Source organism: Pseudophryne corroboree, unplaced genomic scaffold (genome assembly GCF_028390025.1).
Source record: "Pseudophryne corroboree isolate aPseCor3 unplaced genomic scaffold, aPseCor3.hap2 scaffold_467, whole genome shotgun sequence".
Lineage (NCBI taxonomy): Eukaryota > Metazoa > Chordata > Amphibia > Anura > Myobatrachidae > Pseudophryne > Pseudophryne corroboree.
Window position 1 is genome coordinate 208,105 of NW_026970079.1, and position 144,179 is coordinate 352,283.

General features: G+C 43.8%; 16 non-coding genes and 4 pseudogenes across 16 annotated transcripts; all 20 read right to left on the minus strand.

Annotated features, from left to right (window-relative positions):
- Positions 1–21,843: 21,843 nt before the first annotated feature.
- Positions 21,844–21,917, minus strand: TRNAN-AUU (transfer RNA asparagine (anticodon AUU)). Its single transcript has one exon. It is a non-coding gene; the product is annotated as a tRNA-Asn (tRNA).
- Positions 21,918–27,941: 6,024 nt separating this feature from the next.
- LOC135027640 (U1 spliceosomal RNA) lies at positions 27,942–28,105 on the minus strand. Its single transcript, XR_010224055.1, has one exon. It is a non-coding gene; the product is annotated as a U1 spliceosomal RNA (small nuclear RNA).
- A 643-nt stretch (positions 28,106–28,748) lies between these two features.
- On the minus strand, positions 28,749–28,911 carry LOC135027657 (U1 spliceosomal RNA). The gene has a single exon (XR_010224070.1). It is a non-coding gene; the product is annotated as a U1 spliceosomal RNA (small nuclear RNA).
- Positions 28,912–29,063: 152 nt separating this feature from the next.
- On the minus strand, positions 29,064–29,227 carry LOC135027647 (U1 spliceosomal RNA). Its single transcript, XR_010224062.1, has one exon. It is a non-coding gene; the product is annotated as a U1 spliceosomal RNA (small nuclear RNA).
- A 671-nt stretch (positions 29,228–29,898) lies between these two features.
- LOC135027655 (U1 spliceosomal RNA) lies at positions 29,899–30,055 on the minus strand. Its single transcript, XR_010224068.1, has one exon. It is a non-coding gene; the product is annotated as a U1 spliceosomal RNA (small nuclear RNA).
- A 12,589-nt stretch (positions 30,056–42,644) lies between these two features.
- LOC135027645 (U1 spliceosomal RNA) lies at positions 42,645–42,808 on the minus strand. Its single transcript, XR_010224060.1, has one exon. It is a non-coding gene; the product is annotated as a U1 spliceosomal RNA (small nuclear RNA).
- Positions 42,809–43,479: 671 nt separating this feature from the next.
- Positions 43,480–43,642, minus strand: LOC135027658 (U1 spliceosomal RNA). The gene has a single exon (XR_010224071.1). It is a non-coding gene; the product is annotated as a U1 spliceosomal RNA (small nuclear RNA).
- A 152-nt stretch (positions 43,643–43,794) lies between these two features.
- Positions 43,795–43,958, minus strand: LOC135027637 (U1 spliceosomal RNA). Its single transcript, XR_010224052.1, has one exon. It is a non-coding gene; the product is annotated as a U1 spliceosomal RNA (small nuclear RNA).
- A 692-nt stretch (positions 43,959–44,650) lies between these two features.
- On the minus strand, positions 44,651–44,792 carry LOC135027663 (U1 spliceosomal RNA; annotated as a pseudogene).
- A 152-nt stretch (positions 44,793–44,944) lies between these two features.
- Positions 44,945–45,108, minus strand: LOC135027648 (U1 spliceosomal RNA). Its single transcript, XR_010224063.1, has one exon. It is a non-coding gene; the product is annotated as a U1 spliceosomal RNA (small nuclear RNA).
- Positions 45,109–45,779: 671 nt separating this feature from the next.
- Positions 45,780–45,936, minus strand: LOC135027656 (U1 spliceosomal RNA). The gene has a single exon (XR_010224069.1). It is a non-coding gene; the product is annotated as a U1 spliceosomal RNA (small nuclear RNA).
- A 12,587-nt stretch (positions 45,937–58,523) lies between these two features.
- LOC135027646 (U1 spliceosomal RNA) lies at positions 58,524–58,687 on the minus strand. The gene has a single exon (XR_010224061.1). It is a non-coding gene; the product is annotated as a U1 spliceosomal RNA (small nuclear RNA).
- Positions 58,688–59,358: 671 nt separating this feature from the next.
- On the minus strand, positions 59,359–59,521 carry LOC135027651 (U1 spliceosomal RNA). Its single transcript, XR_010224066.1, has one exon. It is a non-coding gene; the product is annotated as a U1 spliceosomal RNA (small nuclear RNA).
- A 152-nt stretch (positions 59,522–59,673) lies between these two features.
- Positions 59,674–59,837, minus strand: LOC135027643 (U1 spliceosomal RNA). The gene has a single exon (XR_010224058.1). It is a non-coding gene; the product is annotated as a U1 spliceosomal RNA (small nuclear RNA).
- A 655-nt stretch (positions 59,838–60,492) lies between these two features.
- On the minus strand, positions 60,493–60,646 carry LOC135027659 (U1 spliceosomal RNA; annotated as a pseudogene).
- Positions 60,647–60,798: 152 nt separating this feature from the next.
- On the minus strand, positions 60,799–60,962 carry LOC135027638 (U1 spliceosomal RNA). The gene has a single exon (XR_010224053.1). It is a non-coding gene; the product is annotated as a U1 spliceosomal RNA (small nuclear RNA).
- Positions 60,963–61,660: 698 nt separating this feature from the next.
- LOC135027653 (U1 spliceosomal RNA) lies at positions 61,661–61,796 on the minus strand (annotated as a pseudogene).
- A 152-nt stretch (positions 61,797–61,948) lies between these two features.
- On the minus strand, positions 61,949–62,112 carry LOC135027641 (U1 spliceosomal RNA). Its single transcript, XR_010224056.1, has one exon. It is a non-coding gene; the product is annotated as a U1 spliceosomal RNA (small nuclear RNA).
- Positions 62,113–62,804: 692 nt separating this feature from the next.
- Positions 62,805–62,946, minus strand: LOC135027661 (U1 spliceosomal RNA; annotated as a pseudogene).
- A 152-nt stretch (positions 62,947–63,098) lies between these two features.
- On the minus strand, positions 63,099–63,261 carry LOC135027649 (U1 spliceosomal RNA). Its single transcript, XR_010224064.1, has one exon. It is a non-coding gene; the product is annotated as a U1 spliceosomal RNA (small nuclear RNA).
- Between the last annotated feature and the right edge of the window lie 80,918 nt (positions 63,262–144,179).

Sequence of the window (144,179 nt, forward strand, 5' to 3'; positions counted from 1 at the left end):
TGACATCACATGGGCCGGACTCTGCCAGTGGAGCCCCAGCGTCATGAGGTAGATTTTGTAGAGGCCGGGGAGGACTTCTGTTCCTGGGAACTAGCTGTGTTGTGCAGCTTTATTCCTCTGCTCCTACCTCTGGCAAGAAAGTACGCACCTCGCACTTTCTTGTTTCTTTGTGACCGAAAGGACTGCATTTGATAATGCGGAGCTTTCTTATGCTGTGAGGGAACATAAGGTAAAAAATTTGATTTTCCAACTGTAGCTGTGCGTGTTAATGCTTTGTCCATCCTACGGGAGGATTTCCATCGTAACCTATCCGTTGATGGAAAAGGATACGCCATAAGAATCCTTTTGGAAATCTGCAGTCTTTTATCTGGAGATTCCCAAGCTTTTTCACATAACTCGTTCAGCTCGTGTGACCCCCTCAAAGGTTACCTCAGGCTTCTTTCCCTTGTACATATGTACCCTCTTGTCAGGGACAGGGGGTTCCTGTGTGATGTGCAAAACATCTTTTATTGCCATAATCATATATCGAATGGATTTTGCCAATTTTGGCTGTAACTTTGCATCATCGTAATCGACACTGGAGTCAGAATCCGTGTCGGTATCTGTGTCAACAATCTGGGATAGTGGGCGCTTATGAGACCCTGACAGTCCCTGCAACATAGGATCAGGCATGGGTTGAGTCCCTGACTGTCCCAAAGCTTCAGCCTTGTCTAATCTTTTGTACAATGAGTTTACACTAGCATTTAAAACATTCCACATATCCATCCAATCAGGTGTCAGCGGAGACACCACATTCATTTGCTCCCGCTCCTCTCTAATATAGCCTTCTTCCTCAGACATGTCGACACACGTGTACCGACACACCACACACACAGGGAATACTTTTTCTGAAGACAGTTTCCCCACAAGGCCCTTTGGAGAGACAGAGAGAGAGTATGCCAGCACACTCCCCAGCGCTATATAACCCAGGAATAACACAGTAACTTAATGTTTGTCCAGTAGCGCTGCTGTATGTAATTTGCGCCGAATTATGTGTCCCCCCTCTCTTTTCAACCCTCTTCTCTACCGTGGTATAAGCAGGGGAGAGTCCGGGGAGCTTCCTCTCAGCGGTGCTGTGGAGAAAAAATGGCGCTGGTGAGTGCTGAGGGAGAAGCCCCGCCCCCTCGGCGGCGGGCTTCTGTCCCGCTTAAACTGTAAAATTGGTGGGGGCTCATACATATATACAGTGCCCAGCTGTATATATGTTATATTTTTGCCAAAAAGAGGTTTATATTGCTGCCCAGGGCGCCTCCCCTGCGCCCTGCACCCTTACAGTGACCGGAGTATGTGAGGTGTATGGGAGCAATGGCGCAGAGCTGCAGTGCTGTACGCTACCTCAGTGAAGATCATGAACTCTGTGGAGCCCGTCTATCCCCATGGTCCTTACGGAGTCCCCAGCATCCTCTAGGACGTTAGAGAAACTAGGATTTTAATACCTACCGGTAAATCCTTTTCTCTTAGTCTGTTGAGGATGCTGGGCACCCGTCCCAGTGTGTACTGTGTCTGCAGTTATTAAATGGCCCTTAACTCCAGAACATTTATGTGGAGACAACTTTCCTGACTTGACCATCTTCCTTGGACGTTTTTTTACCCCTGTGTGACTGCTCCTCAGCCTCGGAGGGTTGCATCTGTGGTCCCTAGGATCCAGTCCTGGATCCCGAACCATCGCCCCTCTAGGAGGTGAGAACTGTGCAGCCACCAATGGAGTGAGATTCTGGTCTTGGAAGACAGGATTATCCTCCGGTGCATGTGTAGGTGGGATCCGGACCAATTGTCCAACAGGTCCCACTGGAACACTCTGGCATGGAACCTGCCAAACTGAATGGCCTCGTAGGCCACAACCATCTTCCCCAGCAACTGAATGCATTGATGGATTAACACTCTTGCTGGTTTCAGAATTTGTTTGACCAGACTCTGGATCTCCATAGCCTTTCCACTGGAAGAAAACCTCTTCTGTGTCCAGTATGTGTTATGATTCCAGCACTCTGGTCAGAGAAGATCTTATGGCAAGGACCGGAGCACTGGAACGGAATGCTGGGGAAGGGAGCAGGACAGGAAAATAGCCCCTGGCGCCCTAACTCTGTTGTCTCACCCGTGTTGTCAGAAATCCCCTGCGAGACTATGGTTTCTTGAGCCCTTGGCAGCCGCGTCTGAAGGGCGGATTATGTCTGCCCAACTTCGATGCCCCCCGGTCTTAATGAGAGACAAAGGGAAAAACCGAGACAGGGTGATAACAAGAGGCCCTCTAACTAAACAACCAGGCCAGGGGATAAGCAAACTCAAAACTATAATATGTGCGGAGAAACCGCCAGGAAAAAGGACAACCAAAATATCCACTTGTCCAATTCTCCTACCCGGCACCGCCGAGTACCAGAGAGGACTTGTGGAAGCGGAACCCTCCGCAAATGCTCCAAACACAAAATATAAAAGGTAAAGCGGCTGAGCCGCAACACACGGCAGAGCCGCAACTCACGAACACCACTGGATATAAAACGGTGATCAGTCAGGACTCCAGGGAACCAAACGACCTCTTGGGATGAGATGACAACTCCCGAATACCGGACTTCTGCGGACTGGAATGACCGGATACAGCAGGACTGGAAACAGACTCTCAGCAAACAAAGGCAGCATGCAGGAAGCTATTACCGGCATCTGTGAGAAGCCCTGGGAGTGTATTTAACAAGGAGTCCTCCAATCAGCTGCTAATGGCTGATTAGAATAAATGCCGTGCAGCTGCCTTGCTGCACGGCCAGAGAGCAGGTGAATATCTTAATTTCCTAAAGCCTAGCAACGGGGAACGCGGTCCGCCAGTGGCGTCCCCGTTGCTAGGGTCCGTGCGGCTCAGCGCGCCCGGCGTCTAGCGTTGCTAGGGAGCCGGCGGCTGTACGTGCACGGCATCTCTAGTTGCTAGGCGCCGGGCCGCGCAGACCATCAAGCGGACCCCGGCGCCTAACAGTACCCCCCCCTTGAGGAGGGGTCAAGGAACCCCTAAAGCCAGGTTTCTGAGGAAATTCCCGAAAAAATGCCCTCTTGAGCCTCGGGGCATGAAGATCCTTATCCAGGACCCAAGACCTTTCCTCCGGACCATAGCCTTTCCAGTGAACCAGAAAATACAGCCGATCCCAGGACAATTTGGAATCGAGAACCTTCTCTACCAAGAACTCCTGTTGTCCCTGTACATCCACTGGAGATCTACCCTGAGAGATCTTCCGAGGAAATCTACTGGAAGAAACGTATTGTTTCAACAGGGAACAATGAAACGTATTTCCAATCCTGAGAGATCTTGGTAAACGTAACCGAAAGGCAACTGGGTTGACTCTTTTAATAATAAGAAATGGCCCAATAAATTTGGGTCCCAGTCTAGCTGAGGATTGTAGAAGTCTGATGTTGCGAGTCGACAACCACACCCTATCTCCCACCTTAAAAGTGCAAGGACGTCGGAGCCTGTCAGAAAATTTCTTCTCTCGAAAGGCCGCTTTTCTGAGAGCAAGGTGCACCTTTTTCCAAATGGCTCTGAGATGGGAGGTTAAGGTAAGCGAGGAGACTGAGGAATGATGAAAAAAAGAATTAGCTCTGGGGTGAAAACCAAAAACTGAAAAGAATGGAGACTCTTTAGTGGAGGAATGACAAGAATTATTGTAAGCAAATTCAGCCAACGGAAGAAACTCGGACCAATCATTCTGGAGTTTGGCTGAATACAAGCGCAAATATTGTTTCAATGATTGATTAACTCGTTCGGTTTGCCCGTTGGATTGTGGGTGGTAACCGGATGTTAACGACAATTTCATCTTCAATGAGGCACAAAAACATTTCCAGAATTGTGCGATGAATTGTGGACCCCGATCAGAAACAATATCAGTAGGCAACCCATGAAGCCTGAATACATGGCGGAGAAACAAAACTGCCAACCCTTGGGCAGAAGGCAATCGGGGAAGAGCAATAAAATGAGCCATTTTACTAAAACGGTCCACTACCACCCATATGACTCGGAATCCGGCTGAAAGGGGAAGGTCAACCACAAAATCCATGGAAATATGAGACCACGGCCTGAGAGGAACATTTAAGGGCATAAGTTGCCCGATGAACCTTATGCTGTGCACAAACCTGACATTAATAAACAAATTCCTTGACGTCTTTAGAAAGACCAGGCCACCATACTGAGCGAGAGACTAACTCCAATGTCTTAGAGACTCCTGGATGCCCTGAAACTTTGTTATCATGGAATTCCGTTAAAACAGTAACTCTCAAAAACTCAGGGACGTAAAGACGACCAGCAGGAGTAATTCTAGGAGCTTGGTGTTGAAGCTGTTTTAACTGGGTAAATAAATCTTGTGTGAGGCCCGCCCAGATGACCGAAGATGGAAGTATGGGGGTAACAGGATTGTTATTGTGAACCGGAAGAAAGCTATGTGACAGGGCATCAGCCTTAGTATTCTTGGAACCAGGCCTGAAAGTGATTATAAATTTGAAACGCGTAAAAAATAATGCCCAACGTGCCTGCCGGGCATTAAGCCGCTTAGCCGATTCAATGTATTGCAGGTTCTTATGGTCAGTCAATACCGAAATAGTATGTTTTGCTCCCTCCAGCCAATGCCTCCACTCCTCGAAAGCCCATTTTACCGCCAGTAACTCCCGATTACCAACGTCATAGTTGGATTCAGCGGAGGAGAATTTTCTGGACATAAAGGCACAAGGATGTAACTCCAGAGACTCCGGATCCTTTTGAGAAAGGATAGCCCCCACTCCAACCTCCGAGGCATCAACCTCCACCACAAAGGGCAATTCCGGATTAGGATGTCTGAGGACTGGAGCCGAGACAAAGGCTTGTTTCAAGGCCCGGAAGGACAACTCAGCTTCACGCGACCAGTTGGTAGGATCCGCTCCTTTCTTTGTCAGAGCTACAATGGGAGCAACCAGGTCAGAAAAAGAATGAATGAACCTCCTATAATAATTTGCAAACCCTAAAAAACGCTTAATTGCTTTTAATTGGTGGGTTGCGCCCAACTAAGGATGGCCTGGAGTTTCTTTGGTTCCATGGAAAATCCCTGAGGGGAAATTATGTACCCTAAAAAAGATACTTCCGTGACATGAAACTCACACTTCTCCAGCTTGGCATATAAATGATTCACACATAACTTTTGAAGAACCAGACGCACCTGGGTAACATGTTGTTCCATTGATTTAGAAAAAATCAGGATGTCGTCTAAGTAAACGACCACGAATTTCCCTAGGAAGTCACGGAGCACATCGTTAATGAGGTCTTGAAAAACTGCCGGAGCATTGGACAGGCCGAACGGCATCACCAGGTATTCGTAGTGACCCGACTGAGTACTGAAGGCCGTTTTCCACTCATCTCCAGATTTAATTCGGATGAGGTTGTACGCTCCTCTAAGGTCAATTTTAGAAAAAATCACAGCAGAACGTAACTGATCAAAGAGTACAGAAATCAACGGCAAAGGATAGGTGTTTTTAACTGAGATCTTATTCAGGGCTCTAAAATCAATGCAAGGTCTAAGCGAGCCATCCTTTTTCTCCACAAAGAAGAAGCCTGCACTTTAAGGAGATTTTGATGGTCTAATAAATCCTTTCTCAAGGCTCTCCTTTACATAATCATTCATAGCCGCAGTTTCTGGCCCGGATAATGCATATAATCTTCCCTTTGGCAATGCGGCACCAGGAATTAACTCAATAGCACAATCATAAGGCCGATGGGGAGGCAGAATGTCCGCATTGCCTTTGGAGAAAACATCAGCAAACTCCTGGTATTCCACCGGAATGAGTTCTGGAATGATAGCTGCTGCTCTGACTGGAAACGTGATACATTCCTTATCACAAAAAGTACCCCAATGTGAAATCTCCCCCGACCGCCAATCAATGGTGGGATTATGAAAGGCCAGCCAAGGGTGACCCAGAACAACTGGAACTGCTGGGCAATGTGTAAGAAAGAACTCGATTTTCTCGGAATGTAGAGCTCCTACTGTAAGTAGTACAGGGGGTGTACGGAGAGAAATAATCCCATTAGACAGCGGACTCCCATCTAAGCCATGCATGGTGACACACCTACCCAAAGGTAACTGAGGAATGCCTAAGGCCTTAGCCCAAGTTAAATCCATAAAGTTTCCTGCAGCTCCACTGTCAACAAAAGCCGACACCGAAGAACTGAAGCCGAGGCGAAACTGACTGCGCAGGGCTGGGTCATTCCAGCCACAGTCGTTCGACCAACGGCGAAACTCCGTACAATAAACCTCTGCAGGATTTCTACCCTGTCTGAGAGCGCGCAACTGACTTTCAGCGGACGCCTCTCTATCAGGGTCATCATACAAGAGCCCTAAAGACTCAAAAAAGCGTCAACTGACAACAATGCCGGATCCTCTGCTCTTAAACCAAATGCCCAGGTCTGAGGATCCCCCTGGAGCAAAGAAATAATAAACCCTACCCGCTGAGATTCAAAACCCGAGGAAGTCGGTCTTAAACGAAAATAAAGTTTACAGGATTCTTTAAAATTAAAAAACTCTTTTCTATCACCAGAAAAACGGTCAGGCAAATGCATCTTTGGTTCAGGGACTACCCTTGGGGAAGCTCGCAAAAGATCTTCCTGCGACTTCACCCGAAGAGAAAGATCCTGAACCATCTGAGTAAGTTCTTGAATCTGGCTGACTAAGAGCTGACCAGGATTTGGCCCTAAACCTGTTGGATTCATGAGGCCGATAAACTCTCACAAAACTGAATGAGAAAAAATTAAACCCCGTTTAATTTTAAGTTTTGGTATGGCCGGTAATAATGTTATGATTCCAGCACTCTGGTCAGAGAAGATCTTATGGCAAGGACTGGAGCACTGGAACTGAATGCTGGGGAAGGGAGCAGGACAGGAAAATAGCCCCTGGCACCCTAACTCTGTTGTCTCACCCGTGTTGTCAGAAATCCCCTGCGAGACTATGGTTTCTTGAGCCCTTGGCAGCCGCTTTTGAAGGGCGGATTATGTCTGCCCAACTTCGATGCCCCCCGGTCTTAATGAGAGACAAAGGGAAACCCGAGACAGGGTGATAACAAGAGGCCCTCTAACTAAACAACCAGGCCAGGGGCTAAGCAAACTCAAAACTATAATATGTGCGGAGAAACCGCCAGGAAAAAGGACAACCAAAATATCCACTTGTCCAATTCTCCTACCCGGCACCGCCAAGTACCAGAGAGGACTTGTGGAAGCGGAACCCTCCGCAAATGCTCCAAACACAAAATATAAAAGGTAAAGCGGCTGAGCCGCAACACACGGCAGAGCCGCAACTCACGAACACCACTGGATATAAAACGGTGATCAGTCAGGACTCCAGGGAACCAAACGACCTCTTGGGATGAGATGACAACTCCCGAATACCGGACTTCTGCGGACTGGAATGACCGGATACAGCAGGACTGGAAACAGACTCTCGGCAAACAAAGGCAGCATGCAGGAAGCTATTACCGGCGTCTGTGAGAAGCCCTGGGAGTGTATTTAACAAGGAGTCCTCCAATCAGCTGCTAATGGCTGATTAGAATAAATGCCGTGCAGCTGCCTTGCTGCACGGCCAGAGAGCAGGTGAATATCTTAATTTCCTAAAGCCTAGCAACGGGGAACGCGGTCCGCCAGTGGCGTCCCCGTTGCTAGGGTCCGTGCGGCTCAGCGCGCCCGGCGTCTAGCGTTGCTAGGGAGCCGGCGGCTGTACGTGCACGGCGTCTCTAGTTGCTAGGCGCCGGGCCGCGCAGACCATCAAGCGGACCCCGGCGCCTAACAGTATGACTCCCAAAAACAACAACCGCGTCATTGGGACCAACTGCGATTTTGGCAAGTTTAGGAGCCAACCATGTTGTTGAAAAACTGTCAGGGAGAGTGCAATGTTTTGCACCAACTGGTCCCTGGATCTCGCCTTTATCAGGAGATCATCCAAGTACGGGATAATTGTGACTCCTTGCTTGCGAAGGAGAACCATAATTTCCGCCATCACCCTGGTGAAAATCCTCGGAGCCGTGGACAGACCAAACGGCAATGTCTGAAATTGGTAATGACAATCCTGAATTGCAAACCTTAGGTAGCTTGAGGCAGTGGCTAAATGGGAACATGTAAGTAGGCATCCTTTATGTCTACCAAAACCTAGAGATGAGCGCCTGAAATTTTTCGGGTTTTGTGTTTTGGTTTTGGGTTCGGTTCCGCGGCCGTGTTTTGGGTTCGAACGCGTTTTGGCAAAACCTCACCGAATTATTTTTGTCGGATTCGGGTGTGTTTTGGATTCGGGTGTTTTTTTCCAAAAACACTAAAAAACAGCTTAAATCATAGAATTTGGGGGTCATTTTGATCCCAAAGTATTATTAACCTCAAAAACCATAATTTACACTCATTTTCAGTCTATTCTGAATACCTCACACCTCACAATATTATTTTTAGTCCTAAAATTTGCACCGAGGTCGCTGTGTGAGTAAGATAAGCGACCCTAGTGGCCGACACAAACACCGGGCCCATCTAGGAGTGGCACTGCAGTGTCACGCAGGATGTCCCTTCCAAAAAACCCTCCCCAAACAGCACATGACGCAAAGAAAAAAAGAGGCGCAATGAGGTAGCTGTGTGAGTAAGATTAGCGACCCTAGTGGCCGACACAAACACCGGGCCCATCTAGGAGTGGCACTGCAGTGTCACGCAGGATGGCCCTTCCAAAAAACCCTCCCCAAACAGCACATGACGCAAAGAAAAAAAGAGGCGCAATGAGGTAGCTGACTGTGTGAGTAAGATTAGCGACCCTAGTGGCCGACACAAACACCGGGCACATCTAGGAGTGGCACTGCAGTGTCACGCAGGATGTCCCTTCCAAAAAACCCTCCCCAAACAGCACATGACGCAAAGAAAAAAAGAGGCGCAATGAGGTAGCTGTGTGAGTAAGATTAGCGACCCTAGTGGCCGACACAAACACCGGGCACATCTAGGAGTGGCACTGCAGTGTCACGCAGGATGTCCCTTCCAAAAAACCCTCCCCAAACAGCACATGACGCAAAGAAAAAAAGAGGCGCAATGAGGTAGCTGTGTGAGTAAGATTAGCGACCCTAGTGGCCGACACAAACACCGGGCCCATCTAGGAGTGGCACTGCAGTGTCACGCAGGATGTCCCTTCCAAAAAAACCTCCCCAATCAGCACATGATGCAAAGAAAAAGAAAAGAAAAAAGAGGTGCAAGATGGAATTATCCTTGGGCCCTCCCACCCACCCTTATGTTGTATAAACAAAACAGGACATGCACACTTTAACCAACCCATCATTTCAGTGACAGGGTCTGCCACACGACTGTGACTGATATGACGGGTTGGTTTGGACCCCCCCAAAAAAAGAAGCAATTAATCTCTCCTTGCACAAACTGGCTCTACAGAGGCAAGATGTCCACCTCATCTTCACCCTCCGATATATCACCGTGTACATCCCCCTCCTCACAGATTATCAATTCGTCCCCACTGGAATCCACCATCTCAGCTCCCTGTGTACTTTGTGGAGGCAATTGCTGCTGGTCAATGTCTCCGCGGAGGAATTGATTATAATTCATTTTAATGAACATCATCTTCTCCACATTTTCTGGATGTAACCTCGTACGCCGATTGCTGACAAGGTGAGCGGCGGCACTAAACACTCTTTCGGAGTACACACTTGTGGGAGGGCAACTTAGGTAGAATAAAGCCAGTTTGTGCAAGGGCCTCCAAATTGCCTCTTTTTCCTGCCAGTATAAGTACGGACTGTGTGACGTGCCTACTTGGATGCGGTCACTCATATAATCCTCCACCATTCTATCAATGTTGAGAGAATCATATGCAGTGACAGTAGACGACATGTCCGTAATCGTTGTCAGGTCCTTCAGTCCGGACCAGATGTCAGCATCAGCAGTCGCTCCAGACTGCCCTGCATCACCGCCAGCGGGTGGGCTCGGAATTCTGAGCCTTTTCCTCGCACCCCCAGTTGCGGGAGAATGTGAAGGAGGAGATGTTGACAGGTCGCGTTCCGCTTGACTTGACAATTTTGTCACCAGCAGGTCTTTCAACCCCAGCAGACCTGTGTCTGCCGGAAAGAGAGATCCAAGGTAGGCTTTAAATCTAGGATCGAGCACGGTGGCCAAAATGTAGTGCTCTGATTTCAACAGATTGACCACCCGTGAATCCTTGTTAAGCGAATTAAGGGCTGCATCCACAAGTCCCACATGCCTAGCGGAATCGCTCCGTGTTAGCTCCTTCGTCAATGCCTCCAGCTTCTTCTGCAAAAGCCTGATGAGGGGAATGACCTGACTCAGGCTGGCAGTGTCTGAACTGACTTCACGTGTGGCAAGTTCAAAGGGCATCAGAACCTTGCACAACGTTGAAATCATTCTCCACTGCACTTGAGACAGGTGCATTCCATCTCCTATATCGTGCTCAATTGTATAGGCTTGAATGGCCTTTTGCTGCTCCTCCAACCTCTGAAGCATATAGAGGGTTGAATTCCACCTCGTTACCACTTCTTGCTTCAGATGATGGCAGGGCAGGTTCAGTAGTTTTTGGTGGTGCTCCAGTCTTCTGTACGTGGTGCCTGTACGCCGAAAGTGTCCCGCAATTTTTCTGGCCACCGACAGCATCTCTTGCACGCCCCTGTCGTTTTTTAAAAAATTCTGCACCACCAAATTCAAGGTATGTGCAAAACATGGGACGTGCTGGAATTTGCCCATATTTAATGCACACACAATATTGCTGGCGTTGTCCGATGCCACAAATCCACAGGAGAGTCCAATTGGGGTAAGCCATTCCGCGATGATCTTCCTCAGTTGCCGTAAGAGGTTTTCAGCTGTGTGCGTATTCTGGAAAGCGGTGATACAAAGCGTAGCCTGCCTAGGAAAGAGTTGGCGTTTGCGAGATGCTGCTACTGGTGCCGCCGCTGCTGTTCTTGCGGCGGGAGTCCATACATCTACCCAGTGGGCTGTCACAGTCATATAGTCCTGACCCTGCCCTGCTCCACTTGTCCACATGTCCGTGGTTAAGTGGACATTGGGTACAACTGCATTTTTTAGGACACTGGTGAGTCTTTTTCTGACGTCCGTGTACATTCTCGGTATCGCCTGCCTAGAGAAGTGGAACCTAGATGGTATTTGGTAACGGGGGCACACTGCCTCAATAAATTGTCTAGTTCCCTGTGAACTAACGGCGGATACCGGACGCACGTCTAACACCAACATAGTTGTCAAGGACTCAGTTATCCGCTTTGCAGTAGGATGACTGCTGTGATATTTCATCTTCCTCGCAAAGGACTGTTGAACAGTCAATTGCTTACTGGAAGTAGTACAAGTGGGCTTACGACTTCCCCTCTGGGATGACCATCGACTCCCAGCGGCAACAACAGCAGCGCCAGCAGCAGTAGGCGTTACACGCAAGGATGCATCGGAGGAATCCCAGGCAGGAGAGGACTCGTCAGACTTGCCAGTGACATGGCCTGCAGGACTATTGGCATTCCTGGGGAAGGAGGAAATTGACACTGAGGGAGTTGGTGGGGTGGTTTGCGTGAGCTTGGTTACAAGAGGAAGGGATTTACTGGTCAGTGGACTGCTTCCGCTGTCACCCAAAGTTTTTGAACTTGTCACTGACTTATTATGAATGCGCTGCAGGTGACGTATAAGGGAGGATGTTCCGAGGTGGTTAACGTCCTTACCCCTACTTATTACAGCTTGACAAAGGGAACACACGGCTTGACACCTGTTGTCCGCATTTCTGGTGAAATACCTCCACACCGAAGAGCTGATTTTTTTGGTATTTTCACCTGGCATGTCAACGGCCATATTCCTCCCACGGACAACAGGTGTCTCCCCGGGTGCCTGACTTAAACAAACCACCTCACCATCAGAATCCTCCTGGTCAATTTCCTCCCCAGCGCCAGCAACACCCATATCCTCCTCATCCTGGTGTACTTCAACACTGACATCTTCAATCTGACTATCAGGAACTGGACTGCGGGTGCTCCTTCCAGCACTTGCAGGGGGCATGCAAATGGTGGAAGGCGCATGCTCTTCACGTCCAGTGTTGGGAAGGTCAGGCATCGCAACCGACACAATTGGACTCTCCTTGTGGATTTGGGATTTCAAAGAACGCACAGTTCTTTGCGGTGCTTTTGCCAGCTTGAGTCTTTTCAGTTTTCTAGCGAGAGGCTGAGTGCTTCCATCCTCATGTGAAGCTGAACCACTAGCCATGAACATAGGCCAGGGCCTCAGCCGTTCCTTGCCACTCCGTGTGGTAAATGGCATATTGGCAAGTTTACGCTTCTCCTCCGACAATTTTATTTTAGGTTTTGGAGTCCTTTTTTTTCTGATATTTGGTGTTTTGGATTTGACATGCTCTGTACTATGACATTGGGCATCGGCCTTGGCAGACGACGTTGCTGGCATTTCATCGTCTCGGCCATGACTAGTGGCAGCAGCTTCAGCACGAGGTGGAAGTGGATCTTGATCTTTCCCTAATTTTGGAACCTCAACTTTTTTGTTCTCCATATTTTATAGGCAGAACTAAAAGGCACCTCAGGTAAACAATGGAGATGGATGGATTGGATACTAGTATACAATTATGGACGGACTGCCACGGTTAGGTGGTATAAAAAAACCACGGTTAGGTGGTATATAATACAATTATGGATGGACGGACTGCCTGCCGAGTGCCGACACAGAGGTAGCCACAGCCGTGAACTACCGCACTGTACACTGGTTGATAAAGAGATAGTAGTATACTCGTAACAACTAGTATGACGACGGTATAAAGAATGAAAAAAAAACCACGGTTAGGTGGTATATATTATAATACAATTATGGTTGGACGGACTGCCTGCCGAGTGCCGACACAGAGGTAGCCACAGCCGTGAACTACCGCACTGTACACTGGTTGATAAAGAGATAGTAGTATACTCGTAACAACTAGTATGACGACGGTATAAAGAATGAAAAAAAAACCACGGTTAGGTGGTATATATTATAATACAATTATGGTTGGACGGACTGCCTGCCGAGTGCCGACACAGAGGTAGCCACAGCCGTGAACTACCGCACTGTACACTGGTTGATAAAGAGATAGTAGTATACTCGTAACAACTAGTATGACGACGGTATAAAGAATGAAAAAAAAACCACGGTTAGGTGGTATATATTATAATACAATTATGGATGGACGGACTGCCTGCCGAGTGCCGACACAGAGGTAGCCACAGCCGTGAACTACCGCACTGTACACTGGTTGATAAAGAGATAGTAGTATACTCGTAACAACTAGTATGACGACGGTATAAAGAATGAAAAAAAAAACACGGTTAGGTGGTATATATTATAATACAATTATGGTTGGACGGACTGCCTGCCGAGTGCCGACACAGAGGTAGCCACAGCCGTGAACTACCGCACTGTACACTGGTTGATAAAGAGATAGTAGTATACTCGTAACAACTAGTATGACGACGGTATAAAGAATGAAAAAAAAACCACGGATAGGTGGTATATAATACAATTATGGTTGGACGGACTGCCTGCCGAGTGCCGACACAGAGGTAGCCACAGCCGTGAACTACCGCACTGTACACTGGTTGATAAAGAGATAGTAGTATACTCGTAACAACTAGTATGACGACGGTATAAAGAATGAAAAAAAAACCCACGGTTAGGTGGTATATATTATAATACAATTATGGTTGGACGGACTGCCTGCCGAGTGCCGACACAGAGGTAGCCACAGCCGTGAACTACCGCACTGTACACTGGTTGATAAAGAGATAGTAGTATACTCGTAACAACTAGTATGACGACGGTATAAAGAATGAAAAAAAAACCACGGTTAGGTGGTATATATTATAATACAATTATGGATGGACGGACTGCCTGCCGAGTGCCGACACAGAGGTAGCCACAGCCGTGAACTACCGCACTGTACACTGGTTGATAAAGAGATAGTAGTATACTCGTAACAACTAGTATGACGACGGTATAAAGAATGAAAAAAAAACCACGGTTAGGTGGTATATATTATAATACAATTATGGATGGACGGACTGCCTGCCGAGTGCCGACACAGAGGTAGCCACAGCCGTGAACTACCGCACTGTACACTGGTTGATAAAGAGATAGTAGTATACTCGTAACAACTAGTATGACGACGGTATAAAGAATGAAAAAAAAACCACGGTTAGGTGGTATATATTATAATACAATTATGGTTGGACGGACTGCCTGCCGAGTGCCGACACAGAGGTAGCCACAGCCGTGAACTACCGCACTGTACACTGGTTGATAAAGAGATAGTAGTATACTCGTAACAACTAGTATGACGACGGTATAAAGAATGAAAAAAAAACCACGGTTAGGTGGTATATATTATAATACAATTATGGATGGACGGACTGCCTGCCGAGTGCCGACACAGCCGTGAACTACCGCACTGTACTGTGTCTGCTGCTAATATAGACTGGTTGATAAAGAGATAGTATACAATACTACTAATATACTGGTGGTCAGGCACTGGTCACCACTAGTCACACTGGCAGTGGCACTCCTGCAGCAAAAGTGTGCACTGTTTAATTTTAATATAATATTATTTATCATGTACTCCTGGCTCCTGCTATAACAACCTGCAGTGCTCCCCAGTCTCCCCCACAATTATAAGCTTTATATACAATACATTGATGTGCAGCACACTGGGCTGAGCAGTGCACACAGACTGAGTCACTGTGTGACTGTGTATCGTTTTTTTCAGGCAGAGAACGGATATATTAAATAAAACAAACAACTGCACTGTCTCTGGTGGTCACTGGTCACTGTGGTCGTCAGTCACTAAACTCTGTCTGCACTCTCTTCTAATCTACAGTATCACAGCAATCTCTCTCTCTCTCTCTCTTCTAAATCTAATCTAAATGGAGAGGACGCCAGCCACGTCCTCTCCCTATCAATCTCAATGCACGTGTGAAAATAGCGGCGACGCGCGGCTCCTTATATAGAATCCGAGTCTCGCGATAGAATCCGAGCCTCGCGAGAATCCGACAGCGTCATGATGACGTTCGGGCGCGCTCGGGTTAACCGAGCAAGGCGGGAAGATCCGAGTCGCTCGGACCCGTGAAAAAAAAAGTGAAGTTCGTGCGGGTTCGGATTCAAAGAAACCGAACCCGCTCATCTCTACCAAAACCATGAAATCTCCGTCCTCCGGACTGGAGATCACTGCCCTGAGAAATTCCATCTTGAAATTGAATTTCTTTAGGAAGAAATTGAGGGATTTCAGATTTAAGATTGGTCTGACTGAGCCGTCCGGCTTCGGGACCACGAAGAGGCTTGAATAAAAACCTTCTGTCACGATCCGGGTATCTGGACACCATTTCTTACCCATCAGATGCCTCCTAAGGCTGGCTCAGCGCTCCAGGACCGGATCCCATCTGTTATCCTAATGTTCACATTCCTGCATCCTCTCCTGTCTCTCTGAGACGCTGTCACAGTAACGCCTTATTACATCTGGCATGGCGTCTCCCGCGGCCTCCGCCGCCGTCCCTGAGCTTCTGCATGCAGAGTGTCAGAGTGGCGATTACGTCAGCCGCGGTCTCCGCTGTGTCCGCGTGGTTGGATGTGCACTTGTCAGCCGGGCGTCTCCTGTCTCCAGTGGCCGGCGCCGCCATTACTGTTTTCATTACCACATGGATTACAAACCAAACTTCCCTCCAAGTGTCTGCATGGGCGCAGCCATCTTGGACTCTGTCAGCTGATCATTTCCTCCAATCTGTTGTCAGTATTGTTAATCTGCATAATTGCCTAGCCAATCCCTTCCTTGCTGCAGGTATAAATACACTGTGCCTGAGCAAGGAAGGCGTCAGTGCTTTGGTTGTCAAACCTAGTTCCTGTTTGTCTCTCTCCTGTGATTGTCTTCCAGGTTCCAGCTCCTGTCTCAAGACTTCCACCATAGAGACCCGCACCAGCATTCCACCTGCGGTGTAGCCTGACTCTCTGATCCATTGTGGATTCATCTGTTTCCAGCTTCAACATTACCTGCTTCCAGCTCAGCTTCCAGCAGAGTACAGCTTCTCTTAAAGGGCCGGTGTCCTTTCTACACTTTACCACTCTCCACCGGTATTATTATTTCTCCGCTCTCAAACTCTACATTTTACTCATATTGCATCGCTCTCAAGCTTCATTTATTATTTAACTGGTTCCAGCCAGTATCCACTCCGTGTTAACAACAGTCTGGTTCCAGCCAGTATCCACAGCAGCTGTTTTATCTTCAGCAACCCAGCTTTTCCTGGAACACCAGCTGGTACTATCCTGGGTTATCTCCATTGCTACAGTCGGGCCTGGTAAGGACTTTCCATCTAGAAGATTATAAGAACTATCTCACACTACCAGTGCCCTGTGGCTCCTGCCACCCTGTAGTACCCAGGAACTGTATTTATTCTTTGCTGACTTTTATGTTTTCTTTTACTGCTGCTGTGTTGCGGAGTTGTCATAATAAACATCATTGACTTTTATCCAAGTTGTCGTGGTCACGCCTTCGGGCAGTTATTATTCATGTTACTTACATGTCCAGGGGTCTGATACAACCTCCCGGGTTCCGGTACATCTCAGCCCCTACAACTGAGGCTGCCTCCCGTCAGCTCAGGCCCTCAGTTGTGACACCTTCTCCCTGCTGACTAAGGCCAATTTGAACAATCGGTGAGGGGGAACGTCTTGAAACCCCAGTTTGTACCCTTGGGACACTATTTGTAAAACCCACGAGTCCAGGTCCGAATGAATCCAGAACTGACTGAAGAGTTTTAGACGTGCCCCCACTGGTGTGGGCTCCTGCAAGAAAGCCCCAGTGTCATGCAGTGGATTTGGCAGAAGCAGAGGACAATCTCTGGTCCTGCGATCTTGAAGAGGCTACAGACCTCTTCCTTTTCCTTCCTCTACCTGCAAAGAAAGGGGAATCTTAACTTCTTGCATATCTATTGGGCCAAAATGACTGCGGTAGATAATGATGCGTCTTCATCCGTTGAGAGGGAACATAGGGCAAGAAGGTTGACTTACCATTGAAATGAGGATGCATCTTGCTGCCTTTCCAATGAAGCAAGTTTAATTTAGTAATAGGTGAAAAACCATCCCTACAAAGGTGTTAATCAGAGACTTGGCTTTGTGGACACTTTTCAGAGAACAAATTTGTTAGCATAAAAATAAAGCCAGAAAATGAAGAGCTGTTTAATCACGCAATTTGATTTTTTTGCCAGCATATTTCTTTTTCTCTGCAACCCACTGCTAAATTGTGCTTCCTAGATGTTTTTATAAAATCACTGAATCAAATCTAACTCTGATTACATCAGAGAAGGCCAGGTACCCTACACCATAACAGGGGGTATGAAATTTGACTTGTCTACTTAAAGATCACCAAAATCTGATAACAAGGTCAATTACATCCCTGGGTGGGATTGAACCACCAACCTTTTGGTTAATAGCCGTACACACTAATTGATTGAGACACTTTGCAAAAGTCCATACTGACAAAGGCTAATAAGCATTCATCTAAAACGTTTCCTAGAAAAACTTAAAAAAGTCAATAATCTGGAGAGTTTTTGTAAGATGTTTCTTCTATCAACCAACGAAGAAACACATTGGTACTTTCCCATGATGATTGAGTGCTTCAGGATCTCTTGCACTTACATGTGCAGCAGAGTACAGCAATGGAAGCATGCTGGGCCCATAACCCAGAGGTAGGCAGATTGAAACTATCCTCTGCTATATGCATTTTTTTGTTTGTTAATTAAAGTAATCCAAAACAGTGGCGCACCCAGGGGGGGTTTTAAATGCATGAGTATTATTAATGACTGTCTAGCGTCCTCTGCAGCCTGCTGTCTTCCTGGTGGCACTTGCAAGTGCAATAAAAGTTTACTTTTTTTTAATTATAGTACATATATATCCATGTGCCTACATATATACACATGTATATACATACGTACGTACGTACGTACGTACGTACGTACGTACATACATACATATAAACACACACACACACACACATATGATATATATATATATACATGTGTATATATATGTGTACTGTATGTGTGTGTATATATATATATATATATATATATGTATGCATGTTTAATATGCTATGTATATGTGTATATGGATTCACTATGATCTCCCGGCCTCCCGGCGACCAGCATACCGGTGCCGGGAGGCCGGCTTACCAACAGTGTGGCGAGCGCAAATGAGACCCTTGCGGGCTCGCTGCGCTCGCCATGCTACGTGCGCCACACTATTCTATTCTCCCTCCAGGGGGGTCGTGGACCCCCACGAGGTAGAATAAGTGTCGGTATGCCGGCGGTCAGGCTCCCGGCGCCGGTATGCTGGTCGCCGGGAGCCCGACCGCCGGCATACTGAAGACCACCCGTGTATATGTATATGTATGTGTGTGTGTATGTGTGTGTATATATATATATATATATATATATGTGTGTGTGTGTAGATATATGTGTATATATATATATATATATATATATATGTGTACATATATATATATATATATATATATATATATACACACACACAGACACACTAGTTTTACGGACCCAGCATATACTGGGTCACCTCAGTCCCCACCCCCGTGATTGGCTCCGCCCAGTTCTGGAAACCCCCCCATGCAAATCCTGCGTTTGCCACTGCAAAACTGGGATTGATATTTTGGCTCTTTTATTTTTACTTAAAGTACAATAACTTTTACCATTTTAATTTGTTTTTATAGTATATTGACAGTATTGTTTTCTTTCAAAAATCCACTTAATTTTCTTTACCCTATTATTAAAATGGTAATTGACAAAAACAAACTACATTGTCACCAGAAGAGCAATACAAAATGTACAAGTGATATATTAAAATCATCTTTCCAGCTTGAATTTCAATGATGCATTGGGGCAACGATTTTGTGAGAAACATCTTCACCCTTAAATAAAGATTTTCTTAATTCCTTACCTGTGTGCTAATTAGATATCACCTTGTTTTCACATTAAACAGACTTCCACATGAGAAAGCAGCAAGGATGCAGTGGCGTTAATGTTTCCTGGTGTCAACCTGTATTATTTCAGTAGACATTGAAATGAGGATGCATCTTGCTGCCTTTCCAATGAAGCAAGTTTAATTTAGTAATAGGTGAAAAACCATCCTTACAAAGGTGTTAATCAGAGACTTGGCTTTGTGGACACTTTTCAGAGAACAAATTTGTTAGCATAAAAATAAAGCCAGAAAATAAAGAGCTGTTTAATCACTCAATTGGATTTTTCTGCCAGCATATTTTTTTTCTCTGCAACCCACTGCTAAATTGTGCTTCCTAGCTGTTTTTATAAAATCACTGAATCAAATCTAACTCTGATTACATCAGAGAAGACCAGGTACCCTACACCATAACAGGGGGTTTGAAATTTTGACTTGTCTACTTAAAGATCACCAAAATCTGATAACAAGGTCAATTACGTACCTGGGTGGGATTGATCCACCAACCTTTTGGTTAATAGCCGTACACACTAACTGATTGCGCCACAGAGACACATTGCAAAAGTATATACTGACAAGGTCTAATAAGCATTCATCTAAAACGTTTCCTAGAAAAACTTTAAAAAGTCAATAATCTGGAGAGTTTTTGTAAGATGTTTCTTCCATCAACCAACGAATAAACACATTGGTACTTTCCCATGATGAGTGAGTGTTTCAGGATCTCTTGCACTTACATGTGCAGCAGAGTACAGCAATGGAAGCATGCTGGGCCCATAACCCAGAGGTAGGCAGATTGAAACTATCCTCTGCTATATGCTTTTTTTTTGTTAATTAAAGTAATCCAAAACTGGGATTGATATTTTGGCTCTTTTATTTTTACTTAAAGTACAATAACTTTTACCATTTTAATTTGTTTTAATAGTATATTGACAGTATTGATTTCTTTCAAAAATCCACTTAATTTTCTTTACCCTATTATTAAAATGGTAATTGACAAAAACAAACTACATTGTCACCAGAAGAGCAATACAAAATGTACAAGTGATATATTAAAATCATCTTTCCAGCTTGAATTTCAATGATGCATTGGGGCAATGATTTTGTGAGAAACATCTTCACCCTTAAATAAAGATTTTCTTAATTCCTTACCTGTGTGATAATTAGATATCACCTTGTTTTCGCATTAAACATACTTCCACATGAGAAAGCAGCAAGGATGCAGTGGCGTTAATGTTTCCTGGTGTCAACTTGTATTATTTCACGAGACATTGAAATGAGGATGCATCTTGCTGCCTTTCCAATGAAGCAAGTTTAATTTAGTAATAGGTGAAAAACCATCCCTACAAAGGTGTTAATCAGAGACTTGGCTTTGTGGACACTTTTCAGAGAACAAATTTGTTAGCATAAAAATAAAGCCAGAAAATGAAGAGCTGTTTAATCACTCAATTGGATTTTTCTGCCAGCATATTTTTTTTCTCTGCAAACCACTGCTAAATTGTGCTTCCTAGCTGTTTTTATAAAATCAATGAATCAAATCTAACTCTGATTACATCAGAGAAGGCCAGGTACCCTACACCATAACAGGGGGTTTGAAATTTTGACTTGTCTACTTAAAGATCACCAAAATCTGATAACAAGGTCAATTACATCCCTGGGTGGGATTGAATCACCAACCTTCTAGTTAATAACCGTACACACTAACTGATTGCGCCACAGAGACACTTTGCGAAAGTGCATACTGACAAACGCTAATAAGCATTCATCTAAAACGTTTCCTAGAAAAACTTTAAAAAGTCAATAATCTGGAGAGTTTTTGTAAGATGTTTCTTCCATCAACCAATGAAGAAACACATTGGTACTTTCCCATGATGAGTGAGTGCTTCAGGATCTCTTGCACTTACATGTGCAGCAGAGTACAGCAATGGAAGCATGCTGGGCTCATAACCCAGAGGTAGGCAGATTGTAACTATCCTCTGCTGTATGCTTTTTTTTTAATTAAAGTAATCCAAAACTGGGATTGATATTTTGGCTCTTTTATTTTTACTTAAAGTACAATAACTTTTACCATTTTAATTTGTTTTAATAGTATATTGACAGTATTGTTTTCTTTCAAAAATCCACTTAATTTTCTTTACCCTATTATTAAAATGGTAATTGACAAAAACAAACTACATTGTCACCAGAAGAGCAATACAAAATGTACAAGTGATATATTAAAATCATCTTTCCAGCTTGAATTTCAATGATGCATTGGGGCAACGATTTTGTGAGAAACATCTTCACCCTTAAATAAAGATTTTCTTAATTCCTTACCTGTGTGCTAATTATATATCACCTTGTTTTCACATTAAACAGACTTCCACATGAGAAAGCAGCAAGGATGCAGTGGCGTTAATGTTTCCTGGTGTCAACCTGTATTATTTCAGTAGACATTGAAATGAGGATGCATCTTGCTGCCTTTCCAATGAAGCAAGTTTAATTTAGTAATAGGTGAAAAACCATCCTTACAAAGGTGTTAATCAGAGACTTGGCTTTGTGGACACTTTTCAGAGAACAAATTTGTTAGCATAAAAATAAAGCCAGAAAATAAAGAGCTGTTTAATCACTCAATTGGATTTTTCTGCCAGCATATTTTTTTTCTCTGCAACCCACTGCTAAATTGTGCTTCCTAGCTGTTTTTATAAAATCACTGAATCAAATCTAACTCTGATTACATCAGAGAAGGCCAGGTACCCTACACAATAAGAGGGGGTTTGAAATTTTGACTTGTCTACTTAAATATCACCAAAATCTGATCACAAGGTCAATTAAGTCCCTGGGTGGGATTGAACCACCAACCTTTTGGTTAATAGCCAAACACACTAACCGATTGCGCCACAGAGACACTTTGCAAAAAGTACATACTGACAAAGGCTAATAAGCATACATCTAGAACGTTTCCTAGAAAAACATTAAAAAATCAATAATCTGGAGAGTTTTTGTAAGATGTTTCTTCCATCAACCAACGAATAAACACATTGGTACTTTCCCATGATGAGTGAGTGCTTCAGGATCTCTTGCACTTACATGTGCAGCAGAGTACAGCAATGGAAGCATGCTGGGCCCATAACCAAGAGGTAGGCAGATTGAAACTATCCTCTGCTATATGCTTTTTTTTTGTTAATTAAAGTAATCCAAAACTGGGATTGATATTTTGGCTCTTTTATTTTTACTTAAAGTACAATAACTTTTACCATTTTAATTTGTTTTAATAGTATATTGACAGTATTGATTTCTTTCAAAAATCCACTTAATTTTCTTTACCCTATTATTAAAATGGTAATTGACAAAAACAAACTACATTGTCACCAGAAGAGCAATACAAAATGTACAAGTGATATATTAAAATCATCTTTCCAGCTTGAATTTCAATGATGCATTGGGGCAATGATTTTGTGAGAAACATCTTCACCCTTAAATAAAGATTTTCTTAATTCCTTACCTGTGTGATAATTAGATATCACCTTGTTTTCGCATTAAACAGACTTCCACATGAGAAAGCAGCAAGGATGCAGTGGCGTTAATGTTTCCTGGTGTCAACTTGTATTATTTCACGAGACATTGAAATGAGGATGCATCTTGCTACCTTTCCAATGAAGCAAGTTTAATTTAGTAATAGGTGAAAAACCATCCTTACAAAGGTGTTAATCAGAGACTTGGCTTTGTGGACACTTTTCAGAGAACAAATTTGTTAGCATAAAAATAAAGCCAGAAAATGAAGAGCTGTTTAATCACTCAATTGGATTTTTCTGCCAGCATATTTTTTTCTCTGCAAACCACTGCTAAATTGTGCTTCCTAGCTGTTTTTATAAAATCAATGAATCAAATCTAACTCTGATTACATCAGAGAAGGCCAGGTACCCTACACCATAAGAGGGGGTTTGAAATTTTGACTTGCCTACTTAAAGATCACCAAAATCTGATAACAAGGTCAATTACATCCCTGGGTGGGATTGAACCATCAACCTTTTAGTTAATAGCCGTACACACTAACTGATTGCGCCACAGAGACACTTTGCGAAAGTGCATACTGACAAAGGCTAATAAGCATTCATCTAAAACGTTTCCTAGAAAAACTTTAAAAAGTCAATAATCTGGAGAGTTTTTGTAAGATGTTTCTTCCATCAACCAACGAAGAAACACATTGGTACTTTCCCATGATGAGTGAGTGCTTCAGGATCTCTTGCACTTACATGTGCAGCAGAGTACAGCAATGGAAGCATGCTGGGCTCATAACCCAGAGGTAGGCAGATTGAAACTATCCTCTGCTGTATGCTTTTTTTTTTTATTAAAGTAATCCAAAACTGGGATTGATATTTTGGCTCTTTTATTTTTACTTAAAGTACAATAACTTTTACCATTTTAATTTGTTTTAATAGTATATTGACAGTATTGTTTTCTTTCAAAAATCAACTTAAATTTCTTTACCCTATTATTAAAATGGTAATTGACAAAAACAAACTACATTGTCACCAGAAGAGCAATACAAAATGTACAAGTGATATATTAAAATCATCTTTCCAGCTTGAATTTCAATGATGCATTGGGGCAACGATTTTGTGAGAAACATCTTCACCCTTAAATAAAGATTTTCTTAATTCCTTACCTGTGTGCTAATTAGATATCACCTTGTTTTCACATTAAACAGACTTCCACATGAGAAAGCAGCAAGGATGCAGTGGCGTTAATGTTTCCTGGTGTCAACTTGTATTATTTCAGTAGACATTGAAATGAGGATGCATCTTGCTGCCTTTCCAATGAAGCAAGTTTAATTTAGTAATAGGTGAAAAACCATCCCTACAAAGGTGTTAATCAGAGACTTGGCTTTGTGGACACTTTTCAGAGAACAAATTTGTTAGCATAAAAATAAAGCCAGAAAATGAAGAGCTGTTTAATCACTCAATTGGATTTTTTTTGCCAGCATATTTTTTTTCTCTGCAACCCACTGCTAAATTGTGCTTCCTAGCTGTTTTTTATAAAATCACTGAATCAAATCTAACTCTGATTACATCAGAGAAGGCCAGGTACCCTACACAATAAGAGGGGGTTTGAAATTTTGACTTGTCTACTTAAATATCACCAAAATCTGATCACAAGGTCAATTACGTTCCTGGGTGGGTTTGAACCACCAACCTTTTGGTTAATAGCCTTACACACTAACCAATTGCACCACAGAGACACTTTGCAAAAAGTACATACTGACAAAGGCTAATAAGCATTCATCAAGAACGTTTCCTAGAAAAACTTTAAAAAGTCAATAATCTGGAGAGTTTTTGTAAAATGTTTCTTCCATCAACCAATGAAGAAACACATTGGTACTTTCCCATGATGAGTGAGTGCTTCAGGATCTCTTGCACTTACATGTGCAGCAGAGTACTGCAATGGAAGCATGCTGGGCCCATAACCCAGAGATAGGCAGATTGAAACTATCCTTTGCTATATGCATTTTTTTTGTTAATTAAAGTAATCCAAAACTGGGATTGATATTTTTGCTCTTTTATTTTTACTTAAAGTACAATAACTTTTACCATTTTAATTTGTTTTAATAGTATATTGACAGTATTGTTTTCTTTCAAAAATCCACTTAATTTTCTTTACCCTATTATTAAAATGGTAATTGACAAAAACAAACTACATTGTCACCAGAAGAGCAATACAAAATGTACAAGTGATATATTAAAATCATCTTTCCAGCTTGAATTTCAATGATGCATTGGGGCAACGATTTTGTGAGAAACATCTTCACCCTTAAATAAAGATTTTCTTAATTCCTTACCTGTGTGCTAATTAGATATCACCTTGTTTTCACATTAAACAGACTTCCACATGAGAAAGCAGCAAGGGTGCAGTGGCGTTAATGTTTCCTGGTGTCAACTTGTATTATTTCAGTAGACATTGAAATGAGGATGCATCTTGCTGCCTTTCCAATGAAGCAAGTTTAATTTAGTAATAGGTGAAAAACCATCCCTACAAAGGTGTTAATCAGAGACTTGGCTTTGTGGACACTTTTCAGAGAACAAATTTGTTAGCATAAAAATAAAGCCAGAAAATGAAGAGCTGTTTAATCACTCAATTGGATTTTTTTGCCAGCATATTTCTTTTTCTCTGCAACCCACTGCTAAATTGTGCTTCCTAGCTGTTTTTTATAAAATCACTGAATCAAATCTAACTCTGATTACATCAGAGAAGGCCAGGTACCCTACACAATAAGAGGGGGTTTGAAATTTTGACTTGTCTACTTAAAGATCACCAAAATCTGATCACAAGGTCAATTACGTCCCTTGGTGTGATTGAACCACCAACCTTTTGGTTAGTAGCTGTACACACTAACTGATTGCGCCACAGAGACACTTTGCAGAAGTAAATACTGACAAAGGCTAATAAGCATTCATCTAAAACGTTTCCTAGAAAAACTTTAAAAAGTCAATAATCTGGAGAGTTTTTGTAAGATGTTTCTTCCATCAACCAACGAATAAACACATTGGTACTTTCCCATGATGAGTGAGTGCTTCAGGATCTCTTGCACTTACATGTGCAGCAGAGTACTGCAATGGAAGCATGCTGGGCCCATAACCCAGAGGTAGGCAGATTGAAACTATCCTTTGCTATATGCATTTTTTTTTGTTAATTAAAGTAATCCAAAACTGGGATTGATATTTTTGCTCTTTTATTTTTACTTAAAGTACAATAACTTTTACCATTTTAATTTGTTTTAATAGTATATTGACAGTATTGTTTTCTTTCAAAAATCCACTTAATTTTCTTTACCCTATTATTAAAATGGTAATTGACAAAAACAAACTACATTGTCACCAGAAGAGCAATACAAAATGTACAAGTGATATATTAAAATCATCTTTCCAGTTTGAATTTCAATGATGCATTGGGGCAACGATTTTGTGAGAAACATCTTCACCCTTAAATAAAGATTTTCTTAATTCCTTACCTGTGTGCTAATTAGATATCACCTTGTTTTCACATTAAACAGACTTCCACATGAGAAAGCAGCAAGGATGCAGTGGCGTTAATGTTTCCTGGTGTCAACCTGTATTATTTCAGTAGACATTGAAATGAGGATGCATCTTGCTACCTTTCCAATGAAGCAAGTTTAATTTAGTAATAGGTGAAAAACCATCCCTACAAAGGTGTTAATCAGAGACTTGGCTTTGTGGACACTTTTCAGAGAACAAATTTGTTAGCATTAAAATAAAGCCAGAAAATGAAGAGCTGTTTAATCACTCAATTGGATTTTTTTGCCAGCATATTTCTTTTTCTCTGCAACCCACTGCTAAATTGTGCTTCCTAGCTGTTTTTATAAAATCACTGAATCAAATCTAACTCTGATTACATCAGAGAAGGCCAGGTACCCTACACCATAACAGGGGGTTTGAAATTTTGACTTGTCTACTTAAAGATCACCAAAATCTGATCACAAAGTCAATTACGTCCCTGGGTGTGATTGAACCACCAACCTTTTGGTTAGTAGCCGTACACACTAACTGATTGCGCCACAGAGACACTTTGCAGAAGTAAATACTGACAAAGGCTAATAAGCATTCATCTAAAACGTTTCCTAGAAAAACTTTAAAAAGTCAATAATCTGGAGAGTTTTTGTAAGATGTTTCTTCCATCAACCAACGAAGAAACACATTGGTACTTTCCCATGATGAGTGAGTGCTTCAGGATCTCTTGCACTTACATGTGCAGCAGAGTACAGCAATGGAAGCATGCTGGGCCCATAACCCAGAGGTAGGCAGATTGAAACTATCCTCTGCTATATGCATTTTTTTTTTTGTTAATTAAAGTAATCCAAAACTGGGATTGATATTTTGCCTCTTTTATTTTTACTTAAAGTACAATTTCTTTTACCATTTTAATTTGTTTTAATAGTATATTGACAGTATTGTTTTCTTTCAAAAATCCACTTAATTTTCTTTACCCTATTATTAAAATGGTAATTGACAAAAACAAACTACATTGTCACCAGAAGAGCAATACAAAATGTACAAGTGATATATTAAAATCATCTTTCCAGCTTGAATTTCAATGATGCATTGGGGCAACGATTTTGTGAGAAACATCTTCACCCTTAAATAAAGATTTTCTTAATTCCTTACTTGTGTGCTAATTAGATATCACCTTGTTTTCACATTACACAGACTTCCACATGAGAAAGCAGCAAGGATGCAGTGGCGTTAATGTTTCCTGGTGTCAACTTGTATTATTTCAGTAGACATTGAAATGAGGATGCATCTTGCTGCCTTTACAATGAAGCAAGTTTAATTTAGTAATATGTGAAAAACCATCCCTACAAAGGTGTTAATCAGAGACTTGGCTTTGTGGACACTTTTCAGAGAACAAATTTGTTAGCATAAAAATAAAGCCAGAAATGAAGAGCTGTTTAATCACTCAATTGGATTTTTTTGCCAGCATATTTCTTTTTCTCTGCAACCCACTGCTAAATTGTGCTTCCTAGCTGTTTTTATAAAATCACTGAATCAAATCTAACTCTGATTACATCAGAGAAGGCTAGGTACCCTACACAATAAGAGGGGGTTTGAAATTTTGACTTGTCTACTTAAATATCACCAAAATCTGATCACAAGGTCAATTACGTCCCTGGGTAGGATTTAACCACCAACCTTTTGGTTAATAGCCGTACACACTAACCAATTGCGCCACAGAGACACTTTGCAAAAAGTACATACTGACAAAGGCTAATAAGCATTCATCTAGAACGTTTCCTAGAAAAACTTTAAAAAGTCAAGTGAAGGAGATCCAACTGAGGCAGCACAAGGGAACTCTCGAAAGAGGAACAAGGCAAGAGGAAGATCTGAGACAAAGAAATCTGACTTTTACCAGAGCTGACCAGAGGAAAGCACAAACACAGTCCCCCTCTACCACAAATAATGCAGTCGAGTTTCCCACATTTGGGGAAATCACAGGGGTCAGCATACCCAGAATGCAATGAATGAACCTCACCCTGGGAGAACAATCTTCATGACCATGGTATCTCCTATGCAAAATAAGTATGATTTGGGATAGGGCTGGGGAGGGCCGCTGCTCAGGCACATCTCTGTCAAGTAAAGGAGATTCAACTGAGGCAGCACAAGGGAACTCTCATCTGGGGACAACAACTGCAGGGAGAACACATATTTTCAGATGAACATGGGAGGGCAGAAGGCTGCCTAATACTGAAGCACCCCCAAACAACAAACCAAATGCAACAACTAGTGCAAGCATTCCTGGGGGAAGGCCTGCAGCAGATGGATTTGCATATGATGTCATCCAAGCAGTGGGTCAAAGTTGGCTTCAACCCTCGTCTGCATATGAAAAGAAAAAAGGGATGTGCAGGGCATGGCGTCCTTTTGTGGCGCTTGGATGAACCCTCCTTCGGTGTGGGGCTCATGTTGGCTATGCCCCAGCCCCTGAAGCATTCAAGATGATTTCTTGCAGCAGCTGGGCACTGTAACAGCTCCAGAGTTGCTCTGTAAAGCATGTAAAAGGGTGTGGGCCCTGCAGCACTACCTGTAGTATGCATTGTGCGTTGGAAGGCACAAAGTAAGCAGACGGGAGAGGTCAGGATAGTGCGCAAGGGCATAGAAGGGAGCGGCTCAAGAAAAGAGAAGTGGAAACAGACAGCAAACTAGGCTGGAGAAAGACCTGAGACAAAGAGATCTGAATTATATGAGAGCCGACCAGAGGAAACACAAATTATGCAGTCAAGTGTCCCACATTTGGGGAAATCGCAGGAGCAGCACACCCAGAGTGCAATGGGTGAGCCTTGCCCTGGGAGAAGCACCTTCCTGATCATAGTATCTCACCTGGCAGGTAAATAGGAGTTGGGCTAGAGCTGGGGAGGGTCGCTGCTCGTGCACCCCCCTGTCAAGTGAAGGAGATCCAACTGAGGCAGCACAAGGGAACTCTCGAAAGAAGAACAAGGCTAGAGGAAGATCTGAGACAAAGAAATCTGACTTTTACCAGAGCTGACCAGAGGAAAGCACAAACACAGTCCCCCACTACCACAAATAATGCAGTCGAGTTTCCCACATTTGGGGAAATCACAGGGGTCATCATACCCAGAATGCAATGAATGAACCTCACCCTGGGAGAACAATCTTCATGACCATGATATCTCCTATGCAAAATAAGTATGATTTGGGATAGGGCTGGGGAGGGCCGCTGCTCAGGCACATCTCTGTCAAGTAAAGGAGATTCAACTGAGGCAGCACAAGGGAACTCTCATCTGGGGACAACAACTGCAGGGAGAACACATATTTTCAGATGAACATGGGAGGGCAGAAGGCTGCCTAATACTGAAGCACCCCCAAACAACAAACCAAATGCAACAACTAGTACAAGCATTCCTGGGGGAAGGCCTGCAGCAGATGGATTTGCATATGGTGATGTCATCCAAGCAGTGGGTCAAAGTTGGCTTCAACCCTCGTCTGCATATGAAAAGAGAAAAGGGGCGTGCAGGGCATGGCGGCCTTTTGCGGCGCTTGGATGACCCCTAGTTCGCATTAAACACCTCCACCCTACTTCGGTGTGGGGCTCATGTTGGCTATGCCCCAGCCCCTGAAGCATTCAAGCTGATTACTTGCAGCAGCTGGGCACTGTAATAGCTCCAGAGCTGCTCTGTAAGGCAAGTAAAAGGGTGTGGGCCCTGCAGCACTACCTGTAGTTCGCATTGTGCGTTGGAAGGCACAAAGTAAGCAGATGGGAGAAGTCAAGATAGTGCGCAAGGGCATAGAAGGGAGCGGCTCAAGAAAAGAGAAGTTGAAACAGACAGCAAACTAGGCTGGAGAGAGACCTGAGACAAAGAGATCTGACGAGAGCTGACCAGGGGAAACACAAATTATGCAGTCAAGTTTCCCACATTTGGGGAAATCACAGGGGCAGCACACCCAGAGTGCAATGGGTGAGCCTTGCCCTGGGAGAAGCACCTACATGATCATAGTATCTCACCTGGCAGGTAAGTAGGAGTTGGGCTAGAGCTGCGAAGGGTCTGTCAAAGTCAGAAAAATATCTCTATGCACACTACCATATTTGCACCTCACCCAGGTCCGTGCTGCGCATGCGTACGCTCTCCCGTACGTGCGCATACTCACAGTCGCGGGCACCCGCAGGCGCATGGTATGCGTATTTACGGTAGAGTTTATGTGGTTTTAGCGTGCGACTCAATCGTAACATATTTTCACTAATAATGTATTTTGTAGATCATGGTCCCTTTGATAGATTCTGAAAGTTTGGTTAATATAGAATGTTTATGAACAGAGGAATCCCTCTTTGTTTGATACGAAGGGTCAGACAGGAGTAATACAGTGGTGTTTAGTATCCATCGGAAGAATATTTAATTAGAAATATTCCTGTGTTGGTTTGAAGCAGATCAATCGCTCGTGCGAATAGTTATGGACATAAGAAGTTTATGAACATTTACTTTATTTGCACTTTATTACCCATGCGGCGGGAAACCCAGTTTCCCTCCCACCTGAGCAGTTGGAAATAGTCACAGCCCACCTGTATGAATCAACCTATGACCTTTTGTTATAATGCGAAGCCGAATTCCTGTGTCCAATGAACAATGAGATTGTAGGGACCATTGAATTGTATTGTGTGTGGGGCATAAATAGGCAGGCCGACCGTATCCAGTTCTCTCTCTCTTCAACGGTTCTCATTGCTGATAATCGGGAGCTGGATATCGAGGCGCATGCGATCGTTCCCCTAGTGCGTAAGTTTTCTCCGTAATCATATTGTCTTACTGTGAGCCATCTCTCTCTCTCTCTATCTCTCTCTCTCTACTCTTTCTCTCGTATTTTCCTTTAATTGTATTGTATTGTATTTCCTGTGTAGTTTATCTGGTTAGTTGGTTTATGTTATATTGTAGTGTATGCTTTGTACTGTGATTCTTTTTGCAAGTATAATAGTCATAATACATATAATAGGTTTCGGACCCTAAGCCCAGGTATCTGTGTATTCTTTATAGTGTTAAGTATTCTCTGAGCGCCGGTGACGCTCAAGCAGCTTTGTAGTTAATCAGGTTACACCAGGTTGCACTTACACTCTGTCTCTACACTAAGGTATACTGTGTATCTCATCGTTAAAGGTATAGAGATAAAGGTTTAAACGTTGTAAGCGTCTGCACCGCTGGTGATCTCCTCGTGGTCCCGAGCGTACGCTACGCTATAGCGAATCATTACGTTAGTCGGCAGCCAATAGCGTGCCTGCCTGTGATCACTGGGCCGTAAGCGAACGTGACGCTTGAGCGTCTCGACTACGGTTGAGCGATCGCTACACAACTTGCGTACCCTTACGGTACTTCTTACGTAGATAGCGTATAGTGTTCTTAGACCTCTTAAAGTGTTTTATATACGATAAATATTCAGCTTTATCAATTGGCGGCTCGCCCGTCCTTCACATATCTGCACTAGGTAGATCAGCAGACATTATCCCTCAGCAAAGGGCGGGAGGTTGTATCCCTCGTAGTGCTGACAGGATAAGCGTCTGCTTCACTTAGGTAAAGAGTGCTGAAGGAATCCGGGAACCGGAGGTAAGAACAAAACGCTAGTGTCTTTTAAAACTGTTTATTTTTCTGTCTTGCGTACACACGCACGCACACATATATATATCTGCATTTCTTTTTCTTTTTCATTTTCGTATATCACTCTCCTGTCTGCCAGTTTTTATAGTTGATAGAAGTGCTAAAAAGAGAGTTGCCGTTATTTCATAGTTTAAGAGTAAAGGTAATATAGTTAAAAGATAGACAAACACACAGTTTCGCCTGGGAGATAAGGCGAAGTAAGTGTGTTTGTGTGGTAGATGATCAAGGATCATCTACATTGATAAAAGTATAAATTGTGTTACGGTGGATCTTTGCTTTGCGTATACGTGTCTCTAACAAAGACTTGCGTACGCAATCCAAAGGCCGACGCACGCAGCGTACGTTACGCAACGGAGCGTCCGGTTACGCCCACGTAGCTCAAGTCACGATAAGTTGATTTTTAACGCAAAGCGATAAATAACGCGAGGCGAGAAATAACGCAAGTCTATTTTTGGGTGTCCGAAATTTAGTTAACAGATCCTGCTCCTAATTGGTAACACACCTGATCTGAAGAAAAATTTCTGCGCAGAAATAGAAATAGAAACAAAAGTGTACATGTGATGAGTGAGTGTTTTTACAATTTTTAAAGGTTGAACCACAAGAAAAGTCGAGTACTCGTGAGGTACATGCGTGTAAGTGACGTGCACGGTGGCTAGGGAGGCATCTCTGGTTAAATATACAATTTTGAGCATTAGAGTATAGCAGACCAGGAGGTCATACTGTAACAAGACCAGGAGGTCATAACAGACCAGGAGGTCCAGGTACAGCTGACAAGGAAGTCTGCTATACAGTTCACAGGCACAACACCGAAAAGGGTTGGTGCAACACCCATATAGGCCATATAAGCTCTGGCTGAAGGAATTCGCAGTCGTAAGTTTCGATTCCATTGGTCTTTCCGTACATAAGCTTAGTTGTTTGTGTACTGAACGACTGGACCGCACGTAAGTGTGTGCAGTAGTTAGTAATCTGACCTAATACCATTAGAGTAAAGGGGTCACAAACGCTATCTGTACACTCTAACGTGATTTGTGTAATTTTTTTATTTTAAGGGAAGTTCGCTGCTCACTCAGGAACTATCCAGCAACCAATAGTTACTGGAAAGAGTAAGTGTTCTTCGGATAACCCTCGCAGGTTCCAGTAAATAGAGGTTCAGGTCGCAGGGGCCCTAGGTCGAGTACGCCAGCACCATATCGGTGTGATCAGGTCGTATTGGTCGGCGTGGGCGAGTGAGTGGGGTACTCGGTAAACCGCCACCGTCAGCCTATTGTTGGCATTTGGTTTTGCGTAAAGGGTTGGCTAAATAAAGCAACACTTTCGAACTATGGGGGCCACTTGTTCAGGTAGGGGGCGATCAACCTCGGTTCGGGTTGATTCAGTGGTCCGGCCAATTGGGTCGGCCAGGTATATAATGTGTGAGAAATATGGAAGTCACACAGAAACTTTATGTGATGAATGGGAGAGAATGACTGTACATGACGGGGAGAAATTCCCAAGAGTAGGGAGCTTCAGCTCAGAAGTGTTACAAAATTTAAGGAGGAGGATATGTCTCATAAAATCAACAAAGAGACGAATCCAGCATTATGATTATTTACAGTTGTGGCAACAGGAAGGTGAGATACAGAGAGGTTTGGCTCAGGCGGCGGGATCTGGCTCTAACAGAAAACTGATTGCCACGGCCCCGCCGCCACCATACATATCAGGAGAGAAGTTGATTGCGGAGAAAGACGCACTAAGGTGTAACACAAAATCACTTAGTAACTGTGTAAATGTTAATGATAATGTTAACCCATTAACCCATGCAAGTATTAACCCGTGCAAGTTGTACCCTGTTTTGAACTTTCCTCAGGAGTGTGATCAAGAGGACGAATCGGCAACGATTTCAGCGCTCTCTCTAGCAGCCACCATAGCAGAGACCACAGTAGGCACAGCTCCACCCACGAGATTAGTAAAGGCCCCTAGCGGAGGGATAGGTGAGGTCGTATCAACTGGTAAGTACGGCACCATGCATTATGCTGAAACTATTTCACCACAGCCTGTAGAATCTACACAGAATGAGGTTGTTAGAATTACACCTGTTAGAGTAATAGCAGTGCCAAATGGGAAAACAGACGCATCAGGAGCCACTCCCATTAGGAACATTGCCATGTACACTCCATTTTCCCGAATGGAATTAAGGACCATAGTGTCTGAATTTCCTGACCCTAGAAAAGACTTAGTTGCCAGTCAAAAATACATCAGAGACTTAGGTAACACTGTAGAGCCCAACAATAAAGACTGGCAGATATTGCTGAGAGCATGTTTACCCTCAAATGTCGACGCAACTCAATTTTTAGCTGATTGCGGACTAGGTCATGATGTACCTCTTACAGATGTGTACAACCAAGATAATGTGAAAAGAATAAACTTGCCGTTAAAAGAGTATTTCCCAGCAGTAGCTAAATGGAATAAGATATTCTCCATTAAACAGAAGGAGTCAGAGACAGCTGCAGAGTATTTTCACAGAGCATTATTAGAAATGCCAAATACACAGGCATAGAGGACATTAAAACAGACACAAACCATCGGGAAGTAGCAGTATCGGTACTGATGGATGGTTTAAAAGAGTCATTGAAGACTAGGGTACAGACCACGCAACCATGTTGGCGAGGTCTGTCTGTGGCTACTTTGAGAGAGGCTGCTATTGATCACGACAGAAACATCACCAGACACAGGGAACAACAAGGTGACAAATTAATGTCAGTAAGTATACAGGCTCTGACCACAAGGCAGCCTTTGTTTGTATCACCAAATCCTGTGGGTAAGTCAAGTATGGTTACTTGTTATTCTTGTCACAAACAGGGACACATGGCACGAGATTGTAGAGTAAAGAATCCACGAAACTCATACCAAACCCCTAGACAACGACACGACACACGACATTGGGAGCAAGGTCCGCAGAAACGGAGTTATGAGCCACATACAGGGGAAACAAAAAGATATCCCCCAAACAGAGACTGGCATGCCTCTGGTAGTTCCCAACTATCTCCCTCACAAGTAGTTGCTGCCAGCGGGATTCAGGGAGGTCACCATACCCAATAGGGGTGTGGCCATACCTGTAATCTGCAGCCAGTAAAATTAATTGCCAATCTTGGAAGTGAACCCGAGATCGCAATTAATGTAGCTGGTAAAACTTTAAACTTTCTTGTAGACACAGGTCAGTGATAAATTCGACAGTGGGCATGAGAACCACTGGTAGGACAATTCCAGCCATGGGAGTAACAGGAGTAGTCCAGCACTACCCTGTTAGCAAACCAGCCGAGATTACAATAGGGCCTTTGCATACCAAGCATTCCTTTTTGCTGGCTGCATCGGCACCAACCAATCTCCTGGGAAGAGACTTACTGTGTAAAATGGGGTGCGTCATTTATTGTACTCCTGAAGGTGTATTCTTGGACATACCTGAGAAACACGCTCAGGAAGTGCGAGACATGTTAGACTCCCCATCAAAATTAATGTCACATACCATTATGACAAATAGGAATCCATCCCAAATAGAAGAGATGACATCTCAGATACCAGAGTCACTTTGGACAAAAGACGGACAAGACACTGGATTAATGGCAAACGTAGCTCCAGTAGTTGTACAAGTAAAAGATGGTAGGATAGCTCCAAAAATCCCACAGTACCCTCTGAAGCCAGAGGTGGAGTTAGGAGTTTACCCAGTAATAGAGCGCTTGCTACAACAGGGCATTCTGGTAAGAACGTCCAGCACTGCTAATAGTCCCATCTTCCCTGTGAAAAAGAGTGGGGGGAGGGGTTACAGACTAGTGCAGGATCTAAGGGGGATTAACAAAATAGTTGAGAGTCAGTTCCCCGTAGTGCCAAATCCAGCTGTCATCCTAATGCAAATCCCTCCCACTGCCAAATTTTTCACTGTTATTGACCTCTGCTCCGCTTTCTTTTCGGTACCTCTGCACCCTGACAGCCAATATTTGTTTGCATTCACATACAGAGGAGTCCAATACACGTGGACTCGATTACCCCAAGGTTTCATAGATAGTCCAAGTATATTTTCTCAGGCTTTGCATGATTGTTTACAGTCTTTGCAACCAGACAGTGGATCAGTATTGATACAGTATGTGGACGATTTATTACTGTGTTCAGATTCACTGGAAGCATCTCTGAAGGATACGAAACAGCTCCTGTTTCATCTTTCAGACACCGGACACAAGGTGTCCAAAGACAAGTTACAATTATGCCAAACTAAGGTAAAATATTTGGGACACTGTCTAACACAAGGACTGAGACACCTGACCGCTGATAGAATCCAAGCAATTAGAGACATGACTCTGCCACAAACCCAGCAACAGATCAGAACGTTTTTAGGAATGTGTGGGTATTGCCGTAATTGGATCCCAGGGTTTTCCATTTTGGCGTTACCTTTGCAGGAAATGGTCTCCTCAAACAAACCTGATAGGATTTCGCATACAGACGAGTCCGAAACAGCATTTGAGAGACTCAAACAGTGCCTAACGCAGGCACCAGCACTAGGTATGCCAGACTATGGGAAACCCTTTGAACTATACGGAACAGAAAGTGCTGGTTGCGCGGCAGGTGTACTAACCCAAAAACACGGTGATGCCAGTAGGCCAGTTGCATACTACAGCGCTCAGCTAGACACGGTAGCGCGATCCCTCCCCACATGCTTGCGAAGCGTTGCTGCAATAGCATTGCTAGTGACAAAAAGCGAAGACGTCGTGCTAGGCCACAACCTCACAATCCATACGCCACATGCAGTATCAGCCTTATTGAATTCTGCCCAAACCAGACACGTCTCATCAGCGAGATTTACAAGATGGGAATTGGCACTAATGGCCCCCGTAAACATCACCATAAGGAGATGCAGTGCATTAAATCCTGCAACGTATCTCCCAGGTGTGCCTGGTCAGGCACAAAGGGTGGAAGGTGAGAGTGATGGGGAAGGAGGATTTAATACAAAGGAAGATACACATGATTGTATGGAATATTTGACCCAAAATTTTACCGCAAGGCCTGACATCAGTGACAACCCACTGGAAGATGCAGAACTCACGTTCTACACGGACGGTAGTTGTCATAGACAGTCAGACTCGGGAGACTTGTGTACTGGATACGCAGTCGTAGATGACCAAGACACCATAGAAGCGGAACCGCTAGGCCCACCTCACTCAGCCCAGGTTGCTGAACTGGTCGCCCTAACCAGAGCATGTGAATTGGCTAAGGGTAAGTCAGCCAATATCTACACCGATTCTAGATACGCATTCGGGGTAGTCCATGATTTCGGAGCCCTATGGCGCCTCAGAAATTTCATGACGGCCGCTGGTACACCGGTAGCGCATGCAGCTCACATAAAAAGGCTTCTAACAGCGATACAGGAACCCGACAGAGTGGCTGTTATCAAATGTAAAGCACACACATATAGCCAAGACCCGGTATCACTTGGTAACAGCCGAGCAGACGAAGCTGCTAAGTTAGCAGCTGCTACCCCCATACAGACAGACACCACACAATTAATGGTATTTAATACCATTAACACACAGAAGTTGTGTGAAATGCAAAATTTGTGTTCCACACAGGAAAGGGCAGTCTGGAAGGCAAAGGGATGTGGCCAGGAGTCCTCAGGACTCTGGACGGATGGACATGGTAAACCAGTGGCCCCCAGAGCATATCTTCCATGTCTGGCTGAAGCAGCTCACGGGCTGACTCATCTAGGCAAGGAAGGAATGTGCAAATTGGTAAGAGCATACTGGTGCGCCCCAGGATTCTCCTCTCATGCGAGTAAAAGAGCAATGTCATGCCTTACCTGTTTGAGAAAGAATATTGGAAAGGCAATACCTACAGAACCATCCCATATCCCACCTGCCGGCGGCCCTTTCCAGGTAATACAAATTGACTTTATACAATTACCCCCTTGTCGGAATTTGAAATATGTACTTGTTTGTATAGATGTTTTCTCAAATTGGGTCGAAGCATTTCCAGCGACAACAAATACCGCTATGTTTACTGCTAAGAAAATTGTGCAGGAATTTGTATGTAGATATGGTATCCCTAGAATAATCGAAAGTGATAGGGGTACCCATTTTACAGGTGATGTCTTTCAAGGAATGTGTAAGTTGATGGGAATTGATAGCAAGCTGCACACTCCGTACCGTCCACAGGCGAGTGCGAAGGTCGAAAGAGTGAACAGCACTATTAAAAATAAATTGAGTAAAGTGATGGCAGAGACAGGATTGACATGGCCAGAAGCTTTACCCATTGTATTGTACAGTATCAGAACCACTCCCAGGTCCCCTCTTAATCTGTCTCCCTTTGAAATCTTGTTTGGTCGACAACCGCATGCCATGATTAACCCTCAGGATGATTTGAAATGTAACAATGAAGTAACTGTAAAGTACTTGATTAACATGAGTAAACAGTTGAGGAATCAAAATGATAATCTGAAGTTAGTGATTCCTGATTTACCAGATAGTAATTGTCATGACATTGAACCTGGGGATTATGTAATGATACGGAATTTTCTACGCTCAGGTTGCCTTATTGACAGATGGGAAGGACCATACCAGGTCTTATTGACTAGCACTACGGCATTGAAGGTTGCTGAGAGAGAGACTTGGGTCCATTCATCCCACTGCAAGAAGGTTGCTGATCCAGAGAAGTCCCGTGATAAGAAACAGACGGTAGAGGTTGTATCACTGGAGTGTCTGTTCCAGGAGGACTGAGGCGGCACCTGAGCCTTGAAGACCGAGAGCTGTTGTCGACTCCCCACTCCCTTTTATTATTTTCCTCCACTTCCCATCCCCTCTCCCTCAAATTTCTTTTTCCTCCTTCTCATTCTTCTCCATTTCCTCCTATAAGATGGACTTGCCCCAAGAGACTGTGATCCGGATTTTCCTGTTGACCATGATGTTGACCAGAGCAGTCTGTTCCGGCGAGAGTACCATGGAGGTCGATAGAGGTTCTGGAATGGGTTCTGATGATAAAGATGGAGGCGTAGTTTTCCAGGATCAACCTAACCAACAAGCAAAGGCGAGTATCAGAAAACGATCCGATAGCATTGACCATAGAAGAAATTGTGACGGATTGTTAGCTGAAGAAAACTGTATCTGTAGGCTCTGTAACAATGTCATTGAAGATGGGTGCATTAAGAAATGCCAATCCAGTTTTAATATCCATATGGACCGGCATCCATTGAGTGACTATCACTCCTTAGTGGGTAATGTGTTAAACAAAACAGATTGTTGGGTATGCTCTCAAGTACCTCAAGGTCATAGCAAATCAGGGCTAGTACCATTTCCTTTAACGATAGGGGAGGTACTTGAGTTAAATGGTGGGAGACCGGTGGACAGGAGGTTTAATATCTCCAGCCCTCCTAGTTTGAAGCTCCACCAATACCATGTGGATAGGTCCCTATTATGTTTCAACATCTCCAATCCCAGAAAGCCGGGAAATTGGGAAGTGTCATGGAGTAACCACACCATGACCTTTTCGCATAGAGCAGATAGAATGCCTACAGATACAGAGCTTGTACGCCACATAGCCAGTAGAGGAAAATCTTTCCGGTATAGGTACACCTTAGGAAATAGGATTACGAGAGTTGGAGAAGTATCACCAGGATACTGTGCACATATCGTACAACCTGATACGTGTATTAAGCAGATGGAAGAATTAGGGTTAGGAGATTTCACCTGGAAGGTGTGTAATATGGTTATGTCCTTCTCCGTCCCATATGTTCTCCCCGATGATGCATATTTCATATGCGGGAGAAAGGCGTACAAGTGGCTTGCCCCAAACTCTGAAGGATTGTGTTATATTGGAAAAGTATTGCCTGAAGTAATGACTGTAACACATGACAAAATGAAGGACATACATCGTGGTGCCCAAGCTCCTTATACTCACACCCACTACGAGCACGTTGTTAAAAGACACCTGATAGAGAAGACAGAGCATCCGGCCTCTGATCTGATAAGTGAATCCACCGGGATTCAATTCTTAATCGCGTTAGATTTCACCCGCACCGCTAGAGGAGTGCTAAATTATAAATACATATTGGCGCTCGCAAATTTGTTAGACAATATCACTGAAATGTATGATGACACATTTAGATATACGGGAAGGGAACTTCAAGCTTATAAAACAGAACTGGTGCAGCATAGAATGGTTCTTAATTACCTCACAGCAGTGACAGGCGGATATTGTGTTACATTGGCAACACAGTACGGCGTGAAGTGTTGCACGTATATCACGAATAGCACCGAGGATCCGGTCGAGGTCATAGACCAAAAGATGGACGATATTCTCCAATTGAAGTGGGAATTTCGCCGAAAACACAATCTCACTCTTGCTGCTGTAGGTAATGAGCTGACTGGTTGGGTGTCATGGTTGAACCCGCGAAATTGGTTCTCCGGTTTGGGAGACTGGGCTCAAGGAGTCATAATGGATGTTGGGAAGTTTCTCCTATGTATCTTAGGTGTTATCATAACCATTGGCTTGATATTTAGATGCGGTCAGGCTTTAATGAGGTGCAATCGTCGTACTAAGGTAATGAGTTTGAGGAGTGAGGAAACTGTAATTAACCTGGATTTGATTTATGACCCAATGATAGAAACAATGATGTGATGAAAATGCGATTTCTACGGTCCGTTTCTTTCACCTGTTTTTCTGGTTTTTCTCCAAGATAAAAAGACCCACTTGGACGAGGAAGTTGACGAGACGCTATACAGACAACGGATAGACCAAAGAAGAAGTTTTGACCACTTGAGATATGGACATTTGATGAACTTTGCCAGGGATCCCCAGTTTCCCTAGAATTCTTAAACTTACGCTAGCCCAACATTTTTTGTAAATCTAATGGCATTGACTAAGCTTTTTGCTCACCCCTAATGGGCAACACAGCGCAAAGAAGACGACTTTCAACTGATACCGAACAAAACTTCAACCGACAGATATACATTAACCTGACATAGAATACCACCGCATTTACCGTAATTATGTCTTTTCTTCATTTCTACAACCCTCAGGTAATGACACACATAGTATAGGGAATACAGGCACAGATATCAGCAATCACATATTCCCCCATTCATGTATCATCAACTAAAATGTGCTCCCCATTTTGTTCAAAATCCGAAAAGAGCTCGGTAAAGTTTGACAGCCCATCCACAGACCCGTACCACGGGATAAGAAGGAATTCAAATGTATACTTCGCAATACCTCGAAGCTTGATTTACAACACGTACGGCACGATGATACATGACCCCCCAAACACGGATTCATACACACATGCTTCTGCTATCTCACTAGGTCATACCCTCTTCACACCTACTCCTCTCTCCTCCCTTACCCAACCATGGAAATGAATTAACCCCTAACATATATTTTTCTCCTTTTGAAATGTTTTCAGGAAGTGGCAGTTATTATTGACTGCCAAAGGGTGGACTGTCAAAGTCAGAAAAATATCTCTATGCACACTACCATATTTGCACCTCACCCAGGTCCGTGCTGCGCATGCGTACGCTCTCCCGTACGTGCGCATACTCACAGTCGCGGGCACCCGCAGGCGCATGGTATGCGTATTTACGGTAGAGTTTATGTGGTTGTAGCGTGCGACTCAATCGTAACATATTTTCACTAATAATGTATTTTGTAGATCATGGTCCCTTTGATAGATTCTGAAAGTTTGGTTAATATAGAATGTTTATGAACAGAGGAATCCCTCTTTGTTTGATACGAAGGGTCAGACAGGAGTAATACAGTGGTGTTTAGTATCCATCGGAAGAATATTTAATTAGAAATATTCCGGTGTTGGTTTGAAGCAGATCAATCGCTCGTGCGAATAGTTATGGACATAAGAAGTTTATGAACATTTACTTTATTTGCACTTTATTACCCATGCGGCGGGATACCCAGTTTCCCTCCCACCTGAGCAGTTGGAAATAGTCACAGCCCACCTGTATGAATCAACCTATGACCTTTTGTTATAATGCGAAGCCGAATTCCTGTGTCCAATGAACAATGAGATTGTAGGGACCATTGAATTGTATTGTGTGTGGGGCATAAATAGGCAGGCCGACCGTATCCAGTTCTCTCTCTCTTCAACGGTTCTCATTGCTGATAATCGGGAGCTGGATATCGAGGCGCATGCGATCGTTCCCCTTGTGCGTAAGTTTTCTCCGTAATCATATTGTCTTACTGTGAGCCATCTCTCTCTCTCTCTCTATCTCTCTCTCTCTTCTCTTTCTCTCGTATTTTCCTTTAATTGTATTGTATTGTATTTCCTGTGTAGTTTATCTGGTTAGTTGGTTTATGTTATATTGTAGTGTATGCTTTGTACTGTGATTCTTTTTGCAAGTATAATAGTCATAATACATATAATAGGTTTCGGACCCTAAGCCCAGGTATCTGTGTATTCTTTATAGTGTTAAGTATTCTCTGAGCGCCGGTGACGCTCAAGCAGCTTTGTAGTTAATCAGGTTACACCAGGTTGCACTTACACTCTGTCTCTACACTAAGGTATACTGTGTATCTCATCGTTAAAGGTATAGAGATAAAGGTTTAAACGTTGTAAGCGTCTGCACCGCTGGTGATCTCCTCGTGGTCCCGAGCGTACGCTACGCTATAGCGAATCATTACGTTAGTCGGCAGCCAATAGCGTGCCTGCCTGTGATCACTGGGCCGTAAGCGAACGTGACGCTTGAGCGTCTCGACTACGGTTGAGCGATCGCTACACAACTTGCGTACCCTTACGGTACTTCTTACGTAGATAGCGTATAGTGTTCTTAGACCTCTTAAAGTGTTTTATATACGATAAATATTTAGCTTTATCAGGTCGCTGCTCGGGTACCCCCCTGTCAAGTGAAGGAGATCCAACTGAGGCAGCACAAGGGAACTCTCGAAAGAGGAACAAGGCTAGAGGAAGATCTGAGACAAAGAAATCTGATTTTTACCAGAGTTGACCAGAAGAAAGCACAAACACAGTTCCCCACTACCACAAATAATGCAGTTGAGTTTCCCACATTTGGGGAAATCACAGGGGTCAGCATACCCAGAATGCAATGAATGAACCTCACCCTGGGAGAACAATCTTCATGACCATGGTATCTCCTATGCAAAATAAGTATGATTTGGGATAGGGCTGGGGAGGGCCGCTGCTCAGGCACATCTCTGTCAAGTAAAGGAGATTCAACTGAGGCAGCACAAGGGAACTCTCATCTGGGGACAACAACTGCGGGGAGAACACATATTTTCAGATGAACATCGGAGGGCAGAAGGCTGCCTAATACTGAAGCACCCCCAAACAACAAACCAAATGCAATAACTAGTGCAAGCATTCCTGGGGGAAGGCCTGCAGCAGATGGATTTGCATATGGTGATGTCATCCAAGCAGTGGGTCAAAGTTGGCTTCAACCCTCGTCTGCATATGAAAAGAAAAAAGGGATGTGCAGGGCATGGCGGCCTTTTGCGGCGCTTGCATGACCCCTAATTCGCATTAAACACCTCCACCCTCCTTAGGTGTGGGGCTCATGTTGGCTATGCCCCAGCACCTGAAGCATTCAAGCTGATTTCTTGCAGCAGCTGGGCACTGTAACAGCTCCAGAGCTGCTCTGTAAGGCAAGTAAAAGGGTGTGGGCCCTGCAGCACTACCTGTAGTTCGCATTGTGCGTTGGAAGGCACAAAGTAAGCAGACGGGAGAGGTCAGGATAGTGCGCAAGGGCATAGAAGGGAGCGGCTCAAGAAAAGAGAAGTGGAAACAGACAGCAAACTAGGCTGGAGAAAGACCTGAGACAAAGAGATCTGAATTATATGAGAGCCGACCAGAGGAAACACAAATTATGCAGTCAAGTGTCCCACATTTGGGGAAATCGCAGGAGCAGCACACCCAGAGTGCAATGGGTGAGCCTTGCCCTGGGAGAAGCACCTTCCTGATCATAGTATCTCACCTGGCAGGTAAATAGGAGTTGGGCTAGAGCTGGGGAGGGTCGCTGCTCGTGCACCCCCCTGTCAAGTGAAGGAGATCCAACTGAGGCAGCACAAGGGAACTCTCGAAAGAAGAACAAGGCTAGAGGAAGATCTGAGACAAAGAAATCTGACTTTTACCAGAGCTGACCAGAGGAAAGCACAAACACAGTCCCCCACTACCACAAATAATGCAGTCGAGTTTCCCACATTTGGGGAAATCACAGGGGTCAGCATACCCAGAATGCAATGAATGAACCTCACCCTGGGAGAACAATCTTCATGACCATGGTATCTCCTATGCAAAATAAGTATGATTTGGGATAGGGCTGGGGAGGGCCGCTGCTCAGGCACATCTCTGTCAAGTAAAGGAGATTCAACTGAGGCAGCACAAGGGAACTCTCATCTGGGGACAACAACTGCAGGGAGAACACATATTTTCAGATGAACATGGGAGGGCAGAAGGCTGCCTAATACTGAAGCACCCCCAAACAACAAACCAAATGCAACAACTAGTGCAAGCATTCCTGGGGGAAGGCCTGCAGCAGATTGATTTGCATATGGTAATGCCATCCAAGCAGTGGGTCAAAGTTGGCTTCAACCCTCGTCTGCATATGAAAAGAGAAAAGGGGCGTGCAGGGCATGGCGGCCTTTTGCGGCGCTTGGATGACCCCTAGTTCGCATTAAACACCTCCACCCTCCTTCGGTGTGGGGCTCATGTTGGCTATGCCCCAGCCCCTGAAGCATTCAAGCTGATTTCTTGCAGCAGCTGGGCACTGTAACAGCTCCAGAGCTGCTCTGTAAGGCAAGTAAAAGGGTGTGGGCCCTGTAGCACTACCTGTAGTTCGCATTGTGCGTTGGAAGGCACAAAGTAAGCAGATGGGAGAAGTCAGGATAGTGCGCAAGGGCATAGAAGGGAGCGGCTCAAGAAAAGAGAAGTGGAAACAGACAGCAAACTAGGCTGAAGAGAGACCTGAGACAAAGAGATCTGAATTATATGAGAGCCGACCAGGGGAAACACAAATTATGCAGTCAAGTTTCCCACATTTGGGGAAATCAAAGGGGCAGCACACCCAGAGTGCAATGGGTGAGGCTTGCCCTGGGAGAAGCACCTACATGATCATCGTATCTCACCTGGCAGGTAAGTAGGAGTTGGGCTAGAGCTGGGGAGGGTCGCTGCTCGGGCACCCCCCTGTCAAGTGAAGGAGATCCAACTGAGGCAGCACAAGGGAACTCTCGAAAGAAGAACAAGGCTAGAGGAAGATCTGAGACAAAGAAATCTGACTTTTACCAGAGCTGACCAGAGGAAAGCACAAACACAGTCCCCCACTACCACAAATAATGCAGTCGAGTTTCCCACATTTGGGGAAATCACAGGGGTCATCATACCCAGAATGCAATGAATGAACCTCACCCTGGGAGAACAATCTTCATGACCATGATATCTCCTATGCAAAATAAGTATGATTTGGGATAGGGCTGGGGAGGGCCGCTGCTCAGGCACATCTCTGTCAAGTAAAGGAGATTCAACTGAGGCAGCACAAGGGAACTCTCATCTGGGGACAACAACTGCAGGGAGAACACATATTTTCAGATGAACATGGGAGGGCAGAAGGCTGCCTAATACTGAAGCACCCCCAAACAACAAACCAAATGCAACAACTAGTACAAGCATTCCTGGGGGAAGGCCTGCAGCAGATGGATTTGCATATGGTGATGTCATCCAAGCAGTGGGTCAAAGTTGGCTTCAACCCTCGTCTGCATATGAAAAGAGAAAAGGGGCGTGCAGGGCATGGCGGCCTTTTGCGGCGCTTGGATGACCCCTAGTTCGCATTAAACACCTCCACCCTACTTCGGTGTGGGGCTCATGTTGGCTATGCCCCAGCCCCTGAAGCATTCAAGCTGATTACTTGCAGCAGCTGGGCACTGTAATAGCTCCAGAGCTGCTCTGTAAGGCAAGTAAAAGGGTGTGGGCCCTGCAGCACTACCTGTAGTTCGCATTGTGCGTTGGAAGGCACAAAGTAAGCAGATGGGAGAAGTCAAGATAGTGCGCAAGGGCATAGAAGGGAGCGGCTCAAGAAAAGAGAAGTTGAAACAGACAGCAAACTAGGCTGGAGAGAGACCTGAGACAAAGAGATCTGACGAGAGCTGACCAGGGGAAACACAAATTATGCAGTCAAGTTTCCCACATTTGGGGAAATCACAGGGGCAGCACACCCAGAGTGCAATGGGTGAGCCTTGCCCTGGGAGAAGCACCTACATGATCATAGTATCTCACCTGGCAGGTAAGTAGGAGTTGGGCTAGAGCTGCGAAGGGTCTGTCAAAGTCAGAAAAATATCTCTATGCACACTACCATATTTGCACCTCACCCAGGTCCGTGCTGCGCATGCGTACGCTCTCCCGTACGTGCGCATACTCACAGTCGCGGGCACCCGCAGGCGCATGGTATGCGTATTTACGGTAGAGTTTATGTGGTTGTAGCGTGCGACTCAATCGTAACATATTTTCACTAATAATGTATTTTGTAGATCATGGTCCCTTTGATAGATTCTGAAAGTTTGGTTAATATAGAATGTTTATGAACAGAGGAATCCTTCTTTGTTTGATACGAAGGGTCAGACAGGAGTAATACAGTGGTGTTTAGTATCCATCGGAAGAATATTTAATTAGAAATATTCCGGTGTTGGTTTGAAGCAGATCAATCGCTCGTGCGAATAGTTATGGACATAAGAAGTTTATGAACATTTACTTTATTTGCACTTTATTACCCATGCGGCGGGAAACCCAGTTTCCCTCCCACCTGAGCAGTTGGAAATAGTCACAGCCCACCTGTATGAATCAACCTATGACCTTTTGTTATAATGCGAAGCCGAATTCCTGTGTCCAATGAACAATGAGATTGTAGGGACCATTGAATTGTATTGTGTGTGGGGCATAAATAGGCAGGCCGACCGTATCCAGTTCTCTCTCTCTTCAACGGTTCTCATTGCTGATAATCGGGAGCTGGATATCGAGGCGCATGCGATCGTTCCCCTAGTGCGTAAGTTTTCTCCGTAATCATATTGTCTTACTGTGAGCCATCTCTCTCTCTCTCTATCTCTCTCTCTCTACTCTTTCTCTCGTATTTTCCTTTAATTGTATTGTATTGTATTTCCTGTGTAGTTTATCTGGTTAGTTGGTTTATGTTATATTGTAGTGTATGCTTTGTACTGTGATTCTTTTTGCAAGTATAATAGTCATAATACATATAATAGGTTTCGGACCCTAAGCCCAGGTATCTGTGTATTCTTTATAGTGTTAAGTATTCTCTGAGCGCCGGTGACGCTCAAGCAGCTTTGTAGTTAATCAGGTTACACCAGGTTGCACTTACACTCTGTCTCTACACTAAGGTATACTGTGTATCTCATCGTTAAAGGTATAGAGATAAAGGTTTAAACGTTGTAAGCGTCTGCACCGCTGGTGATCTCCTCGTGGTCCCGAGCGTACGCTACGCTATAGCGAATCATTACGTTAGTCGGCAGCCAATAGCGTGCCTGCCTGTGATCACTGGGCCGTAAGCGAACGTGACGCTTGAGCGTCTCGACTACGGTTGAGCGATCGCTACACAACTTGCGTACCCTTACGGTACTTCTTACGTAGATAGCGTATAGTGTTCTTAGACCTCTTAAAGTGTTTTATATACGATAAATATTCAGCTTTATCAATTGGCGGCTCGCCCGTCCTTCACATATCTGCACTAGGTAGATCAGCAGACATTATCCCTCAGCAAAGGGCGGGAGGTTGTATCCCTCGTAGTGCTGACAGGATAAGCGTCTGCTTCACTTAGGTAAAGAGTGCTGAAGGAATCCGGGAACCGGAGGTAAGAACAAAACGCTAGTGTCTTTTAAAACTGTTTATTTTTCTGTCTTGCGTACACACGCACGCACACATATATATATCTGCATTTCTTTTTCTTTTTCATTTTCGTATATCACTCTCCTGTCTGCCAGTTTTTATAGTTGATAGAAGTGCTAAAAAGAGAGTTGCCGTTATTTCATAGTTTAAGAGTAAAGGTAATATAGTTAAAAGATAGACAAACACACAGTTTCGCCTGGGAGATAAGGCGAAGTAAGTGTGTTTGTGTGGTAGATGATCAAGGATCATCTACATTGATAAAAGTATAAATTGTGTTACGGTGGATCTTTGCTTTGCGTATACGTGTCTCTAACAAAGACTTGCGTACGCAATCCAAAGGCCGACGCACGCAGCGTACGTTACGCAACGGAGCGTCCGGTTACGCCCACGTAGCTCAAGTCACGATAAGTTGATTTTTAACGCAAAGCGATAAATAACGCGAGGCGAGAAATAACGCAAGTCTATTTTTGGGTGTCCGAAATTTAGTTAACAGATCCTGCTCCTAATTGGTAACACACCTGATCTGAAGAAAAATTTCTGCGCAGAAATAGAAATAGAAACAAAAGTGTACATGTGATGAGTGAGTGTTTTTACAATTTTTAAAGGTTGAACCACAAGAAAAGTCGAGTACTCGTGAGGTACATGCGTGTAAGTGACGTGCACGGTGGCTAGGGAGGCATCTCTGGTTAAATATACAATTTTGAGCATTAGAGTATAGCAGACCAGGAGGTCATACTGTAACAAGACCAGGAGGTCATAACAGACCAGGAGGTCCAGGTACAGCTGACAAGGAAGTCTGCTATACAGTTCACAGGCACAACACCGAAAAGGGTTGGTGCAACACCCATATAGGCCATATAAGCTCTGGCTGAAGGAATTCGCAGTCGTAAGTTTCGATTCCATTGGTCTTTCCGTACATAAGCTTAGTTGTTTGTGTACTGAACGACTGGACCGCACGTAAGTGTGTGCAGTAGTTAGTAATCTGACCTAATACCATTAGAGTAAAGGGGTCACAAACGCTATCTGTACACTCTAACGTGATTTGTGTAATTTTTTTATTTTAAGGGAAGTTCGCTGCTCACTCAGGAACTATCCAGCAACCAATAGTTACTGGAAAGAGTAAGTGTTCTTCGGATAACCCTCGCAGGTTCCAGTAAATAGAGGTTCAGGTCGCAGGGGCCCTAGGTCGAGTACGCCAGCACCATATCGGTGTGATCAGGTCGTATTGGTCGGCGTGGGCGAGTGAGTGGGGTACTCGGTAAACCGCCACCGTCAGCCTATTGTTGGCATTTGGTTTTGCGTAAAGGGTTGGCTAAATAAAGCAACACTTTCGAACTATGGGGGCCACTTGTTCAGGTAGGGGGCGATCAACCTCGGTTCGGGTTGATTCAGTGGTCCGGCCAATTGGGTCGGCCAGGTATATAATGTGTGAGAAATATGGAAGTCACACAGAAACTTTATGTGATGAATGGGAGAGAATGACTGTACATGACGGGGAGAAATTCCCAAGAGTAGGGAGCTTCAGCTCAGAAGTGTTACAAAATTTAAGGAGGAGGATATGTCTCATAAAATCAACAAAGAGACGAATCCAGCATTATGATTATTTACAGTTGTGGCAACAGGAAGGTGAGATACAGAGAGGTTTGGCTCAGGCGGCGGGATCTGGCTCTAACAGAAAACTGATTGCCACGGCCCCGCCGCCACCATACATATCAGGAGAGAAGTTGATTGCGGAGAAAGACGCACTAAGGTGTAACACAAAATCACTTAGTAACTGTGTAAATGTTAATGATAATGTTAACCCATTAACCCATGCAAGTATTAACCCGTGCAAGTTGTACCCTGTTTTGAACTTTCCTCAGGAGTGTGATCAAGAGGACGAATCGGCAACGATTTCAGCGCTCTCTCTAGCAGCCACCATAGCAGAGACCACAGTAGGCACAGCTCCACCCACGAGATTAGTAAAGGCCCCTAGCGGAGGGATAGGTGAGGTCGTATCAACTGGTAAGTACGGCACCATGCATTATGCTGAAACTATTTCACCACAGCCTGTAGAATCTACACAGAATGAGGTTGTTAGAATTACACCTGTTAGAGTAATAGCAGTGCCAAATGGGAAAACAGACGCATCAGGAGCCACTCCCATTAGGAACATTGCCATGTACACTCCATTTTCCCGAATGGAATTAAGGACCATAGTGTCTGAATTTCCTGACCCTAGAAAAGACTTAGTTGCCAGTCAAAAATACATCAGAGACTTAGGTAACACTGTAGAGCCCAACAATAAAGACTGGCAGATATTGCTGAGAGCATGTTTACCCTCAAATGTCGACGCAACTCAATTTTTAGCTGATTGCGGACTAGGTCATGATGTACCTCTTACAGATGTGTACAACCAAGATAATGTGAAAAGAATGAACTTGCAGTTAAAAGAGTATTTCCCAGCAGTAGCTAAATGGAATAAGATATTCTCCATTAAACAGAAGGAGTCAGAGACAGCTGCAGAGTATTTTCACAGAGCATTATTAGAAATGCCAAATACACAGGCATAGAGGACATTAAAACAGACACAAACCATCGGGAAGTAGCAGTATCGGTACTGATGGATGGTTTAAAAGAGTCATTGAAGACTAGGGTACAGACCACGCAACCATGTTGGCGAGGTCTGTCTGTGGCTACTTTGAGAGAGGCTGCTATTGATCACGACAGAAACATCACCAGACACAGGGAACAACAAGGTGACAAATTAATGTCAGTAAGTATACAGGCTCTGACCACAAGGCAGCCTTTGTTTGTATCACCAAATCCTGTGGGTAAGTCAAGTATGGTTACTTGTTATTCTTGTCACAAACAGGGACACATGGCACGAGATTGTAGAGTAAAGAATCCACGAAACTCATACCAAACCCCTAGACAACGACACGACACACGACATTGGGAGCAAGGTCCGCAGAAACGGAGTTATGAGCCACATACAGGGGAAACAAAAAGATATCCCCCAAACAGAGACTGGCATGCCTCTGGTAGTTCCCAACTATCTCCCTCACAAGTAGTTGCTGCCAGCGGGATTCAGGGAGGTCACCATACCCAATAGGGGTGTGGCCATACCTGTAATCTGCAGCCAGTAAAATTAATTGCCAATCTTGGAAGTGAACCCGAGATCGCAATTAATGTAGCTGGTAAAACTTTAAACTTTCTTGTAGACACAGGTCAGTGATAAATTCGACAGTGGGCATGAGAACCACTGGTAGGACAATTCCAGCCATGGGAGTAACAGGAGTAGTCCAGCACTACCCTGTTAGCAAACCAGCCGAGATTACAATAGGGCCTTTGCATACCAAGCATTCCTTTTTGCTGGCTGCATCGGCACCAACCAATCTCCTGGGAAGAGACTTACTGTGTAAAATGGGGTGCGTCATTTATTGTACTCCTGAAGGTGTATTCTTGGACATACCTGAGAAACACGCTCAGGAAGTGCGAGACATGTTAGACTCCCCATCAAAATTAATGTCACATACCATTATGACAAATAGGAATCCATCCCAAATAGAAGAGATGACATCTCAGATACCAGAGTCACTTTGGACAAAAGACGGACAAGACACTGGATTAATGGCAAACGTAGCTCCAGTAGTTGTACAAGTAAAAGATGGTAGGATAGCTCCAAAAATCCCACAGTACCCTCTGAAGCCAGAGGTGGAGTTAGGAGTTTACCCAGTAATAGAGCGCTTGCTACAACAGGGCATTCTGGTAAGAACGTCCAGCACTGCTAATAGTCCCATCTTCCCTGTGAAAAAGAGTGGGGGGAGGGGTTACAGACTAGTGCAGGATCTAAGGGGGATTAACAAAATAGTTGAGAGTCAGTTCCCCGTAGTGCCAAATCCAGCTGTCATCCTAATGCAAATCCCTCCCACTGCCAAATTTTTCACTGTTATTGACCTCTGCTCCGCTTTCTTTTCGGTACCTCTGCACCCTGACAGCCAATATTTGTTTGCATTCACATACAGAGGAGTCCAATACACGTGGACTCGATTACCCCAAGGTTTCATAGATAGTCCAAGTATATTTTCTCAGGCTTTGCATGATTGTTTACAGTCTTTGCAACCAGACAGTGGATCAGTATTGATACAGTATGTGGACGATTTATTACTGTGTTCAGATTCACTGGAAGCATCTCTGAAGGATACGAAACAGCTCCTGTTTCATCTTTCAGACACCGGACACAAGGTGTCCAAAGACAAGTTACAATTATGCCAAACTAAGGTAAAATATTTGGGACACTGTCTAACACAAGGACTGAGACACCTGACCGCTGATAGAATCCAAGCAATTAGAGACATGACTCTGCCACAAACCCAGCAACAGATCAGAACGTTTTTAGGAATGTGTGGGTATTGCCGTAATTGGATCCCAGGGTTTTCCATTTTGGCGTTACCTTTGCAGGAAATGGTCTCCTCAAACAAACCTGATAGGATTTCGCATACAGACGAGTCCGAAACAGCATTTGAGAGACTCAAACAGTGCCTAACGCAGGCACCAGCACTAGGTATGCCAGACTATGGGAAACCCTTTGAACTATACGGAACAGAAAGTGCTGGTTGCGCGGCAGGTGTACTAACCCAAAAACACGGTGATGCCAGTAGGCCAGTTGCATACTACAGCGCTCAGCTAGACACGGTAGCGCGATCCCTCCCCACATGCTTGCGAAGCGTTGCTGCAATAGCATTGCTAGTGACAAAAAGCGAAGACGTCGTGCTAGGCCACAACCTCACAATCCATACGCCACATGCAGTATCAGCCTTATTGAATTCTGCCCAAACCAGACACGTCTCATCAGCGAGATTTACAAGATGGGAATTGGCACTAATGGCCCCCGTAAACATCACCATAAGGAGATGCAGTGCATTAAATCCTGCAACGTATCTCCCAGGTGTGCCTGGTCAGGCACAAAGGGTGGAAGGTGAGAGTGATGGGGAAGGAGGATTTAATACAAAGGAAGATACACATGATTGTATGGAATATTTGACCCAAAATTTTACCGCAAGGCCTGACATCAGTGACAACCCACTGGAAGATGCAGAACTCACGTTCTACACGGACGGTAGTTGTCATAGACAGTCAGACTCGGGAGACTTGTGTACTGGATACGCAGTCGTAGATGACCAAGACACCATAGAAGCGGAACCGCTAGGCCCACCTCACTCAGCCCAGGTTGCTGAACTGGTCGCCCTAACCAGAGCATGTGAATTGGCTAAGGGTAAGTCAGCCAATATCTACACCGATTCTAGATACGCATTCGGGGTAGTCCATGATTTCGGAGCCCTATGGCGCCTCAGAAATTTCATGACGGCCGCTGGTACACCGGTAGCGCATGCAGCTCACATAAAAAGGCTTCTAACAGCGATACAGGAACCCGACAGAGTGGCTGTTATCAAATGTAAAGCACACACATATAGCCAAGACCCGGTATCACTTGGTAACAGCCGAGCAGACGAAGCTGCTAAGTTAGCAGCTGCTACCCCCATACAGACAGACACCACACAATTAATGGTATTTAATACCATTAACACACAGAAGTTGTGTGAAATGCAAAATTTGTGTTCCACACAGGAAAGGGCAGTCTGGAAGGCAAAGGGATGTGGCCAGGAGTCCTCAGGACTCTGGACGGATGGACATGGTAAACCAGTGGCCCCCAGAGCATATCTTCCATGTCTGGCTGAAGCAGCTCACGGGCTGACTCATCTAGGCAAGGAAGGAATGTGCAAATTGGTAAGAGCATACTGGTGCGCCCCAGGATTCTCCTCTCATGCGAGTAAAAGAGCAATGTCATGCCTTACCTGTTTGAGAAAGAATATTGGAAAGGCAATACCTACAGAACCATCCCATATCCCACCTGCCGGCGGCCCTTTCCAGGTAATACAAATTGACTTTATACAATTACCCCCTTGTCGGAATTTGAAATATGTACTTGTTTGTATAGATGTTTTCTCAAATTGGGTCGAAGCATTTCCAGCGACAACAAATACCGCTATGTTTACTGCTAAGAAAATTGTGCAGGAATTTGTATGTAGATATGGTATCCCTAGAATAATCGAAAGTGATAGGGGTACCCATTTTACAGGTGATGTCTTTCAAGGAATGTGTAAGTTGATGGGAATTGATAGCAAGCTGCACACTCCGTACCGTCCACAGGCGAGTGCGAAGGTCGAAAGAGTGAACAGCACTATTAAAAATAAATTGAGTAAAGTGATGGCAGAGACAGGATTGACATGGCCAGAAGCTTTACCCATTGTATTGTACAGTATCAGAACCACTCCCAGGTCCCCTCTTAATCTGTCTCCCTTTGAAATCTTGTTTGGTCGACAACCGCATGCCATGATTAACCCTCAGGATGATTTGAAATGTAACAATGAAGTAACTGTAAAGTACTTGATTAACATGAGTAAACAGTTGAGGAATCAAAATGATAATCTGAAGTTAGTGATTCCTGATTTACCAGATAGTAATTGTCATGACATTGAACCTGGGGATTATGTAATGATACGGAATTTTCTACGCTCAGGTTGCCTTATTGACAGATGGGAAGGACCATACCAGGTCTTATTGACTAGCACTACGGCATTGAAGGTTGCTGAGAGAGAGACTTGGGTCCATTCATCCCACTGCAAGAAGGTTGCTGATCCAGAGAAGTCCCGTGATAAGAAACAGACGGTAGAGGTTGTATCACTGGAGTGTCTGTTCCAGGAGGACTGAGGCGGCACCTGAGCCTTGAAGACCGAGAGCTGTTGTCGACTCCCCACTCCCTTTTATTATTTTCCTCCACTTCCCATCCCCTCTCCCTCAAATTTCTTTTTCCTCCTTCTCATTCTTCTCCATTTCCTCCTATAAGATGGACTTGCCCCAAGAGACTGTGATCCGGATTTTCCTGTTGACCATGATGTTGACCAGAGCAGTCTGTTCCGGCGAGAGTACCATGGAGGTCGATAGAGGTTCTGGAATGGGTTCTGATGATAAAGATGGAGGCGTAGTTTTCCAGGATCAACCTAACCAACAAGCAAAGGCGAGTATCAGAAAACGATCCGATAGCATTGACCATAGAAGAAATTGTGACGGATTGTTAGCTGAAGAAAACTGTATCTGTAGGCTCTGTAACAATGTCATTGAAGATGGGTGCATTAAGAAATGCCAATCCAGTTTTAATATCCATATGGACCGGCATCCATTGAGTGACTATCACTCCTTAGTGGGTAATGTGTTAAACAAAACAGATTGTTGGGTATGCTCTCAAGTACCTCAAGGTCATAGCAAATCAGGGCTAGTACCATTTCCTTTAACGATAGGGGAGGTACTTGAGTTAAATGGTGGGAGACCGGTGGACAGGAGGTTTAATATCTCCAGCCCTCCTAGTTTGAAGCTCCACCAATACCATGTGGATAGGTCCCTATTATGTTTCAACATCTCCAATCCCAGAAAGCCGGGAAATTGGGAAGTGTCATGGAGTAACCACACCATGACCTTTTCGCATAGAGCAGATAGAATGCCTACAGATACAGAGCTTGTACGCCACATAGCCAGTAGAGGAAAATCTTTCCGGTATAGGTACACCTTAGGAAATAGGATTACGAGAGTTGGAGAAGTATCACCAGGATACTGTGCACATATCGTACAACCTGATACGTGTATTAAGCAGATGGAAGAATTAGGGTTAGGAGATTTCACCTGGAAGGTGTGTAATATGGTTATGTCCTTCTCCGTCCCATATGTTCTCCCCGATGATGCATATTTCATATGCGGGAGAAAGGCGTACAAGTGGCTTGCCCCAAACTCTGAAGGATTGTGTTATATTGGAAAAGTATTGCCTGAAGTAATGACTGTAACACATGACAAAATGAAGGACATACATCGTGGTGCCCAAGCTCCTTATACTCACACCCACTACGAGCACGTTGTTAAAAGACACCTGATAGAGAAGACAGAGCATCCGGCCTCTGATCTGATAAGTGAATCCACCGGGATTCAATTCTTAATCGCGTTAGATTTCACCCGCACCGCTAGAGGAGTGCTAAATTATAAATACATATTGGCGCTCGCAAATTTGTTAGACAATATCACTGAAATGTATGATGACACATTTAGATATACGGGAAGGGAACTTCAAGCTTATAAAACAGAACTGGTGCAGCATAGAATGGTTCTTAATTACCTCACAGCAGTGACAGGCGGATATTGTGTTACATTGGCAACACAGTACGGCGTGAAGTGTTGCACGTATATCACGAATAGCACCGAGGATCCGGTCGAGGTCATAGACCAAAAGATGGACGATATTCTCCAATTGAAGTGGGAATTTCGCCGAAAACACAATCTCACTCTTGCTGCTGTAGGTAATGAGCTGACTGGTTGGGTGTCATGGTTGAACCCGCGAAATTGGTTCTCCGGTTTGGGAGACTGGGCTCAAGGAGTCATAATGGATGTTGGGAAGTTTCTCCTATGTATCTTAGGTGTTATCATAACCATTGGCTTGATATTTAGATGCGGTCAGGCTTTAATGAGGTGCAATCGTCGTACTAAGGTAATGAGTTTGAGGAGTGAGGAAACTGTAATTAACCTGGATTTGATTTATGACCCAATGATAGAAACAATGATGTGATGAAAATGCGATTTCTACGGTCCATTTCTTTCACCTGTTTTTCTGGTTTTTCTCCAAGATAAAAAGACCCACTTGGACGAGGAAGTTGACGAGACGCTATACAGACAACGGATAGACCAAAGAAGAAGTTTTGACCACTTGAGATATGGACATTTGATGAACTTTGCCAGGGATCCCCAGTTTCCCTAGAATTCTTAAACTTACGCTAGCCCAACATTTTTTGTAAATCTAATGGCATTGACTAAGCTTTTTGCTCACCCCTAATGGGCAACACAGCGCAAAGAAGACGACTTTCAACTGATACCGAACAAAACTTCAACCGACAGATATACATTAACCTGACATAGAATACCACCGCATTTACCGTAATTATGTCTTTTCTTCATTTCTACAACCCTCAGGTAATGACACACATAGTATAGGGAATACAGGCACAGATATCAGCAATCACATATTCCCCCATTCATGTATCATCAACTAAAATGTGCTCCCCATTTTGTTCAAAATCCGAAAAGAGCTCGGTAAAGTTTGACAGCCCATCCACAGACCCGTACCACGGGATAAGAAGGAATTCAAATGTATACTTCGCAATACCTCGAAGCTTGATTTACAACACGTACGGCACGATGATACATGACCCCCCAAACACGGATTCATACACACATGCTTCTGCTATCTCACTAGGTCATACCCTCTTCACACCTACTCCTCTCTCCTCCCTTACCCAACCATGGAAATGAATTAACCCCTAACATATATTTTTCTCCTTTTGAAATGTTTTCAGGAAGTGGCAGTTATTATTGACTGCCAAAGGGTGGACTGTCAAAGTCAGAAAAATATCTCTATGCACACTACCATATTTGCACCTCACCCAGGTCCGTGCTGCGCATGCGTACGCTCTCCCGTACGTGCGCATACTCACAGTCGCGGGCACCCGCAGGCGCATGGTATGCGTATTTACGGTAGAGTTTATGTGGTTGTAGCGTGCGACTCAATCGTAACATATTTTCACTAATAATGTATTTTGTAGATCATGGTCCCTTTGATAGATTCTGAAAGTTTGGTTAATATAGAATGTTTATGAACAGAGGAATCCCTCTTTGTTTGATACGAAGGGTCAGACAGGAGTAATACAGTGGTGTTTAGTATCCATCGGAAGAATATTTAATTAGAAATATTCCGGTGTTGGTTTGAAGCAGATCAATCGCTCGTGCGAATAGTTATGGACATAAGAAGTTTATGAACATTTACTTTATTTGCACTTTATTACCCATGCGGCGGGATACCCAGTTTCCCTCCCACCTGAGCAGTTGGAAATAGTCACAGCCCACCTGTATGAATCAACCTATGACCTTTTGTTATAATGCGAAGCCGAATTCCTGTGTCCAATGAACAATGAGATTGTAGGGACCATTGAATTGTATTGTGTGTGGGGCATAAATAGGCAGGCCGACCGTATCCAGTTCTCTCTCTCTTCAATGGTTCTCATTGCTGATAATCGGGAGCTGGATATCGAGGCGCATGCGATCGTTCCCCTTGTGCGTAAGTTTTCTCCGTAATCATATTGTCTTACTGTGAGCCATCTCTCTCTCTCTCTATCTCTCTCTCTCTTCTCTTTCTCTCGTATTTTCCTTTAATTGTATTGTATTGTATTTCCTGTGTAGTTTATCTGGTTAGTTGGTTTATGTTATATTGTAGTGTATGCTTTGTACTGTGATTCTTTTTGCAAGTATAATAGTCATAATACATATAATAGGTTTCGGACCCTAAGCCCAGGTATCTGTGTATTCTTTATAGTGTTAAGTATTCTCTGAGCGCCGGTGACGCTCAAGCAGCTTTGTAGTTAATCAGGTTACACCAGGTTGCACTTACACTCTGTCTCTACACTAAGGTATACTGTGTATCTCATCGTTAAAGGTATAGAGATAAAGGTTTAAACGTTGTAAGCGTCTGCACCGCTGGTGATCTCCTCGTGGTCCCGAGCGTACGCTACGCTATAGCGAATCATTACGTTAGTCGGCAGCCAATAGCGTGCCTGCCTGTGATCACTGGGCCGTAAGCGAACGTGACGCTTGAGCGTCTCGACTACGGTTGAGCGATCGCTACACAACTTGCGTACCCTTACGGTACTTCTTACGTAGATAGCGTATAGTGTTCTTAGACCTCTTAAAGTGTTTTATATACGATAAATATTTAGCTTTATCAGGTCGCTGCTCGGGTACCCCCCTGTCAAGTGAAGGAGATCCAACTGAGGCAGCACAAGGGAACTCTCGAAAGAGGAACAAGGCTAGAGGAAGATCTGAGACAAAGAAATCTGATTTTTACCAGAGTTGACCAGAAGAAAGCACAAACACAGTTCCCCACTACCACAAATAATGCAGTTGAGTTTCCCACATTTGGGGAAATCACAGGGGTCAGCATACCCAGAATGCAATGAATGAACCTCACCCTGGGAGAACAATCTTCATGACCATGGTATCTCCTATGCAAAATAAGTATGATTTGGGATAGGGCTGGGGAGGGCCGCTGCTCAGGCACATCTCTGTCAAGTAAAGGAGATTCAACTGAGGCAGCACAAGGGAACTCTCATCTGGGGACAACAACTGCAGGGAGAACACATATTTTCAGATGAACATGGGAGGGCAGAAGGCTGCCTAATACTGAAGCACCCCCAAACAACAAACCAAATGCAATAACTAGTGCAAGCATTCCTGGGGGAAGGCCTGCAGCAGATGGATTTGCATATGGTGATGTCATCCAAGCAGTGGGTCAAAGTTGGCTTCAACCCTCGTCTGCATATGAAAAGAAAAAAGGGATGTGCAGGGCATGGCGGCCTTTTGCGGCGCTTGCATGACCCCTAATTCGCATTAAACACCTCCACCCTCCTTAGGTGTGGGGCTCATGTTGGCTATGCCCCAGCACCTGAAGCATTCAAGCTGATTTCTTGCAGCAGCTGGGCACTGTAACAGCTCCAGAGCTGCTCTGTAAGGCAAGTAAAAGGGTGTGGGCCCTGCAGCACTACCTGTAGTTCGCATTGTGCGTTGGAAGGCACAAAGTAAGCAGACGGGAGAAGTCAGGATAGTGCGCAAGGGCATAGAAGGGAGCGGCTCAAGAAAAGAGAAGTGGAAACAGACAGCAAACTAGGCTGGAGAGAGACCTGAGACAAAGAGATCTGAATTATACGAGAGCCGACCAGAGGAAACACAAATTATGCAGTCAAGTGTCCCACATTTGGGGAAATCGCAGGAGCAGCACACCCAGAGTGCAATGGGTGAGCTTTGCCCTGGGAGAAGCACCTTCCTGATCATAGTATCTCACCTGGCAGGTAAGTAGGAGTTGGGCTAGAGCTGGGGAGGGTCGCTGCTCGGGCACCCCCCTGTCAAGTGAAGGAGATCCAACTGAGGCAGCACAAGGGAACTCTCGAAAGAAGAACAAGGCTAGAGGAAGATCTGAGACAAAGAAATCTGACTTTTACCAGAGTTGACCAGAAGAAAGCACAAACACAGTCCCCCACTACCACAAATAATGCAGTCGAGTTTCCCACATTTGGGGAAATCACAGGGGTCAGCATACCCAGAATGCAATGAATGAACCTCACCCTGGGAGAACAATCTTCATGACCATGGTATCTCCTATGCAAAATAAGTATGATTTGGGATAGGGCTGGGGAGGGCCGCTGCTCAGGCACATCTCTGTCAAGTAAAGGAGATTCAACTGAGGCAGCACAAGGGAACTCTCATCTGGGGACAACAACTGCAGGGAGAACACATATTTTCAGATGAACATGGGAGGGCAGAAGGCTGCCTAATACTGAAGCACCCCCAAACAACAAACCAAATGCAACAACTAGTGCAAGCATTCCTGGGGGAAGGCCTGCAGCAGATGGATTTGCATATGGTGATGTCATCCAAGCAGTGGGTCAAAGTTGGCTTCAACCCTCGTCTGCATATGAAAAGAAAAAAGGGATGTGCAGGGCATGGCGTCCTTTTGTGGTGCTTGGATGAACCCTCCTTCGGTGTGGGGCTCATGTTGGCTATGCCCCAGCCCCTGAAGCATTCAAGATGATTTCTTGCAGCAGCTGGGCACTGTAACAGCTCCAGAGTTGCTCTGTAAAGCATGTAAAAGGGTGTGGGCCCTGCAGCACTACCTGTAGTATGCATTGTGCGTTGGAAGGCACAAAGTAAGCAGACAGGAGAGGTCAGGATAGTGCGCAAGGGCATAGAAGGGAGCGGCTCAAGAAAAGAGAAGTGGAAACAGACAGCAAACTAGGCTGGAGAAAGACCTGAGACAAAGAGATCTAAATTATATGAGAGCCGACCAGAGGAAACACAAATTATGCAGTCAAGTGTCCCACATTTGGGGAAATCGCAGGAGCAGCACACCCAGAGTGCAATGGGTGAGCCTTGCCCTGGGAGAAGCACCTTCCTGATCATAGTATCTCACCTGGCAGGTAAATAGGAGTTGGGCTAGAGCTGGGGAGGGTCGCTGCTCGTGCACCCCCCTGTCAAGTGAAGGAGATCCAACTGAGGCAGCACAAGGGAACTCTCGAAAGAAGAACAAGGCTAGAGGAAGATCTGAGACAAAGAAATCTGACTTTTACCAGAGCTGACCAGAGGAAAGCACAAACACAGTCCCCCACTACCACAAATAATGCAGTCGAGTTTCCCACATTTGGGGAAATCACAGGGGTCAGCATACCCAGAATGCAATGAATGAACCTCACCCTGGGAGAACAATCTTCATGACCATGGTATCTCCTATGCAAAATAAGTATGATTTGGGATAGGGCTGGGGAGGGCCGCTGCTCAGGCACATCTCTGTCAAGTAAAGGAGATTCAACTGAGGCAGCACAAGGGAACTCTCATCTGGGGACAACAACTGCAGGGAGAACACATATTTTCAGATGAACATGGGAGGGCAGAAGGCTGCCTAATACTGAAGCACCCCCAAACAACAAACCAAATGCAACAACTAGTGCAAGCATTCCTGGGGGAAGGCCTGCAGCAGATTGATTTGCATATGGTAATGCCATCCAAGCAGTGGGTCAAAGTTGGCTTCAACCCTCGTCTGCATATGAAAAGAGAAAAGGGGCGTGCAGGGCATGGCGGCCTTTTGCGGCGCTTGGATGACCCCTAGTTCGCATTAAACACCTCCACCCTCCTTCGGTGTGGGGCTCATGTTGGCTATGCCCCAGCCCCTGAAGCATTCAAGCTGATTTCTTGCAGCAGCTGGGCACTGTAACAGCTCCAGAGCTGCTCTGTAAGGCAAGTAAAAGGGTGTGGGCCCTGCAGCACTACCTGTAGTTTGCATTGTGCATTGGAAGGCACAAAGTAAGCAGACGGGAGAAGTCAGGATAGTGCGCAAGGGCATAGAAGGGAGCGGCTCAAGAAAAGAGAAGTGGAAACAGACAGCAAACTAGGCTGGAGAGAGACCTGAGACAAAGAGATCTGAATTATACGAGAGCCGACAAGGGGAAACACAAATTATGCAGTCAAGTGTCCCACATTTGGGGAAATTGCAGGAGCAGCACACCCAGAGTGCAATGGGTGAGCCTTGCCCTGGGAGAAGCACCTTCATGATCATAGTATCTCACCTGGCAGGTAAGTAGGAGTTGGGCTAGAGCTGGGGAGGGTCGCTGCTCGGGCACCCCCCTGTCAAGTGAAGGAGATCCAACTGAGGCAGCACAAGGGAACTCTCGAAAGAGGAACAAGGCTAGAGGAAGATCTGAGACAAAGAAATCTGACTTTTACCAGAGCTGACCAGAGGAAAGCACAAACACAGTCCCCCTCTACCACAAATAATGCAGTAGAGTTTCCCACATTTGGGGAAATCACAGGGGTCAGCATACCCAGAATGCAATGAATGAACCTCACCCTGGGAGAACAATCTTCATGACCATGGTATCTCCTATGCAAAATAAGTATGATTTGGGATAGGGCTGGGGAGGGCCGCTGCTCAGGCACATCTCTGTCAAGTAAAGGAGATTCAACTGAGGCAGCACAAGGGAACTCTCATCTGGGGACAACAACTGCAGGGAGAACACATATTTTCAGATGAACATGGGAGGGCAGAAGGCTGCCTAATACTGAAGCACCCCCAAACAACAAACCAAATGCAACTACTAGTACAAGCATTCCTGGGGGAAGGCCTGCAGCAGATGGATTTGCATATGGTGATGTCATCCAAGCAGTGGGTCAAAGTTGGCTTCAACCCTCATCTGCATATGAAAAGAGAAAAGGGGCGTGCAGGGCATGGCGGCCTTTTGCGGCGCTTGGATGACCCCTAGTTCGCATTAAACACCTCCACCCTCCTTCGGTGTGGGGCTCATGTTGGCTATGCCCCAGCCCCTGAAGCATTCAAGCTGATTTCTTGCAGCAGCTGGGCACTGTAACAGCTCCAGAGCTGCTCTGTAAGGCAAGTAAAAGGGTGTGGGCCCTGCAGCACTACCTGTAGTTTGCATTGTGCGTTGGAAGGCACAAAGTAAGCAGATGGGAGAAGTCAGGATAGTGCGCAAGGGCATAGAAGGGAGCGGCTCAAGAAAAGAGAAGTGGAAACAGACAGCAAACTAGGCTGAAGAGAGACCTGAGACAAAGAGATCTGAATTATATGAGAGCCGACCAGGGGAAACACAAATTATGCAGTCAAGTTTCCCACATTTGGGGAAATCAAAGGGGCAGCACACCCAGAGTGCAATGGGTGAGGCTTGCCCTGGGAGAAGCACCTACATGATCATAGTATCTCACCTGGCAGGTAAGTAGGAGTTGGGCTAGAGCTGGGGAGGGTCGCTGCTCGGGCACCCCCCTGTCAAGTGAAGGAGATCCAACTGAGGCAGCACAAGGGAACTCTCGAAAGAAGAACAAGGCTAGAGGAAGATCTGAGACAAAGAAATCTGACTTTTACCAGAGCTGACCAGAGGAAAGCACAACACAGTCCCCCACTACCACAAATAATGCAGTCGAGTTTCCCACATTTGGGGAAATCACAGGGGTCATCATACCCAGAATGCAATGAATGAACCTCACCCTGGGAGAACAATCTTCATGACCATGATATCTCCTATGCAAAATAAGTATGATTTGGGATAGGGCTGGGGAGGGCCGCTGCTCAGGCACATCTCTGTCAAGTAAAGGCGATTCAACTGAGGCAGCACAAGGGAACTCTCATCTGGGGACAACAACTGCAGGGAGAACACATATTTTCAGATGAACATGGGAGGGCAGAAGGCTGCCTAATACTGAAGCACCCCCAAACAACAAACCAAATGCAACAACTAGTGCTAGCATTCCTGGGGGAAGGCCTGCAGCAGATGGATTTGCATATGGTGATGCCATCCAAGCAGTGGGTCAAAGTTGGCTTCAACCCTCGTCTGCATATGAAAAGAAAAAAGGGATGTGCAGGGCATGGCGGCCTTTTGCGGCCCTTGGATGACCCCTAATTCGCATTAAACACCTCCACCCTCCTTCGGTGTGGGGCTCATGTTGGCTATGCCCCAGCACCTGAAGCATTCCAGCTGATTTCTTGCAGCAGCTGGGCACTGTAACAGCTCCAGAGCTGCTCTGTAAGGCAACTAAAAGGGTGTGGGCCCTGCAGCACTACCTGTAGTTCGCATTGTGCGTTGGAAGGCACAAAGTAAGCAGACGGGAGAAGTCAGGATAGTGCGCAAGGGCATAGAAGGGAGCGGCTGAAGAAAAGAGAAGTGGAAACAGACAGCAAACTAGGCTGGAGAGAGACCTGAGACAAAGAGATCTGAATTATACGAGAGCCGACCAGAGGAAACACAAATTATGCAGTCAAGTGTCCCACATTTGGGGAAATCGCAGGAGCAGCACACCCAGAGTGCAATGGGTGAGCCTTGCCCTGGGAGAAGCGTGTACATTTTCGGTATCGCCTGCCTAGAGAAATGGAACCTAGATGGCATTTGGTACCGGGGACACAGTACCTCAATCAAGTCTCTAGTTGCCTCTGAATTAACGATGGATACCGGAACCACGTTTCTCACCACCCAGGCTGACAAGACCTGAGTTATCCGCTTTGCAGCAGGATGACTGCTGTGATATTTCATCTTCCTCGCAAAGGACTGCTGGACAGTCAATTGCCTACTGGAAGTAGTACAAGTGGTCTTCCGACTTCCCCTCTGGGATGACGATCGACTCCCAGCAGCAACAACAGCAGCGCCAGCAGCAGTAGGCGTTACACTCAAGGATGCATCGGAGGAATCCCAGGCAGGAGAGGACTCGTCAGACTTGCCAGTGACATGGCCTGCAGGACTATTGGCTCTCCTGTCTAAGGAGGAAATTGACACTGAGGGAGTTGGTGGTGTGGTTTGCAGGAGCTTGGTTACAAGAGGAAGGGATTTAGTGGTCAGTGGACTGCTTCCGCTGTCATCCAAAGTTTTTGAACTTGTCACTGACTTATGATTAATGCGCTGCAGGTGACGTATAAGGGAGGATGTTCTGAGGTGGTTAACGTCCTTACCCCTACTTATTACAGCTTGACAAAGGCAACACACGGCTTGACACCTGTTGTCCGCATTTGTGTACAGGATGCAAACCTTCATGTCCAAATTTATCCATCTCATCAGTCGTACCTCAGATTTGCGGTACAGGACTGTCATTGCCAATTTCAGACGTTGCTGTTTGGTCTCTCCACGGCCCAGAGAATTTTCACCAAGGTAATGGTGGAAATGATGGTTCTCCTGCGCAAGCAATGTGTCACAATTATCCCGTACTTGAGCGATCTCATAAAAGCGAGATCAAGAGAGCCGTTGCTGAACAGCGTATCACTTTCACTGAAAGTGTTACAGCAACACGGCTGGATTTTCAATATCCCAAAGTCGCAGTTGGTTCCTACGACTCGTCTGTCTTTCTTGGGCATGATTCTGGACACAGACCAGAAGAGGGTTTATCTCCCGATAGAAAAGGCCCAGGAACTCATGACTCTTGTCAGGAACCTATTGAAACCAAAACTTGTGTCAGTGCATCACTGCACTCGAGTCCTGGGAAAGATGGTGGCATCATACAAAGCCATTCCATTCGGCAGGTTCCATGCGAGGACTTTCCAATGGGACCTACTGGACAAGTGGTCTGGGTCACATTTACAGATGCATTGGTTGATCACCCTGTCCCCCAGGGTCAGGGTATCACTCCTGTGGTGGCTGCAGAGTGCTCACCTTCTCGAGTGACGCAGATTCGGCATTCAGGACTGGATCCTGGTGACCACAGATGCAAGCCTCCAAGGTTGGGGAGCAGTCACACAGGGAAGAAATTTCCAAGGTCTTTGGTCAAGTCAAGAGACTTGTCTTCACATCAACATCCTGAAACTAGGGGCCATATACAATGCCCTACGTCAAGCGGAGACCTTACTTTGCGACCAACCGGTTCTGATCCAGTCAGACAACGTCACCGCAGTGGCTCATGTAAACCGCCAAGGTGGCACAAGGAGCAGAGTGGCGATGGCACAAGCTACCTTTGCATTTTTCTCCCAAACGAAGGACACTAGAATGAAAATTTTAAAGCCTCCTGTTAGTGCTTCATCTACACGGTATAGCCCTGAATTTTCCAATGCGTAGCTCTTTGCAAAAGAGAGATATTGGCAAGGAAAAGCTGTCTTGTACCTTTGCATTTTTCTCCCAAACGAAGGACACTAGAAAGAAAATTTTAAAGCCTCCTGTTAGGCCATCATCTACACGGCATAGCCCTGAATTTTCCAATGCGTAGCTCTTTGCAAAAGAGAGATATTGGCAAGGAAAAGCTGTCTTGTACCTTTGCATTTTTCTCCCAAACGAAGGACACTAGAAAGAAAATTTTAAAGCCTCCTGTTAGGCCATCATCTACACGGCATAGCCCTGAATTTTCCAATGTGCAGCTCTTTGCAAAAGAGAGATATTGGCAAGGAAAAGCTGTCTTGTACCTTTGCATTTTTCTCCCAAACGAAGGAAACTAGAATGAAAATTTTAAAGCCTCCTGTTAGTGCTTCATCTACACAGTATAGCCCTGAATTTTCCAATGCGTAGCTCTTTGCAAAAGAGAGATATTGGCAAGGAAAAGCTGTCTTTCAACTCTTCCACAACTGAAAAACAGATAGTGTTCCCAAGCCTTCCATCCTGTAATATCTTCAGTCTCTCGTCAATGAAGAAAACAATCCCTCCAGCAGACTCTTCAACCACGATACAAGATCACAGCCAAAAGGGCGAGAAGCAACTACACTTGCGTTTAACCAAAATGGCTAAAACTTAGTGGAGGAAAGTGCAGTGCACCAAAACATAAGCTGACACAATCATGGAGAATGCGCCAGCATATATGCTCTTCTATCTATATTTTGCAAACCTGCTCTTGTCCCCTCCAGCTGCTCCATGTAGATTTGACGCCTGGCAAGGTGCATAACCCACTGACAAGCAGGCACACTCCTGCATGAGTTTTCACTCTCACTAGCAGGATGATACACATTCATTTGCATGTGCTCCACCTCTGACACACCGCCCACCCAACCACCCAGTCACCAGAGCCACCCACAAGCCAACTGGCTCCGTGATTTAATTTGCACAGTGCAGTCATCCAGGCAGCATGTCCTTCTCAATGGAATAATCTCTGGTTCCATGGAATCTTCCGCATTGGAATGCTGCGGAACAAAAAGGATTTAAACATTCAGCTTGCTAGCATTCAATGTGCCTGCGGCTTGGCTCTAGCACATGGGTCTTCATCCTGTGGCCCTCCAGCTGCTGTGAAACTACACATCCCAGCATGCCCTGCCACAGTTTTGCTATTAAGGTATGCTAAAACTGAGGCAGGGCATGCTGGTATATGTAGTTCCACAGCAGCTGGAGGGTCGCAGGTTGAAGACCCATATTCTAGCATGCCTGTTCTATGATGCATGTTCCGTGATGTCACAATCAGCTTGGAATGGGGTGTCTAGCATGCATTTGCTGACAGCCACTTGAGGGAGACACACATCAGGAGATGCAGCATATCGGAGGTCTTCGATGCCTTTCCAGCAAATGCACACCACCAGCTGCTGGTCTGGACACAAAACAATACCCACAATTGAAGGCTCAAAATGCCCAACTACAGGATTAATGTAAGTAGTGAATTTAGGAATGAATTTAGAAGTAGGAAATTAAGTTAGTTCACAAGTACATTCAAATTCCGATCTAAAGTCTAGGTAGGCCTCACGTCCTGGCAGCCCCCAGCATTTAAAAATGCCTTGATTAGAGGTAGGGAATTAAATGTAGATAAGAAGTAGACACAAAATAACACTCCACAGAGCAATTATCAGGTGTCTTTATCAATTGTTGCATTTAAAAAATCAAGCAATTAGGGAACACAATGTTGCGACAATGTAACCCTATTTGCAAAATAGTACTAAATAAGTTTGTCGATGTAAGACATTTGCAAAGGCGCAAACAAAACACGCTGGAAAATGCAACCGAATCTGTTTTTGGAGGTTAGAATAGATGCAGGATCAAGTAGCTCAATGGGTAGGGTGTTTGATTAGAATTCAACAGGTTATAGATTTGAATCCTGGGTATGATAGTTTGAGGTGTTATTTAATAAAGTATGTTTATATATTAGTCACACATGGCTTACTTGTACAAATGGCATGTCACCAGTTAGTGCTGACTGCTGATATGCCATTTGCACAAACACGCCATGTGTGACTGTATATGCATTTAAGGAGGGCACCCCGGCAATACCACAAACCATTGAGTGTCAAGTATACTAGATATATCTTCATATCTCATGTGCTTTCTCTGAGACCAATCTTGTTATGCCCCTTCCCCACAAGGCATGCGCCTTTTGTCCATATTGCAAAAATGGGGAGGGGAGGGGGGGGGCATATAATTCTCTGTCACAGGGCACCAAAAAGTCTAGTTATGGCTCTGGTATGCATTATGTAATCTGGCAGACCATATCTCCAACACTGGCTGGTTGGAATAGAAATCCGGTTATCTATGTGAGCAAATGACCATCAACGATTTACTCTCAAACACTAGAAAATGGACAAACATGGTCCCCTAAACAAATTGGTTAAATTTTGGGTTTAACCAATTTGTGTAATGACCATTTTTGACCACTTTTCTAGTGTTTGGGAGCAAATGGTTAATTGACATTTGCTACTATACATTACCAGATTTTCATTCCATCCATCCAGACTGGATAGATAGCCTGACAGATAATTGTGTAGTGTACGCCCAGGATAACTGTCAGTTGTGCTTTCTTTTATGACGGCACATAAATGGGTGGGCAGATCCAGAGCAAGCACTGCCCACTCATGCATAGTTGTCAACTGATGTGAAGTTCCAGGGGGCAATCTCAGTTATAAAGAAAAGTATCTGGAAATTGTCCCTAGTTTAAAAAAAAAATAAAAAAAAAATTGATCAACTCCATTTATTTAGTATGATATCCCAGCAGTCAGAACAACATACTTTATTAAATAACACATCTCAAACTACCATACCCAGGATTCAAACCTATAACCTGTTGAATTCTAATCAAACACCCTACCTATTGAGCTATTTGATCCTGCATAAAAATTGTGAACATTATATGAAGCTATTGGTACTTTGCAAAAAAAAAGTATCAGCATTACAACGCAGCAGATCCATGCAGTTTGCAGCCACACACTACATGTATCTGCTCAGCCACAATGCTGATTATTTCTTCACAAAGTACAAGGTGAGCTCCAAACAGAATTCTCTAGCTTAGAATTATACCTTTCTATGCCAAACCTAGAAGTCGGGCCCCCCACCCTGGGATCCCCCAGAGGGAGGCCTGCACCGTCATGCGGCAGGCTTGTCCGTTTTGGAAGCAGGCTGATGGGCAGCCCAGGCTTGCTTCAGTCTGGGCTTGGCAGGTCTGGAAGCATGAGCTTGCTTTGGGTATGCCTGACCTTGGGTACGCTTTACCTGAGGGATGAAAGGGCCAAGGGAAAGTACTTTTAGCCTTCTGCGTGGTAGGAGTCATACGAGGTAGGCAAGCTGTTTTAGCAGTAGCCAGATCAGCTACAATCTTATTGAGGTCTTCTCCAAAGAGAGTGTCTCCCTTGAAAGGAAGCACCTCCAGGGTTTTCTTGGAATCCATATCCACCGACCAGGATCTCAACCAGCTGTATAAAGTATTACCTTGGAACTGGCTCTCCACTCCCCATTATCTGGTTATCATGGCTTCCTCCGCCAGTGTCCAGACTCGCTTGCTGAAGCTCGGCCACTTCTTCCTAGCAGCAGGCTCCTGGATCACTGGGCAGCAGAGGTGCTTGGGAGCCGGAAGGGGGCGGAGCAATCAGGCAGGCAGTTGCAGTGCTGCCCAGCTATCTGTGGTGTGAGAAGAAGCAGGGGCACCCCACCGCTGGCAGTGCTGCAGCTAGCGGTGGTGGCAGCGGCGAGGCTGCTGGGCTGGGTCTTGAAAAAGGTGGAAAGAAGGGTGTTACGGCATGGAATGTACAAACTGCGAGACCCTGCTGGTAGCGCCTTTGTCTATTTAGTAGGAAGGGCACGTAACAGCCGGGGGGCAATGGAGGAAGCCCCTTTAGGGCTGGAGCCCCTTCAGGGCTGGAGCCCGGCGGCAACTGACTCCGTTGTCTCTGGCAGTTCTGCCCCTGGACTAGAGGAATGGTCAAGAACATGGCAACATTTAATGCCAAAAAATGCAAAATCATACACGTCTCAAAAATGCAAAGGCTAACTATAATATTAAGGGCATTATAATGGCAAGAGGAAAGCTATCTAAGTATTACTATTTCAGGTGAGCAATGTAACAAAGCAATAGGAAAGGCAAGTCAGATGCTTGTTTGCATAGGTTAAAGAACCAGTAGCAGAAAAAAGTAATACAGGTTGAGTATCCTATATCCAAATATTCCGAAATACGGAATATTCCGAAATACGGACTTTTTTGAGTGAGACTGAGATAGTGAAACCTTTGTTTTTTGATGGCTCAGTGTACACAAACTTTGTTTAATACTCAAAGTTATTAAAAATATTGTATTAAATGAACTTCAGACTGTGTGTATAAGGTGTATATGACACATGAATGAATTCTGTGAATGTACACACACTTTGTTTAATGCACAAAGTTATAAAAAATATTGGCTAAAATGACCTTCAGGCTGTGTGTATAAGGTGTATATGAAACATAAATGCATTCTGTGCTTAGATTTAGGTCCCATCACCATAATATCTCGTTATGGTATGCAATTATTCCAAAATACAGAAAAATCCGATATCCAAAATTCCTCTGGTCCCAAGCATTTTGGATAAGGGATACTCAACCTGTAATGCCACTGTATAGGTCCTTGGTACAGCCACATTTAGAATCCTGTGTTCAGTTCCAGAAGCCATATCTCCAGAAGGCTGTAAATACATTAGGGCAACTAAAATTGTGCATGGCCTACATCACAAAACTTACCTGGAAATACAAAAAAATGTTGATGTGTATAGTTTGGAGAAGGGAAGAGGGAACATACAGTAATAGAAACATTTAAATATATAGGGAGGAATGTAATAGGGTGTGAGAATCAGAAAGTGAGAGATTTTGTGTTTTTTCCTGTTTTTTTTTTTTTTTATTGTTTGTTTTTTAAAGTGGCAATCCTTTACATGGCAAAACCAGGTTGATATTTGCCATGTAAAGGATTGCCACCGTGGGCATGTGTAGAAGGGGCACTGCTACTGTTGGCATTATGTGTGTAAGCTGCACTGATATGGTGGTTATGTGTATAAAGGGCACTGCGACTGTGGGTATTATTATTATTATTATTATTATTATTATTACATGCGGTGTAATGACAATAAGATAGTGCTACTGTGTGGCGTATTTTGATTTGGGGTGCTATTGTGTGGCCATGCCCCTTCCTTGTGATACCACACCTTCTTTTTTTAAGGAGCGCACTGTCCCTTTATTAAGTATTGGAGAGAGGGCCCAAATTAATAGTTTGCAGAGAGGCGCCAAACACCCTAGCACTGGCCCTTTGGTAGGGGACAGGATTTGCTTCTGCTTGTGCACATATGTTATGATTGCCAGCCAACAGCACTGGTTTTGCCTATAACACTAACTATAAATATTTTGAATTGGTCCTGGACCACCAATCCAAGGCACCCCTGCAAGTGTCCTGAGGCACCCCAGGGTGCAGTTTGAGAACCACTGGTCTAGTGAGTACCCAGGATAATTATTGTAGCTGGTCTGCGGGTAACAGCTCTCAGATCCACTTCTAGAAAAAATGCAGCAATGTAATTTGAGTGACAAACTGCAGAGATGAACCCTTTCTGTGACTGCTGCACAGGGATCACACAAACTCTATTCATAGGGCTGACTTCACTTAGGGGAGATGTTCTCACCCCGCAAAGAAGTGCGAGTATATACCGCACTTACGGTACCATTGGATTTACAGATATTTTCTTGCAATACACTATGGGGGTCATTCTGAGTTGATTGCTCGCTAGCAGTTTTTAGCAGCCATGCAAACGCATTGTCGCTGCCCACTGGAGAGTGTATATTCACTTTGGAGAAGTGCGAACACTTGAGCAGCAGAGCGCCTGCAAAATCGTTTCAAAATAAGACCAGCACTGTAGTTACACTTCGTGTGCGTTGATTCTAACAACCGAGGGACGGCTTTTGATGTCACACACCCATCCAGCGAATGCCCAGCCACGTCTGCATTTCTTCTGCCACGCCTGCATTTTTCCAAGCACTCCCTGAAAACGGTCAGTTGACACCCAGAAACGCCCTCTTTCTGTCAATCTCCTTGTGGCCTGTTCTGTGATTGGAATAATCGCTAGAACTAGTGCAAAACCACAATGGACTTTGTACCCGTACGATGCGCATGCACATTACGGAGCATGCGCATGCACAGATTAGCCATTTTTTTTCAACTGATTGCTACGCAGCGAACAACGGCAGCAAGCGATCAACTCGGAATGACCCCCTATATACATAGAAACATGGATTTTTACTGCAGGAATTATGGTTAGTTTAGGGGTATCGGTTAGGGTCAACAGAGGTGTAGCTAGGGGTCCAAGCGCCCCTGGCAAAGTAAGGGACTGGCGCCCCCCCTTTCGATAAAGCATTGCAGTCCATTGGCGGTTACCATGTTGGAGCCACAGCAACTGACCCCCTCCCCCACACGCTGCCCTACATCATCGGCTGGGATTCACTGTTGGTGTGAAGCCACTGGGAACATCCTGGTAGCATTAGCAGCAGTCTGTGTCATAGATAGGGAAGGCAGAAGGTTAACTAGCTAATAGCAGTCTGTTGGCAGCAGAGGCTGGGCGGGGGGCTGAGAATGAGCCAACGCTGATCAGTGTCCAGTCTGCTCAGACAAAAATATTTTGTGATCAGGGCTGGTTCTAGACCAAAGGAGCCAATGGCAAAAATTTCCTTTGGCACCCCCCCCCCCCACACACACACATACACACACACACACACACACACCAAAAAAGAACATATCCCAGTTTAACATAACGCTATGTGGTGCAAGGTGTGGAGCTGGTCACTTGTATCAGACCTCTGACATTTGCCTTTTCACCCATATTGCATACTTTTTCTTGCAGGTTGTGTCTTAATTCAAGAAGTGTTCTAAGTACTTCAGCTTAGTATCTTTACTGACCCCTCTTTACCCCACACTACATAACTGACCCCTCTATACCCTACACTACATCACTGACCTTTCTATAACCATCACTGCATTACTGACCCCTCTATACAGTACACTGACCTCTATATACCTGCTAGTACATCCCTGATGCCTATATTCCCTAAGCTAAATCCCTGACGCCTCTATTCCCTACGCTACATCCCTGATGCCTCTATTCCCTATGCTACATCCCTGACGCCTCTATACCCTACGCTACATCCCTGATGCCTCTATTCCCTACGCTACATTCCTGATGCCTCTATAACCTACGCTACAACCCTGACGCCTCTATACCCTACGCTACATCCCTGACGCCTCTATACAGTACAATGCATTACTGATCCCTCTAGACCATACATCCTCATTACATCAGAGAGATAGTGAAACACTGGAAAAAATAAGGATAAAGTGGACTACAGAAACTGATGCTCTAAACAAAGGAGAGAGAGAGAAAAGCACAAGGGAAAGTGGGCAATCGGAACACCATAGAGAGAGGAGAGATAGAAATGCCTGAAAAAGTAAAGGGGGTTGGGTATGGCATCCGGCGCTCGGGATTCCAGCAGTCACATGATACCTAATCCTAATCCTAACCCTCTGGGGGGGTGGCGGATAGGGCTAACCCTCAGGGGGTGGCAGCTAGGACTAACCCCCCCCCCTCCTAGTGCCTTCCCTAACACCCCCTCCCCCGGTCCTAACCCTCCCTCCAATACTCGCCTTCGGGATGTTGGCTGTCTGTGTGCCGGCACCAGTCTCCCAAGTGGTGTCAGGATTCCAACATCGGTCAAATGACCGCCGGTATACCGTCTGCCGGGATGGTAAATGTATCCTGAGGACAGGTAGTGAGTGTGGAGGGATAGGTGGTTCAGTAAAATGTAACAGCTCAAACTGCGATCATTCACTGATAAATTGATTTATAGCTCTCCCTTTTTAACCATTGCAGTCATAAAAGCAATGTTTTTTAAACTTTTAAATAAAGCTTGTTAGCATCCCCAGCACACTGTATATGCTGGGAGATGTAGTTCTCAATATGAAAACATTTAATTACTGTATGAACTCTAATTCCCCAACTGAAACCTCTCACAAACACACACTCCTAAATCTAGCACACACACACACACACACACACACACACATTTCCCCAGTACTGACAACTCTCATCACTTCCACACACTGACAACTCCCTCCTGCTCCTCTCCCCACTGACACTGACAGCTCCCTCACAGTCACACACATCCTCCACCCCCCCACCCCCCCCCCCCACACACACACTGAAAGCACACATGCACAAATCCCCCCCTCCTCGACACTAACTGTCACGGACTGCTTGGGCAGCAGGGGGCAGGCTCTGACTTGAAGTGCTGAAATTCAACAGCTCTCTCGAACTTGCAAGGCATGGCTGTGCAGCTGTCTCCAGCCATCTCCTTGCCCACTGTGTAATTTGTGGCGTTCTCTGATGTTCCCCGCTCTGCCTCTACAACCGGCACATAATGTACAGCAGTGGTGACTCCTGAGTATGGGCCTGGAGAACTCCGCCTACCGGGGGGTAGGGATTAATAATTTCAAAGGGGCAGAGCTAGGAGTGAAGCAGTGGACAGCAGTTGAGGGGCGTTTCAAACTGTAACAGGGTTGGGACAATTTCAGTATCCTTCCCTCACCGTCTAATTGGTCAGTCCCACGCTGATTGCCATAGCGCCCTTTCGAGACTGCAGAACTCTATCCCTTAGCCACGGTTGGCACAGCTGGATGGTGCCCCTGGCAAGTGCCATCCTGGCCAAGGGGTAGATACGCCCCTGAGGGTCAGGGCCAGAAACAGAAATCTCGGGGCCCAGTACACTGATATCTCTGGGGCCCCCTCAACCCCCCCTTAACTTGGCAGAGGGATCTTTAAAAAAAAAATGGAGCCTTTGACTCGGACCGTCAGTGAGGCCGGCAGGTGGTTTTCATACTGGGCTATCCAGCTCTTCGGTGGCGGTGGCAGGGATATTCAGAAAAGGGCCAGCACAGCAACATGCATAATAATGGCAATACAGTATGGACCACAGGGACTGGACAAAGTGATGGGGTAAAAGGAGGGGGGAGGGTTTAGTTGGCCTGTTAATTGTTTTCCTGCTTAAATTGAGCAGTTGGTGGATACACTTTAAAAAGCAATATTGGCACTGTGGCCCCATTATTTCAGTTCTTAATACTTGGAGCCCTGAACAAGTGTCCCCTTGGTCCCCCCTGTCACCGGGCCTGTTCAGGCGTTACCTATGGAGAAGCTGCGACATGACATCCTAGGACACGATACTGCACCATGCATCACCATTATATTTCAGTGTGCCTTGTCAATATTTAAATCTTGTTCTGTGTGACGTGAGTTGTAAATGGTTGAAAATCTCTGTGCTACAGTATCGTCACCATGTAGTTATAACAACACCGCAAAACCACCAAAAGACGTGTTTTGGTAGAGGGACTGCTGGAGGGGCCCATTGGGGCCCCCAGTTTGCTACCCCACCCCAGTATACCTGTGCTGTAGCCAGTGGAAGGGGCACTATCTTCCCGGTGATCTCTTCGGGAAGATGGTGCCGCACATAGAAAGCAAAGACTCTGGCTGCACTCTCCTGCCCTCGCTCTAAGCAAGGTGATCGGGCCACAAAAGGACCCCTGTCGGACCCCTGCCGGACCCCGGCCTGTGGGCCACAAAAGGATGCATTGGGGGCGGCATGCGGCCCATGGGTTTGACACCCCTGCCCTAGAGTATCAAAATTTGTTTCACGGCACCCCTAGGCCAAAGTTTTTTTTATTGAGAAATTCAGAAAAAAATATAAAATTAAGTAAATTGTGTTTATAGCATGTCATCCTCAGGTTCAGTTATGTTGTGAGGGAATGGTTTTGCCAATTTAATAAAGTATAAATAATTTTAATTGGTCCTGGACCACCAAACTATGCTACCAGTGCAAGAACCCCAGTTTGGAAACTACTGCAATAAAATAAACCTTTTTTGTTTTTTTTAAACTACATGTAATACACCTTAGAGCTCAGTTCCTAAAAGGTTTTAAACCCTTGCATACAGTAAACTACACATATTTAAAAATCCTACACCGGGCACAAGTGCTCACGGGCCAATTTCATGGCAGTCTCGGATAGGAGGGCATTGTGGATTCACCAAGGGAATGCTGATGCTGACTCCAAGAAGAAAGGGAGTCTCTTCCCTATGAAGGTGAAGCCTTGTTTGGCGACGGCCTAGTTAATTTGATCTCGGCAGCTCCCGCAAGTAAGTCATCCTTCTTGCCCTATGTTCCCTCTCAACGGATGAAGACGCATCATTATCTGACGCAGTCATTTCGGCCCAATAGATATGCAAGAAGTTAAGATTCCCCTTTCTTTGCAGGTAGAGGAAGGAAAAGAGGGAAGAGGTCTGTAGCCTCTTCAAGATCGCAGGAGCAGAGATCGTCCTCTGCTTCTGCCAAATCCACTGCATGACGCTGGGGCTCTCTTGCAGGAGCCCGCACCAGTGGGGGGCACGTCTAAAACTCTTCTGTCAGTTCTAGATTCATTCGGACCTGGACTCGTGGGTTTTACAAATAGTGTCCCAAGGGTACAAACTGGGGTTTCAAGACGTTCCCCCTCACCGATTGTTCAAATCAGCCTTAGTCAGCAGGGAGAAGGTTTTTATTCAAGCCTCTTCGTGGTCCCGAAGCCGGACGGCTCAGTCAGACCAATCTTAAATCTGAAATCCCTTAATTTCTACCTAAAGAAATTCAATTTCAAGATGGAATCTCTCAGGGTAGTGATCTCCAGTCCGGGGAATAAAGGAGATTTCATGGTTTTGGTAGACATAAAGGATGCCTACTTATATGTTCCCATTTAGCCACTGCATCAAGCTACCTGAGGTTTGCAATTCAGGATTGTCATTACCAATTTCAGACGTTGCCGTTTGGTCTGTCCACGGCTCCGAGGATTTTCACCAGGGTGATGGCGGAAATGATGGTCCTCCTTCGCAAGCAAGGAGTCACAATTATCCCGTACTTGGATGATCTCCTGATAAAGGCGAGATCCAGGGACCAGTTGGTGCAAAACATCTACTCTCCCTGACAGTTCTTCAACAACATGGTTGGCTCCTAAACTTGCCAAAATCGCAGTTGGTCCCAATGACGCGGTTGTTGTTTTTGGGAGTGATACTGGACACAGAAGAGGTTTTCTTCTAGTGGAAAGGCTCTGGAGATCCAGAGTCTGGTCAAACAAATTCTGAAACCAGCAAGAGTGTTAATCCATCAATGCATTCAGTTGCTGGGGAAGATGGTTGCGGCCAACGAGGCCATTCAGTTTGGCAGGTTCCATGCCAGAGTGTTCCAGTGGGACCTGTTGGACAAGTGGTCCGGATCCCACCTACACATGCACCGGAGGATAATCCTGTCTTCCAAGACCAGAATCTCACTCCATTGGTGGCTGCACAGTTCTCACCACCTAGAGGGGCGATGGTTCGGGATCCAGGACGGGATCCTAGGGACCACGGATGCAACCCTCCGAGGCTGGAGAGCAGTCACACAGGGGGAAAACATCCAAGGAAGATGGTCAAGTCTTCCTTGGATGTTTTCATCTCCACATAAATGTTCTGGAGTTAAGGGCCATTTAATAACTGCAGACACAGTGCGCACTGGGACGGGTGCCCAGCATCCTCTACAGACTAAGAGAAAAGGATTTACCGGTAGGTATTAAAATCCTATTTTCTCTAACGTCCTAGAGGATGCTGGGGACTCCGTAAGGACCATGGGGATAGACGGGCTCCGCAGGAGACATGGGCACTTTAAGAAAGACTTTAGTTCTGGGTGTGCACTGGCTCCTCCCTCTATGCCCCTCCTCCAGACCTCAGTTTGATACTGTACCCAGTGGAGACTGGGTGCTTTTCAGGAGCTCGCCTGAGCTTTCTGACAGAAAGTATTTTGTTAGGTTTTTAATTTTCAGGGAGCACTGCTGGCAACAGACTCCCTCATCGAGGGACTGAGGGGAGAGAAGCAGCCCTACTCTCTGAGTTGCAAGGTCCTGCTTCTTAGGCTACTGGACACCATTAGCTCCAGTGGGATTGGTACGCAGGATCTCACCCTCGCCGTCCGTCCCAGAGCCACGCCGCCGTCCCCCTCGCAGAGCCGGAAGATAGAAGCCGGGTGAGTATGAGAAGAAAAGAAGACTTCAGAGGCGGCAGAAGACTTCATGATCTTCACTGAGGTAACGCACAGCACTGCAGCTGTGCGCCTTTGCTCCCATACACCTCACATACTCCGGTCACTGTAAGGGTGCAGGGCGCAGGGGGGGCGCCCTGGGCAGCAATATAAACCTCTTTCGCAAAAATATAACATATATACACCTGGGCACTTTATATATGTATAAGCCCCCACCAATTTTACAGTTTAAGCGGGACAGAAGCCCGCCTCCGAGGGGGCGGGGCTTCTCCCTCAGCACTCACCAGCGCCATTTTTTCTCCACAGCACCGCTGAGAGGAAGCTCCCCGGACTCTACCCTGCTTATACCACGTTAGACAAGAGGGTTGAAAAGAGGGGGGGGGCACATAATTCGCAAATTACATACAGCAGCACTACTGGGCAAACATTAAGTTACTGTTTTATTCCTGGGTTATATAGCGCTGGGGGGTGTGCTGGCATACTCTCTCTCTGTCTCTCCAAAGGGCCTTGTGGGGCAACTGTCTTCAGAAAAAGCATTCCCTGTGTGTGTAGTGACACACACGTGTGTCGACATGTCTGAGGAAGAAGGCTATATTAGAGAGGAGCGGGAGCAAATGAATGTGGTGTCTCCGCCGACAGCTGATTGGATGGATATGTGGAATGTTTTAAATGCTAGTGTAAACTCATTGCACAAAAGATTAGACAAGGCAGAAGCTTTGGGACAGTCAGGGTTTAAACCCATGCCTGATCCTATGTTGCAGGGACTGTCAGGGTCTCATAAGCGCCCACTATCCCAGATTGTTGACACAGATACCGACACGGATTCTGACTCCAGTGTCGATTACGATGATGCAAAGTTACAGCCAAAATTGGCAAAATCCATTCGATTTATGATTATGGCAATAAAAGATGTTTTGCACATCACAGAGGAACCCCCTGTCGCTGACAAGAGGGTACATATGTACAAGGGTAAGAAGCCTGAGGTAACCTTTCCCCCCTCACACGAGCTGAACGAGTTATGTGAAAAAGCTTGGGAATCTCCAGATAAAAGACTGCAGATTTCCAAAAGGATTCTTATGGCGTATCCTTTCCCATCAACGGATAGGTTACGATGGGAATCCTCCCCTAGGGTGGACAAAGCATTAACACGCTTATCCAAGAAGGTAGCCCTCCCGTCCCAGGATACGGCTACCCTCAAAGAGTGTGCTGACCGCAAACAGGAGATTACCCTGAAGTCCATTTATACACATTCAGGTACCTTACTCAGACCGGCAATTGCGTCGGCCTGGGTGTGTAGTGCTGTAGCGGCATGGACAAATACCTTATCTGAGGGGATGGATAGCCTAGACAAGGATACTATTTTATTGACCCTGGGGCATATAAGAGATGCTGTCCTATATATGTGTGTATGCAAACTACAGGTGGTGCTGCAGGGCCCACACCCTTTTACTTGTCTTGTAGAGCAGCTCTGAAGCTGTTACAGTGCCCAGCTGCTGCAAGAAATCAGCTTGAATGCTTCAGGGGCTTGGGCATGGCTAACATGAGCCCCACACCGAAGGAGGGTGGGGGTGTTTAATGCAAACTTGGGGTTATCCAATCGCCGCAAAAGGCCGCCATGCCCTGCATGCCCCTTTTCTCTTTTCATATACAGATGAGGGTTCCAGCCAACTTTGGCCCACTGCTTGGATGACATCACCGTATGCAAATCCGTCTGCTGCAGACCTTCCCCCAGGAATGCTTGCAATAGTTGTTGCATATGGTTTAATGTCTGAGGGTGCTTCAGTATTAGGCAGCCTTCCGCCCTCCCATGTTCATCTGAAAAGATGTGGTCTCCCTGCAGTTGTTGTCCCCAGACGAGAGTTCCCTTGTGCTTCCTCAGTTAAATCTCCTTAACTTGACGGGGCTGTGCCCGAGCAGCCGCCCTCCCCAGCCCTATCCCAAAACATACTTATCTTGCATATGAGATCTCTTGATCATGAAGATAGTTCTCTCAGGTTGAGGTTCATCCTGGCCACGCTCCCCGCTGGAGATCGCTGATGGGGACAGCAGCTGGGCTTCAGCAGAAGGGTGAGTATGTGTGGCCAGAGACCTCCCTTCCCATGTGCAGGCTTGCAGAGTCTGCCGCGCAGGATGGGGCATGTGGCACTCTCCCTCCCAGGGGCTCTTCCAGATGTAGCTCCTCAGCAGTATTTTTCCCGGGCTGCGCGGCGCTCTCCCCGACTGGCATCCGCCCTGGAACACTGCCTTCCTCAACGCAACATCAGCAGGGGGCCCTGGCCTCATCACCATCCCAGGTCTTTCTCATGTATGTATCATGTATGTGTGTGTGATATATGTATGAATCATATATGTTTGTGATACATATATATATTCCATAGACAAAAAACCTTACGGTTTCACATGTCCCATTAAGGCTTCTTAGACATGATCGAAATTTCAGAAACCTGTTGTAACTCTTCCACTCAAACTCCAAAAAGCAATGAAATTCCGATCATTAAGGCTGACGCCTTAATGGACGTGTTCCTTGCGCAATACAGATATGGTATGCCATCACAGCCTGTGGGTAAGTGCAGATTCAGCACTCTCACAGAGTGAGATTGCTGTCACTCACACAATGGTGGAGCTGCTAATTCACAGATTTGTGTGCTCATTGGAATACACACATGCAGTCTATGCAACTGAAGGTCTGAGCAGTTTTGTGGTGCTCCCATCCCACACAGTGCCCACAACCATCCCATTCAGTCAACACAACAAAGCCACCTTGTTACAACATCCTTCTAACTCCATACATCCATCTCACTTAGTATACACATTTAGCTCCCTCAAACATCTTGGTTAATTGCTAAACTATAATACCCCATCTACGGTCTATGCATCTACACTTACGTCCCCTATACACCCCCATGCTGCCCGGTCTTCCCCAATCCCTACTGCTGTGTTCTCCCATCTGTGCTAGTCTGTACTAACTTATCTGTACCATCTGTCTTTCCCCACCTGTGCATTGTCTGTACCACCGTTTCCTTCTCTCTGTGCTGCTCAGTGTTTCCTTCTTCAACGTCACTCTGCCTCCTCCAGTACATGGCACACTGTCTTCTCTCCCATCTGCACCAGTTTTCTACCCATCCATGCCAGTGTTTTCAACCCATCTGCACCATTTCCCCCATCTGCACCGCTCTGTCTCCCTTCCCATACTTGCTGCTTAATCTACCCCCTATCCACACCACTCTTACCCTATTCATGTAGCTGACATCCTGAAGGTAAATTTAGTGGATCCTGCGCTCTTGGCAGGGGGATAACCGCCACAGCCCACCCCCCAGTGGTCCGGAAACGCCTCCGTTGTGCAGACCATGCCCTGCCAATGGCATTCTAACGCTGTTTGCACGCCCCCCTCCTTCCCCGCAACCACCTCTGCCTATCAATCAGGCAGGGTGATAGCATCTCACTGGGCTCCTGGGGTACGCACGCGCAGTGCGGCCATTGCACGTGCGCACCTCACAAACTAATTCAGACTGCAATCGCTGCTGCTGCTGCGGTCTGAATTACCCCCTGTGTTTCTCTGTCCCCCCCATTAGTGCTGCTTAGTGTTCCCTCTATCCACACACTTCTGTTCCCCCATCCACACCGCTCTCCTCCCTCCAATCAACAACACTCTTACCTCATCTGAGCAGCTTTGTCTTCCGCTCAGACCTTCAGTTGCATAGACTGCATGTGTGTATTCCAATGAGCACACAAATCTGTGAATTAGCAGCTCCACCATTGTGTGAGTGACAGCAATCTCACTCTGTGAGAGTGCTGAATCTGCACTTACCCACAGGCTGTGAAGGCATACCATATCTGTATTACGCAAGGAACACGTCCATTAAGGCGTCAGCCTTAATGATCGGAATTTCATTGCTTTTTGGAGTTTGAGTGGAAGAGTTACAACAGGTTTCTGAAATTTCGATCATGTCTAAGAAGCCTTAATGGGACATGTGAAACCGTAAGGTTTTTTGTCTATGGAATTTCATCGCTTTTTAAAAAAAAAAAAAATTTTATTCAGAAATGTAAAATTTCACTGTAAGAATAAACATTTGATTTTTTAAATGTTTAATGAAAATGTTCGTATAACATCACTGTTCTGTGCAAAATTATTTTATTAACCAAACCAAATTGTTTAAGGTCCGTACACACTTAACGATTTAATGAGCGACGTCGCTCATTTTATCGTTAAGTGTGTATGCAGCCAGCGACAAACGATGCGCGGCCCCGCGGGTCGGCAACAATCTTCGCTGTCGGTAGGGCATGCAGGAAGGATGTGGACTGTCGTCCACGACCTTCATGCAGGGCTGGCGGGGGCGTGACGTCACTGAGCGATATGAGCGGTCATATCGCTCAGTGTGTACAGTCGGCCGCCGGCCGGCCCGGGAGGGGAAACATTAGACGATGTAGCTCACAGAGCGACATCGTTTAATGTGTACGGGCCTTTAGACTTTGGTCAAAATATTTTGCTGCCTTTGCAGCTGATGCAGGGAGGGGGGTAGGCGGCAGCAGCCTGTAACTGAGGCTGGAGGTAGGCGTGAAATGCATTGCTTGTACGTGTGAGTGCGTGGTGTCAGGTGCTGCGCGTGTATATGTGTGTGTGTGTCAGGTGCTGCCTGTGTATGTGTGTGTCAGCTCCTGTGTGTATGTGTGTGTCAGGTGCTGCGTGTATATATGAGTGTGTCTGATGGTGCGTGTGTATGCGTCAGCTGCCGCACGTGTGTGTGTGTGTGTGTCAGGTGTTGCGGGTGTATATGTGTGTGAGTATCAGGTGCTCCGCGTGTGTACAAGTGTATGTCTGGTGCTGTGCATGAATACGTATGTCTGTGTCAGGTGATGCGCGTGTACATGAGTGTGCGTCAGGTGCTGCACGTGTACATGAGTGTGCATTAGGTGCTGCGCGTGTACATGAGTGTGCGTCAGGTGCTGCGTGTGTACATGAGTGTGCGTCAGGTGCTGCGCGTGTACATGTGTGTGCGTCAGGTGCTGCGCGTGTACATGTGTGTGCCTCAGGTGCTGCACGTGTCTATGTGTGTGTGAGTAAGGCACTGCGTGTGTATGTGTGTGTCTGATGGTGTGCGTGTATATGTATGTGTCAGGTGCTGCGTGTATATGCATGTGTCAGGTGCTGCGTGTATATGCATGTGTCAGGTGCTGCGTGTATATGCATGTGTCAGGTGCTGCGTGTATATGCATGTGTCAGGTGCTGCGTGTATATGCATGTGTCAGGTGCTGCGTGTATATGCATGTGTCAGGTGCTGCGTGTATATGCATGTGTCAGGTGCTGCATGTTTATTTTATTGTGTCTGATGGTACATGTGTGTGTCAGGTGCCGCACGTGTATATGTGTGTGTGTCAGGTGTTGCGCGTGTATGTGTGGGTCAGGTGCTGCATGTTTATTTTATTGTGTCTGATGCTACGTGTGTGTGTGTCAGGTGCCGCACGTGTATGTGTGTGTGTCAGGTGTTGCGCGTGTATGTGTGGGTCAGGTGCTGCATGTTTATTTTATTGTGTCTGATGCTACGTGTGTGTGTGTCAGGTGCCGCACGTGTATGTGTGTGTGTCAGGTGTTGCGCGTGTATGTGTGTGTCAGGTGCCGCGCGTGTATGTGTGTGTCAGGTGCCGTTCCCCTTCTTCCCATCCCAGCTCTCTCTGTAGAATACAGCTCTGCACCCAGAGAGAGGGAAAGACTAGGGGGCTGATCACTGCACTGCTCACTTTTTGGTCATGAGTTCGGCCTCCTGTTTCTTCCAGTGCTGTGTTCCTGCAGCCTAGCCCTCCCTGTTGTGCCAGAGAATCAGCCCTTCCTTCCCCTGACAGAGAGAGAGAGCCCGAGGCAGAGACACTCTTCCCGTAGCTGGCCTACCCCCAGTACTTCAGCACTGGCCATGCGGCAGTCAACAAAGGAGACCAGCAGGGGGTTCTGGCAGCATCAGCTGTGGCCGCAGCTGGATCGGGGAGGCCTGCAGTGTCTGAGGTGGGCAACACTTCCTCCGCCGCTGTCACCTTCCCCTGCCGGAGAGAAAGCCAGAGACATACCCTTCCCGCAGCTGGGATACCCCTAGTACCTCAGCGCTGGACAGGCAGAAGTCTATGGAGGGGACCGGCAGGGGTTTCGGGCCGCAGCAGTAGCAGCGGCCGCAGTCAGTTGAGGGAAGCCTGCAGGGTCAGAACTGGGCAGCACTTCCACCAACACTGTCACCTCTGTGCTGGGCATGTACACCAGTCCGTACGGACGGAGGTGTCCACAACAGGCAGCAGTATAATGAGTCAGACAAACTCATTACACGCTGCCCACTGCTGCGCCGCATGCCCTCGATGGAGGAAGCCTAGATGCGGTCCCCAGCGGCAGCGAGGGAGAAGGGTGATCACATCACCCTTCAACCCGGCACCTCACAATCAGCTGGGGATCTGCAGTAGCTTCATCTCTCTCTTCCTCTCCCTCTCTGACAGCACAGCAGCCCCTCTGGGTCCCATGTAGCTCTGCCCCCCTGCTCACAGTTCACTCGGCCTCTCCTGATTAAAAAGAAAATAAGAGCCTGACCTGCTGCTCAGATGCGAGGAGGGGACAGGCGGTAGGTCCTCTGTGAGTACACTACACAGTCAAAATTAACTCTGACTCCTCACAACAGTGTGGACTGCAGGCGACGTCAGATGCCAATTTGGGTGTGCTTGCCGCACTACCTGCCCATCAAGCCCAACGTGGCATTTTGTATTAGGAACCCTATAACAGCATTCCGACATCCCTCCCTATGACGCTGCCATCCATACACTGCCGCTCTCATACATCCGTACACCGCCACTCATATACATCCGCACACTGCCGCTCTCACACAACTGTACACTGTTGCTCTCACATACATCCATACACTGCCGCTCTTATACATCCGTACAACCCCTCTCTCATACATCCGTACAACCCCGCTCTCATACATCCGTACAACCCCGCACTCTTACAGCCGCACTCTTACAGCCGTACTCTTACAGCCGTACTCTTACAGCCGCACACTGCCGCACTCTTACAGCAGCACACCGCCGCACGCATACAGCCGCACACCATCGCACTCATACAGCCGCACACCGACGCAGTTATACAGCCGTACATTGCCGCTCTCATACATCCGCACACTGCCGCTCTCATACATCCGCACACTGCCGCTCACATCTATACATACATAGCCTCCATACATCTACACATCCAATCCCCGCGCAAGGGAACACTGAAATCACTATCACTTTTCCCCGGGGTGTGACCACAGCCAGCCACTACTCCGGCCACCTTCTTGTGACACCAAAATGCATCTTACCTATCATCAGGGTGGTGCTGCTGCTGGGGGCAGGTTGCTGCCTCAGTCTCCTAGTTGGTGCTGCGATTGGAGGGGGTACTGCTTCCCTGTGCTGCCACTGTCTCCCGGATCATCGTGCCGCTGGCTGAATTGCAGCTTGACGCTACTGCTGCCGGGAGTAACAGCTTCCTGACTGTTGTTGCTGGTGGCTGCCTACTGCTCATTGCCGCCGAAACACTGACCGGCTCGGCAGTGATGCTGGCGGAGGAGTAGTGGCGGTGGGGTGGTGCCTGCTCCCTTCCCTCGAGCATGCCGCAGTGTAAAAAAATAAATAATAGAGAGCATACCAGGGTGAGAGTCTGTATGGATCACAGTGATTACACGGGGCACAGCATAAGGACACCTTGCTGTGAGGGGCTCTGCCCACACAGATTGCTGCACCCTCTCTGATGTCAGCCGCTGCCCTCTCGTTCTCTGGGCGGCCAGTTCCAGTGTGAGGTAGGAGAGGAAGAGAACACACAGGTGTTAGGCGCCGTGGTCCGCGATGTCCTCGCGGCCCGGCGCCTAGCAACTAGGGACGCCGAGCGTGCTAGCCGCCGGCTCCCTAGCAACGCTAGGACGCCGGGCGCGCTGAGCCGCCTGGACCCTAGCAACGGGGACGCCACGGACGGACTGCGCTCCCCTTGCAGGGTCAATCAAGTGAACTACACACACACACTTGTCTTCTGGTCGTGCAGCAAGGCAGCTGCACGGCATTGTGCTAATCAGGCTCTGAACTTCTGATTGAAGGACTCCCTGCTAAATACCTTCTCAGTGCTTCACACAGACGCCGGTAATAGCTTCCTGCATGCTGCTTTGGTTTGCTGACGTCTGTTCCAGTTCTGCTGTGTCCGGTCATTCCTGTCCTCAGAGTTCCTGAATCTTAGTGTTGTCATCTCTTCCAAAGGAGTCTTCCAGTCCTCATTTACCCGCAACAGTCGCTAGAGGATCTCGTGTGGTTTTCGTGAGTGGCGGCTCTGCCGCGTGCTGCGGCCTAGGCCGCTTTATTTTGTATTCTGTGTTGGTGCATTTGCGGAGGTTTACTCTCCCACACTCCTCTCCGGAACTCGCCGGTGATGGGTAGAAGAGTGGACAAGTGGGTATTTTGGTTGTCCTTTTCCCTGGCGGTTTTCCGCACATACTCTAGTTTAAAGTTAGTTTTGAGCCCCTGGCTTTGTTGTTTAGTAGAGGGCCCCTTGTTATCACCCTGTCTCGGATTTCTCTTTGTCTCCCATTAAGACCTGAGGGGGCATCGGAGTTGGGCAGACGTAATCCGCCCTTCAAACGCGGCTGCCATGGGCCCAAGCAACCATAGTCTCGCAAGAGATTTCTGACAGCACGGGCGAGACAACGGAGATAGGGCGCCAGGGGCTATTCCCGTTCCCACTCCCTTTCCAAGCATTACGTTCCAGTACTCAGGTCCTTGCTATAAGATATCCCCAGACCAGAGTATTGGAATCATAACAACAGGACAGCAGCCCTGATATATAACAGAGGTGGAAGTTCTATAGGCAGCAGAGACGGAGACCAGCCAGCCAGTCTCCCAGTGCCTTGATCACTACACGCCGCCAGCACAGCATTACAGGAGGGTCCTATAGTGCTGCCCTGAGCTAACAGGTGTGTGTACCAGTGTGCTGCGCCCTGGTGTCTCTGAGAGGGGTGAGGTCACCGTGCCGCTTTAGTATATGGCTTTTCCTTAGTACTGTAAGTTACAGCCCTGCACTAGTAGTGGCAACTCTGCCCTATGTGAACCTGTGAGGTTATTTTCCTATTTACAGAATAACCGGGGAGAAGGCGGCCATATTGCGGCTCTCAAGAGAAGGCACTCTAGTACACCCCCTGCTGGCGGCCACTGCGCAGGCGCAACAAATTGAAATGCCCGATCTCTATAATGGGGCATATTTCTCTTAATTAAAAAAAACCTGTAACTTTCTGAAAAACCACAACCCCAAAAGGCACTTCACAGGGACATGCTCTATCTAATAAAACAAACCCCAAGTCATATATATATATATATATATATATATATATAATAAGATTTTACTCACCGGTAAATCTATTTCTCGTAGTCCGTAGTGGATGCTGGGACTCCGTAAGGACCATGGGGAATAGCGGCTCCGCAGGAGACTTGGCACAACTAAAGAGAGCTTTAGGACTACCTGGTGTGCACTGGCTCCTCCCCCTATGACCCTCCTCCAGACCTCAGTTAGGATACTGTGCCCGGAAGAGCTGACACTAAGGAAGGATTTTGAATCCCGGGTAAGACTCATACCAGCCACACCAATCACACCGTACAACTCGTGATATTATACCCAGTTAACAGTATGACAACAACGGAGCCTCTGCACAGATGGCTCTCAACAATAACCCTTTTGTTAACAATAACTATGTACAAGTACATGGGATGGGCGCCCAGCATCCACTACGGACTACGAGAAATAGATTTACCGGTGAGTAAAATCTTATTTTCTCTGACGTCCTAAGTGGATGCTGGGACTCCGTAAGGACCATGGGGATTATATCAAAGCTCCCAAACGGGAGGGAGAGTGCGGATGACTCTGCAGCACCGAATGAGCGAACTCCAGGTCCTCCTCAGCCAGGGTGTCAAACTTGTAAAATCTTGCAAATGTGTTTGACCCCGACCAAGTAGCATCTCGGCAAAGTTGTAAAGCAGAGACCCCTCGGGCAGCCGCCCAAGAAGAGCCCACCTTCCTCGTGGAATGGGCTTTTACTGATCTACAATGCGGCAGTCCCGCCGCAGAATGTGCAAGCTGAATTGTGCTACATATCCAGCGAGCAATAGTCTGCTTTGAAGCAGGAGCACCCATCTTGTTTGGTGCGTAGAGGATAAACAGCGAGTCAGTTTTCCAATGCGTAGCTCTTTGCAAAAGAGAGATATTGGCAAGGAAAAGCTGTCTTGTACCTTTGCATTTTTCTCCCAAACGAAGGACACTAGAATGAAAATTTTAAAGCCTGCTGTTAGTGCATCATCTACACGACATAGCCCTGAATTTTCCAATGCGTAGCTCTTTGCAAAAGAGAGATATTGGCAAGGAAAAGCTGTCTTGTACCTTTGCATTTTTCTCCCAAACGAAGGACACTAGAAAGAAAATTTTAAAGCCTCCTGTTAGGCCATCATCTACACGACATAGCCCTGAATTTTCCAATGCGCAGCTCTTTGCAAAAGAGAGATATTGGCAAGGAAAAGCTGTCTTGTACCTTTGCATTTTTCTCCCAAACGAAGGACACTAGAAAGAAAATTTTAAAGCCTCCTGTTAGTCCATCATCTACACGACATAGCCCTGAATTTTCCAATGTGCAGCTCTTTGCAAAAGAGAGATATTGGCAAGGAAAACCTGTCTTGTACCTTTGCATTTTTCTCCCAAACGAAGGACACTAGAAAGAAAATGTTAAAGCCTCCTGTTAGGCCATCATCTACACGACATAGCCCTGAATTTTCCAATGCGCAGCTCTTTGCAAAAGAGAGATATTGGCAAGGAAAAGCTGTCTTGTACCTTTGCATTTTTCTCCCAAACGAAGGTCACTAGAAAGAAAATTTTAAAGCCTCCTGTTAAGCCATCATCTACACGACATAGCCCTGAATTTTCCAATGCGTAGCTCTTTGCAAAAGAGAGATATTGGCAAGGAAAAGCTGTCTTGTACCTTTGCATTTTTCTACCAAACGAAGGACACTAGAAAGAAAATTTTAAAGCCTCCTGTTAGGCCATCATCTACACGACATAGCCCTGAATTTTCCAATGCGCAGCTCTTTGCAAAAGAGAGATATTGGCAAGGAAAAGCTGTCTTGTACCTTTGCATTTTTCTCCCAAACGAAGGACACTAGAAAGAAAATTTTAAAGCCTCCTGTTAGGCCATCATCTACACGACATAGCCCTGAATTTTCCAATGCGCAGCTCTTTGCAAAAGAGAGATATTGGCAAGGAAAAGCTGTCTTGTACCTTTGCATTTTTCTCCCAAACGAAGGACACTAGAAAGAAAATTTTAAAGCCTCCTGTTAGGCCATCATCTACACGACATAGCCCTGAATTTTCCAATGCGCAGCTCTTTGCAAAAGAGAGATATTGGCAAGGAAAAGCTGTCTTGTACCTTTGCATTTTTCTCCCAAACGAAGGACACTAGAAAGAAAATTTTAAAGCCTCCTGTTAGGCCATCATCTACACGACATAGCCCTGAATTTTCCAATGCGCAGCTCTTTGCAAAAGAGAGATATTGGCAAGGAAAAGCTGTCTTGTACCATTGCATTTTTCTCCCAAACGAAGGACACTAGAAAAAATTTTTTAAAGCCTCCTGTTAGGCCATCATCTACACGACATAGCCCTGAATTTTCCAATGCGCAGCTCTTTGCAAAAGAGAGATATTGGCAAGGAAAAGCTGTCTTGTACCATTGCATTTTTCTCCCAAACGAAGGACACTAGAAAGAAAATTTTAAAGCCTCCTGTTAGGCCATCATCTACACGACATAGCCCTGAATTTTCCAATGCGCAGCTCTTTGCAAAAGAGAGATATTGGCAAGGAAAAGCTGTCTTGTACCTTTGCATTTTTCTCCCAAACGAAGGTCACTAGAAAGAAAATTTTAAAGCCTCCTGTTAAGCCATCATCTACACGACATAGCCCTGAATTTTCCAATGCGTAGCTCTTTGCAAAAGAGAGATATTGGCAAGGAAAAGCTGTCTTGTACCTTTGCATTTTTCTCCCAAACGAAGGACACTAGAAAGAAAATTTTAAAGCCGCCTGTTAGGCTATCATCTACACGACATAGCCCTGAATTTTCCAATGCGCAGCTCTTTGCAAAAGAGAGATATTGGCAAGGAAAAGCTGTCTTGTACCTTTGCATTTTTCTCCCAAACGAAGGACACTAGAAAGAAAATTTGAAAGCCTCCTGTTAGGCCATCATCTACACGACATAGCCCTGAATTTTCCAATGCGCAGCTCTTTGCAAAAGAGAGATATTGGCAAGGAAAAGCTGTCTTGTACCTTTGCATTTTTCTCCCAAACGAAGGACACTAGAAAGAAATTTTTAAAGCCTCCTGTTAGGCCATCATCTACACGACATAGCCCTGAATTTTCCAATGCGCAGCTCTTTGCAAAAGAGAGATATTGGCAAGGAAAAGCTGTCTTGTACCTTTGCATTTTTCTCCCAAACGAAGGACACTAGAAAGAAAATTTTAAAGCCTCATGTTAGGCCATCATCTACACGACATAGCCCTGAATTTTCCAATGCGCAGCTCTTTGCAAAAGAGAGATATTGGCAAGGAAAAGCTGTCTTGTACCATTGCATTTTTCTCCCAAACGAAGGTCACTAGAAAGAAAATTTTAAAGCCTCCTGTTAGGCCATCATCTACACGACATAGCCCTGAATTTTCCAATGCGCAGCTCTTTGCAAAAGAGAGATATTGGCAAGGAAAAGCTGTCTTGTACCTTTGCATTTTTCTTCCAAACGAAGGACACTAGAATGAAAATTTTAAAGGCTCCTGTTAGTGCTTCATGTACACGGTATAGCCCTGAATTTTCCAATGCGTAGCTCTTTGCAAAAGAGAGATATTGGCAAGGAAAAGTTGTCTTGTACCTTTGCATTTTTCTCCCAAACGAAGGACACTAGAATGAAAATTTTAAAGCCTCCTGTTAGGCCATCATCTACACGGCATAGCCCTGAATTTTCCAAAGCGCAGCTCTTTGCAAAAGAGAGATATTGGCAAGGAAAAGCTGTCTTGTTCCTTTGCATTTTTCTCCCAAACGAAGGACACTAGAATGAAAATTTTAAAGCCTCCTGTTAGGCCATCATCTACACGACATAGCCCTGAATTTTCCAATGCGCAGCTCTTTGCAAAAGAGAGATATTGGCAAGGAAAAGCTGTCTTGTACCTTTGCATTTTTCTCCCAAACGAAGGACACTAGAAAGAAAATTTTAAAGCCTCCTGTTAGGCCATCATCTACACGACATAGCCCTGAATTTTCCAATGCGCAGCTCTTTGCAAAAGAGAGATATTGGCAAGGAAAAGCTGTCTTGTACCTTTGCATTTTTCTCCCAAACGAAGGTCACTAGAAAGAAAATTTTAAAGCCTCCTGTTAGGCCATCATCTACACGACATAGCCCTGAATTTTCCAATGCGTAGCTCTTTGCAAAAGAGAGATATTGGCAAGGAAAAGCTGTCTTGTACCTTTGCATTTTCTCCCAAACGAAGGACACTAGAAAGAAAATTTTAAAGCCTCCTGTTAGGCCATCATCTACACGACATAGCCCTGAACTTTCCAATGTGCAGCTCTTTGCAAAAGAGAGATATTGGCAAGGAAAAGCTGTCTTGTACCTTTGCATTTTTCTCCCAAACGAAGGACACTAGAAAGAAAATTTTAAAGCCTCCTGTTAGGCCATCATCTACACGACATAGCCCTGAATTTTCCAATGCGCAGCTCTTTGCAAAAGAGAGATATTGGCAAGGAAAAGCTGTCTTGTACCTTTGCATTTTTCTCCCAAACGAAGGTCACTAGAAAGAAAATTTTAAACCCTCCTGTTAGGCCATCATCTACACGACATAGCCCTGAATTTTCCAATGCGTAGCTCTTTGCAAAAAGAGAGATATTGGCAAGGAAAAGCTGTCTTGTACCTTTGCATTTTTCTCCCAAACAAAGGACACTAGAATGAAAATTTTAAAGCCTCCTGTTAGTGCTTCATCTACACGGTATAGCCCTGAATTTTCCAATGCGCAGCTCTTTGCAAAAAGAGAGATATTGGCAAGGAAAAGCTGTCTTGTACCTTTGCATTTTTCTCCCAAACGAAGGACACTAGAATGAAAATTTTAAAGCCTCCTGTTAGTGCTTCATCTACACGGTATAGCCCTGAATTTTCCAATGCGCAGCTCTTTGCAAAAGAGAGATATTGGCAAGGAAAAGCTGTCTTGTACCTTTGCATTTTTCTCCCAAACGAAGGACACTAGAAAGATAATTTTAAAGCCTCCTGTTAGGCCATCATCTCCACGACATATCCCTGAATTTTCCAATGTGCAGCTCTTTGCAAAAGAGAGATATTGGCAAGGAAAAGCTGTCTTATACCATTGCATTTTTCTCCCAACCGAAGGACACTAGAAAGATAATTTTAAAGCCTCCTGTTAGGCCATCATCTACACGACATAGCCCTGAATTTTCCAATGCGTAGCTCTTTGCAAAAGAGAGATATTGGCAAGGAAAAGCTGTCTTGTACCTTTGCATTTTTCTCCCAAACGAAGGACACTAGAAAGAAAATTTTAAAGCCTCCTGTTAGGCCATCATCTACACGACAGAGCCCTGAATTTTCCAATGCGTAGCTCTTTGCAAAAGAGAGATATTGGCAAGGAAAAGCTGTCTTGTACCTTTGCATTTTTCTACCAAACGAAGGTCACTAGAAAGAAAATTTTAAAGCCTCCTGTTAAGCCATCATCTACACGACATAGCCCTGAATTTTCCAATGCGTAGCTCTTTGCAAAAGAGAGATATTGGCAAGGAAAAGCTGTCTTGTACCTTTGCATTTTTCTCCCAAACGAAGGACACTAGAAAGAAAATTTTAAAGCCTCCTGTTAGGCCATCATCTACACGACATAGCCCTGAATTTTCCAATGCGCAGCTCTTTGCAAAAGAGAGATATTGGCAAGGAAAAGCTGTCTTGTACCTTTGCATTTTTCTCCCAAACGAAGGACACTAGAAAGAAAATTTTAAAGCCTCCTGTTAGGCCATCATCTACACGACATAGCCCTGAATTTTCCAATGCGCAGCTCTTTGCAAAAGAGAGATATTGGCAAGGAAAAGCTGTCTTGTACCTTTGCATTTTTCTCCCAAACGAAGGTCACTAGAAAGAAAATTTTAAAGCCTCCTGTTAGGCCATCATCTACACGACATAGCCCTGAATTTTCCAATGCGTAGCTCTTTGCAAAAGAGAGATATTGGCAAGGAAAAGCTGTCTTGTACCTTTGCATTTTCTCCCAAACGAAGGACACTAGAAAGAAAATTTTAAAGCCTCCTGTTAGGCCATCATCTACACGACATAGCCCTGAATTTTCCAATGTGCAGCTCTTTGCAAAAGAGAGATATTGGCAAGGAAAAGCTGTCTTGTACCTTTGCATTTTTCTCCCAAACGAAGGTCACTAGAAAGAAAATTTTAAACCCTCCTGTTAGGCCATCATCTACACGACATAGCCCTGAATTTTCCAATGCGTAGCTCTTTGCAAAAAGAGAGATATTGGCAAGGAAATGCTGTCTTGTACCTTTGCATTTTTCTCCCAAACAAAGGACACTAGAATGAAAATTTTAAAGCCTCCTGTTAGTGCTTCATCTACACGGTATAGCCCTGAATTTTCCAATGCGCAGCTCTTTGCAAAAAGAGAGATATTGGCAAGGAAAAGCTGTCTTGTACCTTTGCATTTTTCTCCCAAACGAAGGACACTAGAATGAAAATTTTAAAGCCTCCTGTTAGTGCTTCATCTACACGGTATAGCCCTGAATTTTCCAATGCGCAGCTCTTTGCAAAAGAGAGATATTGGCAAGGAAAAGCTGTCTTGTACCTTTGCATTTTTCTCCCAAACGAAGGACACTAGAAAGATAATTTTAAAGCCTCCTGTTAGGCCATCATCTCCACGACATATCCCTGAATTTTCCAATGTGCAGCTCTTTGCAAAAGAGAGATATTGGCAAGGAAAAGCTGTCTTATACCATTGCATTTTTCTCCCAACCGAAGGACACTAGAAAGATAATTTTAAAGCCTCCTGTTAGGCCATCATCTACACGACATAGCCCTGAATTTTCCAATGCGTAGCTCTTTGCAAAAGAGAGATATTGGCAAGGAAAAGCTGTCTTGTACCTTTGCATTTTTCTCCCAAACGAAGGACACTAGAAAGAAAATTTTAAAGCCTCCTGTTAGGCCATCATCTACACGACAGAGCCCTGAATTTTCCAATGCGTAGCTCTTTGCAAAAGAGAGATATTGGCAAGGAAAAGCTGTCTTGTACCTTTGCATTTTTCTCCCAAACGAAGGTCACTAGAAAGAAAATTTTAAAGCCTCCTGTTAAGCCATCATCTACACGACATAGCCCTGAATTTTCCAATGCGTAGCTCTTTGCAAAAGAGAGATATTGGCAAGGAAAAGCTGTCTTGTACCTTTGCATTTTTCTCCCAAACGAAGGACACTAGAAAGAAAATTTTAAAGCCTCCTGTTAGGCCATCATCTACACGACATAGCCCTGAATTTTCCAATGCGCAGCTCTTTGCAAAAGAGAGATATTGGCAAGGAAAAGCTGTCTTGTACCTTTGCATTTTTCTCCCAAACGAAGGACACTAGAAAGAAAATTTTAAAGCCTCCTGTTAGGCCATCATCTACACGACATAGCCCTGAATTTTCCAATGCGCAGCTCTTTGCAAAAGAGAGATATTGGCAAGGAAAAGCTGTCTTGTACCTTTGCATTTTTCTCCCAAACGAAGGACACTAGAAAGAAAATTTTAAAGCCTCCTGTTAGGCCATCATGTACACGACATAGCCCTGAATTTTCCAATGCGCAGCTCTTTGCAAAAGAGAGATATTGGCAAGGAAAAGCTGTCTTGTACCTTTGCATTTTTCTCCCAAACGAAGGACACTAGAAAGAAAATTTTAAAGCCTCCTGTTAGGCCATCATCTACACGACATAGCCCTGAATTTTCCAATGCGCAGCTCTTTGCAAAAGAGAGATATTGGCAAGGAAAAGCTGTCTTGTACCTTTGCATTTTTCTCCCAAACGAAGGTCACTAGAAAGAAAATTTTAAACCCTCCTGTTAGGCCATCATCTACACGACATAGCCCTGAATTTTCCAATGCGTAGCTCTTTGCAAAAAGAGAGATATTGGCAAGGAAAAGCTGTCTTGTACCTTTGCATTTTTCTCCCAAACAAAGGACACTAGAATGAAAATTTTAAAGCCTCCTGTTAGTGCTTCATCTACACGGTATAGCCCTGAATTTTCCAATGCGCAGCTCTTTGCAAAAAGAGAGATATTGGCAAGGAAAAGCTGTCTTGTACCTTTGCATTTTTCTCCCAAACGAAGGACACTAGAATGAAAATTTTAAAGCCTCCTGTTAGTGCTTCATCTACACGGTATAGCCCTGAATTTTCCAATGCGCAGCTCTTTGCAAAAGAGAGATATTGGCAAGGAAAAGCTGTCTTGTACCTTTGCATTTTTCTCCCAAACGAAGGACACTAGAAAGATAATTTTAAAGCCTCCTGTTAGGCCATCATCTCCACGACATATCCCTGAATTTTCCAATGTGCAGCTCTTTGCAAAAGAGAGATATTGGCAAGGAAAAGCTGTCTTATACCATTGCATTTTTCTCCCAACCGAAGGACACTAGAAAGATAATTTTAAAGCCTCCTGTTAGGCCATCATCTACACGACATAGCCCTGAATTTTCCAATGCGTAGCTCTTTCAAAAGAGAGATATTGGCAAGGAAAAGCTGTCTTGTACCTTTGCATTTTTCTCCCAAACGAAGGACACTAGAAAGAAAATTTTAAAGCCTCCTGTTAGGCCATCATCTACACGACAGAGCCCTGAATTTTCCAATGCGTAGCTCTTTGCAAAAGAGAGATATTGGCAAGGAAAAGCTGTCTTGTACCTTTGCATTTTTCTCCCAAACGAAGGTGACTAGAAAGAAAATTTTAAAGCCTCCTGTTAAGCCATCATCTACACGACATAGCCATGAATTTTCCAATGCGTAGCTCTTTGCAAAAGAGAGATATTGGCAAGGAAAAGCTGTCTTGTACCTTTGCATTTTTCTCCCAAACGAAGGACACTAGAAAGAAAATTTTAAAGCCTCCTGTTAGGCCATCATCTACACGACATAGCCCTGAATTTTCCAATGCGCAGCTCTTTGCAAAAGAGAGATATTGGCAAGGAAAAGCTGTCTTGTACCTTTGCATTTTTCTCCCAAACGAAGGACACTAGAAAGAAAATTTTAAAGCCTCCTGTTAGGCCATCATCTACACGACATAGCCCTGAATTTTCCAATGCGCAGCTCTTTGCAAAAGAGAGATATTGGCAAGGAAAAGCTGTCTTGTACCTTTGCATTTTTCTCCCAAACGAAGGTCACTAGAAAGAAAATTTTAAAGCCTCCTGTTAGGCCATCATCTACACGACATAGCCCTGAATTTTCCAATGCGTAGCTCTTTGCAAAAGAGAGATATTGGCAAGGAAAAGCTGTCTTGTACCTTTGCATTTTCTCCCAAACGAAGGACACTAGAAAGAAAATTTTAAAGCCTCCTGTTAGGCCATCATCTACACGACATAGCCCTGAATTTTCCAATGTGCAGCTCTTTGCAAAAGAGAGATATTGGCAAGGAAAAGCTGTCTTGTACCTTTGCATTTTTCTCCCAAACGAAGGACACTAGAAAGAAAATTTTAAAGCCTCCTGTTAGGCCATCATCTACACGACATAGCCCTGAATTTTCCAATGCGCAGCTCTTTGCAAAAGAGAGATATTGGCAAGGAAAAGCTGTCTTGTACCTTTGCATTTTTCTCCCAAACGAAGGTCACTAGAAAGAAAATTTTAAACCCTCCTGTTAGGCCATCATCTACACGACATAGCCCTGAATTTTCCAATGCGTAGCTCTTTGCAAAAAGAGAGATATTGGCAAGGAAAAGCTGTCTTGTACCTTTGCATTTTTCTCCCAAACAAAGGACACTAGAATGAAAATTTTAAAGCCTCCTGTTAGTGCTTCATCTACACGGTATAGCCCTGAATTTTCCAATGCGCAGCTCTTTGCAAAAAGAGAGATATTGGCAAGGAAAAGCTGTCTTGTACCTTTGCATTTTTCTCCCAAACGAAGGACACTAGAATGAAAATTTTAAAGCCTCCTGTTAGTGCTTCATCTACACGGTATAGCCCTGAATTTTCCAATGCGCAGCTCTTTGCAAAAGAGAGATATTGGCAAGGAAAAGCTGTCTTGTACCTTTGCATTTTTCTCCCAAACGAAGGACACTAGAAAGATAATTTTAAAGCCTCCTGTTAGGCCATCATCTCCACGACATATCCCTGAATTTTCCAATGTGCAGCTCTTTGCAAAAGAGAGATATTGGCAAGGAAAAGCTGTCTTATACCATTGCATTTTTCTCCCAACCGAAGGACACTAGAAAGATAATTTTAAAGCCTCCTGTTAGGCCATCATCTACACGACATAGCCCTGAATTTTCCAATGCGCAGCTCTTTGCAAAAGAGAGATATTGGCACGGAAAAGCTGTCTTGTACCTTTGCATTTTTCTCCCAAACGAAGGACACTAGAATTAAAATTTTAAAGCCTCCTGTTATGCCATCATCTACACGACATATCCCTGAATTTTCCAATGCGCAGCTCTTTGCAAAAGAGAGATATTGGCAAGGAAAAGCTGTCAGGTACCTTTGCATTTTTCTCCCAAACGAAGGACACTAGAATTAAAATTTTAAAGCCTCCTGTTAGGCCATCATCTACACGACATAGCCCTGAATTTTCCAATGAGCAGCTCTTTGCAAAAGAGAGATATTGGCAAGGAAAAGCTGTCTTGTACCTTTGCATTTTTCTCCCAAACGAAGGTCACTAGAAAGAACATTTTAAAGCCTCCTGTTAGGCCATCATCTACACGACATAGCCCTGAATTTTCCAATGCGTAGCTCTTTGCAAAAGAGAGATATTGGCAAGGAAAAGCTATCTTGTACCTTTGCATTTTTCTCCCAAACGAAGGACACTAGAATTAAAATTTTAAAGCCTCCTGTTAGGCCATCATCTACACGACATAGCCCTGAATTTTCCAATGCGCAGCTCTTTGCAAAAGAGAGATATTGGCAAGGAAAAGCTGTCTTGTACCATTGAATTTTTCTCCCAAACGAAGTACACTAGAAAGAAAATTTTAAAGCCTCCTGTTAGGCCATCATGTACACGACATAGCCCTGAATTTTCCAATGCGCAGCTCTTTGCAAAAGAGAGATATTGGCAAGGAAAAGCTGTCTTGTACCTTTGCATTTTTCTCCCAAACGAAGGACACTAGAAAGAAAATTTTAAAGCCTCCTGTTAGGCCATCATCTACACGACATAGCCCTGAATTTTCCAATGCGTAGCTCTTTGCAAAAGAGAGATATTGGCAAGGAAAAGCTGTCTTGTACCTTTGCATTTTTCTCCCAAACGAAGGACACTAGAAAGAAAATTTTAAAGCCTCCTGTTAGGCCATCATCTACACGACATAGCCCTGATATTTCCAATGCGCAGCTCTTTGCAAAAGAGAGATATTGGCAAGGAAAAGCTGTCTTGTACCATTGCATTTTTCTCCCAAACGAAGGACACTAGAAAGAAAATTTTAAAGCCTCCTGTTAGGCCATCATCTACACGACATAGCCCTGAATTTTCCAATGCGCAGCTCTTTGCAAAAGAGAGATATTGGCAAGGAAAAGCTGTCTTGTACCATTGCATTTTTCTCCCAAACGAAGGACACTAGAAAGAAAATTTTAAAGCCTCCTGTTAAGCCATCATCTACACGACATAGCCCTGAATTTTCCAATGCGCAGCTCTTTGCAAAAAGAGAGATATTGGCAAGGAAAAGCTGTCTTGTACCTTTGCATTTTTCTCCCAAACGAAGGACACTAGAAAGAAAATTTTAAAGCCTCCTGTTAGGCCATCATCTACACGACATAGCCCTGATATTTCCAATGCGCAGCTCTTTGCAAAAGAGAGATATTGGCAAGGAAAAGCTGTCTTGTACCATTGCATTTTTCTCCCAAACGAAGGACACTAGAAAGAAAATTTTAAAGCCTCCTGTTAGGCCATCATCTACACGACATAGCCCTGAATTTTCCAATGCGCAGCTCTTTGCAAAAGAGAGATATTGGCAAGGAAAAGCTGTCTTGTACCATTGCATTTTTCTCCCAAACGAAGGACACTAGAAAGAAAATTTTAAAGCCTCCTGTTAGGCCATCATCTACACGACATAGCCCTGAATTTTCCAATGCGCAGCTCTTTGCAAAAGAGAGATATTGGCAAGGAAAAGCTGTCTTGTACCTTTGCATTTTTCTCCCAAACGAAGGACACTAGAAAGAAAATTTTAAAGCCTCCTGTTAGGCCATCATCTACACGACATAGCCCTGAATTTTCCAATGCGTAGCTCTTTGCAAAAGAGAGATATTGGCAAGGAAAAGCTGTCTTGTACCTTTGCATTTTTCTCCCAAACGAAGGACACTAGAAAGAAAATTTTAAAGCCTCCTGTTAGGCCATCATCTACACGACATAGCCCTGATTTTTCCAATGCGCAGCTCTTTGCAAAAGAGAGATATTGGCAAGGAAAAGCTGTCTTGTACCATTGCATTTTTCTCCCAAACGAAGGACACTAGAAAGAAAATTTTAAAGCCTCCTGTTAGGCCATCATCTACACGACATAGCCCTGAATTTTCCAATGCGCAGCTCTTTGCAAAAGAGAGATATTGGCAAGGAAAAGCTGTCTTGTACCTTTGCATTTTTCTCCCAAACGAAGGACACTAGAATTAAAATTTTAAAGCCTCCTGTTAGGCCATCATCTACACGACATAGCCCTGAATTTTCCAATGCGCAGCTCTTTGCAAAAGAGAGATATTGGCAAGGAAAAGCTGTCTTGTACCTTTGCATTTTTCTCCCAAACGAAGGACACTAGAATTAAAATTTTACAGCCTCCTGTTATGCCATCATCTACACGACATAGCCCTGAATTTTCCAATGCGCAGCTCTTTGCAAAAGAGAGATATTGGCAAGGAAAAGCTGTCTTGTACCTTTGCATTTTTCTCCCAAACGAAGGACACTAGAATTAAAATTTTAAAGCCTCCTGTTAGGCCATCATCTACACGACATGGCCCTGAATTTTCCAATGCGCAGCTCTTTGCAAAAGAGAGATATTGGCAAGGAAAAGCTGTCTTGTACCATTGCATTTTTCTCCCAAACGAAGGACACTAGAAAGAAAATTTTAAAGCCTCCTGTTAGGCCATCATCTACACGACATAGCCCTGAATTTTCCAATGCGCAGCTCTTTGCAAAAGAGAGATATTGGCAAGGAAAAGCTGTCTTGTACCTTTGCATTTTTCTCCCAAACGAAGGACACTAGAAAGAAAATTTTAAAGCCTCCTGTTAGGCCATCATCTACACGACATAGCCCTGAATTTTCCAATGCGTAGCTCTTTGCAAAAGAGAGATATTTGCAAGGAAAAGCTGTCTTGTACCTTTGCATTTTTCTCCCAAACGAAGGACACTAGAAAGAAAATTTTAAAGCCTCCTGTTAGGCCATCATCTACACGACATAGCCCTGATTTTTCCAATGCGCAGCTCTTTGCAAAAGAGAGATATTGGCAAGGAAAAGCTGTCTTGTACCATTGCATTTTTCTCCCAAACGAAGGACACTAGAAAGAAAATTTTAAAGCCTCCTGTTAGGCCATCATCTACACGACATAGCCCTGAATTTTCCAATGCGCAGCTCTTTGCAAAAGAGAGATATTGGCAAGGAAAAGCTGTCTTGTACCTTTGCATTTTTCTCCCAAACGAAGGACACTAGAAAGAAAATTTTAAAGCCTCCTGTTAGGCCATCATCTACACGACATAGCCCTGAATTTTCCAATGCGCAGCTCTTTGCAAAAGAGAGATATTGGCAAGGAAAAGCTGTCTTGTACCTTTGCATTTTTCTCCCAAACGAAGGTCACTAGAAAGAAAATTTTAAACCCTCCTGTTAGGCCATCATCTACACGACATAGCCCTGAATTTTCCAATGCGTAGCTCTTTGCAAAAAGAGAGATATTGGCAAGGAAAAGCTGTCTTGTACCTTTGCATTTTTCTCCCAAACAAAGGACACTAGAATGAAAATTTTAAAGCCTCCTGTTAGTGCTTCATCTACACGGTATAGCCCTGAATTTTCCAATGCGCAGCTCTTTGCAAAAAGAGAGATATTGGCAAGGAAAAGCTGTCTTGTACCTTTGCATTTTTCTCCCAAACGAAGGACACTAGAATGAAAATTTTAAAGCCTCCTGTTAGTGCTTCATCTACACGGTATAGCCCTGAATTTTCCAATGCGCAGCTCTTTGCAAAAGAGAGATATTGGCAAGGAAAAGCTGTCTTGTACCTTTGCATTTTTCTCCCAAACGAAGGACACTAGAAAGATAATTTTAAAGCCTCCTGTTAGGCCATCATCTCCACGACATATCCCTGAATTTTCCAATGTGCAGCTCTTTGCAAAAGAGAGATATTGGCAAGGAAAAGCTGTCTTATACCATTGCATTTTTCTCCCAACCGAAGGACACTAGAAAGATAATTTTAAAGCCTCCTGTTAGGCCATCATCTACACGACATAGCCCTGAATTTTCCAATGCGCAGCTCTTTGCAAAAGAGAGATATTGGCACGGAAAAGCTGTCTTGTACCTTTGCATTTTTCTCCCAAACGAAGGACACTAGAATTAAAATTTTAAAGCCTCCTGTTATGCCATCATCTACACGACATATCCCTGAATTTTCCAATGCGCAGCTCTTTGCAAAAGAGAGATATTGGCAAGGAAAAGCTGTCAGGTACCTTTGCATTTTTCTCCCAAACGAAGGACACTAGAATTAAAATTTTAAAGCCTCCTGTTAGGCCATCATCTACACGACATAGCCCTGAATTTTCCAATGAGCAGCTCTTTGCAAAAGAGAGATATTGGCAAGGAAAAGCTGTCTTGTACCTTTGCATTTTTCTCCCAAACGAAGGTCACTAGAAAGAAAATTTTAAAGCCTCCTGTTAGGCCATCATCTACACGACATAGCCCTGAATTTTCCAATGCGTAGCTCTTTGCAAAAGAGAGATATTGGCAAGGAAAAGCTATCTTGTACCTTTGCATTTTTCTCCCAAACGAAGGACACTAGAATTAAAATTTTAAAGCCTCCTGTTAGGCCATCATCTACACGACATAGCCCTGAATTTTCCAATGCGCAGCTCTTTGCAAAAGAGAGATATTGGCAAGGAAAAGCTGTCTTGTACCATTGCATTTTTCTCCCAAACGAAGTACACTAGAAAGAAAATTTTAAAGCCTCCTGTTAGGCCATCATGTACACGACATAGCCCTGAATTTTCCAATGCGCAGCTCTTTGCAAAAGAGAGATATTGGCAAGGAAAAGCTGTCTTGTACCTTTGCATTTTTCTCCCAAACGAAGGACACTAGAAAGAAAATTTTAAAGCCTCCTGTTAGGCCATCATCTACACGACATAGCCCTGAATTTTCCAATGCGTAGCTCTTTGCAAAAGAGAGATATTGGCAAGGAAAAGCTGTCTTGTACCTTTGCATTTTTCTCCCAAACGAAGGACACTAGAAAGAAAATTTTAAAGCCTCCTGTTAGGCCATCATCTACACGACATAGCCCTGAATTTTCCAATGCGCAGCTCTTTGCAAAAGAGAGATATTGGCAAGGAAAAGCTGTCTTGTACCTTTGCATTTTTCTCCCAAACGAAGGACACTAGAAAGAAAATTTTAAAGCCTCCTGTTAGGCCATCATCTACACGACATAGCCCTGAATTTTCCAATGCGTAGCTCTTTGCAAAAGAGAGATATTGGCAAGGAAAAGCTGTCTTGTACCTTTGCATTTTTCTCCCAAACGAAGGACACTAGAAAGAAAATTTTAAAGCCTCCTGTTAGGCCATCATCTACACGACATAGCCCTGATTTTTCCAATGCGCAGCTCTTTGCAAAAGAGAGATATTGGCAAGGAAAAGCTGTCTTGTACCATTGCATTTTTCTCCCAAACGAAGGACACTAGAAAGAAAATTTTAAAGCCTCCTGTTAGGCCATCATCTACACGACATAGCCCTGAATTTTCCAATGCGCAGCTCTTTGCAAAAGAGAGATATTGGCAAGGAAAAGCTGTCTTGTACCTTTGCATTTTTCTCCCAAACGAAGGACACTAGAATTAAAATTTTAAAGCCTCCTGTTAGGCCATCATCTACACGACATAGCCCTGAATTTTCCAATGCGCAGCTCTTTGCAAAAGAGAGATATTGGCAAGGAAAAGCTGTCTTGTACCTTTGCATTTTTCTCCCAAACGAAGGACACTAGAATTAAAATTTTACAGCCTCCTGTTATGCCATCATCTACACGACATAGCCCTGAATTTTCCAATGCGCAGCTCTTTGCAAAAGAGAGATATTGGCAAGGAAAAGCTGTCTTGTACCTTTGCATTTTTCTCCCAAACGAAGGACACTAGAATTAAAATTTTAAAGCCTCCTGTTAGGCCATCATCTACACGACATGGCCCTGAATTTTCCAATGCGCAGCTCTTTGCAAAAGAGAGATATTGGCAAGGAAAAGCTGTCTTGTACCATTGCATTTTTCTCCCAAACGAAGGACACTAGAAAGAAAATTTTAAAGCCTCCTGTTAGGCCATCATCTACACGACATAGCCCTGAATTTTCCAATGCGCAGCTCTTTGCAAAAGAGAGATATTGGCAAGGAAAAGCTGTCTTGTACCTTTGCATTTTTCTCCCAAACGAAGGACACTAGAAAGAAAATTTTAAAGCCTCCTGTTAGGCCATCATCTACACGACATAGCCCTGAATTTTCCAATGCGTAGCTCTTTGCAAAAGAGAGATATTTGCAAGGAAAAGCTGTCTTGTACCTTTGCATTTTTCTCCCAAACGAAGGACACTAGAAAGAAAATTTTAAAGCCTCCTGTTAGGCCATCATCTACACGACATAGCCCTGATTTTTCCAATGCGCAGCTCTTTGCAAAAGAGAGATATTGGCAAGGAAAAGCTGTCTTGTACCATTGCATTTTTCTCCCAAACGAAGGACACTAGAAAGAAAATTTTAAAGCCTCCTGTTAGGCCATCATCTACACGACATAGCCCTGAATTTTCCAATGCGCAGCTCTTTGCAAAAGAGAGATATTGGCAAGGAAAAGCTGTCTTGTACCTTTGCATTTTTCTCCCAAACGAAGGACACTAGAAAGAAAATTTTAAAGCCTCCTGTTAGGCCATCATCTACACGACATAGCCCTGAATTTTCCAATGCGCAGCTCTTTGCAAAAGAGAGATATTGGCAAGGAAAAGCTGTCTTGTACCTTTGCATTTTTCTCCCAAACGAAGGACACTAGAAAGAAAATTTTAAAGCCTCCTGTTAGGCCATCATCTACACGACATAGCCCTGAATTTTCCAATGCGTAGCTCTTTGCAAAAGAGAGATATTGGCAAGGAAAAGCTGTCTTGTACCTTTGCATTTTTCTCCCAAACGAAGGACACTAGAAAGAAAATTTTAAAGCCTCCTGTTAGGCCATCATCTACACGACATAGCCCTGATTTTTCCAATGCGCAGCTCTTTGCAAAAGAGAGATATTGGCAAGGAAAAGCTGTCTTGTACCATTGCATTTTTCTCCCAAACGAAGGACACTAGAAAGAAAATTTTAAAGCCTCCTGTTAGGCCATCATCTACACGACATAGCCCTGAATTTTCCAATGCGCAGCTCTTTGCAAAAGAGAGATATTGGCAAGGAAAAGCTGTCTTGTACCTTTGCATTTTTCTCCCAAACGAAGGACACTAGAATTAAAATTTTAAAGCCTCCTGTTAGGCCATCATCTACACGACATAGCCCTGAATTTTCCAATGCGCAGCTCTTTGCAAAAGAGAGATATTGGCAAGGAAAAGCTGTCTTGTACCTTTGCATTTTTCTCCCAAACGAAGGACACTAGAATTAAAATTTTACAGCCTCCTGTTATGCCATCATCTACACGACATAGCCCTGAATTTTCCAATGCGCAGCTCTTTGCAAAAGAGAGATATTGGCAAGGAAAAGCTGTCTTGTACCTTTGCATTTTTCTCCCAAACGAAGGACACTAGAATTAAAATTTTAAAGCCTCCTGTTATGCCATCATCTACACGACTTATCCCTGAATTTTCCAATGCGCAGCTCTTTGCAAAAGAGAGATATTGGCAAGGAATAGCTGTCAGGTACCTTTGCATTTTTCTCCCAAACGAAGGACACTAGAATTAAAATTTTAAAGCCTCCTGTTAGGCCATCATCTACACGACATAGCCCTGAATTTTCCAATGCGCAGCTCTTTGCAAAAGAGAGATATTGGCAAGGAAAAGCTGTCTTGTACCTTTGCATTTTTCTCCCAAACGAAGGACACTAGAATTAAAATTTTAAAGCCTCCTGTTAGGCCATCATCTACACGACATGGCCCTGAATTTTCCAATGCGCAGCTCTTTGCAAAAGAGAGATATTGGCAAGGAAAAGCTGTCTTGTACCATTGCATTTTTCTCCCAAACGAAGGACACTAGAAAGAAAATTTTAAAGCCTCCTGTTAGGCCATCATCTACACGACATAGCCCTGAATTTTCCAATGCGCAGCTCTTTGCAAAAGAGAGATATTGGCAAGGAAAAGCTGTCTTGTACCTTTGCATTTTTCTCCCAAACGAAGGACACTAGAAAGAAAATTTTAAAGCCTCCTGTTAGGCCATCATCTACACGACATAGCCCTGAATTTTCCAATGCGTAGCTCTTTGCAAAAGAGAGATATTTGCAAGGAAAAGCTGTCTTGTACCTTTGCATTTTTCTCCCAAACGAAGGACACTAGAAAGAAAATTTTAAAGCCTCCTGTTAGGCCATCATCTACACGACATAGCCCTGATTTTTCCAATGCGCAGCTCTTTGCAAAAGAGAGATATTGGCAAGGAAAAGCTGTCTTGTACCATTGCATTTTTCTCCCAAACGAAGGACACTAGAAAGAAAATTTTAAAGCCTCCTGTTAGGCCATCATCTACACGACATAGCCCTGAATTTTCCAATGCGCAGCTCTTTGCAAAAGAGAGATATTGGCAAGGAAAAGCTGTCTTGTACCTTTGCATTTTTCTCCCAAACAAAGGACACTAGAATGAAAATTTTAAAGCCTCCTGTTAGTGCTTCATCTACACGGTATAGCCCTGAATTTTCCAATGCGCAGCTCTTTGCAAAAAGAGAGATATTGGCAAGGAAAAGCTGTCTTGTACCTTTGCATTTTTCTCCCAAACGAAGGACACTAGAATGAAAATTTTAAAGCCTCCTGTTAGTGCTTCATCTACACGGTATAGCCCTGAATTTTCCAATGCGCAGCTCTTTGCAAAAGAGAGATATTGGCAAGGAAAAGCTGTCTTGTACCTTTGCATTTTTCTCCCAAACGAAGGACACTAGAAAGATAATTTTAAAGCCTCCTGTTAGGCCATCATCTCCACGACATATCCCTGAATTTTCCAATGTGCAGCTCTTTGCAAAAGAGAGATATTGGCAAGGAAAAGCTGTCTTATACCATTGCATTTTTCTCCCAACCGAAGGACACTAGAAAGATAATTTTAAAGCCTCCTGTTAGGCCATCATCTACACGACATAGCCCTGAATTTTCCAATGCGTAGCTCTTTGCAAAAGAGAGATATTGGCAAGGAAAAGCTGTCTTGTACCTTTGCATTTTTCTCCCAAACGAAGGACACTAGAAAGAAAATTTTAAAGCCTCCTGTTAGGCCATCATCTACACGACAGAGCCCTGAATTTTCCAATGCGTAGCTCTTTGCAAAAGAGAGATATTGGCAAGGAAAAGCTGTCTTGTACCTTTGCATTTTTCTCCCAAACGAAGGTCACTAGAAAGAAAATTTTAAAGCCTCCTGTTAAGCCATCATCTACACGACATAGCCCTGAATTTTCCAATGCGTAGCTCTTTGCAAAAGAGAGATATTGGCAAGGAAAAGCTGTCTTGTACCTTTGCATTTTTCTCCCAAACGAAGGACACTAGAAAGAAAATTTTAAAGCCTCCTGTTAGGCCATCATCTACACGACATAGCCCTGAATTTTCCAATGCGCAGCTCTTTGCAAAAGAGAGATATTGGCAAGGAAAAGCTGTCTTGTACCTTTGCATTTTTCTCCCAAACGAAGGACACTAGAAAGAAAATTTTAAAGCCTCCTGTTAGGCCATCATCTACACGACATAGCCCTGAATTTTCCAATGCGCAGCTCTTTGCAAAAGAGAGATATTGGCAAGGAAAAGCTGTCTTGTACCTTTGCATTTTTCTCCCAAACGAAGGTCACTAGAAAGAAAATTTTAAAGCCTCCTGTTAGGCCATCATCTACACGACATAGCCCTGAATTTTCCAATGCGTAGCTCTTTGCAAAAGAGAGATATTGGCAAGGAAAAGCTGTCTTGTACCTTTGCATTTTCTCCCAAACGAAGGACACTAGAAAGAAAATTTTAAAGCCTCCTGTTAGGCCATCATCTACACGACATATCCCTGAATTTTCCAATGTGCAGCTCTTTGCAAAAGAGAGATATTGGCAAGGAAAAGCTGTCTTGTACCTTTGCATTTTTCTCCCAAACGAAGGACACTAGAAAGAAAATTTTAAAGCCTCCTGTTAGGCCATCATCTACACGACATAGCCCTGAATTTTCCAATGCGCAGCTCTTTGCAAAAGAGAGATATTGGCAAGGAAAAGCTGTCTTGTACCTTTGCATTTTTCTCCCAAACGAAGGTCACTAGAAAGAAAATTTTAAACCCTCCTGTTAGGCCATCATCTACACGACATAGCCCTGAATTTTCCAATGCGTAGCTCTTTGCAAAAAGAGAGATATTGGCAAGGAAAAGCTGTCTTGTACCTTTGCATTTTTCTCCCAAACAAAGGACACTAGAATGAAAATTTTAAAGCCTCCTGTTAGTGCTTCATCTACACGGTATAGCCCTGAATTTTCCAATGCGCAGCTCTTTGCAAAAAGAGAGATATTGGCAAGGAAAAGCTGTCTTGTACCTTTGCATTTTTCTCCCAAACGAAGGACACTAGAATGAAAATTTTAAAGCCTCCTGTTAGTGCTTCATCTACACGGTATAGCCCTGAATTTTCCAATGCGCAGCTCTTTGCAAAAGAGAGATATTGGCAAGGAAAAGCTGTCTTGTACCTTTGCATTTTTCTCCCAAACGAAGGACACTAGAAAGATAATTTTAAAGCCTCCTGTTAGGCCATCATCTCCACGACATATCCCTGAATTTTCCAATGTGCAGCTCTTTGCAAAAGAGAGATATTGGCAAGGAAAAGCTGTCTTATACCATTGCATTTTTCTCCCAACCGAAGGACACTAGAAAGATAATTTTAAAGCCTCCTGTTAGGCCATCATCTACACGACATAGCCCTGAATTTTCCAATGCGTAGCTCTTTGCAAAAAGAGAGATATTGGCAAGGAAAAGCTGTCTTGTACCTTTGCATTTTTCTCCCAAACAAAGGACACTAGAATGAAAATTTTAAAGCCTCCTGTTAGTGCTTCATCTACACGGTATAGCCCTGAATTTTCCAATGCGCAGCTCTTTGCAAAAAGAGAGATATTGGCAAGGAAAAGCTGTCTTGTACCTTTGCATTTTTCTCCCAAACGAAGGACACTAGAATGAAAATTTTAAAGCCTCCTGTTAGTGCTTCATCTACACGGTATAGCCCTGAATTTTCCAATGCGTAGCTCTTTGCAAAAGAGAGATATTGGCAAGGAAAAGTTGTCTTGTACCTTTGCATTTTTCTCCCAAACGAAGGACACTAGAATGAAAATTTTAAAGCCTCCTGTTAGGCCATCATCTACACGGCATAGCCCTGAATTTTCCAAAGCGCAGCTCTTTGCAAAAGAGAGATATTGGCAAGGAAAAGCTGTCTTGTTCCTTTGCATTTTTCTCCCAAACGAAGGACACTAGAATGAAAATTTTAAAGCCTCCTGTTAGGCCATCATCTACACGACATAGCCCTGAATTTTCCAATGCGCAGCTCTTTGCAAAAGAGAGATATTGGCAAGGAAAAGCTGTCTTGTACCTTTGCATTTTTCTCCCAAACGAAGGACACTAGAAAGAAAATTTTAAAGCCTCCTGTTAGGCCATCATCTACACGACATAGCCCTGAATTTTCCAATGCGCAGCTCTTTGCAAAAGAGAGATATTGGCAAGGAAAAGCTGTCTTGTACCTTTGCATTTTTCTCCCAAACGAAGGTCACTAGAAAGAAAATTTTAAAGCCTCCTGTTAGGCCATCATCTACACGACATAGCCCTGAATTTTCCAATGCGTAGCTCTTTGCAAAAGAGAGATATTGGCAAGGAAAAGCTGTCTTGTACCTTTGCATTTTCTCCCAAACGAAGGACACTAGAAAGAAAATTTTAAAGCCTCCTGTTAGGCCATCATCTACACGACATAGCCCTGAATTTTCCAATGTGCAGCTCTTTGCAAAAGAGAGATATTGGCAAGGAAAAGCTGTCTTGTACCTTTGCATTTTTCTCCCAAACGAAGGACACTAGAAAGAAAATTTTAAAGCCTCCTGTTAGGCCATCATCTACACGACATAGCCCTGAATTTTCCAATGCGCAGCTCTTTGCAAAAGAGAGATATTGGCAAGGAAAAGCTGTCTTGTACCTTTGCATTTTTCTCCCAAACGAAGGTCACTAGAAAGAAAATTTTAAACCCTCCTGTTAGGCCATCATCTACACGACATAGCCCTGAATTTTCCAATGCGTAGCTCTTTGCAAAAAGAGAGATATTGGCAAGGAAAAGCTGTCTTGTACCTTTGCATTTTTCTCCCAAACAAAGGACACTAGAATGAAAATTTTAAAGCCTCCTGTTAGTGCTTCATCTACACGGTATAGCCCTGAATTTTCCAATGCGCAGCTCTTTGCAAAAAGAGAGATATTGGCAAGGAAAAGCTGTCTTGTACCTTTGCATTTTTCTCCCAAACGAAGGACACTAGAATGAAAATTTTAAAGCCTCCTGTTAGTGCTTCATCTACACGGTATAGCCCTGAATTTTCCAATGCGCAGCTCTTTGCAAAAGAGAGATATTGGCAAGGAAAAGCTGTCTTGTACCTTTGCATTTTTCTCCCAAACGAAGGACACTAGAAAGATAATTTTAAAGCCTCCTGTTAGGCCATCATCTCCACGACATATCCCTGAATTTTCCAATGTGCAGCTCTTTGCAAAAGAGAGATATTGGCAAGGAAAAGCTGTCTTATACCATTGCATTTTTCTCCCAACCGAAGGACACTAGAAAGATAATTTTAAAGCCTCCTGTTAGGCCATCATCTACACGACATAGCCCTGAATTTTCCAATGCGTAGCTCTTTGCAAAAGAGAGATATTGGCAAGGAAAAGCTGTCTTGTACCTTTGCATTTTTCTCCCAAACGAAGGACACTAGAAAGAAAATTTTAAAGCCTCCTGTTAGGCCATCATCTACACGACAGAGCCCTGAATTTTCCAATGCGTAGCTCTTTGCAAAAGAGAGATATTGGCAAGGAAAAGCTGTCTTGTACCTTTGCATTTTTCTCCCAAACGAAGGTCACTAGAAAGAAAATTTTAAAGCCTCCTGTTAAGCCATCATCTACACGACATAGCCCTGAATTTTCCAATGCGTAGCTCTTTGCAAAAGAGAGATATTGGCAAGGAAAAGCTGTCTTGTACCTTTGCATTTTTCTCCCAAACGAAGGACACTAGAAAGAAAATTTTAAAGCCTCCTGTTAGGCCATCATCTACACGACATAGCCCTGAATTTTCCAATGCGCAGCTCTTTGCAAAAGAGAGATATTGGCAAGGAAAAGCTGTCTTGTACCTTTGCATTTTTCTCCCAAACGAAGGACACTAGAAAGAAAATTTTAAAGCCTCCTGTTAGGCCATCATCTACACGACATAGCCCTGAATTTTCCAATGCGCAGCTCTTTGCAAAAGAGAGATATTGGCAAGGAAAAGCTGTCTTGTACCTTTGCATTTTTCTCCCAAACGAAGGTCACTAGAAAGAAAATTTTAAAGCCTCCTGTTAGGCCATCATCTACACGACATAGCCCTGAATTTTCCAATGCGTAGCTCTTTGCAAAAGAGAGATATTGGCAAGGAAAAGCTGTCTTGTACCTTTGCATTTTCTCCCAAACGAAGGACACTAGAAAGAAAATTTTAAAGCCTCCTGTTAGGCCATCATCTACACGACATAGCCCTGAATTTTCCAATGTGCAGCTCTTTGCAAAAGAGAGATATTGGCAAGGAAAAGCTGTCTTGTACCTTTGCATTTTTCTCCCAAACGAAGGACACTAGAAAGAAAATTTTAAAGCCTCCTGTTAGGCCATCATCTACACGACATAGCCCTGAATTTTCCAATGCGCAGCTCTTTGCAAAAGAGAGATATTGGCAAGGAAAAGCTGTCTTGTACCTTTGCATTTTTCTCCCAAACGAAGGTCACTAGAAAGAAAATTTTAAACCCTCCTGTTAGGCCATCATCTACACGACATAGCCCTGAATTTTCCAATGCGTAGCTCTTTGCAAAAAGAGAGATATTGGCAAGGAAATGCTGTCTTGTACCTTTGCATTTTTCTCCCAAACAAAGGACACTAGAATGAAAATTTTAAAGCCTCCTGTTAGTGCTTCATCTACACGGTATAGCCCTGAATTTTCCAATGCGCAGCTCTTTGCAAAAAGAGAGATATTGGCAAGGAAAAGCTGTCTTGTACCTTTGCATTTTTCTCCCAAACGAAGGACACTAGAATGAAAATTTTAAAGCCTCCTGTTAGTGCTTCATCTACACGGTATAGCCCTGAATTTTCCAATGCGCAGCTCTTTGCAAAAGAGAGATATTGGCAAGGAAAAGCTGTCTTGTACCTTTGCATTTTTCTCCCAAACGAAGGACACTAGAAAGATAATTTTAAAGCCTCCTGTTAGGCCATCATCTCCACGACATATCCCTGAATTTTCCAATGTGCAGCTCTTTGCAAAAGAGAGATATTGGCAAGGAAAAGCTGTCTTATACCATTGCATTTTTCTCCCAACCGAAGGACACTAGAAAGATAATTTTAAAGCCTCCTGTTAGGCCATCATCTACACGACATAGCCCTGAATTTTCCAATGCGTAGCTCTTTGCAAAAGAGAGATATTGGCAAGGAAAAGCTGTCTTGTACCTTTGCATTTTTCTCCCAAACGAAGGACACTAGAAAGAAAATTTTAAAGCCTCCTGTTAGGCCATCATCTACACGACAGAGCCCTGAATTTTCCAATGCGTAGCTCTTTGCAAAAGAGAGATATTGGCAAGGAAAAGCTGTCTTGTACCTTTGCATTTTTCTCCCAAACGAAGGTCACTAGAAAGAAAATTTTAAAGCCTCCTGTTAAGCCATCATCTACACGACATAGCCCTGAATTTTCCAATGCGTAGCTCTTTGCAAAAGAGAGATATTGGCAAGGAAAAGCTGTCTTGTACCTTTGCATTTTTCTCCCAAACGAAGGACACTAGAAAGAAAATTTTAAAGCCTCCTGTTAGGCCATCATCTACACGACATAGCCCTGAATTTTCCAATGCGCAGCTCTTTGCAAAAGAGAGATATTGGCAAGGAAAAGCTGTCTTGTACCTTTGCATTTTTCTCCCAAACGAAGGACACTAGAAAGAAAATTTTAAAGCCTCCTGTTAGGCCATCATCTACACGACATAGCCCTGAATTTTCCAATGCGCAGCTCTTTGCAAAAGAGAGATATTGGCAAGGAAAAGCTGTCTTGTACCTTTGCATTTTTCTCCCAAACGAAGGACACTAGAAAGAAAATTTTAAAGCCTCCTGTTAGGCCATCATGTACACGACATAGCCCTGAATTTTCCAATGCGCAGCTCTTTGCAAAAGAGAGATATTGGCAAGGAAAAGCTGTCTTGTACCTTTGCATTTTTCTCCCAAACGAAGGACACTAGAAAGAAAATTTTAAAGCCTCCTGTTAGGCCATCATCTACACGACATAGCCCTGAATTTTCCAATGCGCAGCTCTTTGCAAAAGAGAGATATTGGCAAGGAAAAGCTGTCTTGTACCTTTGCATTTTTCTCCCAAACGAAGGTCACTAGAAAGAAAATTTTAAACCCTCCTGTTAGGCCATCATCTACACGACATAGCCCTGAATTTTCCAATGCGTAGCTCTTTGCAAAAAGAGAGATATTGGCAAGGAAAAGCTGTCTTGTACCTTTGCATTTTTCTCCCAAACAAAGGACACTAGAATGAAAATTTTAAAGCCTCCTGTTAGTGCTTCATCTACACGGTATAGCCCTGAATTTTCCAATGCGCAGCTCTTTGCAAAAAGAGAGATATTGGCAAGGAAAAGCTGTCTTGTACCTTTGCATTTTTCTCCCAAACGAAGGACACTAGAATGAAAATTTTAAAGCCTCCTGTTAGTGCTTCATCTACACGGTATAGCCCTGAATTTTCCAATGCGCAGCTCTTTGCAAAAGAGAGATATTGGCAAGGAAAAGCTGTCTTGTACCTTTGCATTTTTCTCCCAAACGAAGGACACTAGAAAGATAATTTTAAAGCCTCCTGTTAGGCCATCATCTCCACGACATATCCCTGAATTTTCCAATGTGCAGCTCTTTGCAAAAGAGAGATATTGGCAAGGAAAAGCTGTCTTATACCATTGCATTTTTCTCCCAACCGAAGGACACTAGAAAGATAATTTTAAAGCCTCCTGTTAGGCCATCATCTACACGACATAGCCCTGAATTTTCCAATGCGTAGCTCTTTGCAAAAGAGAGATATTGGCAAGGAAAAGCTGTCTTGTACCTTTGCATTTTTCTCCCAAACGAAGGACACTAGAAAGAAAATTTTAAAGCCTCCTGTTAGGCCATCATCTACACGACAGAGCCCTGAATTTTCCAATGCGTAGCTCTTTGCAAAAGAGAGATATTGGCAAGGAAAAGCTGTCTTGTACCTTTGCATTTTTCTCCCAAACGAAGGTCACTAGAAAGAAAATTTTAAAGCCTCCTGTTAAGCCATCATCTACACGACATAGCCCTGAATTTTCCAATGCGTAGCTCTTTGCAAAAGAGAGATATTGGCAAGGAAAAGCTGTCTTGTACCTTTGCATTTTTCTCCCAAACGAAGGACACTAGAAAGAAAATTTTAAAGCCTCCTGTTAGGCCATCATCTACACGACATAGCCCTGAATTTTCCAATGCGCAGCTCTTTGCAAAAGAGAGATATTGGCAAGGAAAAGCTGTCTTGTACCTTTGCATTTTTCTCCCAAACGAAGGACACTAGAAAGAAAATTTTAAAGCCTCCTGTTAGGCCATCATCTACACGACATAGCCCTGAATTTTCCAATGCGCAGCTCTTTGCAAAAGAGAGATATTGGCAAGGAAAAGCTGTCTTGTACCTTTGCATTTTTCTCCCAAACGAAGGTCACTAGAAAGAAAATTTTAAAGCCTCCTGTTAGGCCATCATCTACACGACATAGCCCTGAATTTTCCAATGCGTAGCTCTTTGCAAAAGAGAGATATTGGCAAGGAAAAGCTGTCTTGTACCTTTGCATTTTCTCCCAAACGAAGGACACTAGAAAGAAAATTTTAAAGCCTCCTGTTAGGCCATCATCTACACGACATAGCCCTGAATTTTCCAATGTGCAGCTCTTTGCAAAAGAGAGATATTGGCAAGGAAAAGCTGTCTTGTACCTTTGCATTTTTCTCCCAAACGAAGGACACTAGAAAGAAAATTTTAAAGCATCCTGTTAGGCCATCATCTACACGACATAGCCCTGAATTTTCCAATGCGCAGCTCTTTGCAAAAGAGAGATATTGGCAAGGAAAAGCTGTCTTGTACCTTTGCATTTTTCTCCCAAACGAAGGTCACTAGAAAGAAAATTTTAAACCCTCCTGTTAGGCCATCATCTACACGACATAGCCCTGAATTTTCCAATGCGTAGCTCTTTGCAAAAAGAGAGATATTGGCAAGGAAAAGCTGTCTTGTACCTTTGCATTTTTCTCCCAAACAAAGGACACTAGAATGAAAATTTTAAAGCCTCCTGTTAGTGCTTCATCTACACGGTATAGCCCTGAATTTTCCAATGCGCAGCTCTTTGCAAAAAGAGAGATATTGGCAAGGAAAAGCTGTCTTGTACCTTTGCATTTTTCTCCCAAACGAAGGACACTAGAATGAAAATTTTAAAGCCTCCTGTTAGTGCTTCATCTACACGGTATAGCCCTGAATTTTCCAATGCGCAGCTCTTTGCAAAAGAGAGATATTGGCAAGGAAAAGCTGTCTTGTACCTTTGCATTTTTCTCCCAAACGAAGGACACTAGAAAGATAATTTTAAAGCCTCCTGTTAGGCCATCATCTCCACGACATATCCCTGAATTTTCCAATGTGCAGCTCTTTGCAAAAGAGAGATATTGGCAAGGAAAAGCTGTCTTATACCATTGCATTTTTCTCCCAACCGAAGGACACTAGAAAGATAATTTTAAAGCCTCCTGTTAGGCCATCATCTACACGACATAGCCCTGAATTTTCCAATGCGCAGCTCTTTGCAAAAGAGAGATATTGGCACGGAAAAGCTGTCTTGTACCTTTGCATTTTTCTCCCAAACGAAGGACACTAGAATTAAAATTTTAAAGCCTCCTGTTATGCCATCATCTACACGACATATCCCTGAATTTTCCAATGCGCAGCTCTTTGCAAAAGAGAGATATTGGCAAGGAAAAGCTGTCAGGTACCTTTGCATTTTTCTCCCAAACGAAGGACACTAGAATTAAAATTTTAAAGCCTCCTGTTAGGCCATCATCTACACGACATAGCCCTGAATTTTCCAATGAGCAGCTCTTTGCAAAAGAGAGATATTGGCAAGGAAAAGCTGTCTTGTACCTTTGCATTTTTCTCCCAAACGAAGGTCACTAGAAAGAAAATTTTAAAGCCTCCTGTTAGGCCATCATCTACACGACATAGCCCTGAATTTTCCAATGCGTAGCTCTTTGCAAAAGAGAGATATTGGCAAGGAAAAGCTATCTTGTACCTTTGCATTTTTCTCCCAAACGAAGGACACTAGAATTAAAATTTTAAAGCCTCCTGTTAGGCCATCATCTACACGACATAGCCCTGAATTTTCCAATGCGCAGCTCTTTGCAAAAGAGAGATATTGGCAAGGAAAAGCTGTCTTGTACCATTGCATTTTTCTCCCAAACGAAGTACACTAGAAAGAAAATTTTAAAGCCTCCTGTTAGGCCATCATGTACACGACATAGCCCTGAATTTTCCAATGCGCAGCTCTTTGCAAAAGAGAGATATTGGCAAGGAAAAGCTGTCTTGTACCTTTGCATTTTTCTCCCAAACGAAGGACACTAGAAAGAAAATTTTAAAGCCTCCTGTTAGGCCATCATCTACACGACATAGCCCTGAATTTTCCAATGCGTAGCTCTTTGCAAAAGAGAGATATTGGCAAGGAAAAGCTGTCTTGTACCTTTGCATTTTTCTCCCAAACGAAGGACACTAGAAAGAAAATTTTAAAGCCTCCTGTTAGGCCATCATCTACACGACATAGCCCTGATATTTCCAATGCGCAGCTCTTTGCAAAAGAGAGATATTGGCAAGGAAAAGCTGTCTTGTACCATTGCATTTTTCTCCCAAACGAAGGACACTAGAAAGAAAATTTTAAAGCCTCCTGTTAGGCCATCATCTACACGACATAGCCCTGAATTTTCCAATGCGCAGCTCTTTGCAAAAGAGAGATATTGGCAAGGAAAAGCTGTCTTGTACCATTGCATTTTTCTCCCAAACGAAGGACACTAGAAAGAAAATTTTAAAGCCTCCTGTTAGGCCATCATCTACACGACATAGCCCTGAATTTTCCAATGCGCAGCTCTTTGCAAAAGAGAGATATTGGCAAGGAAAAGCTGTCTTGTACCTTTGCATTTTTCTCCCAAACGAAGGACACTAGAAAGAAAATTTTAAAGCCTCCTGTTAGGCCATCATCTACACGACATAGCCCTGAATTTTCCAATGCGTAGCTCTTTGCAAAAGAGAGATATTGGCAAGGAAAAGCTGTCTTGTACCTTTGCATTTTTCTCCCAAACGAAGGACACTAGAAAGAAAATTTTAAAGCCTCCTGTTAGGCCATCATCTACACGACATAGCCCTGATTTTTCCAATGCGCAGCTCTTTGCAAAAGAGAGATATTGGCAAGGAAAAGCTGTCATGTACCATTGCATTTTTCTCCCAAACGAAGGACACTAGAAAGAAAATTTTAAAGCCTCCTGTTAGGCCATCATCTACACGACATAGCCCTGAATTTTCCAATGCGCAGCTCTTTGCAAAAGAGAGATATTGGCAAGGAAAAGCTGTCTTGTACCTTTGCATTTTTCTCCCAAACGAAGGACACTAGAATTAAAATTTTAAAGCCTCCTGTTAGGCCATCATCTACACGACATAGCCCTGAATTTTCCAATGCGCAGCTCTTTGCAAAAGAGAGATATTGGCAAGGAAAAGCTGTCTTGTACCTTTGCATTTTTCTCCCAAACGAAGGACACTAGAATTAAAATTTTACAGCCTCCTGTTAGGCCATCATCTACACGACATAGCCCTGAATTTTCCAATGCGCAGCTCTTTGCAAAAGAGAGATATTGGCAAGGAAAAGCTGTCTTGTACCTTTGCATTTTTCTCCCAAACGAAGGACACTAGAATTAAAATTTTAAAGCCTCCTGTTAGGCCATCATCTACACGACATGGCCCTGAATTTTCCAATGCGCAGGTCTTTGCAAAAGAGAGATATTGGCAAGGAAAAGCTGTCTTGTACCTTTGCATTTTTCTCCCAAACGAAGGACACTAGAAAGAAAATTTTAAAGCCTCCTGTTAGGCCATCATCTACACGACATAGCCCTGAATTTTCCAATGCGTAGCTCTTTGCAAAAGAGAGATATTTGCAAGGAAAAGCTGTCTTGTACCTTTGCATTTTTCTCCCAAACGAAGGACACTAGAAAGAAAATTTTAAAGCCTCCTGTTAGGCCATCATCTACACGACATAGCCCTGATTTTTCCAATGCGCAGCTCTTTGCAAAAGAGAGATATTGGCAAGGAAAAGCTGTCTTGTACCATTGCATTTTTCTCCCAAACGAAGGACACTAGAAAGAAAATTTTAAAGCCTCCTGTTAGGCCATCATCTACACGACATAGCCCTGAATTTTCCAATGCGCAGCTCTTTGCAAAAGAGAGATATTGGCAAGGAAAAGCTGTCTTGTACCTTTGCATTTTTCTCCCAAACGAAGGACACTAGAAAGAAAATTTTAAAGCCTCCTGTTAGGCCATCATCTACACGACATAGCCCTGAATTTTCCAATGCGCAGCTCTTTGCAAAAGAGAGATATTGGCAAGGAAAAGCTGTCTTGTACCTTTGCATTTTTCTCCCAAACGAAGGACACTAGAAAGAAAATTTTAAAGCCTCCTGTTAGGCCATCATCTACACGACATAGCCCTGATTTTTCCAATGCGCAGCTCTTTGCAAAAGAGAGATATTGGCAAGGAAAAGCTGTCTTGTACCATTGCATTTTTCTCCCAAACGAAGGACACTAGAAAGAAAATTTTAAAGCCTCCTGTTAGGCCATCATCTACACGACATAGCCCTGAATTTTCCAATGCGCAGCTCTTTGCAAAAGAGAGATATTGGCAAGGAAAAGCTGTCTTGTACCTTTGCATTTTTCTCCCAAACGAAGGACACTAGAATTAAAATTTTAAAGCCTCCTGTTATGCCATCATCTACACGACATAGCCCTGAATTTTCCAATGCGCAGCTCTTTGCAAAAGAGAGATATTGGCAAGGAAAAGCTGTCTTGTACCTTTGCATTTTTCTCCCAAACGAAGGACACTAGAATTAAAATTTTAAAGCCTCCTGTTATGCCATCATCTACACGACTTATCCCTGAATTTTCCAATGCGCAGCTCTTTGCAAAAGAGAGATATTGGCAAGGAATAGCTGTCAGGTACCTTTGCATTTTTCTCCCAAACGAAGGACACTAGAATTAAAATTTTAAAGCCTCCTGTTAGGCCATCATCTACACGACATAGCCCTGAATTTTCCAATGCGCAGCTCTTTGCAAAAGAGAGATATTGGCAAGGAAAAGCTGTCTTGTACCTTTGCATTTTTCTCCCAAACGAAGGACACTAGAATTAAAATTTTAAAGCCTCCTGTTAGGCCATCATCTACACGACATGGCCCTGAATTTTCCAATGCGCAGCTCTTTGCAAAAGAGAGATATTGGCAAGGAAAAGCTGTCTTGTACCTTTGCATTTTTCTCCCAAACGAAGGACACTAGAAAGAAAATTTTAAAGCCTCCTGTTAGGCCATCATCTACACGACATAGCCCTGAATTTTCCAATGCGCAGCTCTTTGCAAAAGAGAGATATTGGCAAGGAAAAGCTGTCTTGTACCTTTGCATTTTTCTCCCAAACGAAGGACACTAGAAAGAAAATTTTAAAGCCTCCTGTTATGCCATCATCTACACGACTTATCCCTGAATTTTCCAATGCGCAGCTCTTTGCAAAAGAGAGATATTGGCAAGGAATAGCTGTCAGGTACCTTTGCATTTTTCTCCCAAACGAAGGACACTAGAATTAAAATTTTAAAGCCTCCTGTTAGGCCATCATCTACACGACATAGCCCTGAATTTTCCAATGCGCAGCTCTTTGCAAAAGAGAGATATTGGCAAGGAAAAGCTGTCTTGTACCTTTGCATTTTTCTCCCAAACGAAGGACACTAGAATTAAAATTTTAAAGCCTCCTGTTAGGCCATCATCTACACGACATAGCCCTGAATTTTCCAATGCGCAGCTCTTTGCAAAAGAGAGATATTGGCAAGGAAAAGCTGTCTTGTACCATTGCATTTTTCTCCCAAACGAAGGACACTAGAAAGAAAATTTTAAAGCCTCCTGTTAGGCCATCATCTACACGACATAGCCCTGAATTTTCCAATGCGCAGCTCTTTGCAAAAGAGAGATATTGGCAAGGAAAAGCTGTCTTGTACCTTTGCATTTTTCTCCCAAACGAAGGACACTAGAAAGAAAATTTTAAAGCCTCCTGTTATGCCATCATCTACACGACTTATCCCTGAATTTTCCAATGCGCAGCTCTTTGCAAAAGAGAGATATTGGCAAGGAATAGCTGTCAGGTACCTTTGCATTTTTCTCCCAAACGAAGGACACTAGAATTAAAATTTTAAAGCCTCCTGTTAGGCCATCATCTACACGACATAGCCCTGAATTTTCCAATGCGCAGCTCTTTGCAAAAGAGAGATATTGGCAAGGAAAAGCTGTCTTGTACCTTTGCATTTTTCTCCCAAACGAAGGACACTAGAATTAAAATTTTAAAGCCTCCTGTTAGGCCATCATCTACACGACATGGCCCTGAATTTTCCAATGCGCAGCTCTTTGCAAAAGAGAGATATTGGCAAGGAAAAGCTGTCTTGTACCATTGCATTTTTCTCCCAAACGAAGGACACTAGAAAGAAAATTTTAAAGCCTCCTGTTAGGCCATCATCTACACGACATAGCCCTGAATTTTCCAATGCGCAGCTCTTTGCAAAAGAGAGATATTGGCAAGGAAAAGCTGTCTTGTACCTTTGCATTTTTCTCCCAAACGAAGGACACTAGAAAGAAAATTTTAAAGCCTCCTGTTAGGCCATCATCTACACGACATAGCCCTGAATTTTCCAATGCGTAGCTCTTTGCAAAAGAGAGATATTTGCAAGGAAAAGCTGTCTTGTACCTTTGCATTTTTCTCCCAAACGAAGGACACTAGAAAGAAAATTTTAAAGCCTCCTGTTAGGCCATCATCTACACGACATAGCCCTGATTTTTCCAATGCGCAGCTCTTTGCAAAAGAGAGATATTGGCAAGGAAAAGCTGTCTTGTACCATTGCATTTTTCTCCCAAACGAAGGACACTAGAAAGAAAATTTTAAAGCCTCCTGTTAGGCCATCATCTACACGACATAGCCCTGAATTTTCCAATGCGCAGCTCTTTGCAAAAGAGAGATATTGGCAAGGAAAAGCTGTCTTGTACCTTTGCATTTTTCTCCCAAACGAAGGACACTAGAAAGAAAATTTTAAAGCCTCCTGTTAGGCCATCATCTACACGACATAGCCCTGAATTTTCCAATGCGCAGCTCTTTGCAAAAGAGAGATATTGGCAAGGAAAAGCTGTCTTGTACCTTTGCATTTTTCTCCCAAACGAAGGTCACTAGAAAGAAAATTTTAAACCCTCCTGTTAGGCCATCATCTACACGACATAGCCCTGAATTTTCCAATGCGTAGCTCTTTGCAAAAAGAGAGATATTGGCAAGGAAATGCTGTCTTGTACCTTTGCATTTTTCTCCCAAACAAAGGACACTAGAATGAAAATTTTAAAGCCTCCTGTTAGTGCTTCATCTACACGGTATAGCCCTGAATTTTCCAATGCGCAGCTCTTTGCAAAAAGAGAGATATTGGCAAGGAAAAGCTGTCTTGTACCTTTGCATTTTTCTCCCAAACGAAGGACACTAGAATGAAAATTTTAAAGCCTCCTGTTAGTGCTTCATCTACACGGTATAGCCCTGAATTTTCCAATGCGCAGCTCTTTGCAAAAGAGAGATATTGGCAAGGAAAAGCTGTCTTGTACCTTTGCATTTTTCTCCCAAACGAAGGACACTAGAAAGATAATTTTAAAGCCTCCTGTTAGGCCATCATCTACACGACATAGCCCTGAATTTTCCAATGCGCAGCTCTTTGCAAAAGAGAGATATTGGCAAGGAAAAGCTGTCTTGTACCTTTGCATTTTTCTCCCAAACGAAGGACACTAGAAAGATAATTTTAAAGCCTCCTGTTAGGCCATCATCTCCACGACATATCCCTGAATTTTCCAATGTGCAGCTCTTTGCAAAAGAGAGATATTGGCAAGGAAAAGCTGTCTTATACCATTGCATTTTTCTCCCAACCGAAGGACACTAGAAAGATAATTTTAAAGCCTCCTGTTAGGCCATCATCTACACGACATAGCCCTGAATTTTCCAATGCGTAGCTCTTTGCAAAAGAGAGATATTGGCAAGGAAAAGCTGTCTTGTACCTTTGCATTTTTCTCCCAAACGAAGGACACTAGAAAGAAAATTTTAAAGCCTCCTGTTAGGCCATCATCTACACGACAGAGCCCTGAATTTTCCAATGCGTAGCTCTTTGCAAAAGAGAGATATTGGCAAGGAAAAGCTGTCTTGTACCTTTGCATTTTTCTCCCAAACGAAGGTCACTAGAAAGAAAATTTTAAAGCCTCCTGCTATGCCATCATCTACACGACATAGCCCTGAATTTTCCAATGCGCAGCTCTTTGCAAAAGAGAGATATTGGCAAGGAAAAGCTGTCAGGTACCTTTGCATTTTTCTCCCAAACGAAGGACACTAGAATTAAAATTTTAAAGCCTCCTGTTAGGCCATCATCTACACGACATAGCCCTGAATTTTCCAATGCGTAGCTCTTTGCAAAAGAGAGATATTGGCAAGGAAAAGCTGTCTTGTACCTTTGCATTTTTCTCCCAAACGAAGGACACTAGAAAGAAAATTTTAAAGCCTCCTGTTAGGCCATCATCTACACGACATAGCCCTGATTTTTCCAATGCGCAGCTCTTTGCAAAAGAGAGATATTGGCAAGGAAAAGCTGTCTTGTACCATTGCATTTTTCTCCCAAACGAAGGACACTAGAAAGAAAATTTTAAAGCCTCCTGTTAGGCCATCATCTACACGACATAGCCCTGAATTTTCCAATGCGCAGCTCTTTGCAAAAGAGAGATATTGGCAAGGAAAAGCTGTCTTGTACCTTTGCATTTTTCTCCCAAACGAAGGACACTAGAATTAAAATTTTAAAGCCTCCTGTTAGGCCATCATCTACACGACATAGCCCTGAATTTTCCAATGCGCAGCTCTTTGCAAAAGAGAGATATTGGCAAGGAAAAGCTGTCTTGTACCTTTGCATTTTTCTCCCAAACGAAGGACACTAGAATTAAAATTTTACAGCCTCCTGTTATGCCATCATCTACACGACATAGCCCTGAATTTTCCAATGCGCAGCTCTTTGCAAAAGAGAGATATTGGCAAGGAAAAGCTGTCTTGTACCTTTGCATTTTTCTCCCAAACGAAGGACACTAGAATTAAAATTTTAAAGCCTCCTGTTAGGCCATCATCTACACGACATGGCCCTGCATTTTCCAATGCGCAGCTCTTTGCAAAAGAGAGATATTGGCAAGGAAAAGCTGTCTTGTACCATTGCATTTTTCTCCCAAACGAAGGACACTAGAAAGAAAATTTTAAAGCCTCCTGTTAGGCCATCATCTACACGACATAGCCCTGAATTTTCCAATGCGCAGCTCTTTGCAAAAGAGAGATATTGGCAAGGAAAAGCTGTCTTGTACCTTTGCATTTTTCTCCCAAACGAAGGACACTAGAAAGAAAATTTTAAAGCCTCCTGTTAGGCCATCATCTACACGACATAGCCCTGAATTTTCCAATGCGTAGCTCTTTGCAAAAGAGAGATATTTGCAAGGAAAAGCTGTCTTGTACCTTTGCATTTTTCTCCCAAACGAAGGACACTAGAAAGAAAATTTTAAAGCCTCCTGTTAGGCCATCATCTACACGACATAGCCCTGATTTTTCCAATGCGCAGCTCTTTGCAAAAGAGAGATATTGGCAAGGAAAAGCTGTCTTGTACCATTGCATTTTTCTCCCAAACGAAGGACACTAGAAAGAAAATTTTAAAGCCTCCTGTTAGGCCATCATCTACACGACATAGCCCTGAATTTTCCAATGCGCAGCTCTTTGCAAAAGAGAGATATTGGCAAGGAAAAGCTGTCTTGTACCTTTGCATTTTTCTCCCAAACGAAGGACACTAGAAAGAAAATTTTAAAGCCTCCTGTTAGGCCATCATCTACACGACATAGCCCTGAATTTTCCAATGCGCAGCTCTTTGCAAAAGAGAGATATTGGCAAGGAAAAGCTGTCTTGTACCTTTGCATTTTTCTCCCAAACGAAGGACACTAGAAAGAAAATTTTAAAGCCTCCTGTTAGGCCATCATCTACACGACATAGCCCTGAATTTTCCAATGCGTAGCTCTTTGCAAAAGAGAGATATTGGCAAGGAAAAGCTGTCTTGTACCTTTGCATTTTTCTCCCAAACGAAGGACACTAGAAAGAAAATTTTAAAGCCTCCTGTTAGGCCATCATCTACACGACATAGCCCTGATTTTTCCAATGCGCAGCTCTTTGCAAAAGAGAGATATTGGCAAGGAAAAGCTGTCTTGTACCATTGCATTTTTCTCCCAAACGAAGGACACTAGAAAGAAAATTTTAAAGCCTCCTGTTAGGCCATCATCTACACGACATAGCCCTGAATTTTCCAATGCGCAGCTCTTTGCAAAAGAGAGATATTGGCAAGGAAAAGCTGTCTTGTACCTTTGCATTTTTCTCCCAAACGAAGGACACTAGAATTAAAATTTTAAAGCCTCCTGTTAGGCCATCATCTACACGACATAGCCCTGAATTTTCCAATGCGCAGCTCTTTGCAAAAGAGAGATATTGGCAAGGAAAAGCTGTCTTGTACCTTTGCATTTTTCTCCCAAACGAAGGACACTAGAATTAAAATTTTACAGCCTCCTGTTATGCCATCATCTACACGACATAGCCCTGAATTTTCCAATGCGCAGCTCTTTGCAAAAGAGAGATATTGGCAAGGAAAAGCTGTCTTGTACCTTTGCATTTTTCTCCCAAACGAAGGACACTAGAATTAAAATTTTAAAGCCTCCTGTTATGCCATCATCTACACGACTTATCCCTGAATTTTCCAATGCGCAGCTCTTTGCAAAAGAGAGATATTGGCAAGGAATAGCTGTCAGGTACCTTTGCATTTTTCTCCCAAACGAAGGACACTAGAATTAAAATTTTAAAGCCTCCTGTTAGGCCATCATCTACACGACATAGCCCTGAATTTTCCAATGCGCAGCTCTTTGCAAAAGAGAGATATTGGCAAGGAAAAGCTGTCTTGTACCTTTGCATTTTTCTCCCAAACGAAGGACACTAGAATTAAAATTTTAAAGCCTCCTGTTAGGCCATCATCTACACGACATGGCCCTGAATTTTCCAATGCGCAGCTCTTTGCAAAAGAGAGATATTGGCAAGGAAAAGCTGTCTTGTACCATTGCATTTTTCTCCCAAACGAAGGACACTAGAAAGAAAATTTTAAAGCCTCCTGTTAGGCCATCATCTACACGACATAGCCCTGAATTTTCCAATGCGCAGCTCTTTGCAAAAGAGAGATATTGGCAAGGAAAAGCTGTCTTGTACCTTTGCATTTTTCTCCCAAACGAAGGACACTAGAAAGAAAATTTTAAAGCCTCCTGTTAGGCCATCATCTACACGACATAGCCCTGAATTTTCCAATGCGTAGCTCTTTGCAAAAGAGAGATATTTGCAAGGAAAAGCTGTCTTGTACCTTTGCATTTTTCTCCCAAACGAAGGACACTAGAAAGAAAATTTTAAAGCCTCCTGTTAGGCCATCATCTACACGACATAGCCCTGATTTTTCCAATGCGCAGCTCTTTGCAAAAGAGAGATATTGGCAAGGAAAAGCTGTCTTGTACCATTGCATTTTTCTCCCAAACGAAGGACACTAGAAAGAAAATTTTAAAGCCTCCTGTTAGGCCATCATCTACACGACATAGCCCTGAATTTTCCAATGCGCAGCTCTTTGCAAAAGAGAGATATTGGCAAGGAAAAGCTGTCTTGTACCTTTGCATTTTTCTCCCAAACGAAGGACACTAGAAAGAAAATTTTAAAGCCTCCTGTTAGGCCATCATCTACACGACATAGCCCTGAATTTTCCAATGCGTAGCTCTTTGCAAAAGAGAGATATTGGCAAGGAAAAGCTGTCTTGTACCTTTGCATTTTTCTCCCAAACGAAGGACACTAGAAAGAAAATTTTAAAGCCTCCTGTTAGGCCATCATCTACACGACATAGCCCTGATTTTTCCAATGCGCAGCTCTTTGCAAAAGAGAGATATTGGCAAGGAAAAGCTGTCTTGTACCATTGCATTTTTCTCCCAAACGAAGGACACTAGAAAGAAAATTTTAAAGCCTCCTGTTAGGCCATCATCTACACGACATAGCCCTGAATTTTCCAATGCGCAGCTCTTTGCAAAAGAGAGATATTGGCAAGGAAAAGCTGTCTTGTACCTTTGCATTTTTCTCCCAAACAAAGGACACTAGAATGAAAATTTTAAAGCCTCCTGTTAGTGCTTCATCTACACGGTATAGCCCTGAATTTTCCAATGCGCAGCTCTTTGCAAAAAGAGAGATATTGGCAAGGAAAAGCTGTCTTGTACCTTTGCATTTTTCTCCCAAACGAAGGACACTAGAATGAAAATTTTAAAGCCTCCTGTTAGTGCTTCATCTACACGGTATAGCCCTGAATTTTCCAATGCGCAGCTCTTTGCAAAAGAGAGATATTGGCAAGGAAAAGCTGTCTTGTACCTTTGCATTTTTCTCCCAAACGAAGGACACTAGAAAGATAATTTTAAAGCCTCCTGTTAGGCCATCATCTCCACGACATATCCCTGAATTTTCCAATGTGCAGCTCTTTGCAAAAGAGAGATATTGGCAAGGAAAAGCTGTCTTATACCATTGCATTTTTCTCCCAACCGAAGGACACTAGAAAGATAATTTTAAAGCCTCCTGTTAGGCCATCATCTACACGACATAGCCCTGAATTTTCCAATGCGCAGCTCTTTGCAAAAGAGAGATATTGGCAAGGAAAAGCTGTCTTGTACCTTTGCATTTTTCTCCCAAACGAAGGACACTAGAATTAAAATTTTACAGCCTCCTGTTATGCCATCATCTACACGACATAGCCCTGAATTTTCCAATGCGCAGCTCTTTGCAAAAGAGAGATATTGGCAAGGAAAAGCTGTCTTGTACCTTTGCATTTTTCTCCCAAACGAAGGACACTAGAATTAAAATTTTAAAGCCTCCTGTTATGCCATCATCTACACGACTTATCCCTGAATTTTCCAATGCGCAGCTCTTTGCAAAAGAGAGATATTGGCAAGGAATAGCTGTCAGGTACCTTTGCATTTTTCTCCCAAACGAAGGACACTAGAATTAAAATTTTAAAGCCTCCTGTTAGGCCATCATCTACACGACATAGCCCTGAATTTTCCAATGCGCAGCTCTTTGCAAAAGAGAGATATTGGCAAGGAAAAGCTGTCTTGTACCTTTGCATTTTTCTCCCAAACGAAGGACACTAGAATTAAAATTTTAAAGCCTCCTGTTAGGCCATCATCTACACGACATGGCCCTGAATTTTCCAATGCGCAGCTCTTTGCAAAAGAGAGATATTGGCAAGGAAAAGCTGTCTTGTACCATTGCATTTTTCTCCCAAACGAAGGACACTAGAAAGAAAATTTTAAAGCCTCCTGTTAGGCCATCATCTACACGACATAGCCCTGAATTTTCCAATGCGCAGCTCTTTGCAAAAGAGAGATATTGGCAAGGAAAAGCTGTCTTGTACCTTTGCATTTTTCTCCCAAACGAAGGACACTAGAAAGAAAATTTTAAAGCCTCCTGTTAGGCCATCATCTACACGACATAGCCCTGAATTTTCCAATGCGTAGCTCTTTGCAAAAGAGAGATATTTGCAAGGAAAAGCTGTCTTGTACCTTTGCATTTTTCTCCCAAACGAAGGACACTAGAAAGAAAATTTTAAAGCCTCCTGTTAGGCCATCATCTACACGACATAGCCCTGATTTTTCCAATGCGCAGCTCTTTGCAAAAGAGAGATATTGGCAAGGAAAAGCTGTCTTGTACCATTGCATTTTTCTCCCAAACGAAGGACACTAGAAAGAAAATTTTAAAGCCTCCTGTTAGGCCATCATCTACACGACATAGCCCTGAATTTTCCAATGCGCAGCTCTTTGCAAAAGAGAGATATTGGCAAGGAAAAGCTGTCTTGTACCTTTGCATTTTTCTCCCAAACGAAGGACACTAGAAAGAAAATTTTAAAGCCTCCTGTTAGGCCATCATCTACACGACATAGCCCTGAATTTTCCAATGCGTAGCTCTTTGCAAAAGAGAGATATTGGCAAGGAAAAGCTGTCTTGTACCTTTGCATTTTTCTCCCAAACGAAGGACACTAGAAAGAAAATTTTAAAGCCTCCTGTTAGGCCATCATCTACACGACATAGCCCTGATTTTTCCAATGCGCAGCTCTTTGCAAAAGAGAGATATTGGCAAGGAAAAGCTGTCTTGTACCATTGCATTTTTCTCCCAAACGAAGGACACTAGAAAGAAAATTTTAAAGCCTCCTGTTAGGCCATCATCTACACGACATAGCCCTGAATTTTCCAATGCGCAGCTCTTTGCAAAAGAGAGATATTGGCAAGGAAAAGCTGTCTTGTACCTTTGCATTTTTCTCCCAAACAAAGGACACTAGAATGAAAATTTTAAAGCCTCCTGTTAGTGCTTCATCTACACGGTATAGCCCTGAATTTTCCAATGCGCAGCTCTTTGCAAAAAGAGAGATATTGGCAAGGAAAAGCTGTCTTGTACCTTTGCATTTTTCTCCCAAACGAAGGACACTAGAATGAAAATTTTAAAGCCTCCTGTTAGTGCTTCATCTACACGGTATAGCCCTGAATTTTCCAATGCGCAGCTCTTTGCAAAAGAGAGATATTGGCAAGGAAAAGCTGTCTTGTACCTTTGCATTTTTCTCCCAAACGAAGGACACTAGAAAGATAATTTTAAAGCCTCCTGTTAGGCCATCATCTCCACGACATATCCCTGAATTTTCCAATGTGCAGCTCTTTGCAAAAGAGAGATATTGGCAAGGAAAAGCTGTCTTATACCATTGCATTTTTCTCCCAACCGAAGGACACTAGAAAGATAATTTTAAAGCCTCCTGTTAGGCCATCATCTACACGACATAGCCCTGAATTTTCCAATGCGTAGCTCTTTGCAAAAGAGAGATATTGGCAAGGAAAAGCTGTCTTGTACCTTTGCATTTTTCTCCCAAACGAAGGACACTAGAAAGAAAATTTTAAAGCCTCCTGTTAGGCCATCATCTACACGACAGAGCCCTGAATTTTCCAATGCGTAGCTCTTTGCAAAAGAGAGATATTGGCAAGGAAAAGCTGTCTTGTACCTTTGCATTTTTCTCCCAAACGAAGGTCACTAGAAAGAAAATTTTAAAGCCTCCTGTTAAGCCATCATCTACACGACATAGCCCTGAATTTTCCAATGCGTAGCTCTTTGCAAAAGAGAGATATTGGCAAGGAAAAGCTGTCTTGTACCTTTGCATTTTTCTCCCAAACGAAGGACACTAGAAAGAAAATTTTAAAGCCTCCTGTTAGGCCATCATCTACACGACATAGCCCTGAATTTTCCAATGCGCAGCTCTTTGCAAAAGAGAGATATTGGCAAGGAAAAGCTGTCTTGTACCTTTGCATTTTTCTCCCAAACGAAGGACACTAGAAAGAAAATTTTAAAGCCTCCTGTTAGGCCATCATCTACACGACATAGCCCTGAATTTTCCAATGCGCAGCTCTTTGCAAAAGAGAGATATTGGCAAGGAAAAGCTGTCTTGTACCTTTGCATTTTTCTCCCAAACGAAGGTCACTAGAAAGAAAATTTTAAAGCCTCCTGTTAGGCCATCATCTACACGACATAGCCCTGAATTTTCCAATGCGTAGCTCTTTGCAAAAGAGAGATATTGGCAAGGAAAAGCTGTCTTGTACCTTTGCATTTTCTCCCAAACGAAGGACACTAGAAAGAAAATTTTAAAGCCTCCTGTTAGGCCATCATCTACACGACATAGCCCTGAATTTTCCAATGTGCAGCTCTTTGCAAAAGAGAGATATTGGCAAGGAAAAGCTGTCTTGTACCTTTGCATTTTTCTCCCAAACGAAGGACACTAGAAAGAAAATTTTAAAGCCTCCTGTTAGGCCATCATCTACACGACATAGCCCTGAATTTTCCAATGCGCAGCTCTTTGCAAAAGAGAGATATTGGCAAGGAAAAGCTGTCTTGTACCTTTGCATTTTTCTCCCAAACGAAGGTCACTAGAAAGAAAATTTTAAACCCTCCTGTTAGGCCATCATCTACACGACATAGCCCTGAATTTTCCAATGCGTAGCTCTTTGCAAAAAGAGAGATATTGGCAAGGAAAAGCTGTCTTGTACCTTTGCATTTTTCTCCCAAACAAAGGACACTAGAATGAAAATTTTAAAGCCTCCTGTTAGTGCTTCATCTACACGGTATAGCCCTGAATTTTCCAATGCGCAGCTCTTTGCAAAAAGAGAGATATTGGCAAGGAAAAGCTGTCTTGTACCTTTGCATTTTTCTCCCAAACGAAGGACACTAGAATGAAAATTTTAAAGCCTCCTGTTAGTGCTTCATCTACACGGTATAGCCCTGAATTTTCCAATGTGCAGCTCTTTGCAAAAGAGAGATATTGGCAAGGAAAAGCTGTCTTGTACCTTTGCATTTTTCTCCCAAACGAAGGACACTAGAAAGAAAATTTTAAAGCCTCCTGTTAGGCCATCATCTACACGACATAGCCCTGAATTTTCCAATGCGCAGCTCTTTGCAAAAGAGAGATATTGGCAAGGAAAAGCTGTCTTGTACCTTTGCATTTTTCTCCCAAACGAAGGTCACTAGAAAGAAAATTTTAAACCCTCCTGTTAGGCCATCATCTACACGACATAGCCCTGAATTTTCCAATGCGTAGCTCTTTGCAAAAAGAGAGATATTGGCAAGGAAAAGCTGTCTTGTACCTTTGCATTTTTCTCCCAAACAAAGGACACTAGAATGAAAATTTTAAAGCCTCCTGTTAGTGCTTCATCTACACGGTATAGCCCTGAATTTTCCAATGCGCAGCTCTTTGCAAAAAGAGAGATATTGGCAAGGAAAAGCTGTCTTGTACCTTTGCATTTTTCTCCCAAACGAAGGACACTAGAATGAAAATTTTAAAGCCTCCTGTTAGTGCTTCATCTACACGGTATAGCCCTGAATTTTCCAATGTGCAGCTCTTTGCAAAAGAGAGATATTGGCAAGGAAAAGCTGTCTTGTACCTTTGCATTTTTCTCCCAAACGAAGGACACTAGAAAGAAAATTTTAAAGCCTCCTGTTAGGCCATCATCTACACGACATAGCCCTGAATTTTCCAATGCGCAGCTCTTTGCAAAAGAGAGATATTGGCAAGGAAAAGCTGTCTTGTACCTTTGCATTTTTCTCCCAAACGAAGGTCACTAGAAAGAAAATTTTAAACCCTCCTGTTAGGCCATCATCTACACGACATAGCCCTGAATTTTCCAATGCGTAGCTCTTTGCAAAAAGAGAGATATTGGCAAGGAAAAGCTGTCTTGTACCTTTGCATTTTTCTCCCAAACAAGGGACACTAGAATGAAAATTTTAAAGCCTCCTGTTAGTGCTTCATCTACACGGTATAGCCCTGAATTTTCCAATGCGCAGCTCTTTGCAAAAAGAGAGATATTGGCAAGGAAAAGCTGTCTTGTACCTTTGCATTTTTCTCCCAAACGAAGGACACTAGAATGAAAATTTTAAAGCCTCCTGTTAGTGCTTCATCTACACGGTATAGCCCTGAATTTTCCAATGCGCAGCTCTTTGCAAAAGAGAGATATTGGCAAGGAAAAGCTGTCTTGTACCTTTGCATTTTTCTCCCAAACGAAGGACACTAGAAAGATAATTTTAAAGCCTCCTGTTAGGCCATCATCTCCACGACATATCCCTGAATTTTCCAATGTGCAGCTCTTTGCAAAAGAGAGATATTGGCAAGGAAAAGCTGTCTTATACCATTGCATTTTTCTCCCAACCGAAGGACACTAGAAAGATAATTTTAAAGCCTCCTGTTAGGCCATCATCTACACGACATAGCCCTGAATTTTCCAATGCGTAGCTCTTTGCAAAAGAGAGATATTGGCAAGGAAAAGCTGTCTTGTACCTTTGCATTTTTCTCCCAAACGAAGGACACTAGAAAGAAAATTTTAAAGCCTCCTGTTAGGCCATCATCTACACGACAGAGCCCTGAATTTTCCAATGCGTAGCTCTTTGCAAAAGAGAGATATTGGCAAGGAAAAGCTGTCTTGTACCTTTGCATTTTTCTCCCAAACGAAGGTCACTAGAAAGAAAATTTTAAAGCCTCCTGTTAAGCCATCATCTACACGACATAGCCCTGAATTTTCCAATGCGTAGCTCTTTGCAAAAGAGAGATATTGGCAAGGAAAAGCTGTCTTGTACCTTTGCATTTTTCTCCCAAACGAAGGACACTAGAAAGAAAATTTTAAAGCCTCCTGTTAGGCCATCATCTACACGACATAGCCCTGAATTTTCCAATGCGCAGCTCTTTGCAAAAGAGAGATATTGGCAAGGAAAAGCTGTCTTGTACCTTTGCATTTTTCTCCCAAACGAAGGACACTAGAAAGAAAATTTTAAAGCCTCCTGTTAGGCCATCATCTACACGACATAGCCCTGAATTTTCCAATGCGCAGCTCTTTGCAAAAGAGAGATATTGGCAAGGAAAAGCTGTCTTGTACCTTTGCATTTTTCTCCCAAACGAAGGTCACTAGAAAGAAAATTTTAAAGCCTCCTGTTAGGCCATCATCTACACGACATAGCCCTGAATTTTCCAATGCGTAGCTCTTTGCAAAAGAGAGATATTGGCAAGGAAAAGCTGTCTTGTACCTTTGCATTTTCTCCCAAACGAAGGACACTAGAAAGAAAATTTTAAAGCCTCCTGTTAGGCCATCATCTACACGACATAGCCCTGAATTTTCCAATGTGCAGCTCTTTGCAAAAGAGAGATATTGGCAAGGAAAAGCTGTCTTGTACCTTTGCATTTTTCTCCCAAACGAAGGACACTAGAAAGAAAATTTTAAAGCCTCCTGTTAGGCCATCATCTACACGACATAGCCCTGAATTTTCCAATGCGCAGCTCTTTGCAAAAGAGAGATATTGGCAAGGAAAAGCTGTCTTGTACCTTTGCATTTTTCTCCCAAACGAAGGTCACTAGAAAGAAAATTTTAAACCCTCCTGTTAGGCCATCATCTACACGACATAGCCCTGAATTTTCCAATGCGTAGCTCTTTGCAAAAAGAGAGATATTGGCAAGGAAATGCTGTCTTGTACCTTTGCATTTTTCTCCCAAACAAAGGACACTAGAATGAAAATTTTAAAGCCTCCTGTTAGTGCTTCATCTACACGGTATAGCCCTGAATTTTCCAATGCGCAGCTCTTTGCAAAAAGAGAGATATTGGCAAGGAAAAGCTGTCTTGTACCTTTGCATTTTTCTCCCAAACGAAGGACACTAGAATTAAAATTTTAAAGCCTCCTGTTAGTGCTTCATCTACACGGTATAGCCCTGAATTTTCCAATGCGCAGCTCTTTGCAAAAGAGAGATATTGGCAAGGAAAAGCTGTCTTGTACCTTTGCATTTTTCTCCCAAACGAAGGACACTAGAAAGATAATTTTAAAGCCTCCTGTTAGGCCATCATCTCCACGACATATCCCTGAATTTTCCAATGTGCAGCTCTTTGCAAAAGAGAGATATTGGCAAGGAAAAGCTGTCTTATACCATTGCATTTTTCTCCCAACCGAAGGACACTAGAAAGATAATTTTAAAGCCTCCTGTTAGGCCATCATCTACACGACATAGCCCTGAATTTTCCAATGCGTAGCTCTTTGCAAAAGAGAGATATTCGCAAGGAAAAGCTGTCTTGTACCTTTGCATTTTTCTCCCAAACGAAGGACACTAGAAAGAAAATTTTAAAGCCTCCTGTTAGGCCATCATCTACACGACAGAGCCCTGAATTTTCCAATGCGTAGCTCTTTGCAAAAGAGAGATATTGGCAAGGAAAAGCTGTCTTGTACCTTTGCATTTTTCTCCCAAACGAAGGTCACTAGAAAGAAAATTTTAAAGCCTCCTGTTAAGCCATCATCTACACGACATAGCCCTGAATTTTCCAATGCGTAGCTCTTTGCAAAAGAGAGATATTGGCAAGGAAAAGCTGTCTTGTACCTTTGCATTTTTCTCCCAAACGAAGGACACTAGAAAGAAAATTTTAAAGCCTCCTGTTAGGCCATCATCTACACGACATAGCCCTGAATTTTCCAATGCGCAGCTCTTTGCAAAAGAGAGATATTGGCAAGGAAAAGCTGTCTTGTACCTTTGCATTTTTCTCCCAAACGAAGGACACTAGAAAGAAAATTTTAAAGCCTCCTGTTAGGCCATCATCTACACGACATAGCCCTGAATTTTCCAATGCGCAGCTCTTTGCAAAAGAGAGATATTGGCAAGGAAAAGCTGTCTTGTACCTTTGCATTTTTCTCCCAAACGAAGGACACTAGAAAGAAAATTTTAAAGCCTCCTGTTAGGCCATCATGTACACGACATAGCCCTGAATTTTCCAATGCGCAGCTCTTTGCAAAAGAGAGATATTGGCAAGGAAAAGCTGTCTTGTACCTTTGCATTTTTCTCCCAAACGAAGGACACTAGAAAGAAAATTTTAAAGCCTCCTGTTAGGCCATCATCTACACGACATAGCCCTGAATTTTCCAATGCGCAGCTCTTTGCAAAAGAGAGATATTGGCAAGGAAAAGCTGTCTTGTACCTTTGCATTTTTCTCCCAAACGAAGGTCACTAGAAAGAAAATTTTAAACCCTCCTGTTAGGCCATCATCTACACGACATAGCCCTGAATTTTCCAATGCGTAGCTCTTTGCAAAAAGAGAGATATTGGCAAGGAAAAGCTGTCTTGTACCTTTGCATTTTTCTCCCAAACAAAGGACACTAGAATGAAAATTTTAAAGCCTCCTGTTAGTGCTTCATCTACACGGTATAGCCCTGAATTTTCCAATGCGCAGCTCTTTGCAAAAAGAGAGATATTGGCAAGGAAAAGCTGTCTTGTACCTTTGCATTTTTCTCCCAAACGAAGGACACTAGAATGAAAATTTTAAAGCCTCCTGTTAGTGCTTCATCTACACGGTATAGCCCTGAATTTTCCAATGCGCAGCTCTTTGCAAAAGAGAGATATTGGCAAGGAAAAGCTGTCTTGTACCTTTGCATTTTTCTCCCAAACGAAGGACACTAGAAAGATAATTTTAAAGCCTCCTGTTAGGCCATCATCTCCACGACATATCCCTGAATTTTCCAATGTGCAGCTCTTTGCAAAAGAGAGATATTGGCAAGGAAAAGCTGTCTTATACCATTGCATTTTTCTCCCAACCGAAGGACACTAGAAAGATAATTTTAAAGCCTCCTGTTAGGCCATCATCTACACGACATAGCCCTGAATTTTCCAATGCGTAGCTCTTTGCAAAAGAGAGATATTGGCAAGGAAAAGCTGTCTTGTACCTTTGCATTTTTCTCCCAAACGAAGGACACTAGAAAGAAAATTTTAAAGCCTCCTGTTAGGCCATCATCTACACGACAGAGCCCTGAATTTTCCAATGCGTAGCTCTTTGCAAAAGAGAGATATTGGCAAGGAAAAGCTGTCTTGTACCTTTGCATTTTTCTCCCAAACGAAGGTCACTAGAAAGAAAATTTTAAAGCCTCCTGTTAAGCCATCATCTACACGACATAGCCCTGAATTTTCCAATGCGTAGCTCTTTGCAAAAGAGAGATATTGGCAAGGAAAAGCTGTCTTGTACCTTTGCATTTTTCTCCCAAACGAAGGACACTAGAAAGAAAATTTTAAAGCCTCCTGTTAGGCCATCATCTACACGACATAGCCCTGAATTTTCCAATGCGCAGCTCTTTGCAAAAGAGAGATATTGGCAAGGAAAAGCTGTCTTGTACCTTTGCATTTTTCTCCCAAACGAAGGTCACTAGAAAGAAAATTTTAAAGCCTCCTGTTAAGCCATCATCTACACGACATAGCCCTGAATTTTCCAATGCGTAGCTCTTTGCAAAAGAGAGATATTGGCAAGGAAAAGCTGTCTTGTACCTTTGCATTTTTCTCCCAAACGAAGGACACTAGAAAGAAAATTTTAAAGCCTCCTGTTAGGCCATCATCTACACGACATAGCCCTGAATTTTCCAATGCGCAGCTCTTTGCAAAAGAGAGATATTGGCAAGGAAAAGCTGTCTTGTACCTTTGCATTTTTCTCCCAAACGAAGGACACTAGAAAGAAAATTTTAAAGCCTCCTGTTAGGCCATCATCTACACGACATAGCCCTGAATTTTCCAATGCGCAGCTCTTTGCAAAAGAGAGATATTGGCAAGGAAAAGCTGTCTTGTACCTTTGCATTTTTCTCCCAAACGAAGGTCACTAGAAAGAAAATTTTAAAGCCTCCTGTTAGGCCATCATCTACACGACATAGCCCTGAATTTTCCAATGCGTAGCTCTTTGCAAAAGAGAGATATTGGCAAGGAAAAGCTGTCTTGTACCTTTGCATTTTCTCCCAAACGAAGGACACTAGAAAGAAAATTTTAAAGCCTCCTGTTAGGCCATCATCTACACGACATAGCCCTGAATTTTCCAATGTGCAGCTCTTTGCAAAAGAGAGATATTGGCAAGGAAAAGCTGTCTTGTACCTTTGCATTTTTCTCCCAAACGAAGGACACTAGAAAGAAAATTTTAAAGCCTCCTGTTAGGCCATCATCTACACGACATAGCCCTGAATTTTCCAATGCGCAGCTCTTTGCAAAAGAGAGATATTGGCAAGGAAAAGCTGTCTTGTACCTTTGCATTTTTCTCCCAAACGAAGGTCACTAGAAAGAAAATTTTAAACCCTCCTGTTAGGCCATCATCTACACGACATAGCCCTGAATTTTCCAATGCGTAGCTCTTTGCAAAAAGAGAGATATTGGCAAGGAAATGCTGTCTTGTACCTTTGCATTTTTCTCCCAAACAAAGGACACTAGAATGAAAATTTTAAAGCCTCCTGTTAGTGCTTCATCTACACGGTATAGCCCTGAATTTTCCAATGCGCAGCTCTTTGCAAAAAGAGAGATATTGGCAAGGAAAAGCTGTCTTGTACCTTTGCATTTTTCTCCCAAACGAAGGACACTAGAATTAAAATTTTAAAGCCTCCTGTTAGTGCTTCATCTACACGGTATAGCCCTGAATTTTCCAATGCGCAGCTCTTTGCAAAAGAGAGATATTGGCAAGGAAAAGCTGTCTTGTACCTTTGCATTTTTCTCCCAAACGAAGGACACTAGAAAGATAATTTTAAAGCCTCCTGTTAGGCCATCATCTCCACGACATATCCCTGAATTTTCCAATGTGCAGCTCTTTGCAAAAGAGAGATATTGGCAAGGAAAAGCTGTCTTATACCATTGCATTTTTCTCCCAACCGAAGGACACTAGAAAGATAATTTTAAAGCCTCCTGTTAGGCCATCATCTACACGACATAGCCCTGAATTTTCCAATGCGTAGCTCTTTGCAAAAGAGAGATATTCGCAAGGAAAAGCTGTCTTGTACCTTTGCATTTTTCTCCCAAACGAAGGACACTAGAAAGAAAATTTTAAAGCCTCCTGTTAGGCCATCATCTACACGACAGAGCCCTGAATTTTCCAATGCGTAGCTCTTTGCAAAAGAGAGATATTGGCAAGGAAAAGCTGTCTTGTACCTTTGCATTTTTCTCCCAAACGAAGGTCACTAGAAAGAAAATTTTAAAGCCTCCTGTTAAGCCATCATCTACACGACATAGCCCTGAATTTTCCAATGCGTAGCTCTTTGCAAAAGAGAGATATTGGCAAGGAAAAGCTGTCTTGTACCTTTGCATTTTTCTCCCAAACGAAGGACACTAGAAAGAAAATTTTAAAGCCTCCTGTTAGGCCATCATCTACACGACATAGCCCTGAATTTTCCAATGCGCAGCTCTTTGCAAAAGAGAGATATTGGCAAGGAAAAGCTGTCTTGTACCTTTGCATTTTTCTCCCAAACGAAGGACACTAGAAAGAAAATTTTAAAGCCTCCTGTTAGGCCATCATCTACACGACATAGCCCTGAATTTTCCAATGCGCAGCTCTTTGCAAAAGAGAGATATTGGCAAGGAAAAGCTGTCTTGTACCTTTGCATTTTTCTCCCAAACGAAGGACACTAGAAAGAAAATTTTAAAGCCTCCTGTTAGGCCATCATGTACACGACATAGCCCTGAATTTTCCAATGCGCAGCTCTTTGCAAAAGAGAGATATTGGCAAGGAAAAGCTGTCTTGTACCTTTGCATTTTTCTCCCAAACGAAGGACACTAGAAAGAAAATTTTAAAGCCTCCTGTTAGGCCATCATCTACACGACATAGCCCTGAATTTTCCAATGCGCAGCTCTTTGCAAAAGAGAGATATTGGCAAGGAAAAGCTGTCTTGTACCTTTGCATTTTTCTCCCAAACGAAGGTCACTAGAAAGAAAATTTTAAACCCTCCTGTTAGGCCATCATCTACACGACATAGCCCTGAATTTTCCAATGCGTAGCTCTTTGCAAAAAGAGAGATATTGGCAAGGAAAAGCTGTCTTGTACCTTTGCATTTTTCTCCCAAACAAAGGACACTAGAATGAAAATTTTAAAGCCTCCTGTTAGTGCTTCATCTACACGGTATAGCCCTGAATTTTCCAATGCGCAGCTCTTTGCAAAAAGAGAGATATTGGCAAGGAAAAGCTGTCTTGTACCTTTGCATTTTTCTCCCAAACGAAGGACACTAGAATGAAAATTTTAAAGCCTCCTGTTAGTGCTTCATCTACACGGTATAGCCCTGAATTTTCCAATGCGCAGCTCTTTGCAAAAGAGAGATATTGGCAAGGAAAAGCTGTCTTGTACCTTTGCATTTTTCTCCCAAACGAAGGACACTAGAAAGATAATTTTAAAGCCTCCTGTTAGGCCATCATCTCCACGACATATCCCTGAATTTTCCAATGTGCAGCTCTTTGCAAAAGAGAGATATTGGCAAGGAAAAGCTGTCTTATACCATTGCATTTTTCTCCCAACCGAAGGACACTAGAAAGATAATTTTAAAGCCTCCTGTTAGGCCATCATCTACACGACATAGCCCTGAATTTTCCAATGCGTAGCTCTTTGCAAAAGAGAGATATTGGCAAGGAAAAGCTGTCTTGTACCTTTGCATTTTTCTCCCAAACGAAGGACACTAGAAAGAAAATTTTAAAGCCTCCTGTTAGGCCATCATCTACACGACAGAGCCCTGAATTTTCCAATGCGTAGCTCTTTGCAAAAGAGAGATATTGGCAAGGAAAAGCTGTCTTGTACCTTTGCATTTTTCTCCCAAACGAAGGTCACTAGAAAGAAAATTTTAAAGCCTCCTGTTAAGCCATCATCTACACGACATAGCCCTGAATTTTCCAATGCGCAGCTCTTTGCAAAAGAGAGATATTGGCAAGGAAAAGCTGTCTTGTACCTTTGCATTTTTCTCCCAAACGAAGGACACTAGAAAGAAAATTTTAAAGCCTCCTGTTAGGCCATCATCTACACGACATAGCCCTGAATTTTCCAATGCGTAGCTCTTTGCAAAAGAGAGATATTGGCAAGGAAAAGCTGTCTTGTACCTTTGCATTTTTCTCCCAAACGAAGGACACTAGAAAGAAAATTTTAAAGCCTCCTGTTAGGCCATCATCTACACGACATAGCCCTGATTTTTCCAATGCGCAGCTCTTTGCAAAAGAGAGATATTGGCAAGGAAAAGCTGTCTTGTACCATTGCATTTTTCTCCCAAACGAAGGACACTAGAAAGAAAATTTTAAAGCCTCCTGTTAGGCCATCATCTACACGACATAGCCCTGAATTTTCCAATGCGCAGCTCTTTGCAAAAGAGAGATATTGGCAAGGAAAAGCTGTCTTGTACCTTTGCATTTTTCTCCCAAACGAAGGACACTAGAATTAAAATTTTAAAGCCTCCTGTTAGGCCATCATCTACACGACATAGCCCTGAATTTTCCAATGCGCAGCTCTTTGCAAAAGAGAGATATTGGCAAGGAAAAGCTGTCTTGTACCTTTGCATTTTTCTCCCAAACGAAGGACACTAGAATTAAAATTTTACAGCCTCCTGTTATGCCATCATCTACACGACATAGCCCTGAATTTTCCAATGCGCAGCTCTTTGCAAAAGAGAGATATTGGCAAGGAAAAGCTGTCTTGTACCTTTGCATTTTTCTCCCAAACGAAGGACACTAGAATTAAAATTTTAAAGCCTCCTGTTATGCCATCATCTACACGACTTATCCCTGAATTTTCCAATGCGCAGCTCTTTGCAAAAGAGAGATATTGGCAAGGAATAGCTGTCAGGTACCTTTGCATTTTTCTCCCAAACGAAGGACACTAGAATTAAAATTTTAAAGCCTCCTGTTAGGCCATCATCTACACGACATAGCCCTGAATTTTCCAATGCGCAGCTCTTTGCAAAAGAGAGATATTGGCAAGGAAAAGCTGTCTTGTACCTTTGCATTTTTCTCCCAAACGAAGGACACTAGAATTAAAATTTTAAAGCCTCCTGTTAGGCCATCATCTACACGACATGGCCCTGAATTTTCCAATGCGCAGCTCTTTGCAAAAGAGAGATATTGGCAAGGAAAAGCTGTCTTGTACCATTGCATTTTTCTCCCAAACGAAGGACACTAGAAAGAAAATTTTAAAGCCTCCTGTTAGGCCATCATCTACACGACATAGCCCTGAATTTTCCAATGCGCAGCTCTTTGCAAAAGAGAGATATTGGCAAGGAAAAGCTGTCTTGTACCTTTGCATTTTTCTCCCAAACGAAGGACACTAGAAAGAAAATTTTAAAGCCTCCTGTTAGGCCATCATCTACACGACATAGCCCTGAATTTTCCAATGCGTAGCTCTTTGCAAAAGAGAGATATTTGCAAGGAAAAGCTGTCTTGTACCTTTGCATTTTTCTCCCAAACGAAGGACACTAGAAAGAAAATTTTAAAGCCTCCTGTTAGGCCATCATCTACACGACATAGCCCTGATTTTTCCAATGCGCAGCTCTTTGCAAAAGAGAGATATTGGCAAGGAAAAGCTGTCTTGTACCATTGCATTTTTCTCCCAAACGAAGGACACTAGAAAGAAAATTTTAAAGCCTCCTGTTAGGCCATCATCTACACGACATAGCCCTGAATTTTCCAATGCGCAGCTCTTTGCAAAAGAGAGATATTGGCAAGGAAAAGCTGTCTTGTACCTTTGCATTTTTCTCCCAAACGAAGGACACTAGAAAGAAAATTTTAAAGCCTCCTGTTAGGCCATCATCTACACGACATAGCCCTGAATTTTCCAATGCGTAGCTCTTTGCAAAAGAGAGATATTGGCAAGGAAAAGCTGTCTTGTACCTTTGCATTTTTCTCCCAAACGAAGGACACTAGAAAGAAAATTTTAAAGCCTCCTGTTAGGCCATCATCTACACGACATAGCCCTGATTTTTCCAATGCGCAGCTCTTTGCAAAAAAGAGATATTGGCAAGGAAAAGCTGTCTTGTACCATTGCATTTTTCTCCCAAACGAAGGACACTAGAAAGAAAATTTTAAAGCCTCCTGTTAAGCCATCATCTACACGACATAGCCCTGAATTTTCCAATGCGCAGCTCTTTGCAAAAGAGAGATATTGGCAAGGAAAAGCTGTCTTGTACCTTTGCATTTTTCTCCCAAACGAAGGACACTAGAATTGAAATTTTAAAGCCTCCTGTTAGGCCATCATCTACACGACATAGCCCTGAATTTTCCAATGCGCAGCTCTTTGCAAAAGAGAGATATTGGCAAGGAAAAGCTGTCTTGTACCATTGCATTTTTCTCCCAAACGAAGGACACTAGAAAGAAAATTTTAAAGCCTCCTGTTAGGCCATCATCTACACGACATAGCCCTGAATTTTCCAATGCGTAGCTCTTTGCAAAAGAGAGATATTGGCAAGGAAAAGCTGTCTTGTACCATTGCATTTTTCTCCCAAACGAAGGACACTAGAAAGAAAATTTTAAAGCCTCCTGTTAGGCCATCATCTACACGACATAGCCCTGAATTTTCCAATGCGCAGCTCTTTGCAAAAGAGAGATATTGGCAAGGAAAAGCTGTCTTGTACCTTTGCATTTTTCTCCCAAACGAAGGACACTAGAATTAAAATTTTAAAGCCTCCTGTTAGGCTATCATCTACACGACATAGCCCTGAATTTTCCAATGCGTAGCTCTTTGCAAAAGAGAGATATTGGCAAGGAAAAGCTGTCTTGTACCTTTGCATTTTTCTCCCAAACGAAGGACACTAGAATTAAAATTTTAAAGCCTCCCGTTAGGCCATCATCTACACGACATAGCCCTGATTTTTCCAATGCGCAGCTCTTTGCAAAAGAGAGATATTGGCAAGGAAAAGCTGTCTTGTACCTTTGCATTTTTCTCCCAAACGAAGGACACTAGAAAGAAAATTTTAAAGCCTCCTGTTAGGCCATCATCTACACGACATAGCCCTGAATTTTCCAATGCGTAGCTCTTTGCAAAAGAGAGATATTGGCAAGGAAAAGCTGTCTTGAACCTTTGCATTTTTCTCCCAAACGAAGGACACTAGAATTGAAATTTTAAAGCCTCCTGTTAGGCCATCATCTACACGACATAGCCCTGAATTTTCCAATGCGCAGCTCTTTGCAAAAGAGAGATATTGGCAAGGAAAAGCTGTCTTGTACCATTGCATTTTTCTCCCAAACGAAGGACACTAGAAAGAAAATTTTAAAGCCTCCTGTTAGGCCATCATCTACACGACATAGCCCTGAATTTTCCAATGCGCAGCTCTTTGCAAAAGAGAGATATTGGCAAGAAAAAGCTGTCTTGTACCATTGCATTTTTCTCCCAAACGAAGGACACTAGAAAGAAAATTTTAAAGCCTCCTGTTAGGCCATCATCTACACGACATAGCCCTGAATTTTCCAATGCGTAGCTCTTTGCAAAAGAGAGATATTGGCAAGGAAAAGCTGTCTTGTACCATTGCATTTTTCTCCCAAACGAAGGACACTAGAAAGAAAATTTTAAAGCCTCCTGTTAGGCCATCATCTACACGACATAGCCCTGAATTTTCCAATGCGCAGCTCTTTGCAAAAGAGAGATATTGGCAAGGAAAAGCTGTCTTGTACCTTTGCATTTTTCTCCCAAACGAAGGACACTAGAATTGAAATTTTAAAGCCTCCTGTTAGGCCATCATCTACACGACATAGCCCTGAATTTTCCAATGCGTAGCTCTTTGCAAAAGAGAGATATTGGCAAGGAAAAGCTGTCTTGTACCTTTGCATTTTTCTCCCAAACGAAGGACACTAGAATTAAAATTTTAAAGCCTCCTGTTAGGCCATCATCTACACGACATAGCCCTGAATTTTCCAATGCGCAGCTCTTTGCAAAAGAGAGATATTGGCAAGGAAAAGCTGTCTTGTACCTTTGCATTTTTCTCCCAAACGAAGGACACTAGAAAGAAAATTTTAAAGCCTCCTGTTAGGCCATCATCTACACGACATAGCCCTGATTTTTCCAATGCGCAGCTCTTTGCAAAAGAGAGATATTGGCAAGGAAAAGCTGTCTTGTACCATTGCATTTTTCTCCCAAACGAAGGACACTAGAAAGAAAATTTTAAAGCCTCCTGTTAAGCCATCATCTACACGACATAGCCCTGAATTTTCCAATGCGCAGCTCTTTGCAAAAGAGAGATATTGGCAAGGAAAAGCTGTCTTGTACCTTTGCATTTTTCTCCCAAACGAAGGACACTAGAATTGAAATTTTAAAGCCTCCTGTTAGGCCATCATCTACACGACATAGCCCTGAATTTTCCAATGCGTAGCTCTTTGCAAAAGAGAGATATTGGCAAGGAAAAGCTGTCTTGTACCTTTGCATTTTTCTCCCAAACGAAGGACACTAGAATTAAAATTTTAAAGCCTCCTGTTAGGCCATCATCTACACGACATAGCCCTGATTTTTCCAATGCGCAGCTCTTTGCAAAAGAGAGATATTGGCAAGGAAAAGCTGTCTTGTACCATTGCATTTTTCTCCCAAACGAAGGACACTAGAAAGAAAATTTTAAAGCCTCCTGTTAGGCCATCATCTACACGACATAGCCCTGAATTTTCCAATGCGCAGCTCTTTGCAAAAGAGAGAT